Raw genomic sequence first — 144,179 nt, 5'->3', positions numbered from 1 at the left:
AAAGCATATGATAAAGTCGACTTAATCAGCGACTATCATAAATCGGAATGAATTAATCATCTCTTGGGCTTAACAATGCATTCAGATACAATTTGATTTTGGGCCAATTAATCTGATGAACAGTGAAAAGATCGTAGAACTGGGCTTGACAATTGAACAAAAATGAATAGTAATCGGGATCACGATATTACGAGCTTAAAACCAATGATGATCAGTAATGAATTTAATATGTTTTTGGGCTAAATCTGGATTCAAATGCTGAATTACAAATTGATAAACATATCGAACAACAAATATGATTGGATTGGGCTTGATCAAAAAAAATTTATTGGATCATCAATGGGGTTTTTCAAGAAAAATTTGATCCAACGAGTCAAACAATCATGAATCAAAAACTTTACGCACGATTTAAATGAAATTATGAGAGATCATAGAGAGAGACTCACCAAAATTGATCAAATTGTGACAAAAATTGCCAAACCGAGAATCGTTCTTCAAAAATCACCTTGATCTTGAAGACCCACTCTGATACCAATTGTAGTGACATAAGAACATGGTTTGGCATGCGGAATTAAAGCTTGCACAATTGAACATGGTGATTTGGGTGTTTAAGAGATATATTGAATGTATATGGTGTTACACAAAAAGGATCTAGATCTAGACTACATAATTAACACACACTTACACACTCACTTCTACATCTCTCAAGCACACCTCTACAAGTGGTATGAACCCACTATTTATAGAGGTGTTTACATGTCTCTCTCTCACTCTCTAACAAATGGGTCTAAAGGCTAAAGCACCACATGCAAGTGGGTTTTACAAAAGTCAAACATTTACAAAGTCATGAATGAATAACTTTGCACCCCAACAGAGTGACCTTGAACTTTTCAAGCCTTCGAACACGTGGGTCAAGGAGAATTATTGGAGGAGATGGGGGAAGTGAAGAGTGATTTCCATTTTCACAATCCAATCTTGAAACATCATCTTCAAGCGGAAAACTTTTTCCAACGGATTCAGGAAGACCATAGTTGTCAGACCTTGACATCTACAAAACAGGAGAAATTCAAGTTTTAGTTGACTGGAATCCTTGATATAACACCCAAATGAAATATCAAGGCTAGGATCCAACACAATATCCTACAATATGGAAGAGTGATGCCGTAATCCAAATTGCAGAACATTTGAAGGTAGGTAAATGACGATTTACCAATTTCCACCATGAAAAACGAAAATTAAAAATTAAGTTTTAAATGAATTGAAACTCCTAGATCTTTTGAGATTCATTGAACTTTTCAATGGCATGTTTAAACCTCGAGTGTGCCCTTCGTTTGTGACTGGGATGCCGAGGATCACAAACAAGTTGTGGATAACCATGCAAATATACATGGTGCCCCCAATGTTAAAGTCACCTAATCGACGTGCCAGTTAACCACACACGCTCCATCGATCTATGACAAACATCGAGTCACCCTTTTCCACCTTTACTTAGAGCCCAATTAGTGTGTCGGTTAACCACACACACTCCACTAACATCTTAGCAATGGTACAAAGTGTAATTTCAAGGAATAGCACCAACTCCACATTTTTCTTAAAGTAACTAAGATTTGGAAATTTATAAAACATTTAGTTACTTCGTATTTCATTATACTTATAATGGAAAGTTGTGTCCTATCCTACCCGTTCTGCTAACGACCCTCCACTAGTCAAGAGTGCAGTGGGTAAGAGTGGATACCCAATGGAGGTCATTTTACAGGCCGCTTCCTTAAACACTCCTTATAGACCAGCTTCGTGAATGAGGCCTACTAACGGTAAGACTGACATTTACTCATACATATATAATATTAAACTTTTAATTCTATATAGTATAAGGGTGTATTTTATACTTTTAAAATACTAGGTGGTTTAATTTAATAAATTAAACTTTTAATTTGATTAACCTTAAACCATATAATCATTGATTTATTAATTATCCCCTTTAATTAAACTCTTAATTAAATCAATAAAACCATAAGGGTGTAATTTCAACTTTTCAAAATACTAGGGGTTCTAGAATTTAATATTTCAAAATTAATACCTTTTAATTAAATTTTAAATTCCAAAACTTGAGGACAAATTTTGAAACCTTTCAAAATATTAGGGTTTACTTATTTAAATTTCAAAAACTAAAACCTTTAGGTTTAAATTAAAACTATAAAACCTAAAGGATGTAAATTGAAACTTTTCAATCTTATAATAATCCTATATTATCCATATTTAACCAAATCCATTAATTTTGATAAGGATAATCATTCCAAACATAGAAAATTGCTTTTAGGCAATAAAAACGAGTTTTGGTAATTATCCTTAACAAAATCTGCTCAAAAAATTGAAAATTCCGTCAACAGCATCCTGGAATCGCGGAGTCCACTAATGAACTCGTTGAGTTAGCCTACTCGTCGATTCCATTAATGGACTCGCCGAGTCGGGGCTACTCGCCGAGTCGGCGGCACAGACAACAAAAAATTTCGACTTTTTGATCCTTTGGCAGTTCACTTTTGCATCTATTCAACTAGAAAAAGGACCTAGGCTCTCATACCACTAATGGGTTATGAGCATAACATCATTCATATGGTGTTCATGCAACCTTAATTGCTTTGATCTAGATTTTTCTAATCTCTTCTTAGGCCTTAAGCAACTCATGGAGTCCCTTTAGAAAGCCATTGGACGAAATCCATATGGGCTTCCCATAGATTTCGTCCAATCCTCTTTCCAATAGGAATCCATAGCCCACAATGCAATTATCTTATAATTACAATATTAGTCCCCCAAGTTCAATTAATCTCTTTTAGCCACAAAATTAATTCTTAATTAATTATTGACTAATATTAATTAAACAATATGATTTGTCTTTTAATATATTATTCACATAATATATTAATAAATCATAATTAAACCTCTTTATCCTTAATTCATCCTATCAGTTGCTATGGTGAAGGCAACCCAAAAGGACCATGCTCATAATCGGGTCAAGTACATACCAAAATAGTTATGGGCTTAGACACCTAATCCAAAAAGGATCTCACAGTCGTAGTCCTTCACTACATCTAGCCACCTGCATTGCCTCATGTTCAGGTTCGGCTGATCCATGATGTGTCTCAGGCTCTTGTGGTCCGTGTATATGGTACAACGGACCCCATAGAGATATTGCCTCCAAATATTGAGATCGAATACCACTGCTTCGAACTCCAGATCATGAGTTGGGTATCTCGCATCATACGGCTTCAGCCGCCGCAATGCATAGGCTATCACCCGTCCTCTCTGCATTAGGACCGCCCCCAGTCCCGTGATGGATGCATCACAAAACATTACAAAGTCCTCCACTGTGGCAACCCGAAATTTCTAGCTTACATTCTTCATTTTTATCAAAGTTAGCTTAGCTTTGCTATTCTATAATGAAGTTTTGGGTCTAAAAGAGTGCTTAAAGCTTAGTATAATTGAGATACGTGTTGGAGGATGGGTTAGATTGGGTGTAGCATTGGAAAAACGGGCCAAACACACCAAACCGAGTGTGTGTGGCCGCACACTAGAGTGTGTGGCCAGCCAGCCGCACACAAGCCAACCACACACCCCTCCAGCCGCACTCACCCTCCTATATATACTATCCTTGGTCATTTTGATCATTTCTTACACTTCTACAAAGCAAGGACCCGAAAAACCTCTCAAGTATCATCCGAAAAGGTAACATCTTTCACCAAGAACACCATGTGTTCTGGCAACACATGCCTTCTGATCGCACACATGGCCGCACACACGTGCTGGCAGCACACCTGGCCACACTCACACATATAGTGTGTATTTTGGCCATACACTCTCTTGTATAGCCTTATAACCTTTCATACAATCATATATGGTTGTAACACTTCAATATAAGTGTTTACTAGTCCCTAAGGTGGTCCCAATTCAATAATTAGTTATTCATAACACTAATTATATTCATATATGTATCAATATATGCTAAATAGGATTCGCGTGTGTACTCAAGTCACCACTTGGCACTTAGCAACTGATCCAACATTTCATCAGAACCACTCACTACAGGTGAGTTCATACCCCTAATCAATGATTTATATGTTTTTAAATGCTTTTATGGGGGGGGGGGGGGGGAATACAAGTTGAATACTTATAGTTATTACATCAATCACATGTGATTAATAACTACAAAACCAGTGATTTTCTTACTGTTCAAACTGTTTTGTTTCAAACTGTTTTACAAACTCTTTTACTCATCAAATACTCTTACTTAAACTCTTTCATACTTATATATTGTCAAGTGCATGTCTATGTATGTATAGTTATACAAGCAATGTTTAAAAGACTCAGGAAGGCCAACTCGCTTTAATCCCTTTTCCTTGTTTGGATGTGGCTTTAGGGCATCGGTTATCCGTCCGAAGGTTGTTTAAATATTAGTTGTATATCATGTATACATATATAGTCATAAAAGTTCCTTCAATCAGTTCTATACCTTTGGGTAGCAAGGGTACACAAACATGATCATACATTGCTAGTAAACTACTATAGGAGTAGTTTAGGAAGATACTAATACTATTACTAGAACAATGAAACCTACTATGAGTCAGTTCATACATGAGTCAAGAGATACAATGCCCTTGAGTAGCAAGGGTATACAAACATGTTAACAATATGATGAGAAACAAACAATAGACACTATGATGAGAAACAAACATACAGGCTAAATAGAGAAAGAACACACAGTACAACTAGCACACATATACATTAACGTACACATTTATGTGAGCCATTAAGCAGGTCATGGCACTCCCTGCCATGACTGTTTTTGTATCAGAATCTCCTTCATTGGGGAGCGTATGAGTTTGTGCATAGATCTATACTGGATTGACTATCCTACACCTTGCTGCTCGCTACAGTGGGACTTGCAAGTCTATGGGTGCCAAACGTCATTTTTACGGCATCTTACATTGTCATTTTACTATTGAGTCGGTAGCAAGATACAGGCTGATCACATGTTGCCTTAAAAATTACAATTGCTTAAGGTAGTTAGTACAACAGTAGTTAATTAATACAACACTACAGTACTAGAATATTTTCCCATTACATTCACTTCGTGAACATGCACACGATGCACGGTAATGTAAAAACAATATTTTTGGTTAATGATAGTCGAATTGGGAAAATACACACTCTTACATGAGACACATACACAGATACTAGATGCCTTGGTAGAAGGCTACTTTTAGTAGAAAACATAGGGTTTTCTAGGAGAGTTCAAACAAATACAAACTTCACAAAACTAATACAAACATCTTACAAAATGATTTCATACAAACACCGACACTAATATACTTATGATCTCACCAGCTTTAAAGCTGATACTCGCTTTCAAAATAACTTGTATTCTCAGGTCGCCAGTAGACAGGTACAGGTGTCGGGTTTTGAGAAGAAGGAGCTCGTTCAAGACTCCTCTTTCATTTAGATGTATATTATTTTTGGTGTCTATATAACTTGACAGAACACACTTGTATGAAATTATATTATTAATACAATGGATGATGTTGTTGCTTGTTTATTACTTTGCATTGTTGTGATACTGTACATGACGTCCTCCACCCCAGAACGTTTCCGCCGTTCATCGGTTTTGGGGGTGTGACATCCACTCCCTTCGGAAGAGTCAAGGCTGGAGCCTCGCATAGTCGCTTTCGGAGGGTCTCAAATGCCCTGTGCTACTCGGGGCTCCATCGGAAATCCACCCCCTTCCTTATCAGACGAGTGAGGGGTACTTCAATCTTGGAGAAATCTTGTAAGAATATCTGGTAGTACCATACCAATCCCAAAAAGCTCCTGGAGACTGAGGGGGTTTCGGGACCTCCTACTGCATAACCGCCTCGATTTTGGCCGGATCGACCAAAATCCCATCCTGATTAACGAGGAGTCCGAGGAACTAAACCTCTCGTAATCAAAACTCACACTTCGAGAACTTGGCATAAAGCTGTTCCCACCCTTAGAACTCCCAATAACTCCCGAAGATGCTCCTCATGCTGCTCTCTGGTCTTGGAATACACCAAGATATCGTCTATGAACACGATGACCGAGCGATCGAGCATCGGTCTGCAGACCCGATTCATCAGGTCCATGAATACTTCTGGGGCATTGGTGAACCCAAACAGCATCACCACGAACTCGTAGTGTCTATAACGAGTCTGAAATGCGGTCTTATCCACGCCCTCCTCTCTAACCCTCACCTGATGGTACCCGGACCTCAGGTCTATCTTGGAGAACCAAGATGCTCCCTGCAACTGATCAAAGATATCATCTATCCTCGGGAGTAGATAACGGTTTTTCACTGTCAGCTTGTTCAACTCCTGGTAATCAATGCACATCTGGTGCGAACCATCATTCTTCTTGATGAATAGGATCGGTGCTCCCCATGGAGAACTGCTCAGACGAATGAACTGCTTGCCCAACAGTTCCTGCAGCTGTGATGACAGCTCCTGTATCTCTGGTGGTGCCAACCGGTACGACCCCTTGGCGATAGGGGCCATACCTGGCACTAGGTCGAGCCTAAACTCGACCTGCCTCTCTGGAGGCACTCCGGGCAACTCCTCCGGAAATACGTCAGTAAACTCCCTAACCAATTTAACCTCTGATATTGAACTCTGAACCTTGACCGGCGTATCCACCACATACGCTAGATAACGCGCACACCCGTGTTGAATATACTGTCGAGCCATGGCAGCTTAACAAAACCCTGATCCCATTCTGGTACCCTCGCCATAAACAATCAACTCTCCTCCACCTGGGGTTCGAACCATTACCAGTTGACCCTCGCAGTCGATACCCACAATCACACACACATCCCTCATGGGGATCGGGATCAAGTCGATCGGAAAAGACACCTTGAAGATCTCTAACTCGCATCCTCGATACACCGAAGAAGCAGAAACCCCGTGTTCGTTAGCGATAGAGACTCACAACGGACACTCCAGCTCTCCTACTGGCACACTTAACTCCCTAATAGACGTCTGAGATACAAATGAATGACTCGCCCCCAAGTCAATCAAAACCAATGCAGGCAAGGAGTTCACTAAAAACGTACCTAATCATAGGTATAAACAGATAAGCATAAAACATATGCAATCAATAAGATAAGAGACAAAAACATACCAGCAACCACATCTGGTACTGCCTTGACCTCCTCTGTTGTAAGCTAGAAGGCGCGTCTATGAGCCTTCGGGGGCTCTGCTCTACCTGGCCTTCCGTCCATAATCCTCATTATAGCTGAAACGGGACCTTGCGCCAGCTTGGTGGTAAGTAATGGATAGTTGGCCTTCAAGTGGCGACAATCCCTTGCATAATACCAATCCTTGCCATACATGTGGCACCCGCTACTAGCTAGAAAAACCCCGGAATGAACCTTTCCGTACTTTCCACAAGTGCGGCTCTACTGACCCCTGGTCCTAGAATCAACAGTCTTAGACCGCTTCGGCGTCGGCTATGACTGTACCGAGGTTTGCCGCTGCTCCCTCATCTGCAGCTGAATCTCCAACTCACGCCACCTAACGGCCTTTTGCAACTCCAGTAGGGTATCACATCGTTGGGTGGACACAAACTCACGGATGTCAGTCTTGATCATGCTCAGATAACGTGTCATCTGAGCCTGCTCGGAAGCAAACTTTGGGAAGAATATTGCCCTCTCCGTGAACATATGGGTGATCTCCGTCATCGACTCCCCATCCTATCTCAATCCCAAAAACTCATGAGCCAGTCGTTCCCGCTCAACCCATGGAATGTAACGAGTGCAAAATATATCCCTGAACTGCTCCCAAGTAACAGTAGCTCTCTGATCGTCAGTGTACGACCCTGTCGTCAATCTCCACCAGTCCTTGGCCCCAGACCTTAGTAGATTCGGGGCACATCTGACCTTCTGGTCAGTAGGACATGAGCATGTAAAGAAACACTCCTCCACATCAGAAACCCACCTCATGGCTTTTATGGGGTCCTGAGTCCCATCAAAAGTAGGGGGCTTCGTGTTATTGAAGTCCCTGTATTGAAAATTCCAATTGGCTCCTCCCCCTGTCATCGTGTAACATCTCATTTAAAATAGAATAACCAAATAATAAACCTAGAATCCTGAGAAGTAATTTATTATTTTTTATATTATTATTGTCCAAAAATCAAATAATAATTAGTGGGGTGTTGGTTTCGGGGTGCCAAATGATATAATTTTGATTTCCGAGGATTAACGAATATTATCAACATCCAATAGGGTCTAAACCCTATTCCCTTGAAGCCCAAAGCCTTTACTTGATCCATTTATTGTCCACAATCATGAATTAAGAAATTTCTCGAAATCAGATGTTACAAAAAAAATATATCCAAAAAACATTTTGTAAAAACAATTATGAATTGTGATACTACCTTTCCATAAAAAAACATAAGAGATTGAGAAAGAAAAAACTTGCCTAAACTCAAACTCCGTCGATTCTTCTTTTTCTCTATCTCCAACACATCGAATCCCCTCTGAGCCATGTACACCTTCACAACCTGGATTCTCTTATGCATAATTTTTTTTGGAGAAACCACCACCGAATTTTGGTTGACATTGAGTTTATCAGCTTGTCGAGGCGGCTGAATGTGAAGCTGAGAACCATGAAGCCTAATTGAGAGTGTGTGAGAATGAAGTCGGCGATGCTGAACAGCGAAATCAAATCTAGTGGATGGTGAAACAACGGTGACTCCATATTTTGGGTATGATCTTAAACCTATAACATCGTCAATGAATTCTATGGTGGCGACGGAGGTGGCCGACATAACTAGATCTTATGGCCTTCTTCAGATCTGGTGAAACGAGATCGACACAAGTCATGATGGAAGTCGATCATCTGGTATGGTGGTGCTTCATTCACTGTGAACAGATGATAGCAAACTTTTGTAGATCTGGAGAGGGAAAATGCGATTGTTTGGTGGCTCCGACGAGAGGTTGTTTATGATGATGGGAGGAGCAAAGGTGGAGGTAATAGATCTGGAGAATGAAAAAACAATTATCGAGTGGTTCCGGTGTTTCCAGCTTTCCAACGACGATCTGACGATGATGCAACGGCAATATGGCGGTTCCGACAACTTTCTAGTGGTTTCCTGTTCTAGAGAAGATTATACTGACATACTAGCATGTATATTGATGGGGTGGGAGGGTAGGTGGGGTAGGATATTTTTTAATTGTTTAGAAATAAATAAATCTCTAAATTTTCAACATTTGAAATTTGTGGCTAAAAATTATTCATAATTGTTCTTAAATTAATAAATGATCACATTTGAATATATATATATATATATATATATATATATATATATATATATATATATATATATATATATATATATATATATATATATATATATATATATATATATATATATATATATATATTCTTTTTAAATCTAAACATGATAAACAAAAAATAAAACTGAAAAAAGAAATTATTAAGTATAAAATAGTCATTTTATGTCCGTAAGATAATTCGAGTTAATTTTTGAAAATAAAAATTAAATTTACATTTTGATACGATATGCATAGTTTCTAATGATATTGACATCCTGTCATTCATGTATATAGAAGTGATGGCCTCACCAACAATCTTACATAGTGGTGATACAACCACGTGTGGGAGTGGGAGGTGGGGTGTCTTGCCCCCACTTAAAAGGGTGTACCACCATATATTATATGGAAAAATATTATTTTTAGATAAGTTTACATATATCCCCATTTTAACATTTTTGGCACCCAATTTGCTTAAAAATCACAAAAAAAAAGCGACGTTGAAAGTTAATATATAATTACTATTATTTATATATTAATTAATTTTTGTATAAAATGATCCGCCACTCGTGGTGACATAATATTTGAGCTTAACAAACTTTAACCTTACGATGGTTTAATAATACATGTATGGTAATTTATTATTTCTTATAGTGAATTTGGTTAGATATATGTCGGATCGGTCAAAATTCAAGAATAACATGTAAAAGCTCAACTGTTCTCTAGCGCTATATTGGTCACTGTTGTTCATGACAAAATTTAACTTTCGTTTGGAAATTCTATAACTCACCACCTATTAATAGCAATGAAATCTGAACGTCTGTAACTATGATGCATGCTTAATTCTGTAACTATTGTTTTGGGAAGATGAACCGTATTTGACAATGCTACATCTCCCTTTATTTTAACTGCTACTTACTATACATACAAGCATGTATAGTAGTATATATATAAGCTTATCCGAAACGCGTAAGTCGTACTTACGTACGTGTGCATGTATAATAGACATGAACAATTCAGATAGAAAAGAAGGATGGATCGATTGCTACAACAGTTCCCAGAAGATATTACTTGTGGGTGAAGGTGATTTCTCATTTTCCGCATGTTTAGCTCGAGCCTTTGGCACTGCTAAAAACATGGTAGCTACTTCATATCTTGATGAAGGTAGGCGTATGCATTAATACACGTAATGATAAATTGTATCAGTTTTGTATATGTACAATTTTATTTTATTTTAAACACAAAATTGTATTAGAAGCTGAGAATTGAAGCAGAGAAAACAAGAGAACAGGAAGATTACCTTAAAGATATATACGATCATCTTTCATGCCTAAAGAGGATTTAAAGTAATCTTGAAGATTCTATACAATTGAGGCTAGCTGTTTGAAGTTGTACAATTCAACATTTAGCAAGTAAAACGAATAAAATAGCTAAAAAAAATGGGTTAAACCGGTTTAAAATGTATTCTTTAATACATACAACTTTTTTTTTTTAAAAATTTAACATATGAATAAATTATTATGAAATTAAACAGAACTATCTGTTTTGACTAGCTCATTTTCCATTAATCTTGCCACCTCTATATTGATGTTCATAGAATGCTTAGTAATTAATCATGAAACGAGACCTTGAAGAACTGGGGAGATTAGGCTGCGTATTGATGTATCAAATCGATGTCCACAAGATGCACACTCACCCCATTCTCAAGGGAATGAAGTTCGACATAATCATCTTCAACTTCGCTCATGCTGGTCATATTTGTTATCTACGTGAACATGACACAGAATTAATCCAGTAAGATGTTAATTTACTCTATGCATGTATTAACTGATGTTTGTACTCATTGTGCATGATTGATTGTGTTGTAAATATGACGACAGAAAGCATAAGGAGTTGGTTGGAGCTTACTTCAGAAATGCACGCAAGATGTTGAGTGAAGGGGGTGAGGTGCATATAAGGCATAGAGATGACTCTCCATATGACAGATGGGATATCGTTTCTCTAGCTGCTGAAGCTGGTTTGAAGTTGAAGGAGAAAGTGTGGTTTAGTGAGAGTGAGTATCCATAGAAGAGGAGGGGGTATTAAAACAGATGACACTTTTCCAATCGGATCACCTTTCACTTTTAAGTTTGCTCTTGATTATACCAAACGTTAATGACGAAAAAATTCGTGTATTAGAGGTTCAAGATGATGAAGTTTGTATTTGGAGATCGTGATTAATTCAAACTTCAGTTGGTTACTTTTATTTTCGGTGGTATGCATAAAGGATTGCAACATATATATCATTCTAGTACTATTTATATTTAACTCTAAAAAATTCAATTAAACATATTTAAAAAAACCTTAACCTAATTTATGACATTTAAGGATTAAAAAAAATTGTTTGTAATAAAAATCATGATAAAAAAAAAGATGTAGTGAACCAACGTGAGAGGGCGATGAAAATATAAAACTAATTTTGATATGAGGTCAATTTGTCTTTAATTACATGGATGTCGAGGTATAACGATAGAGGGCTGAGATTGGTGGTCGAGATGTATGGGGAAGTGATGGGTTTGGCAGGATGTTGAAAACTTGAAAGCTTAATATAGGGAGAGATCAATGGTTGTTGGATTGTTGCATTGTTGACATATGAGATTAATTGATGGTTGGAGCATAGGTTTAACAGAAGCACACAGATAAGATAATCATGATCCATGTATATTTCTAACCCACTTTCTTACCAATTACATGGTTTAGAGCGATTCAAATAAAAATGGAAATACAAAAAAAAAAAAAATGGTCTTAATAATAACTTGGATAATTTCAGGAATCATATATAAAATATCATCCAAAATCTGTAATTTCAATCATATTTTTTGGGTTACACGAAATTAGATTTTGGTATAATTCAATACAACAATATCCAAATTTTAAACACATGACTTTGATGTTTATTTTAATGATTTCATACACAACAACTTCGCCAATAACAATTAGAAAAAAAAATTGTCGGTGAACCGAATTGATCATTTACATATTTCAAATGATAGTTAAGCTAAGTTAATTAGCGGGAAAAGTCATCTATAGGGAATAGACGTGATGGTTGGCTTTTAGTGGGACCGTAGCCAAGAGCTCTGTCTCTTGTACTCTACAAGGGACGTTTTTCCTTGCAAGGTTATTAAAAACATGATTTTGATTGTAGAATCATACGATTCTACAATCTCATATCTGTATTTTGATTCCGATCTTAGCAAACTCGTTTTTAGGTAGAATCGTATTAAAATCGTAAATCAGATCGTGGAATCATAAAGTCGTAAGCGTTTCGATTCTACCTACACTAGCGTTTTTTTACCAGCTTTCCTTCTCATTTGATTCTAATTAAATGAGTATAATTCTAAAACTCTAAAAAAAAACAACAAACGGGAAGCAACGATTAGTGTAGTTGGACCGTAGATGTTTCAAAAATGAATTACTCAAAAGAGATGAGTAGGAAATATAGTTTCGTGATTTGTAAATAACTAAATATACTCTACTTTTTATTTATTTGTTTTATTTCATTTTAGCATGATGGTTCAACTATTTAACACAGAAGTGAGATAAACAAAATAGTCCAATAATTTATAAAATAGAAAATCAATAGGCATATTGTATATATAAGTTTTTGGTATTTTATGTTATTTTTGATTAAGTGTGATGGTTTGGAAAGTGAATAGTACATACATAATTGATGTTAGATAATTAGCAACAAGATTCTTCATTTTTGGCATTATTTTCTAGATTTTTTTGGATATCCGAATGAAAACTAATTAAAACTAGCACTAGCAGTAGTTCATTCGTAGAATCTTACGATTCTAATTCAATTTTACGATCACGATTTTGCAAACCTAAAAAAAATTATATATAGAGTCTTGATTTTGCAAACCTTGTCTCCTTGGACCTGCTACATACGCTACTCGTTAGATCCCTTCACGGGTGATGACTTTTGGACATGACCGATCCAAACGTATATAGGGCCCGGAGCGAAAAGAAAAAAAATGGTCCCCAAAGACAAATATAATAAAGATTAAAAAAAAGATATCATTTATTTTTCACTGTAAACGCGTTCAATTATCAATAACAAACAAACATATTTGTTTATTTTTTGAGCTAGTTTGAGTTTAAACTAACTTTAAACCCTAAAAATCATTTAGGTAATAATTTTTTTTATATATATATGCACTACATAGCCCATAAATTTTGGGCCCCTGGAGACGTTGGCCCTGAGCGGTCACCCGGGTTGCCCACCGTCTGGACCGGCCCTGCTCTTGGAACCTCACCAGAGACGCTCCCCTCGGACCCTTGTTACCTTATGCGAGTGTGTACCATGCAGATATCAGACTTGCATTATAGCTAAAACTAACATATAGTTGTCTCTAGTAATATGATTATATTAAATGCTTAGTGGAATTAAAACGCCGACGATTGTTAAGGTTGAATTTATTTAAAATTAAGACATTGTCTAATCTTATGATAAATCATTGTTGTTGAGTACGTGTTTTTACTTTTATCAATGACCTTAAATGTATTTGGGCTGGTCACTAATAATTTAAAAGTCATTATCAAAATATGTTATTAGGCCGCTATACATTGCTTTCATCAAGAGAACTAATGCTTTTTTCATATACCTTTGAGCAAATACTTAATAATACTTCATGAATGACTTGCCTTTTAGCCTTTCGTATCTCATACCCACTTTGGTCAAAGCAAATAAAGAAGGGCAAAAAAGAAACAAGATACATCAAATATTCTTATAACAAACAACCATTATTCCACATAAATTATCATGGTGTTTTTGTTGTTTACTTTGTGTTAAAAGTACTATTTGACACATTTAACATGATTAATCAACGAAATTCACACAAAACTCTTAATCCCACACGATTGTAACATCTTTAGCATTTCGATTATCGACCAATGAGGCATATGTCTCATTGTATTTGTTGTAAATTCTTAACTATACCTTATATTACATGATGGTATATGCTAATGCGTGTAATGCAAAGATTAATGAGTTTATCTTTATCTCTAAATAAGTCAAAATTACAACATCTAAGATATACTTTGAACACAAAACTAATTTATTACACTAACAATTGATTTCACTTAATAAAATGACCTAAAATATTGTATAGATTTAACTATATTTCAATTGATCTTTGATATAATTGACATGTTAATGATAAAGATGACTCAAACAAGACCTAAATTATCCCGTTTATGACTGATCTGTAACTAAATAAAAGCTAAATTTTAAATATGGTCTCTATGGTTTTCAATTTTTGCACAATCGGTCCCTCACCGATGTAATTTTACATAGACGAATAGGCAGCGATTGTGAAATAATTGGAAACTATATAAACCAAAAACCATTTCAAATTTACTCATAAATAAATGTACTTTAACAAGTGGGTTCAAGGTATATTCTAATTGGGCCTTCAACTCTTTAACTTTGGGCTTTTGGCAAGATCTCTAAAAGTTGCTTCCCAAATACAGCGAAGCAAACACGATTTCAATATTTCGTTGTATTCGCATCACTGTTCTTATTTCTTTCAGACGAAGGATTTCGTTTTCCAATCTCTTCAGGATTTTTTTTCTTCTTATAGAGAATCACATTGATCTCTGACGCTCTAGAAACAGTTAATCTTCAATTTGAGTTCATTCGATTTGGTGTTGTTGGTTCGATTTGTTTCGTCGTGAATTCTGAAAGATCTAAAGAATTATGTCTTACGCCTACCTTTTCAAGTACATCATCATAGGAGATACAGGTATACGATCTAATTTCAGTTTAAATTTCTGATTGTTTGATTAATCGTCGTTTCCTTATGCGTACAATCAAGCTTTGGTTCTGAGTGTGGTGTTTTGTATAATGTTAAATGACTTAATGCGGATACGATATCAGTAGAGACAGTTCTTGATTGTGATATCTTTCGTTCACTTTTTAGGTATTTGTTTCATTATGCTCGTTTTTTCTATTCATTATGAATCATATGTTTATCTATTCCAATGGTTATTACTGTAACACTAGACACTCAGTTATACTTCTATTTAATGATTTTTACAGCCTGTAACCAGAGTCGTATATGTCAAACTTAAAACTGAAACAACTTCAGATGTGATTATACTTAAGGAATCTGAAACAATTGAGCAGAAACTTGATTTTATGTAGACTTAATCTTTCATCATGATGATAATTGATACATGTCTTAAACTCAAAGAGGATTATTACAAGACTCGTTGGAGGTTATAAGTATAAATTGCACAAAATTTGCAGTCATAATCTAATTTCAGATTCATGATTTGGTTTGAAACATGTGCACAGGGGTTGGAAAATCATGCCTTCTTTTGCAGTTCACAGACAAACGTTTTCAACCAGTTCATGATTTAACAATTGGTGTAGAATTTGGTGCAAGAATGATCACCATTGACAACAAACCAATAAAGCTACAAATCTGGGACACGGTTTGTCATTCACTTTCTCTACCTTTTCTATTCTTTCCACTCCAAAATCATTTTTTTTTCTTAATTTTTTTCTCACTCAATCAATTATTCCTTTTTTTTAAAATGACAGGCGGGCCAGGAGTCCTTTAGATCTATAACAAGATCTTACTACAGAGGCGCTGCTGGCGCACTTTTGGTTTATGACATCACCAGGTATGATTCCATTATAAGTAACACAGTCACAATCACAATCACAGTCAGAAACAGACACAGTCACAGTCATAGTTACAGAGTTACAAGTCAGAGTCACGGTGACAGTGACAGTGACAACTAATGTTGTGTGTATGATGGATGATGGATGATGTATGATGGATGATGGATGATGTAGGAGGGAGACATTCAATCATCTTGCAAGTTGGTTGGAGGATGCAAGGCAACATGCAAATGCAAATATGACGGTTATGCTAATTGGCAACAAATGTGATCTTGCACACAGACGAGCTGTTAGTGCGGAAGAAGGAGAACAGTTTGCAAAAGAAAATGGTCTAATTTTCATGGAAGCCTCAGCAAAAACAGCACAGAATGTTGAGGAGGTAAAGCATACACCATGATAATGGAATATAATGACTCATTCTCTTATTACTTTTTTTTTTTTTGTTAATTTCCATTTCTGATTTACAAGTTCTCTTTCAGGCATTTATAAAAACAGCTGGAACAATTTATAAAAAGATTCAAGATGGAGTTTTTGACGTATCAAATGAGGCACGTCTAACCTTTTCCTTCATACAAATTTGATACCATTGTACTAATAAAATTGCATATTTTTTGTCCCATACAAAAAGACGTAAATACCCTTTCATTCGTAGTAAAAAAAAATAGCCATCTCATATTTTTCTTTTTTTGGTGTATGGCAGTCTTATGGGATTAAAGTCGGATATGGTGGGGTTCCGGGGCCATCAGGAGGAAGAGAGGGCACCCCTCAGCAATCAGGAGCCTGTTGCAGTTAAAATGACGAAAAAGTCCTTGGCTTAATGCATCCTTGCATCACATGACCACAGTATTTCTGGCTTTTTTTTTTTTCGTTACTTATGATTAGCTCTTCTTTTATGGGTGTAAAATTGGTGTTAGTTTATAATCTGATAAATTAGTATATATTTACTTTATTTACCTATGCTATTGATATGGTGAATTTGGTTCAAATTCATCTTTGTGATTTGTAGGATAGGGCCCACCATTTTGTAACTGTCCAACTGCTTTGTAGCTTTGTAATTGCCCACAAATCACAGCCATCAGATGAAATATGATCCGAGGGTTGTGATCAAGTTCTTAGGTACTCATAAATATTTAAGTTTTAATTTGAACTTCATTCACTAGCATACACATGCTTTATATATGGGCTAGTCACTAATTTGATAAAAATGGGAAAAGGGTTTATCACATGATAACAATCATTTCTTCTTCCATCACAAACGACTACTTGTTTTGCGAATATGGATCTCCTGCTTCTCCACTACAAAGAAATAGTCTAAATGTCTTATTTTGTGAATATGTAACCAACCATTGTGTGCCAAATATGGTGTTCGAATTACCCAATTGAATGGGTAAAAAATCTTCGGTAATGATTGGCTTATTTGAATTCTCGCACAACCACAATGTTCTAACTCTTTTTTTTTTCTTGCATTTATTGCCCGACATATATTTCTGATCACATCGGTAACACAAACCACAAACTCTCTTTTGTTGCAATTTGGTATCCGAAAGCCTTCTAAATTCTCCACATTCCTTGCTTCATGATTGGCTTTTTTGAAATTGAGTTCAAAATTCTTGTTGTCTTCTAAACTTTGATCGGTAGTTATTTTAAAATTCGATTTATAGAACATATTCCGATATATTATTTTTTCCAAGAAGTTCGATACTTCCATGTAGTTCTTTTGGCCCATTATCCTTAATTTTTAGGTTCCAACTCATTTACAACCGACTTATGAATACATCAATTATCAGGAGTATAGCCACAAGTTCTAGCTTTTTCCTCTTAGGCTACACGGTATGGATAGAACCGCACTCTGAAACACCACGTCTTAAGTGCGGTTTAGGATGAAAGACTTTTGGGTGTGGTATCTTCTCTCGCTCTTTCCAATTGGTCAACTGCTGCTTCTTTAATTTAATTTTTTAAAAGTTATAAAAATATATTAAAATTTATGGTTTTTAATTTATAAAAAATAGTATAATATTTGTATAAAATATATTTAAAAAATTAAAAAAATAAAAGGTGACTAATTTTTAGGTTTTAAAAAAATGAGAAATATGAAAAGGAAAATCACTGAAAAGGTGAAAAATGAAAGGTATACACGTTATGAACTTAAAGCACTCATCTATGCCTATATTGGAAACTATATTGGAAGCCAACTCATCATCCTTCAAACTCTTGTAAAGAAAAAACGATGGGCCACCTAACATTTGAATCGATAAACTAAATAAAGTAATAAATTAGTAACAAGTGAGGATTATTTTCTTGTAAAAATAGAAGTAAGATGCGATGTGCTTTTGACGCATCTGTACTTTTGATGGATTTCACCGTCGGAAGACGTTTCCCCGACACCAATCTGGATCGTATCTCTCAAGCACCGTCGGACGCCGTTATGGGTACGATGCTCACTCTCCGACGCTGATCTGGATCGTATCTCTGCTTCAGGCGGTGGTGTTGACGGAACTCACCCCAGACGGCGTTCACTTACTTGATCCAGGTACGTTCTTGTCTAAACCTTCTGAATTGTGCTTCATCTTGGCTAATTGAAGCATCTTCATCTTCATACTGCCGGCCGATCTCTTTAAATCGCAACTCCATTTTTCCGAGTTTTCTTTCAAATTCTGTTCAATCGACTCCAGCTTGGAGTCAAATCGATTTTAATTCGACTGTATAATGACAATTGTGTTTTCAATTTATTCTACTCTATTGTTTAATGATCGTCGGATAGTTTATAGGTTATGTCGAGTTTGTTCGACTTAAGAGAATCTAGTCGATCATTTAACGAAAGGATTAGCTAGGAAATTGATAAATATGTCGGTTATCAAGATAAGTTTAAGTCCCGTTTGGTATCTCTGAAAGGGTAAGATACCCAATTCCCTCCTAATACAATGCTAGGAATTGAATTCAATGTAGAAGGCTTGCTTTTGGAGATCAAAGCACATTGGTTTACTTCTTCCTAAGGTATGTGCTTAAAACTGCAAATTAAAATTAGGATAAATAGTTCGTTAATAGCTCTATTAAAAACATGTATGTGTTGATGCATGAATTAAAAGGACCATCTATGTGAGTGAAGTTTTACCGCTTCAGGAAGCTTAGTGCTTGGCTTTTATGCACTCGTGGGGACAAAACAATGACTTGTAATAGTTTCAAGCATGAACATTAGAATTTATGTAAAAACTTGTGTGTATAATATCTTCAATTACTCAATCCTAATGACATCGTGATTCTTGAGTACTTGAAATTTGTCGAGACAAACTGAGTTGAATTATAGTTATAATATGAGATTGGAGGTGTTGTCTACTCGATCGAGAGAAGCCAAAGTGAATTCGGGAGCATAGGGGTCCCTGGGCAACACCCCTGGTGGGGTTCCAAATAGCCCCTAGCAGGGTCAAGGGGGTCATCCTTATGGTGTCTAAGGGGCGGTAGTTACTTCTAACAAATCTCATGCTAAAAAAATTGTCCGTTCGAATTTTCATATATATATATATATATATGTGTGTGTGTGTGTGTGTGTGTGTGTGCCTGCCGGGACCGGGACGATATTCTTGTGGATGGGTGGGTGGGTGTGTGTGCGTGGAACCGGCCGGAACTGGAACGGATAGAACCGATTGGGCCGGGACCGGGACGATATTCTTGTGCATTTTTTGAACCGGGAACCGGTAGAAACGGAACCCCGGTAGAACGGAAAAAACCGGAACCGTATGTTGCTGTTTCTCGAGGACCGGTTCCAACATCAAAGACACAGCAAGAACCGGTAGGAACCGGTAGATCCAGCGGTCTGGTTCGGTTATTAATTTCGGCCGACTTCGGTTCCCGGGCCGGGTCGGTTCCAGATGTAAATTTGCGGTCATACATTATGTTTATTAACAACAATATGATTATCTCATATATAATGGTCAAAATTAACAATACAAGATGTAAATAAAATACATAATCATTATTGCATTGACATTATCAATTTGTCAAGATTCTAGGTCCACCACAGTTCACATAAATAATATTCATATAAAACTTGGATGGTATTTGAGATTCCTTTTAGAATGGTTTTTGACTTTTAACTTTCTCAAAAAGTCAAAAAAGAAAAGCCTCAAAAAGTCAAAAAAGAAAAGCCCAACTGTATTTGGATAATAGAAAATTTCTTTTAAAAATGACTTTTTGAATATAAGAAAAATAAAGGTTTTCAAAAGTTACTAAAATGTGACTTATTGTGACTTTTAGTTATTTTAGATGTAAAAATTAAACCAAATAGTTTTTAAAAACAACTTTTGTATTTTGCCCCTCAAATAATAATCCACACATATTTTAAGAAAGCCTTTATGCAAAAAGTCTTTTTTTTTTTAAAAAGGACTTTTGAGGTTAAAAAGTAATCTTAAACACCTCTTAAAGTTCTTAATTTTAGCCAAATTGATAAACAAATCAAAAGTTTCTTTCATAACAATATTAGGAAGGAGGGAGTCGTTCCCTCCCAACCCACCGAACTCACTGCCACATCAATTTTTGTCTCTTCTTTTTCTTCATCTTTTCCAACCCACTCAATTAAAAAATACAAAACAGCTAAGGTACAAGTTTTAAAACACATGGTACAAGAGAAAATAAGAAAGAGAAAGTAGCGAGAGATGATGAAGTGAGTTAGTGCAACCAATCAACTCACTCGTTGAAGTGGGAATGGTACCGCCGATAACTCTAATGCTAATTAAGATTTTACATTTGATTGTTTTGTATATTTTTTTAATTGAGTGAGTTCAAAAAGATAGGGTTTCCGTGTGCTGTGGGTTCGGATAGATGAAGAAAAATAAAAGAGAAAAAAATGATGTGGCAGTGGGTTCAGTGGATTGGGAGGGAATGGTTGGGAGGGAATGACTCCCTCCAACCTTAGATCAATCGATAAAGCAAAAAAAACATCGGATTCGTAAGCCACAAAAATTCGGTTATTCGGTTATTTCAAAATATGTCGAATGGTATTAGCTAAATATATTAATAAAAAAACTGAGTAAAGTAATTATGATTCTTCTATAATTTATACCATATACAAAAGTTCGTCGGATGTTGAAATACATAAAATTATTTTCAGTAACTTAGTGTTTGAAAAAAAAAAGGATCAATGCAAAAGAGTACAATAATTTTATGTGCACGTTGTATACAATGATCTCACCCAATTATACCTATTGAGCATGCATAATCGGTTGTCTAGTACAACTAAGTTATGCACATGAAAAACGTAGACTTAATAAAAAAAGAATAGGAGATATAAACCATAATTGGATTTTTTTTAATTAATTTTATGTTTTGAACAAGCTAATATATTGCATAAGTATTTTTATGCATAATAAAAATGGTTGTTAACGGAATCGAATCTGATTAGCATTTAAAATTATTATATTTTTTTCTATACACGTCAATGAAGTATGCAATAAACAAAATTAAAAATGGTAATCTAGTGTTTGTTCCCTTTCTTTTAACCAAAAAGATGTAAAACCATCTCTCGTAAACTATGTTGAGGTGGACAAAAACAACTTCATTTACAATTGAAATTTCAAAACGATAAGCACAAAAGGTTATCATATGTTAAAATTTACCACGTTAACAAAGATTGTAGTATGCTTAACATGTTTTAGTGTTAATGATGTACATAGGTATTACCACATTAGTGGGGCCTACATACCAACCCCATCCCAGTAACTAGACGAAGCAGTGTATGAGACCATGTTTGACATCTTTACTGAAGTAATATGTATTTGATATTGATGCTTATTGTTTTAAAAACTAATACGAACATCATTTTTTTTATAAGGATGTTAAAATCAACATATCTCACACTTACAGGGTCGGAGTCAGAGTTTTAAGATAAGGGGCTCATATCTATATTTACTTTCGTAAAGCTCTAATGATTTTTAGCCAAATTGACAACTCCAAATCAGAGACAATAATATTAACAAGTTAATAAGTAAATCATACATTAGAATAAATACGTATAATCAACAACCTAAAAAACTAACAAAAAATAATCATCATAGAGTAATTGATAAAAGTTTTAAATGCCTAATTTCTAATGCCTCTTTAATTTACTAAACATAAATTAGTTACCTTTTAGTATTATACAAACTCAAAACCATGACTTTTTGGTTCTCTAAATTTACAAATATAAAATATGACTTATTTTTATATTGTTTGACAATATATATATATATATATATATATATATATATATATATATATATATATATATATATATATATATATATATATATATGTGTGTGTGTGTGTGGTAAATAAAAAGGAAAATTATATTTTAGTGCCTTAGAAATCCCTTGTGTTGGATCAAAAGTATTTTAAAATTTTGATAGAATGTGGTTATGATTTTAGAATTTGACTTTTTAGTGAGATTTTTTTGAATCAGAGTCACTTATAGAAACAGTATTATAGATCTTTATTTTTTACGTTATAATCTATTTCTAACAAAATGGATTTTTTCATTTTTGAAAAGAAAGAATCCACAAAATGGAACCATATAAGAATCTATAATTATTTAACATTTAAAGAAAATAAACTCATACTTCCTGTCAAAAGATAAGGGTGGCGGTGGGTTATATGGACCATCAATTAACCAATCAAATATATTCAGTTATTAGTCTTTCCAATATATGAATTGAAACAGTTGGGGGTGGCGAAGCACCCGCTAGCCCCCCATTGGCTCCGTCACTGAGGCTAGCAAGATATCAGCTATCATTCGAGATAACAGCGTAAACAATTGGACTTCAGGAATCACTGCTTCTTCTTCTTGGGTGGTAACCATAATGATGGATTGTGCAATGCAGTACATTAAATTCATAACAATGAACCCCCAAGATACGTTATGCACCGGTTCTCCATCCAAAATTTGTTTTGCTTTGTTAGAAAACCACCCAAGGATCTCTCCATGGTTGTTTTCCCTTGAAATGCACTTTTCTCCACCCACATATAGTTGTCGTCCAATTCATCCCACAGCTTCCTTGCCGCCAATTGAGCTTTCACAAGCTCAGATGATGCATTTCACAACTGTAAAACATCTAATGATAGGGGCAATGACCCCTATTATAGTTCCACTGAACTGTGTTAGAAGGCTAGGAAACGTAGACCAACTGTATGCTGAATCCTGTACCAAATCATCACGTGAAGCAAGTTGTGTCACCGCTATAAATATGTAAAATCCCAAACTGAATAAAGAAATTAAGAGAGAAAAAAAAAAGCAAATCGGGTCGCTAGAAAGCGCAAACTCAGGGTTACGCATTTCCGCCATAATTAAGTATCGTTCCATATGGCTACTTAGACTCTTACAAGAGTATATTGTGTCATGCGGTGCTTGACCTTCCAAACCATTTTGCTAAGCGTCTAATACTTGGCATCTAAAATTTTGTTAGACGATCAAATTGTTATAGAAAAAGCAAGTAAAAGTATTAGTTGGAATAAGAAAACCAACGTACAAGTATCCAAACTTAGAAATGACACGACTAATACACTGCACCCAAGTGTTCCCGATGACAGTGATTATGAGAATAGCAAAAGTTATCACGATTGATAGAAGTTCTTTGGTGTCCTTGGACACCAAAGAAGGCATGATGTTTGTGACCATTGTGCACATAAAAGCCAAGCATCCAAACTTAGTTGTTATGTCCACCTTTCCATTCATCGGGCTTGTCATATCCGTAGATAATTTCACTGCGACTGTTACGAATGTTAGAGAAACAGCACCCAGATAGAAATATCTACATGGGAACCAATATCGCTTGTTGTAGAAACCACTCCACAAATCAAGTAATATAGTCAGACAGCATTGCAATGATGTTATCAGGATGAATACCCCAGCCCACACCACTGGTCGGTTATAGTTGGCTTCCATTTTAGATTGAAACACTATGGAATAGTATTTCATTAGAGATGAATACATAAAGTCAGTGACATACATTGGTATCACTGCATTAGCTCCATCAGGCCTCGATACTGACTTTATCATTTCATTACAATAATCCGAAGAGGCGCTATAAGAGAGAATGTTTGACATCTTTATTGATTTGTATTGTTTTGAAAGTTCATACCAACATCATAATTGTATATAAGGATGTTATAATAAACATGTCCCACACTTAACAATGACCCTATCACCCTATGTGTGTATCTTGTCAGCAAGCATATATAAATTCTCATTAAAAACTACAAGTTTCGATCAAAACTTGTCCAAATCCTTCTAAGTTTCTCATTTCCCAAATAAGATCATTTGCATTTCTCTTCACTCACTCATCTATAATTTCCATCCCCAAAAGTTGGTTAAAAATGATTTTTAAATTATTCAAAACGTTTACACATAAAATAATCACGAACATTTAGAAAAAGAAAATAACATCTCATACATGCTACATAATACCAAGAAAATTTCCAATTGTTTATTTCTTTTAGCTAACACTTTCTTGCATGCATGGGAAGTTCAAAATGCCTTTAAAGCAACACAAGGGGTAATATAATTGAGTGGAATTACATAAGAAAAGAAAAAAAAAACAATCCCAGAAATTAGAGATGCATACCGAGTGATAAATAAAATAAATTATAATAAACTAAACAATCCTGAAAATTAGTGGGAATCATCAGAATCTTGTCAAGTGTATTTGGTGTGGACCTTGCATCGGGCTATATTAACATTGGGTGCCAAAGAGTTATTACCCACAAGAGTTTGACATCTTGACTCTTGATCAATTTTCTATCATTGATGCTACTAAATGTAGATCTCTGATCTGATTCCTTAAGATGATTAAGAGAGACAAGAATAAAATAAACAATGTTTTGATAGATACGGAACAACAACATATTAACTGTCATAAACATACACACACACACACACACACACACACACACATATATATATATATATATATATATATATATATATATATATATATATATATCAACCGTTACAACTATTACAACTATTCAGATACCAATGGTTACTAAACTGCTATAACTATCTATTAACAACCATAAATACTTCATTCCTAACAGTTCTAATGACTAGCTTAATTCTAACACTTCCCCTTAAGCTAGACATTAGCAACACCCAGATTCTTCTTTAAATGATTGAATGCTCCACCTTGAAAAGACTTTGTAAATATATCGGCAACTTGATCTTTTGAGCAACAATATTCAACCTCAATTTCTTGATCCTTTACTAACTCTCAAACAAAGTGAAACTTGAGCCTGATATGCTTACTTTTTCCATGAAAGACCGAATTTTTGGATAGAGCAATGGTAGATTTGTTGTCACAAAAAATGCTAGTAGCTTCCCATTGAGGTTGACTTAATTCATTCATAACTGACCTTAGCCATAAGGCTTGACATCCAACAATTGAGGTTAATAGATAGTTAATAGAGGTTAATATATATACAGGATTCGTACCACTCCAGATAACAACCCCAAAGCCCCTTAACTCAGGATCCAAGCACAAGTTCGGCCTCATGTTCATCCAACACACCCGTCAAAAAAATGAAGACCTTGACAAGCATCTATGAAAACACACAAAGGCTAGATTTTGATGAATTTTTTGACTTTGTATTTTTTGCAGATGCAGACCCCATTCGTTATGAAGATGCATGTCAAGAAAAACGTTAAAGAGATGCTATATATGGATGATGAAATTGAATCTACAATGAAAAACTGTGAGGATGGGTCACGTGTTAGTACCTTAGCAGATTTACTTGGTAGTTGATTTGGTTATATATTGACTAACTGGAAGGGAAGGAGAATAACGTGGCTTAGTTCCACTTTCATAGGAACACATGCAGCTGCAAGTTTTTAGCTTTTTCTGTTTCTTGTTTAGCTATAAATATATCCATCTACGCATGAATGAAAGAGTACAACTTTTGAGTCTAAATTACTTCCATTCTCCATAATTGCTTTGTGCATATATATATATATATATATATATATATATATATATATATATATGTGTGTGTGTGTGTGTGTGTGTGTGTGTGTGTGTGTGCTGTGTGAGTGAGAAGAGTGGGACCTGATCCAACAGAAACAATACTTGGGACCTTGTTGATCCACCAAAGAATCAGAAACCCATTGGAGTTAAATGGGTATATAAAACTAAAGTTAATGAAAGGGGTGAAGTGGATAAGTACAAAGCACACTTGGTGGTAAAGGGATATAGTTAAAGGTTTGGGATTGACTATACAAAAGTTTTTGCTCCAGTAATCAGGTTAGAAACTATATATCTTGTTCTAGAATTGGCTGCACAATGCATGGGAAGTCCATCAAACGGACGTAAAATCACCATTTCCGAATGGAACATTAGAGGAAGTTGTGTACATCGAACAACCAGCAGGATATATGTCAAAAAAGGAGAGGAACAGAAGGTGTGTCGTCTTAAGAAAGCATTGTACGGCTTAAAACAGGCACCATGTGCCTGATATAGCCGTATCAATGGTTATTTTATTGAATATGGCTTTGCAAAATGCACTTTTGAACACACTTTATACATTAAGAGATATGAGAAAGATCTACTGATCATTTGTCTATATGTTGATGACCTGGTTCTCCTAAGCAACTCTTCCAAAATGATTCATGATTTCAAGACATCCATGAAGAAAGATTTTTAGATGGGTCTCCCACATTATTTTCTTGGCATTGAGGTAAAGCAAGCAAAGAATAAGATATCTATTACACAAAAGAGGTACACAAAGGAATTACTTGTATGGTTTAGTATATGATTAACTCTACTCTTATCTCCACACCTATGGAGTTTGGAATACGTTTGTTGAAGAACCCTCCAGAAAAAAAAAATGTCAACCCTACTATGTTTTCAGTTTAGTTATCTGAGATCGAGAGACGTACCAAAATCTTCCGGGTTCCTTGATGCTTCTCCCTAATCAGTAGAGTTAGGCTCCTCATGTGTCCTTGTTGTTTCCTTCAGTTGGGCAATCTCTTTTGAAGTGTCCAATCTCACCACATAGTCGGCAAACTGGATTGGTCGTCACATTAGTGATTGATGCAATACGCTCCACCGGAGCTCTGCATACACGAGCAGTATGCCCCTTCATGTTGCACCTAGCACATATGAGTTCCCGGCAGACACCATGATGATGGTAGCTGCACTTGCTGCAGTGGGGGAGGTTTCCTAGGTATGGTCTTCTTGAAGTCAGGAGGGGAGGATTGACAGGGGTATTGACTGCCTTAGCTTGCTGCCCTTCGGAAGGTCCTTGAGCCGAGGTACCTCCCTCCTCGATCTTGAGTTTTCTCTTTAGTGGATCCGATTGAGGTTCTTGGGTGGCTAGGTATGCAGGGGTTGGTTGTTGCTGTCCATTTCTAGGATCGGAAATCCCGATAAGTCCCTTGCTAACATTAGCGTTGTTAGCATTCAGGTGAGCCATGACAGCTGCTACGGCTGCCGAGACCGCAACTTGGAACGTAGCTTCATCGAATAAGAGAGTAGGTTTCTTGCTTGCGGACTGGTTACGCTTCTTCGGTGGCATGGTTTTCTACACGGAGAGGAATGAGAGACGATGGCTAGCCCTGGACATATCTGTCCTGACTGTATTATGCATAAATTTTTTTTACGTGCCTCGGGTACTGGTTGTCGGAGTGTCGACCTACATCCCTATGATGTAGTCCTGGAAATCAAGGTAGGTGTATGAGTATCGGAAAAAGGCCATAAGATGCGAGTCGTTCCTACTACGTTACCTTTATACTGGGAAAGGTTTCACTCTTCGGCCTGGAGAGATTTGAGAACAGTTCGGAATGAAACCGCGGAAAGAGAGGCTCATGAAGGCTTATGGCTAGATACTCTCAATAGAGGTGCAGGGATCCGCTCTAATCGTATAACTGGCAACGGAAAATGACGATTTACCTAACACATAGAGTGAGTAGTGTAACCACTAACTCACTAAATTGTATTATTTTATGGGTGTATTAGCGTGACGAACACGAGGAAAAGACACTTCTCGGGTTCCATGTACTGGCTCCCTCTGTCTGCCTCGTATCTTCGACTGGAATCGGCGTTGGTTTCCTTCGGGTAGTTACCTAGGGTTCTTTTCTCATGAAGACACATTGAATTTCTACTCCACCTTACTTCCGAATCCGTCTCCGGGTGTCATCACTTCATGATGGACGACTGGAAATTTCGGAAGTTTAGGCGAAGTTATTACCGATGTCCTTAAAGAGATATAGGCACTTGGTGAATTCAATAGTCTCGACCCAGTTCATTTATTTCCGAACTGGAAATCTTCTCAATGAACCTCTTCTGGGTCTGAATCAACTCTTCTGTCGAGTGCTGAAGTGGATAGGGTTTTCTACAGGGTTCGTGCGAGAATGGAAATGTCTAAAGAATCCTAAAAGATTATTAACATTTCACTGGATGATCCATATCGAGTCCTGCTACGATTACACAGGGTATACAAATCATATATAGCTTAGATCCGATAGGCCTTCGAATATGTGATACTACTCTATATCCACACCCCAACGAGGAAAAGGAAGTAGGGCGAAACCACACATTCTTAGCCTATGGGATCCTTATTATATATAACCTTCGGAGTATACCCTCTATAGTTGTAGGTATATCAATAAGGATCTTTTTAGTTCTTCACACAAGGTTATCTATGTATCCTAAAATACCCCTATGGTATTTTAATTTCTTGTCAGTTTTCTTATCTTCTGAATGTGATTCTGGGATTTGTGTGAGTCTTTTAGTATTCCAAAATACTCCTATAGTATTTTAACTTTATGTTTGGCTCTAGCATTCCTAGTTGGTAAGTTTCAGACCTGTTGCACACCACTATCACTCCCAAGCACATGTTCATCGCATCTCGAATAAATGTAGTTGATCAGGTTACATTTATTCCAGCTTACGATTACATAACTGCCCAGGTTTGACGGCAATGCTCAACATCCTAAGACTTTTATTATCGTTCTTCTTGTGATACTTGTGTTCGAGTGTTTAGATTCTGGATGTTCTTATACTTTGGTAAAAGGTTATATTTTAAAGTATAATTCTTGGTCAGAGTGTTTTATCCCTATGTATTTATAGGCTGTATATCTTTTATGAATTGATATACTTAGCTCACTATAAACAATGCTCTGATACCAATCTGTCACACCCCAAAACCAGAACGGCGGAAACGTTCTGGGGTGGATGACGTCATGTCAAGTATCACAACACATGCATTATAGTAATCAAAGTACAACAACCATTGCATTAATAGTAGTAGTTTTACATGGTTTACATTACAATACATTAAAGTAATACAAGTAAATATACAGGTACAACTTGGTACTAAACTGTCTTCGTCAGAAGCTCCGGGAATGTACCTGTCTAATGCTGACCTGAGAATACAAGTTATTTGAAAAGCGAGTATCAGCATTTTTACAAATGTTGGTGAGTTCATAAGTATTTAGTGTCATTTTATTCAAATAACTTTAATAAAAGTGGTAGCTTTAGTGTATCCAATAAATTAGTGTCTTTTCCAGAAAATCCTATATTTTCTTTATAAAAGCAGTCTTCTACCAAGACTGGACGGAGTTATGTGGTAAAAGTAGTTTTCCCTTTAATCGCTACCATTATCAAAATACAGAATTTGATTATTAAAGAAAGCAAGAGAAATCAAGGAAATAACATATGCCTCAGCAGCGAAGACTGCTGACTAAGGCAAAGGAATCATAGACTCCAGGAGAGTATCGAACAAACGACACGTCTGGCTCAGTCTAACAAAGAGAGACACAGACCCCAGGCGGTACCAAATGAAAGGTACGGCTAGCAAGGTCTAAAAACAGAGGATACAGACCCCAAACAGTATCAAATGAAAGATACAGCTAGTAAGGTCTAAAACAGAGAATACAGACCGCAGACAGAATCAAATGAAAGATACAGCTAGCAAGGTCTAAAAACAGTGTGACTCTGAGAGTGGGTTTCCAGCATACTGTGTAAATTGCTGGTGAAATACCGTTACCTTAAGGCCATGATTTATAAGGTAACCTGGGATACTCGTAACCATACTAACCGACACTAGAGTACCTGACGCCCTGCAAGCGTCTATAAAATGTGACATTTGTCACCCCTTGGCTTGGTAGGCCGTGGACTGTAGCTAGCAGTCAGGGTGCGGGGGTGTCAATCCCGTATAGATCTATACACACAATGTCCGCTCTCCCTACAGGAGACTCTGGTTACCAACTAGACGACGGAGAAGGCCGTGTCCCGAAGATGCATCCCAAATAGTGGGTAGTGTGTTTCCAATATAAGTGTTGAACTAGAGGTAGAGACTCATAACTGAACTGACTAGAGTAAACCTATATGTCTATACTCGTATACATAATATATAACTAATGAATCAAACGACCTTCGGACGGCCATCCGATCCCACCAGACCACATCTCAACAAAGAAAAGGAAATAGGGCGGACGAGCCTTCCTAAGTCTTTCAATCATTATTTATATGCATCTATACAAGCACAGGCATACGTCTAACTACGTGTGAGTGTTTAACAAGCAGGAGTGGTTCTTCAAGTAGAGGCGTCAATAAGTGAAGTAGAAGCAACTAACGAGTGAAGTAGGAGCGTCTAACAAGTATAAGCGTATCACGAGGTAGAAACGACAACAAGTGAAGTAGGAGCGTATCGAGTATAAGTGAAGTAGAAGCGATATCAAGTATAAGTGAAGTAGAAGCGATATCAAGTATAAGTGAAGTAGAAGCGTATCACTAAGTAAGAGTGTAAACAAGTATAAGCGTTTAACTAAGTAGAAGTATCAACTAAGTAAAAGGATAACAAGGCAGTGGTATATAACGAGTGGGGTATCAAAACATGGAAGAAAAACTTTATACTTAAGAAAATCACGACAGGGTATTCTTTTGTAAAATAAGTTTGAAAACCTTTGGAAAGCTCTCATAAATCAGTTTTAAATGAAACATTGATAAAACAACATAAGTAAAAGATTTGAACAAGTGAAAGCATTTTAGAAAAACCATTTATAGTGTCATACCCGATAAAACAGTTTAGAGTGTAATAATCCTTGTGCATGCGGGTTATCAATCACATGTGATTGATATGATAACTGACATGTTTAACTTGTATTCCCCCCCCCCCTATAAAACATGTAAAACATTTAAAAGGTTCATTCAGGGGTATGAACTCACCTGGTGTAAGTGGATCCGACGAAGGTGTCGGTTGGGTGCTCGGTGTCAAGTAAAGACTTGGACACATTTAGTGACCTATTTAACATATGATAACATATGTTCACATACAATTAGTACATTTAATACTAATTAAACAAGTATACGCACTCTAAGGAGCGGAAAACACTTTGGTTAAGTGTTTGGGGTGTCCCGGGTAACATTTAAGGGTGTGAATGGCTTAGGAATGGAGTTTACTCTCCAAGAGTAAACTCTCCTTATAGTGTTTACGGCCCTGGGACAACTCCCCATGAGTTTACGGTCGTAAACTCATGGTGAGGGGGTTCTAGGATGTTTAAAGGCCTTATATTGATCGTGGAATTTTGCTAGGTCCAAATCTAAAATGTATGAGTGGATTTAAGGCTTTTAAAGGGACCAAATGGGAGTTTACGGCCCATGAACCACCCCTATGGGAGTTCACGGCCGTGAACTCCTACCCCTTGATTTTATGGAAGTTTAAGGCCCTTGTTTTAATTCTAGTAATTTGTAATAAAGGTCTAAGGCCATTTGGGGGACAAAAACTATCTTTTGACATGGTTTGGGGGTGTTTACTGCCTAAGCATGTGCTTGGGCCGTAAACTCCATTTTACCCTTCAAATCTATGTTTTTAATTGCTCCAAACCCGAAATAGCAAGTCCCTAATTTATGTCTTAAGCCTAAGGGTGGTTTGGGAGTGTTTGGAACTTGTTTTAACAAGTTTAGAGGGTGTTTACGGCCTAAGCTTGTGCCTGGGCCGTAAACCCTCTTTTATGCCCCAAAATTGATTGTTTTAAGGTGCAAACACTCCTAGGCTAAATCCCCAATTAGTTTCCAACCTCAAGGATGAGTTTAAAGGCAAGTTTGGCATCATTTTAGGGGTTTACGGCCCTATAGTGTTCTTGGGCTGTAAACTCCTTACTCCTTGCCTTCTAGGACGATTTTTGAGCTATAATGACATGCAATGGGTTGTAAAACAAGCTAGGGTACAAGAACTTACGATTTGGAGGCGTTTGGTTGCGGATTTTAGGCGAAATCGGACTTTTATGAGAGAGTGTATAGAGAGAGGGTGAAAAGGGGTGGAATGAAGTCCATTCCCCCTTATATAGTGGTTGGAGTTTAGGCTCAATGGGAAACTACCCAATACTGTCGTTAAACGAGGCTTTTGGTCGCACCCGATTTAGTGGTCGTAATAGAATTTAACTTTCTCCAAAATAAAATGGAAATGGAAATTACGCTTTTACTTTATTTTATTACGACGAATAACGACATAGAATATAAATAAATAAAACGTTTATTTATTTTACGACCTCAAATTAACGGAACTTATATAAAATGGAATATTTCGTTAACTGTAACGGGGTAATGTAACGGAATAAACTTTGGGTTGTCACAAATAACGTATGCAGTCATCATGTGAGCCCTATTTCATTGATGATTCCGGGACGAAGTCATCCTAAGGGGGAGATAATTGTAACGCTCGTAGATCCGGGCTAGTCAATTTAGAGATAATAGGGGTCAAAAACGACTTTTCAACAAAATATGATTTAGAATAAATAATCTTAGCCAAGTTGTAGAATATGTCTCTAAGGGTTCTGTACATATAAAGAGCGCCGAAATCCGAGTTATAACGAAAAAGTTATGGCTCGTCAAAGTTTTACGGCAAAACCGGCACGGCACCGGGAGACGTAAATAGTGAATTTACGATGGAGGACTTTTTAGCCTTAGTGATCTAAACCAAAGTTATAGTATACGTTAAACCGAGAACATCCATAAAAATAACACCCAAATCTGACTTCGTATGAGGAAGTTCTGATTTTTCTAAGATTCGGCTTAGCAGTGCACGGCCCAAAACTCAAATTTTAGCTCGAGCGGCTTTTGGCATACGCGACCTAAATGAGAGTTGAAGATCTCATTAATAGGAACTCAACGGTAAAAATACAGACGAAAACGGAGTCCGTATGAAGGAATTACGAATTCTTCGCGGTCATTTAACAGTCTAAACTCCTCCTACTGTTAAATTTGAGATCGTCCGAGACTTAGCCGACAGAGTCTAAATGAAAGTTGTAGATCTTGTTTTTACCTATGCGTGGATATAAAGAACGTCGAAAACGGAGCTCGTATGCGAAAGTTACAGGGTTTAGAAGTCGGCAGGGTGCTGTGCGAAATCGGGTGACGTAGCTGAATAAGGGCCAAGGCTTTCTCCCCAAGGCAAGCCACCAGAGGGTGACACCTGGCATGGACTTGAAGAATAGGAGAACCTACTCAACGACTAGATCTGTTTTCCAGCCTATAAATAGAGGTGTCGGGTTCCCTCATTCTTCACACCTTCCCAAACTATTCTTTCTCTCTCTAGACTCTCTCTCTAGCCCCCTAACCCCCCCCCCTAAAAGCCTAGGTAAACCCCATAGCACCCTAAGGAAGCCCCGAGGCTCCCAAATTCCCGATAAAAGAGCCTTTCGGCTCGGGAACGCTGCTCCGGCGAAGCCCGATTTTCGAAAAAACCCGCTGTAAGTGAGCTATGCCTACCCTATCTTTAGTATAGCTTATGTTTCAATATAGTAATGTTATTAGGACCTTATAAGGTGTATTTGGGCTATTATTATGGGTTATATAAGTATTTTTTAACGCTTATATAATAGTAATAATAGCTAGACTATTAAATTAGTCTCGTTAAACGTATGACTAAACTCTAGTGGTAATGATACTAGGTTTCGTCAAGGGATAATTGTTTTAAGAGTAACGAAGTGTTGTCTGAGTGCCGACTCACCACCTTACCAGGTGAGTGCATAATTAATTTCATCTTACACATAGATATGACGTATTTAATATAAATTACGTGCTATGTGTGCATATTGTCTGAATACTTGCTGTCTCTGTTGGGTGAGAGATTTTTATACATGTTTTAAATGTTTTAAACTATATATGTATTTTTATATCTACAAAATATGTTGGATAAAACATGGGTAGATGAAGGACGAGGGGTGAAAGCTGAAATAGAGGAATATTAGTGGTATGGACCTAGTGCCCTATAGGTGAACATTGGCAGCAATGGACCTAGTACCCTATAGATGAGCACTGGCAGTTGCGCCATAACCTGTAGATGTTGTTGATCTACGATAAACATCCTAGCAGTTGTGCTCTAAGGATAATATCAACAGTTGCGCCTAATAGAGAACATTATAACCTTGACATTAGCGTCTAAAGGACTCTACCGGCAGAAGCACCCAATAGAGAACCTCATACCCCCGGCAGATGCACCTAAAGGATTATACTGGCAGATGCGCCTTATAGAGAATGTCACAATTCTGGAAGTTGCGCCTAAGTGATAGAACTAGCAGTTGTGCTTGACAACTGTGTCATTGACAACGATGGACTTCGTACCTATTCCTTAGGAAAATCCTTAGGAATGAATGAACGAGAAATAGTTTATTCTTAGGGTAGATCCTTAAGATTAAAGAAGATAATGGGGATGGGTAATTGGGTTAACTATTTGATGATTAAACATAATAATTATATTATTGTGGGTTGAAAGCCCTATGTACTCACCAGGTTTCCCAACCCGACCCACTCAGTTTATTTATATCATAGGTGTCGATATGAAGTCACATTATACTGAGAGATTAAGGAGATATAGATCACTAGTGATAACGAATGTAAGTTCTGTTTATGCTTATGTTTTTGTATTGATGATGACATCCCAATGTTTTAAATGAATAAAAATATATTTATTCGGAAATGCTTTGATAACGAATTTATCATGTTTCACTAGGAAAAAAATTCCACACATTTTTATTAAAAAGAGGTACTCTGATTTTTATAAATCATAAACAGAATCAGTCTTTTCTGGCCATGAAAATGGGGATGTCACAAATAAACTTCGACTCGTATGGCTTGTTCTACTACTTGTTGAATCATACACAAAGGCACGTTTTATAACATCGAGTTACCAATGTGTTTTTTTTTTTGCAATCAATGTATAACCAACTCATAGTAACAACTCATATCTCTAGGTTTGAAGAATATAAGATATTATCGTTCCATGATCACTCGTGATAAAATCCATGAAGTGAGTCTAATGAGCATGGGTTGAATCGAATACTCAGAACTTATGAGCACTCATGAGTATTCTAGCACCACATTGTCCAACATATTAGACCTCTACAAGCCAACCCATGATAGTCTTGATTCATGTCTACTTCCAACATATGACCGATTGTGGATGGTTTGAATAGTCATTCAGGAGGAATGACCTAGTTATTCTGGAAGTCAAAACATGCAAAGTGAAACACAAGAATAATCGAATCCAATATGGTCTCAGAACTTATGAATATAAATAAACACACCTTTTATTTATCACCATATTGATTACCCATCATTCATTGCATACTGTTTCAAACTATCAACTTTATACTTGAATTAAAACACTAGTTGTCCCATGCTCCAAGCATGTACACTATGTTTTCTAAACACTAGTCATGCATAACACCAATTATGCACACTATGTTTTTCCAAACATTAGTTATGCCATACACCAAGTATGCACACTAAGTTTGTCTATGATCTTTACTTTGTGAAATAGATCGATTGAACATAATTCCAATGATTCTCATTTCACAATCCCAAATCCTTACCGCAAATGCAAGAATTCCAAATTCCTACCATTTGCCTAAATCTGTTAGATTTTAAACTTATATGCATTGATCCGCTTGTAATGATTGTGCACAGAGTCACCAAGACTTGTCAACAGACATTACATAGTATTCCAATGGAGATCAACTCCATGGAAGTGAAATCTCAAATTCAAAGCACATTGCTTTGAACATCCTTCTTGCATTAATTTCCTAATCTTAGACAAATTTAATGAACAACTTCCACCTATGGGAATATTTCCATACTCTCATTTTGACTATCACTTCTGAACAAGAGTTGCCTCTTTTCAGAATATGTCAATAAGGTCCTCTCCAAAATTAACACCATACTTCCAATTGTCCTTGAGCAACCAATCTTTGGTAAACCTTAGATTGTCCTTAGCAATTGCTTAATCAAATTAGTCATATCCAATTCTAGTACTTTTCCCTTTTAATGCTCTAGGCATTTGGAAAAATTTAGAAAGGATGAATATTATAGCACATGCAATCGATCCTATATCTGAAGCATATGGGACACGATTCATGATGTCTCACATAAACACATGATACTAGACCAGTCCTTTTGCTATAATATTTCTATTTGCCAAGTTGTTATAATTCAGATTATGAAAAGGGATGTCGTAATCATAATCGAATTTTAGAACGCAAATAATGGACCCATATATAGAATTTCCTTATGTTGAGCCATTACAACACAAAATTCATATATATCCTTGAGTAAAGATGATTAAAACCTCAATCTAAGCTTTTAGAATTGAAATGAAGTATAATTTTTTCTCCCTTAATTATAGCAAAACAACTTTTCAACCCCTGCAACTTCACGAATTGAAACTTTTGTTTTCTATAATTAATATTGCTATCTTGCAATACTAATAATAATTATCATGCTCCCACTAACATGATGATTATTAACATAACACTTATACTCCTACTAGCTTTGACATTTATCAGAAAACAGCTGGACTTCTAGAGGTCAATACTTTATTGACTTTCTTACCAAAGTTCAAATTTCTGATACGAGATGCTTTGATCAAACTTTATCAAGATCATACACCTTTCCTTAGATAGCACACATGTGTTTCTAATCAATTTCAAAACTATGAAAAGGGATGTCGTAATCATAGTCTCAATTGTTCAGACCTTTGCCATTCCTCACAAGTCCATGTTAGTGTGTCGGTTAACCACACACGCTCCACTAACGACTTTGAGAATGCAAATATCACACTTGCTATCTACCTAAAATCTACTTAGTGAAAGCGTTTCCTCACCATCATTTTCATGAATCGGAAAGAAACCTTATGACACTTAGATTTTATGGTGTATGTGTTCTTATCCAAGTGAATTTGTCAAAACCATAATCACAAGACAAGGTTAGTGACAAATCCAAACTCATATGGATTGAACTTGTGCAGTCTTAACTTCTTGTCACCTGGCAGCACAAGGGCCTGTCATTGCTTCCAAGTTGTTATGCAACCAATTGAGAACACTCAGAACTCATATGCAAAGCCAACTTCAACTGGAATGGGCATAGAAATAGAAATATGTCAACACGATAGGTTATAAACCTCAAGTCGTGAGCTAGTGAGAAACTACAGGTTTTATTCTTGATTAGATCTTGAAATACTTTCAGAATCTTTTAGACTCTCACTGTCATCTTGACATATAAAACTATCTTGCCAAATATTCAAGAGATAGTGCGGATTCTTTATCAAGATGAACACTTCACACAATTGGCCTTAGGTGGTCTTTGTTTTATCCAAAACATCACAATTTACCAATTTCAAATGTACAAGAGTAGGACACTTTTACTCTTACATTTGACAAGTGTTTTAAACCTTTCCTTAAGATATGTCACTCAACTTACAGTCTTAGAGTATGACTCTAAGACTTGTTTTGGAAGGAAGTATGACTCATCTTCTTGGTTTAACCATTCCAACAATTCAAGAGTCCTCTTCTTAGTCATAAGAGTACACTAAGATTTCCTTAGATGACTAATTGTGATATGATTTCCAAATCATTTAGATGATCACAAAATCTGATACTAAAGTACTCTCTCATCTTTTCAGATTTGAGATACTTTTATATTTCTGCCTAATTTGATTCTTCTCATTCGTTCTACTATACATCGAAACTTTTCCAATGTTTCAGAATTATACTTAAACTTGTAAGCATAACCATATTTACAAAACTTTAGTAAATCATGACGAATAGTCTTATCGATCTTTTGTGGTGGACTTGATCAGTGTACAAGAATGTGTACTCGATCCCTTAGTCCTTCACTTGACTCACATATACATGTGAACAAGGAATTAATCTTAATTTTCCAAAGATAAAAAATCTCATTCGTCATGCTATACAACTTGCATGATTTCCAAGTTTCTATCCAACTGAAACCTTGGGTGATGAGAATCTTTCCTTATTTGGTAAATTTAGACATTACCACAAATGAAAGAAACAAATCCATTTTCCAATATTTCTATCAACGAAATAATATAAGCAACAATTTTTCACAAATGTCATTGTAAGGATACTTAGAATAAATGAAACAAAAAATTTCCTTTTATTTTTTAAAAACTTTGCAGAAAATCTTATCCTTACAGTGCAAAAGCATATGAAAGACTTTGTTGTTATCTATTCCTAAGAAATATATCATAACTCCTAAGCAACAGCTCAAAATTCTGATCACCGAACCATGCGATCGAAATCCATCTTCGCGATCAGAATCAGCCTATACTTCCTTTAAGTTTCTTCACTTTTCTTTGATTCTTAAAACATCAACATGTGACCCAGTCACATCATGTAATGAGAATCTTAGAATAGAAACTTACCAGAGTTAGATAGTGGACTTTTACCTGAAGTAGAGTCAAACTTCTTGACTTGATGATCTTTCAGGTAAATAGGCAGCTTTGCAATCAATGCCCCTTCCATTGGCAATAGAACCATATGGACCCTTTGGGAATGAAACACAGGACTATCTCAGACTTAGCATTTTTCTTTACCATTTGGTCAACTGATTTGACTATGGCCAATCCCTTTCCATTGGGAAGAAAAAGCTTTTCTGGATATCTAATGTTACCATTTTCAAAGTCCATGAAAGTTTGGGAAGTTGATCTTCTAATCAAATTTGCTCTACCAGTGCTCCAAATCATTGTTGATTCAGCAGCACAAAGCAAATAGATAAGATCATTAAGGTTCATGTCATAGTATGTTTCATAGTAGTCCCAAAGGAACTCACTATGTGACTTAGAAAGTGATTGAACATCCAACTTTCTTAAAACTTTGACACCCAACTCTCCCGGCTTGTCAATATGTGACTTCATCTCCAAGATGTGATCACACATAGACCTTGCTTGCTAATAGGGCTTGAGTGACCTTGAACTTGTGGGTTACGGAGAATAACTGGAGGAGGTGGAGGAAGTGAAGTCCAAGAGATTTAGGAAGATCATAGATGTTTGAACCAGACATCTTTTGGGAGATATTCAAGATAGTTGATTTAAATCCTTAATATAACACCCAATATGAAATATTAAGGCTAGGACCCAATACAATATTTTATAACTTGGAAGAGGGCTGTCGTAATCCAGGCTATAAAATATTTGAAGGTAGGTGAATGACGATTCACCAATTTCCACCATGAAAAAACGAAATAATTTATTAGGTTTTAATTGGTTTTTGAAACTCTTAGATTCTTTTGAGATTCATTAAACTTTTCAATGACATGTTTCAATCTCGATTTTTCCCTTCAGGTTTTGTGACTGGGATGCCGAGCATCACAAAACAAGGTGTGAAGTAACCATGCAAATTACTTGGTACTCTTAAATGTTTATCACTCAACTGATATGCCGGTTAACCTCATGCGCTCCATCGATATTATGATAAACATTAAATTACCCTTTGCCTACCTTGTTAAATCAATATAGTGTGCCGGTTAACCACGCGCGCTCTACTAACCGACTTAAGCAAAGTGCAAAGTGTAATTTCATCATTTTCATGGGTTAGCACCAAATTCACATTTTCCTAAGTAACTAAGATTGGGAATTTATAAAAGTTTAGTTACTTAGTATTTATCATTAATACTTTTAATGAAGGGAGAATTCTAGTCCTTGTACTACCCGTTCGGCTAACGACCCTCCACCAGTCAAGGAAGCGGTGGGTGAGAGTGGACACCCATTAAACTGCCATTTTATAGGTAGTAACCTTATACCCCCCTTATAGATCGGTTTCGTGAATAAGGCCTACTAATGGTAAGACGACTTGCTCTTATATATATATATATATATATATATATATATATATATATATATTAACTTATAATATTATAAAATATAAGGTTTGAATTTTAACTTTTAAAATCCTAAGGGCTTAATTTGGAATTAAAGTATTCATGAAAGAAAACTTTTCAAATTCCAAAACTTGAGGGCAAGTTTTGGACTATTCAAAAACTTTTCAATTCCATAACTTATGTGTTTAAAGTAGTTTTAATTCAAAAAACTCTTCAAGTTCCATAACTTGAGGACAAGTTATGGAAGACTTTAAACTATTACAAGAATATGACTTTTCTTTATTCATAACCTATGGAAATATTTATGCGTTTTATGAATCTTCAATGTGACTTTTCATATAACTTGAGGACAAGTTTCAAAAACACATTTTAGAATCAACTCTTAGATTAATTTGGATTGAAAACTACAATTTCACATAACATTCCTATTAATTTAAGCACCTCATAAGAACAAGATACTTCAATCAAACTTTTTCATGTAATTACCCTATTCATTAAACTAATACAAAACATGAATCTAATGACAATTATCTTTGAAATTGGATTAGCATGAACATTACCACATCAAAAAACAGGTTTATAAGTTGAAAAACAGCTTAGGGTAATCTTCTTAATCCAATTCCAGCCAAAAAACTCGAAAATATGTTGTCTAGGGCTCCTACTCGTCGAGTGTATGAACCTACTCGGCGAGTAGGATGATTTTCTTCATGGACTCGGCGAGTTCATCAGTGGACTCGGCGAGTTCATCAGTGGACTCGGCGAGTCCAATGCCCAGACAGCCAGAAAATCGATTTTTTTCAGCTTTTTCAGCAATTTGCATCAAGTATCATCGAAAACGAGCCTAGCCTCTAATAACACTGTTGGGTTTTGAGCATTCTAACACTCTTATGGTGTACATGCAATCCTAAATACCTTGGATCTATGTTTTCTCTATTATATATGCAAATATGAATATTCCAAGGTATTACCCTATCTAGCATACAAACTTTGATACTTGGGTAATAAAACAAGTTAGAAGACATACCTTTTTATGTAGCTTGATTCCTTGATGCTTAAGAGTCGAGTGCCCCAAGTGTGACACCTCAAATTGTTCACACAACACCATGAACATTTGAAATAACTAAGGAATAAAGGATACTTGGTTTACATCTCATAAAATCAGTTATGCCCTCACTACTATGAACTAGTCATCTTCTTTGCACTAATTTTATGCACCATTGGACTCTTTATATAGTGTGGAGGATTAGGGTTAAACCCTAATACCCATGACCTTTCATTTCCATAGGATCCATGGGTTAAAGTTCCATGGACTATCCATGAAAGCTTAGCCCAACCTAAATGAACTTGGCCCACGACACACACACACACACACAAATATATATATATATATATATATATATATATATATATATATATATATATCTAAGAGTCCATATTTAATTAGTTCCTTTTAATCACTTAATTAATTATAAATTAATCATTGATCAAAACTAATTAAATATTATGATTATATATTAATATATTAGAACTTATAATATATTAATATATATCACTTGTATCCTTTTTTTCCTCATCTTGTCTATCCAATTGTCCCGATGTCATGCAACCCAAATAGACCATGCCAAGTCGGGTCAAGTACATACCAAATATAGTTATGGACTTAGACACTAATCCAATAATATTTACATGAAAAGAGTACTACTTAGAGTATATACAAACGTCCCTAAACCAAAAGAAGGAGCGAGTAAAGTGTCCTCTACTTGCGACGGGAACTGCTCGGATCAGCCTTTGGTTCTACCACCTGACACTCCATCTCGAGCATACGCCTTTCATACATTTCCTGGCGTGCTCGAAGTTCTCTGACTTCAGATTGAGTTGCAGTTAGCTTTCTCTAAAGAGTTTCATTGTGATTTATGGTTCTTCCATGAGCTGATTCTAACTATCGGATGCGAACTGTATTGACTCCGGTGTTCGCATCATTCTCCATGGTTCGTTGTATAGCTTCCCTTCCTTGCTCATCATTGCGAACAACCTGGAAAACAAGTATAGGAAGGACTCTTTCTGCTGAGCCTCCCTCGCTCAGATTGTAGAAGCTTCAGTCTCCATTGTACGGAGGGGGTTGACCCTGTTCGTGACTCCACCTATTCAGGTTCACTACCCACATAGGTGTTGGGCCTTGAAATCCTGGTCGAGGATTAGGATTTTGGATCGGAGCCATTAAGGGTAGGTCATTGACTTCGGTTTCTGAGTCGGAGTCTTCTTGCATTTCTTCCTCGAATTCTTCTTCCGGTTCGGCCTCAAGCCAACCTCCATTCCCTTGGTTAGGGAAGTACGGACCTCCAGGTGGATGAAATCGCACCATGATATTTACGCAAGAATATGGGTGTAAGAAACATATAATAGACGTATTACCTACTGATATTTATAAGGGAGTGATCTTCATCAGATACTTCCATAATTACGTAGTGCATACTAACCTCAACGTATCCGCTTAGTAATTACAGACCTACTTTAATTTTGACATAAGTTATTTATTGTTTTTAAAATACTCCTGTAGTATTTTAATTGTACGTTTGATTCTAGAACTTCTTTGTATATAGGGTTTGGTAAGTTTTAAGCCTGTTGCAACACTACCATCACTCCTAAACACATGTTGGTCGTATCTCAAATAAATATAGTTGATCAGGCTATATTTATCCCAGATATGATTACATAACCGTCCAGGTTTGACCATAGTGTCCAACATTTAAATACTTTTGTTTTGTTCTTCTTGTGATACTTGTTCTAGTATGTATGTATACTTTTATAAGAATACTTATAGGTATACTTTTATTCAGAGCACTTAGGCCTCATTATAATTATAGTTGTATATCTTTTATGGGTTAATATATTGAGTTCACTATAAACAATGCTCTGATACCAATCTGTCACACCCCCAAACCGGAACGGCGGAAACGTTCAGCGGCGGAGGACGTCATGTACAGTATCACAACAAATGTATAACAGTAATCAAAGTAACAACAACCATTGTATTAATAATATATATAATTTACATTGAGTTCAAAACATTACATGATTTATATTAAAATTATAGCAAAAGATAGGACGTGATACTACTATGCTCCGACTTCAAAACACCTGAGAAAGTACTTGTCTACTAGTTTCCTGATAATACAAGTAACTTGGAAAGTGTATCAACATTTAAGTTGGTGAGTTCATAAGCATTTTTGTGTTCAAAAAGTACGTTCTTTATCCTTTGAAAGTGTTATAATGTTTCTCCAGAAAATCCTATATTTTCTTATTAGTTGAACGGCATGTAGTCTTAGTACCTTAAGACAAAAATTGTATAAGTTCTTTTACTTAAAGAATGACGCTTTGAAATAAATAATTGTATTTGATTCCAGAAAGTTAAATTATAAATCGTTTACTTGTAAAATGAAGATGTTTATCCCGAAAAATCCTATATTTTCCATGAGTTGAGTTGTAGTCTAATATGAATCAAGACCGAAAAGTGTAATTAAATATGTTATACTTAGCTTGAATAACTTGTAGTTTTATTATCAAATAAAACTAGTTGAAAATGTGTTTACTCTAGATTCTAAATGTGATAATAATAACCTATTATGATTACTTAGTACAAATGAGTTATATAAAAAGTAACCATAAAGATTCTACTCCTTAAGTTTATTTAAGAAGCATATTACTACGTGCATGAGTCATTGTTTCCGCATGCGAGTTCTTATAACCTTACTAGACGTCAATATCGATGTTGACATTTGTCACCCCGGGGACTGTAGCTAACAGTCAGGGTGCAGGATCGTCAGTCCCATATAGATCTATACACAAATTCATGCTCTCCCTCCAGGAGACTCTGGTTATAAGTGGGGACTTTCGTTGGATACTATACAAAGTCATTGTCTCACAAATATACTGCTAACAACGAGTTCACGAGTAATACGGTGAAAAACCTTTTAGTAAATAAAAATACAAGTTTTTATTTATATCTTTTTACGATAGAAAGAGTGGATTTACTCATAAATTATACTTATTATAATTTATATGCTTGTTTTCATATCGCTTTTCTATCCGAAATTGTTAACCCTTTCATAATATTTATAAAACATAAAAATAATCGTATTTTTATATAAACGTTGTTATATCCCGAAAAGGGTTAAAAATGTATCAATATTATCCGGACTATAGCTATTATAGTTTAAAATGTATATTACGTTAAAATGATAATCGTGTTATTTTAACATGTGTTGTTTGTAAATATCCGCACATTTGATAATAATATTGTTTCGCGTATTAAATACATAAAATATAAGAAACATAATCAATTGTTTGTATTTTAACACAAGTTTTCTTGTGTTATACTTGTATTCCCCCTATAAAACATATAAAAAGTTTGGAAAAGTGTAGGGGTATGAACTCACTTGACGAGTGGTGATTCGGGCAACGTTTCGTTTCTAGGAGTAATTTTTCTGGACGAATCCGTGAGTTTCTGATGAAAAACCGGGCTTTACGCGGGCAGAGTTTCAACTGGAAAAGGTTATTTCCTCGAGAACTTCTGGGCTCCGGGCTTCCTTCGGGTGTTAGATAAGTTACAGGACTTCGGGGTATTGAAGTGTGGTTGGAGAGAGTTTAAGAGAGGAGAGAGGTTTGAGAAATAGCAACCAAATCCAGAAGGCTTCACCTTCTATTTATAGTCTGAAATCTCGACTCTCACGTCGCGAGCATTCATGGCTCACATCGTGAGTTTGATCATGATCATCCTGAAGACTTGCCTTCTACATTCTAGGCCTGAAAAGTGGTGATTTAACTCTTCACGTCGTGAGTTTTCAAGCTCACGTCGTGAGTCTTATACGTAGACTTGCCTTCTGCATTCTAGGCCTGAAAAGTGGTGATTTGACTCTTCACGTCGTGAGTTTTCAAGCTCACATCGTGAGTCTTACACGTAGACATGCCTTTTGCATTCTAGGCCTGAAAAGTGGTGATTTAACTTTTCACGTCGTGAGTTTTCAAGCTCACGTCGTGAGTCTTATACGTAGACTTGCCTTGTAACACCGTAATTTCTCAAAACAAAATTTTCATTTAAAATCACTTAATTCTTGTAACACTTTTCATAAAAATCTCATTTTGTGTAAATTACAACACATAACTCTATATTTAATTAAATAATAATCCAGGATCCTCAAAACGTAACTCTTTCTCTGGTGTGTACAATCAAGCCAGTGCCGTCCCGCGATCCTGATAAAACCTGAAACACATAACACATAACACAATAAGCACGAAGCTTAGTGAGTTCCCCCAAATACCACATACAACACATACGCCACTCGAGGTTATAGTACGACCCTCCGATCGAAGTGTCTGAACGGGACCCTCCAGTCCCGTAGCTCATTGGACCCTCCTGTCCGGTCATAGCTCGTTGGACCCTCTAGTCCGGTCTATATCGTTGGACTCTCCGGTCCGGTCTATACAACACATAACATACATATAACACAATGTTGTTATTATTCAAAAATATTCTAATAGAATAAAATTCTGAAAGAACATCATTCTAACAAAAAAAAAATCTGACAGAATAAAATCGGTTATGTATACAAACTACGTTAGAATTAAGATTGAATTAATTAAAAAAAATCAGATTTTTAAAATTATGAGAATTAATCATCCCTAAAAATCCGAAAATTTCTTTTTATAAATGTAGTTAATTGTCCAAAATACCATTTTGCTAAAATTTGTGTGATTATATGGTACATGTTATCTCTTTGTAATAACATACACCCTCAAATTATATCCATTGATTAATTTCATCCGTTGGTTCAGATCTGTGCATTATAACACACAATAGTTAGTAAAAACAAAATAACCTAAACTTTTATATATATATATATATATATATATATATATATATATATATATATATATATATATATATATATATATATATATATATGGCTAGGTTATTGTATTTTAACTATCTATTATGTGGATGTATGGTTGATTATTGACCAATCATTTTAGTTATTTTAAGAAAGTGATCAATGAATATTATTGAATTAAAAATAATTAAAAAATATCATCTAATTTCACTAAGGGCATTTTAGTCAACTGAGATAAATTTAAAAAAAGAAAATTTTATATTTTTAAAGACAATTAATTCTCTTGATTTAAAAATTCTGATTATTAATTAATTCAATTTTAATTCTAACGTAATTTTTAATTATATCTGATTTTATTCTGTCAGAATGACATTCTATAAGAATAATTATCCATAAGAATGTCAGGATATATATATATTTCTGACAGAATAATTATTGTATTCTAACTAACTATCTAACCTAATATGTTTATAAATATTTTTATGAAAGAATATTTTGACGTAATACATTTATAAATATGAAATCTTTTTCTTTGTGAAAGAATATTTGTTATAAGAATCAAGAATAGCAATTTATATGAAAAAAATAATACGACCAATAATGATTAAAAATACGATAAATAATTATTAAAAATTACATTTATTCTTAAAGAATACAGCTATAGACAAAAATTGCATTAATTCTGAAAGAATACAACTAATAATGTTTAAATAATAACATTTAGATAAAATTGCAAGAATGGTCCCTGTGGTATGTCCAAAATTGCCACTTTGGGCCAAACGGGTTTGGACTAGCACCAATGGTCCAAAAGTTTTCATTTTGTTGAGGTTTTGGTCGAAAACAGCTTTAAAAATCTTAAAATGACGGATTTGCCCTTTTCTATTTGTTTTTTGCTTTTCTTTTTGTTATTTAAATATTTTCTAACTAAAAAAACATAAATAAATGAATCTCTCTCTCTCTCTCTCTCTCTCTCTCTCTCTCTCTCCAGTTAAGAGAACGCCACCACCCTCACTCCTTCCCCCAACCCTCACCCTCACCGGAAAGCATGAACACCATCGCCGGAAAAGATGAACGCCACCGTCACCACCAGAAAAGATGAACGCCACCAACACCACCAAAAAAGACGAAACCTTCGTTGGTGATGAAAACCCACTGTCAGAGACCTTCGTTGGAGCAGAAAATCAATCGTCGGAGCTGCCTGTTATAGCAAACCCTAGCGCCACCACTTCATCTTGGTCCTTCTCCGGCAACGCTAACGATCTATCGTCCTCCCTCCCAAACGACTTTATAACAGCTTAGGGTTTGTGATGGCGGCGGCTAGGGTTTTCATATGGGGCGTTTTGCGACTGGAAATTGAGGGGGATGGCCGCCACCTTCGTTTCTTCCCATCTCCGACGTTTCATCTATTCGTCGAACTTCAGATCCGGTAAGCTCACTTTTGTCGAACAATGGTGTGGCCATGTTCCTCAGTATCGCCGTTCTTATGCTCTATTCATCTTGAAATCGTCGTCGCCTCGTGGCCTCCCTCTTTATAGATCTGCAACACCATCAGATCGTCGTGGGAATCGAGGGGTTTATTGACGAATATGGGTTTGTTGAAGAAGATGGTCGCCTAAGAAGGTGACGTGAAATGTGTTTGTTGAGGAAGATGACGACGCCTTTCTGATTCTTTAGCGGTGGTCGCGAGATGTAACCTAGATCGACGGTGTGACTAAAGGCGGTGGTGGTACTGATCGGTGGTCATGGTGACGTTTATAACTCTGGCCGGTGGTGGTTGTGGTGGTATTTTTTCTATGTGAAAATTACTCTGAGAGAGAGAGAGAGAGAGAGAGAGAGAGTCTTTTGTATTTTTCTTTTTTAATTAGAAAAACATTTAAATAAATAAAAAATAGAAAAAGAAAGTACCAAAGGGCAAATTTGTCATTTTAAATACTTTTTAAACAAATTAGACCAAACTTGCAACAAAATGAAAACCTTTGGACCAAGAACGCTAGTCAAAACCTGTTTGGCCCAAAGTAGCAATTTTGGACATACCACAGGGACCATTCTTGCAATTTTGTCTAACATTTATTCTTAAATAATAAAACTAAGAATTAGAAATAAAAAGTATCAAAATTTAACAAAAATACTAATATGTTTTGATAGAATATTGTTGCTAAGAATCACTTTAAATTATACGGTCTATTATTCAAGCATCAATTTCCAAAATGCACTTGATCATTGCAGAATGTATATAATTATGAATGAATGCAATTAATTTGTAGGTATGAGAAAAATAAAAGAATATCAAGCTGAGTGTATTGGATCAAACAAATAATCAAGTAAAAGAAAAACACGTAAAACACCATATGTAAAATTAAATAACAAACAAAACACAATTATTTTATATATATATATATATATATATATATATATATATATATATATATATATATATATATATATATATATATATATATTAAAGCTCTCAATAAAAGGAATAGTAAACTTACCATTTTTTTTGGTAAAATTGGTCCTTACACTTTGCTCCTTATTTTTTACTTATTTTAACAATTTTGATCCTTGCAATCAATATTTTTACAGTTTTTAGAAATCTTTTAATATTTAAAGTTTTGCCACAAAACTTTAATGGTTTGACAACTTTGATTCCTTTTCTAAAAATTTGTTAATTCCTACATCTTTAATTCTCTATCCGTTTTGACACTTCTGATCCTTGCAGTCAAAACTTTTACATTTTTTCGTAAAAACATGAAAAAAAACGGTCCGGGGCAAAGCCCGGGCTTTTCATTCTTTCACTTTCTACGTCTGTCATATTTATCGATTCGGAAACAACATTGAAAACTTTTGGCCCCCACGTAGCGGGGGTAACCTTTCTAGTTTAATATAGACAAAACTTCAAAAATGGTCCCTATGGTTTCCAGAAATATCAAGTTTAATCCCTAAGTTCAAAAAACCTCATAGATAGTCCCTGTGGTTTCAACACTTTTAACATTTGGTCCTTCCGGCTCACTCCGTTAGCATTTCACCGTTAAGTAAGGGGTATTTTTGTCATTTCACTACCCAGAGACTATTTTTAAAGATTTGCCTTATTTAAAATATATATATATATAATTATTTAATATTAATGGGTCCCACATCTCTCTCTCTCTCCACCGTTCCTACTTCCTACTACCATCACCATTCTTCCACCCCTTTCTTTAAATCGCCGCCGGATTCCATTCTTTTATTTGATCTGAAACAGATTTCCATGGGCCCTTTTTATTATGAATACAAATTCGATAGGTGATGAACTCTATGGTCGTTCTTTTCTCCTTTCCTAAGTATAATGGTTATAATTCCCAGATCAACATTATAGACTGGTTTAGTGTCAAGTATAATAGTGGTGTGGAATGAAGTTGGATATAACAAAGGAAAAGCTGGTGGAATAGGGCAATGTGCGTAGCTCGGTTGATAATTTATAATGAATGAATGCAAAATGATTCATCCATACCTTAGTATATGAAATCCAGCAGATAACAGGGGAATATGCAGGGATGAAGGTATGAAATTGAGGAGATTAACAAACAAGCTTTTGTTAATAAGAGAAATGCATAAATGCTTCTATTTTGTAAATAATTGGGTTAGGCTTAAGCTCTTCACAGTTGAAATCTCTGTCGCACTGTAACCCCTTTACTACCCGCTTTAACTCCTCCAACACTTCCACCTTCTTCTTCGCCGCTTCTTCCTCCTCCTCCTCATACAACTCCGACATCCTCAGCAACTCTAAAAGCTTGTCAGACTTGTAACTCTTACAGTTGTTATAGCTCTTAATCACATCAGATCTGCATTCGGATCTCATACTCTCCTCCTTCGGCTTCTCCATCACCGGAGACATAACAGTTTCACGGTGGCGATACCTGCCTCCACCGCTTCTCCTCCTTTTTCAGACTTGTAACACCTTTTTTATAAACACGACCTTTTTATGTGGATCAATACGTAAAACCTTCACACACACGCACGCAGATATATATATATATATATATATATATATATATATATATATATATATATATATATATATATATATATATAGAGAGAGAGAGAGAGAGAGAGAGAGAGAGATGAGAGATGAGAGAACTAGAGAAGTAGCAGAGGAGTAAATGTTGAGATGTGAAGTTTCTCAAAAGGAAGGACTATGGTCCTGTGTGTGTATGTGTGTGCGTTTGTGTAAGAGAGAGAGAGAGAGAGAGAGAGAGAGGTGGGACCCATTAATATTAAATAATTATATATTTTTCTTTTTTTTAAATAAGGCAAATCTTCAAAAATAGTCCCTGTGTAGTGAAATGACAAAAATACCCCTTACTTAACGGCTAAATGGTAACAGAGTGAGCCGGAAGGACCAAATGTTAAAAGTTTTGAAACCACGGGGACTATCTATGAGGTTTTTTGAACTTAGGGATTAAACTTGATATTTCTGGAAACCACATGGACCATTTTTGAAGTTTTGTCTTGAATATATGAAATGCTTTAATTAACAAAATACAAATCAACCAATTGCCTTAAAAGATAGTAATAAAACTCCAACTGTAGGTTGATATCATTTGTTAATTCTTTAATTATATTTCATGTATTAATTAGTAGCCTGCAACCAAATAACAACATAAATGATATCAAGTAGCATTCAATTATATGTTAAAAAAAATATGCAGAGTTATAAAATGGTTTGTTATTTGTTATCTAACCATATTGTATTTAAAAAAAACAATAAGTATGTGTCAGCTATGAAAATACATGTATCATAATATACAATGAAAAGAGGAAAATAAGAAAGAAAGAAAAGATGCACCCGATCAAATACATAATGCTTTCACTATCTATTTTTTGCTAAAAGACATCTTCCACAACCCCGAACAAAAGAAAACAATATATTTAAATATTTCACTTTAATCAACCACCGTTAAAATCTACAGTAAATTACACGAATGGTCCCTATGGTTTAAAGTAATTTGTTTATTTGGTCCCTAATTTATTTTTTTAACTTGTAAGGTCCTTATTATTTATTTTTGTTACGCATTTGGTCCCTACTTTTTATTTTTGTTACGTGTTTGATCCCTGCCTTAACTAAAAAGATTATTATTTAAAAAGAAAAAAATGGTGGGGTATGTAATGTAAGGTGATGGGGTGGAGTTGGAGGTGTGTTTATTTAAATAAGACAAAATTACAAAAATGGTCCCTGTGGTATGCATTTTTTGGGGGTTTTAGTCCAAACCACAACTTTTTTGGATTCGTGGTCCTTTTGGACTAGTTTGTATGTAAAAATGGTCCCTCCGAAAATTGAAATGACTAAATTGTCCTCTTAATATATATTTTTATTTTTTTCTATTTAATTTAATGTTTTATTGCTAATAAAATGGGGCCCACACCCCATTCTCTCTCTCTCTCTCTCTCTCTCTCTCTCTCTCTCTCTCTCTCTCTCTCTCTCTCTCTCTCTCTCTCTCTCTCTCTCTCTCTCTCTCTCTCTCTCTCTCTCTCTCTCTCTCTCTCCAGAACACACACAATCGTTTTTCTTGTTCTTGAAAATACACAAGTTCTTCAACACATAAAATTTGGAAAATGATTCACATGGGTTCATATTTTTGGGCGGGATCTATTTTTCGTTTCGTTTTTGGAAATCAATTCAGATGTTCACATGGAAATCAATTCACAGGTTTGCACTGACACACACACGAACAATCAAAAGGGTGTCAGTCTTCATCTGATCGGGGGAAGAGGAAACAAATCAGCAGCAACGATGGCACCGGAGTGGCTGATGAAATCGTGAGGAGGGGTGGACGTCGATCTCTGGCCACGATTCGCGAAGGAAAAGAAGCAGCGGCTTCCCTTGGCTGTTTTTCTAATCCGACGAAAATCACGAACGGAAATGGCTGAAGGAGCGGCGATTCTCAGGTGGTGCTTGGGCTGTTTCGTTCGACAAGAAGGAGGAGGAGTCGAGTCCTTGTTGCCGACAACAAATAGGAGTGGAGTGAAGGGTGTAATGGCAAACGATTCTAGTGGGGCATCGGAGGTGCTTACTCGACGAAAGAAAGAGACGGGGTAAAGGTGGCAGTTGGTGTCTCCGACAAGCCCTTTGTGGCTCGTTCTTCAACTTTGGCAGCTTTCGGAGCGAAGGAGAAAGTATCCATGTAGAAGAGGGTGTTGGGGTTATTATTTGACAAGAGAAAGAGGTGGAGGAGGGTTGTGGAGGGTTGCTGCACTTTTCCGGCGGCCGGTTTCCACCTCTGGTGGTGGTTCAATAAGAGAGAGAGAGAGAGAGAGAGAGAGAGAGAGAGAGGTCCTCTCTTTATTTATTAATTTTTAAAATAGATAAATATATATACTAAATTTAAAAAAATGAAAAAAAAAATCAAAAATAAATACATAAGGGGCATAAAAGTCATTTCAGTTTACCAAGGGACCATTTTTACATACAAACTAGTCCAAAAGGACCACGAATCCAAAAAAGTCATGGTTTGGACTAAAATCCCAAAAAAATGCATACCACAAGGACCATTTTTGCAATTTTGTCATTAAATAAATTAAAAACTTAAGGGCAAAATAATGTTTTTAGGTAAGACAGGGACCAAACGTGTAACAAAAAAAAACTTTAGGAACCTTGCGAGTTAAAAAATAAGTTAGGGACCAAACACACAAATTACCCTAAACCATAGGGACCATTCGTGTAATTTCTGCTAAAATCTAATTTACACATCATTGCAACGCATAATTATAAAGTATTAAACTAATTTGGGTTAGATGGGCATTTGTCTCAATTAAAGGGATTTGATTTTACCCTATTTAATTACCAAAATTAATTAAGTTAAGATTACAATTTTACCGCCCTCATATATATATATATATATATATATATATATATATATATATATATATATATATATATATATATATATATATATATATATATATATATATATATATATGTATATATATATATATATATACTTGCAACAAGACTACCAATTTCCACCTGTATGGAAAAACCTAAAGAGGCATTAAGATGGGCATTTGGTTCATAGATTGTTTTTGAAAAAAAAACAACAAAAACAAAAGTGTGAATTTGTTGATCTCTATTTAGAAATATTCCTCCACTTATCCTTCAAGTCAGAAGGTGTCCGTGATGTATGAAAAACATGACGACCAAATTCCAAAACTTTCTTCCAAGGGAAGTTTTTGTTGGCTGTAGCTGAGAACTTTTGAACTCCTTCCTGCAACGTTTACAATTAAAGCAGCATCAGCATATTTGACTTTTCTAGTTTGCTCATATTTGACCAAAATTTCAAAAACCAGTTATGGTTGGGAACCAAGAAAAGTTATTTTACTTGGAACATAGACCAAAACTTCACAATAACCTAAAATTAACACCACAAATGAAAAAGAAAACTTTTTAGGACCAAAATTGCAAAAAATTAACTATACTAAGGGACCAAAACTGTAATTTACTTTAAATTCTAATGGAATGGAATTGGTGAGCTTTCATGAGCAAGATATTGGAACCAAATGAAAAGGCAACAAGTTTTTTCTTATAGAAGTTTGAACTGAATTCCAATTCCACACAAATCGCACAAAGATTCCTATGCTAATCATTGCACCTTTTATCAAAAAGATTTCCTGTTTACAAAAGTTTTACAGCATACCTTAAGCATATCTTCTTCTTCTTCACTCCATCTTTTACGCTTTCCTTTCAACAATGGTGGTTTTCCATTGAATGCAGTAGTTTTCTTCTCAGAACTCCCTGCTTCATCCTCAACTGGAACCCTTTTAGCATTCATCCCCTGTTCTTTACATGCATCACCATCATAAACAACCATAATCCTACATGTACTACCATCACAAACACCAGAAAATTCTCCATTCCTGTTAGGAATCCGATCAGTTTCCTCAGATACAGAGGTTTCATGTTTACTTTCACATGGTGAAGAGAAAGATTTAGATTGGTTTTGAGCGACATTTTCACCTAAGAAAGATGACAAAGCTTTCTTTGCTAACATGGCTTTATCTCTCAATTGACATGTTTCTGTAGTCAGTCGTCTGTAAACACAGTAAGGACAACAGAAGTTGCCAGTTTCATTGAATCGAGGGCTGCAACCCATGCAATCTTCATGAACAGATATAGGGCAGCCATTGTCGTTGCAGACCAAAAGCTTCCCGCCTCTCTCACATAGCACACATAGTTCCTTTTCTGTGAAATCCATCATAAAAACGCCTTTGATCTCATCTACTACGATCTAACACAAGCTACACATAGAACATCAATCTGTAAGTAAGAGCAGTTTTGACTTTCAAACTCAAATTATTCGTCTCGCTAAGAAGAACGTGAATTCTGGAAAATTGGTGATGCCTTGTGTTTAATAACATAAAATCGATAGTTTTGACCTAAATCAAAGAATTCACCCGGTTTTCGCATTACGCCGTAACCTAATTTCATCACATTCATACATTCATATATATATATATATATATATATATATATATATATATATATATATATATATATATATATATATATATATATATATATATATATATATATATATATATATATATATATATATAAAGCCGGAAAAATAGGAAGAATGAAATGTGAACTATTCGAAACATATGAAATTATTGAGAGAAATTTACCAGAAGACGCCGTAACCTAATTTCATCACATTCATACATTCATATATATATATATAAAGCCGGAAAAATAGGAAGAATGAAATGTGAACTATTCGAAACATATGAAATTATTGAGAGAAATTTACCAGAAGACGCCGTAACCTAATTTCATCACATTCATACATTCATATATATATATATAAAGCCGGAAAAATAGGAAGAATGAAATGTGAACTATTCGAAACATATGAAATTATTGAGAGAAATTTACCAGAAGACGCCATGGCTGAGTGTTAGGTTGATTAGAATAGAGGGGAAACATACAGTGAAAGGGTTTTAACTAAATTGAAGCAAACTACTTCGCTAAATTCGGTGATAGCAAATTTGATGTGTAAAATCGATCGATTGTAACTTTGTAAGAAGTGGAATACCCCCAAGTGTTGATGACGCCTTTTTTCGGCCGATTTTGAACTTGTAGATGGCCGGAGTCTATAAATTGGTGAATTTTATTGACTTCTTAATAATCCAATTAATAAACAATGAGCTTACAAACATAATACGAATTTTGGTAATTTGCTTATCTTGATGAGCTTTAAGATTCCGATTTAAATTTCAATATCTTACAATTTTGATCTGACAAATGAAAATATAGAGTCCTAGGTGAGATCATGATCATCCTATCTTTATTTTTCTTTAGTAGATGAGTTGGTATGGGCAATGCCGGAGAACGTTATTCCGATGTGACCTCGTAATAATGCCGTTATAACACATTATAACGAGGAACACCACCTCCGGTCCCCTTTTTTGGCGTTATGTTATCGTGTGTTATCATGGCAACGGGAAGAAACACAATGTATGTCGTCGATTTTTTGGTAACGATCAAAAATGGACCTTTGAAGAACGGTCGAAATGTTTAAAAAAAAGCTATTTTTTCAATTTTTACTCACCATATATATACATTTTCACTTCATTTTTTACATACCATTTCTCACTTTATTTTTTACATATCATTTCTCAAATAATTTTTTACACACAACACAATATGGATCAAAACCCCAACACTCCTCCAAACACAAATACATCTCCTCCTCTTGGTTGTGTACAATATGAGTTGTACGCGAACATCCTCAATACTCAAGGCACACTGCAACTTCCAATTTTCGACAACTTTTTCAATCTCGCCTCATCCCTACCACAATTCCCTACAACCCTTCCACAAAATATTTTCAATACATTCGCTACAATGCAACAAAATTGTAGCACCTGGTTCCTGGTACGTAAATCTTATTTGAGTATTTCTCTTCTTTTAGCCTTGGACTCGGCGAGTCATAGGTCCGACTCGCCGAGTAGATACGGGACCCGGGACACTTTTAAGTTGGTGACTCGGCGAGTCCATATTCCGGACTCGACGAGTCACCGCTGTTGGATGAAACCCTAAGTTTCAGGGGTTTGCACCATATTTAAACTCTCTTTCCGCCCCAATCTCGCCCTCATTCACCCTCAGAGCCCTGTATCTCTCTCTGGCCTTGCTTCCTTGTGAGTTTGAAGTGTTTTTGTGGTGTTCTTGAAGTTTTTGAGGAGAAAGAAGAGTGAATCAAGAAGAGGAGAAGGAGGCCAAGCATCTCTGTGTCATTCCAACGTTTCCCCTGAGGTATAGCTCGTTTCCCCTTTGTTTTTAAGCTTATTGTCCCTTATAGCTTCATTAAAGTCCTCTTTAAGCCATTTTCAAGATTGTGTATGTTTGAGGGTTTGTAATAAGCTGATTGACCTTTAGATCTAGGCATGGTTGAGCTCCAGGAGCTCAGATCTACTGTCTTTTTGGAACCATATTGCATGAAAGCCCTAGATCTACCCCTTTTGGTGCATTTTGGACCTTAAAACCCTCATGGTGGTCTATTTACACGTAAAGTTGGAAACTTTACGTGATAACCAGGCCCTAGGAGCCCAGATCTATGTATGGCATGAGCTGGATTCAAGCAGAATCGACCATATAGTAATTGCATGGTAACGACTCGGCGAGTCGTTCATCTGTCTCGGTGAGTCGGTTCGCGAGTCTCCGAGTTTGTCCCCTTTTCATAGTGTCGAGTGAGCAGTGAGTCACGGGGTGTGACTCAGTGAGTCGGAAGCTGAACTCATCTATGGAGGAACTCGACGAGTCAATGCCCTGACTCGGCGAGTTCAAGGCAATCTCCTTAGATCAAGAACAGACTCGGCAAGTTGTTCATACAACTCGGCGAGTCGCAGCATAAGTGTTCTTCGGATGAAGATGAACTCGGCGAGCTGTTCATACAACTCGGCGAGTCTTAGCATAAGTGTTCATCGGATGAAGATGAACTCGACGGGTTGTTCATACAACTCGACGGGTTGTTCATACAACTCGACGAGTAGGATGAAGGACTTGAATATCAGTTTAGAAGGAGAACTCGTCGAGTCGTCGCCTAACTCGACGAGTAGAAACGGGATTCAGGACAATCATTTGGGTAGGGACTCGGCGAGTTGGAAAGCAAACTCGGCGATTCGGGTCAACTGAAAGTTGACTCTGACTTTGACTTAGGGCATGATCAGGGGTAAAATGGTCATTTTACCCAAAGGACAGTTAGCAGTGTTTGATTGAGTATGTTGTGGGAATTGTAGCCGGAGGATTTCCGGAGCAGCAGCAGCAGTAGACAGTCAGTTCCCGATCAGATCAGCAGCTGCTTCGAGGTGAGTTACCTTCCAGTAGCGGTGGGTCTACGGCCACAATGCCGGCCCACCAGTAGGAGTTGTATCTAGATGATTGTCTCCGTGATATTCCTCTAGGGATTACTACTACTCGTGTTATGTTTATGTGCTAGCATGATATGATGTTACGTGCTAGTGACAGTAGGGGGAGATAGTCCCCGAGGTATCCGGTCGTTAGGGCCGAAGGGGTAGTCATACCCAACCATGTTAGATAGATTCTGATATTGTGATACATGTTATGTGGTAGTAGTGGAGGGGAGGAATAATTCCCCAGCATCCGGTCGAGAGGACCGAAGGGGAGGCCAGCACCCAGATATGCTAGGAAATACCCGGTCGAGAGGGCCGAAGGGGTAGGTCGGGCACCCAGATATGCCTGACAGTATATGTATGTTATGAGATTATATGGTATGTGGTACAGTGGGGGAACTCACTAAGCTTCGTGCTTACGGTTTTCAGTTTTGGTTTCAGGTACCTCCTCAGCTAGGGGAAAGGAGTCGGCGCGGTAGCAACATGTCACACACACACACACACTCTCTTGTTTCCGTAGTTACGAGTTTATTCTGGGATTGATACTCTGATATTTGATTGATCGAATGTTGTGGTTTTCAATTTGGTTTTCAATGTGAAATGGTTTAATCAAACAATGTTTTAACTATTAATGCTTTCATGTATGTTTTATAACGAAATTTTTGGACGTGAAAATTGGGTCGTTACAAAAATACCACACAACGACCACCCACGTAAGAAACGGTACCCGAGACGCAAGGGGAGGAGCCAGAAAAAAAACAGCCAACAAAGGGAGAGAAAAAAGGAAAGAGAAAGTGTTCGTGGTGGAGCAATCGGAAGAAGAACCTCCAAAATGGTGGATTGCGGAGGAAACATACGTGTTGGCGGTGTCGTGGTGTGGAACATCAAAAAATCCAACTCAGGGAAACAATATGAGAAAAGTCATTTTTTGGGAAGCAGTGATCGGGAAATTTCGGACCATTTTGAAGAAGGATGAAAATTATCGAAATCACGATATGTTGAGTAGCAAGTGGACTCAAATAAGCAAGAAGTGCATCAAGTTCAATTCCAACTATAACAAACTTTCCTCGCACAAGCAAAGTGGTGCGAACGATTTTGATGTTTATAGAATGGCGAATGACGAATATCATGTCGAGACGGGTCACAGTTTCAAGCACGAAAATATTTGGGAGAATGTTAAGGACGACCCAAAATGGAATAAAACGGACACATTTTCGAAACAATAATCCAAGAGGTCTCGCGGCTCACGTTTGGTTGACATTTCAGACGCGTGCACAAACATCGACCTCAATGCGGACACGGATGAGCTACCGGACAACTTCAACGACATCGAAGAGATCTCCCCGCCTCGACGACCGATATGTCGCGACAAAGCAAGGTGGGCTCAACGACATGCAGAGGAAATCGAAAGCAGACTTCAAGAGCAAGCGGAAATTTGACCCCCACAACGAAATCGCGCTTAAAAGATATGAGTTGCAACGTGAGCATCTGGAGTTTCTTCTTCGAGAAGCAGAGGAAGATCGCATGACGAAGAATTTGACAATTCTTCAAACTAACAAAGAGAATATGCCACCGAGACGGGTGGAAGTGCTCCAAAAAATGAAGGCGAAGATCGAGCGGAATATTTAGGCAAAGAGTGTATCGTTTTATGTTTTTAAAATTATTAGGACTATCATATGTTTTCGGTTAATGTTTTTTTTTCCATTGTAATGTCATTTTTATTTTTTAAAAGGTATGTTTAATTAAGTATTTAATTTAGTTATGTTTTATTAACTTATATGCTTTTTTAATAATATTTTGACATACACTAAAAATAATAAAACAAATTAAAAACATCAAAAAAAATAAAAAATAAATAGAAAATGGTAGGTGTTATCACATGTTATTTGGTATTATTCATTTCTACGTTGGGTGTTATAACACCTAAAATATGATTATGATGATGGGGTGGACATTTTGGGTATGATAACATGTAATAACATGTTGCCCACACCCAATAAATTTATGCAGTTGGGTTTAAAAATTTCGTTCAATCAGGTATTACAGGTTACAAAAAATCTCATAGTACATCATCATCACATATGCTCATCTCGAGTTAGGTAAAACATCATAACATTCATGTTATTCTCGTTAGTCGTACATATTAACGATGATCCTGTTTTTAGATAAAACTTCAAATTTGGTCATGTGTTTGTCAAAGAAAAAATGGGGTTCAAGTCTATAAGCTTCAATTTTGTACAAATCTCCTTATGAGCATGTTTTGTTGTGAGCTTAGTATGATTGTAAAAACTGACATCTTTTTTTGAATTGAGATATATTTTTTTTTACTTTGTTATTTAATCAAATATATGTGTTTTGGGAAGTTAGTTTAAATTTCATCGCACTGACACTAGGCTTTATATGGAAATCAAGTTGAGGCCCCATAAAAAAATTCAAAACTTAAAATTGGTAACAAATATCGATAAATTCCCCATATGATCATATTATACTAATATTCACTCATTAGAAATAAACCGAAACTACTATAAGCAACTTTCCAAAAAAAATACATATAATGCATACACTACATCCACACATCTTCAAACTATGAGTAAGATGTTCATAATCGTTTTATTCCCTCATGTGCTAGATTACTTACTTGTGTTTTATTATTAAGGCAGCGGAAACAAAATACAAAATAGTTTATCAGGATCCTTAGAGTACACAAGTTAGTCTCTATAATGATTCTTCTACCTTTGCCTATTAACATATCTTTTATAGGACTATTTTCCACGGCTACATCTCTCCGTGTAGTATCAAGTAGGATCATAGATGTTTACTATAATATCTTCTTTGTCGTCACAATTATCATTCGAATTGTATGTTTTCATCTACATAAGAGATATTTTCTTGCAATCACAATCCAAGTTATTCTTCTTTAGATTCTTCCACAACTTCATTAACTTCATCCACATTCACTGTTACCGATTCTCTATGTTCTTCCTTATTCGATTGAATGTTATAAAAAGTGATAGTATTATCTCCGAATACATTTTGCTCCACTTGAACTAATTCATCATTACAATCAAATACTACTTGTTTGATAATAAATCTATTGACAACTTCTCTTATACCATGCAAATTATTTATTTAATTTTTTTACATTTAGAAAAATATGATTCAAATTTTCTAGTTAGAGACATCCTTTTTAAAAAATCAATGTTACTAAATTAACATTACATATTATTAATAAAGTTAACATAATTAATGCATGTAGACAAACTCTACATACCTTATATCAATCAAACTAAATATTATACTAACTTATTTATATTATTTGTTCAATTACATAGGTTCACCGTTCCAATTTTTTCAATTGTAATTGTCAATTGAACTCCCAGTTAAATGTGAATTATGAGTATGATAGCATGTGTGAGTGTTATTCTCTATTGATTTTGACTTTTGTTGTAGCCACAATATTCAAATCCTGATAGTGTTCCACTAAAACATGAATCTGTAATGTTAATGTGTGTTTCCTTGTGGTACACTTAATTTGGCCCTAAACCTCAAATATAGATTTAAAAATTGAGGTGAGATTCGAACCTTTAGTGTCGTACATATGTAATGTATTTTATATTGATATCTAAATAGATTAATAGCATGTAATTGTACCTTAACTAATGTATTATTATTTTTGTCATATAATCAATATTAAACGAAATTTTCGATTGGAGGCCCACATCGCTTGCACACCCCTAGACCCCATGTCATTTTTAGCTTTGAAATTGAAGAAACTGTTGAGATTGCACATAATATCCAGAATAATGAACATTTTTTGTTGTTATTGAAGGGCAAATATCATATTAGCCCATTAAACTTGTCGTTTTTGTTTTAAAAGGTTACCTGACTTTTTTTTTTTTTTTGTACATTATGAGAATGAACTATCGTTTCCTATTTTAAAATATCCTTATGTGACGTGACCTGATACCGGGTAAGCCTGTAAAATGTGTGCATTGAAACATCATCAAGTATCAACTTTCTAACCAAGCTATTGACTTGTTCTCAGGAATGCATAATTCATTCCTAAAATGAAGTTGCTTATCAATTCAATTCTTTGTTGTTTGATTACATCTTATTCCAATCTAATGAATCAAGTAGGAATTTGTAATTCCTTCCTACAATCAACTCCATCAAGTCTCAACTTTCTAACCAACCTAATGAATACACCCTTACTAACATTCTTGGATACATCCTTATCAATTCAATTCTTTTTTTTTGTTACATCTTTATGCCAAATGCAATGGAATTGATAAATCAAGAAACGTATTCAATGAAATCAATACAGTAAATGTAGAAATATAACAGAAGTTGATGATGAAATTTAGAATGTTTAACAAGGCAATTCAAGAAATTGAATATAAAATAACAGAAATCGAGGTTGGAACAAGATTTCTGGTACAAATCGACTAGAAATCGAGGAGACAAATCGACTTTTGTCAAAGCAGATCAAGTACACAAAATAAAACCGATGATGATGGCTCACATGGTTGTACCAAGAAATCACCCATCTTTTCTGAATCTTAAGAACAAAAAAACTAAAAAACCACCTATCAATCTTAGGATGTGTATTCATCAAACAAGCCCTAGAAATAGAAGAGCCACCATATTTACAGCAAACGGAATTCGGCGCCATCATCAATTCAGCGGCACCATCGACGACAATTACGACTACCACCAGTTCGACACCACTATCAACGGTACAACCACCATCTTCAAGGAGAAGGTGCAAAGAGGTGAAAAGGAAAGGCTCACATATCAACAACAATAACACATCATCTCCGCCTCAATCATCTTCGAATCTCAAATATGTTGTGGAACTTTTGGGATGTAGTGATTGTGAATGGCGAAGGAGAATGTTTAATATTGTTTACGTTGGTGACGTCGAAAGAGGATCTGGAGTTTATTGTTTGGAAAGAAGCTTAGTGGGTGTTTGGGAAAACATTTTTAAATAGCTTATTAGCTTTGTAGGTTTTCAAAAAGCTAATAAGCTAAAAAAATGTTTGTGTATTTAAAAAGCGCTTCTTTTTTATAGGAAAAAAATAAAGCTTTCAAAAAGATGAAAAATCCTAGCTTTTTAGCCATTTTTACTCCTAAAAATCAGCTTTTTCTTATCCAAACACTTTTTAAAATAACTTTTTCCTAAAAACTATAAGCTAATAAGCACTTTTCTTAAAAATCATTTTTGTGATAAAAAAAGCTAACACAAACATGCCCTTAGAACGTGGGAGGTGTTAGAAGCACACATATGGATGAAGATGGGTTAATGCCTAAGATCATGTTTAAGTTTTCTTTTTTTCTTTTAATGTTTTTTAATTAACATATATTATTATTATAATTCATTGACCTCTTATAATGGGTCAAAGGACGATTTCAATAAGTCAATTTCTAATTCATTCCCTTAAAGTATAAAAAAAAATTGAGTGACCTTCTAAAACAAACATAATAAGTCTGTTGGGCTAATATGACATTTACCCCTTAAAACCAAATAAACCAACATCTATTTATATCAACTTTATAAGGTTATATATATATATATATATATATATATATATATATATATATATATATATATATATATATATATATATATATATATAAACATTACATGTTTAATAATTTACAAAAATGAATTTGAAAAAAATATCAATATTAGTTGTGAATAAACCACTTTTTGCAAGGTTTCTATAAATTATCGTGAATTCAAAAGTGATTAGCCGAAAATTATGTTGTTCAATTAGGAATATTGATTTGAATTTAAATTGAATTTAATACATTAATTGACAAATAAGAATTTATGGAGACATTTTAGTTTTTCATTTTTTTTATTATATTTTTAGATTATATTTTTATAATTTAATAAAAAAACCAAAAAAACCACAATTGCCAAGTGGATTTAAACGAAATTAAAAAAATATTGACATATTAAATTATGTGATGAAACGTAGAAAAAAAAAACTTTCATTTTATTATTACGATTTAAAATTGTGAATCATATATTTTTTTTGAAAGAAAATAAAAAAAGAAATAGAACCGGTTTGCCCATCTATATCCAACTAACGACGATGAGAAAATTTTGAACTTCGAAGAATGTCATGGGCTCATGGCGATTACCCATAAAATATTGAGAAAAATAAAAACAAACGAATTTGCTCAAAATTAACCCCCTCTATTTGCTCACGAAATCAATTCAAGACACAGACCGCGATCAAGAGCAAAAAAAAAACAGGAACGATTTGTCTACACCAATGTTAGTGAAGGTGGTAGAGGAAAAGCGAATTACAGTGATTCAATCAAACTCAATGTTTCGACATGCAAACACGAAAAAGGGGGAAATTCTTTAAGAACAGATAGATACATTCGCATTTAATCTTAGAACCCCCAACCCCATCATGTCTACGAAGATAATATTAGAGGGTATTCACTATTCAGCTAAAATCATTGATTCGTTTTCACTGTATTTATTCGTATATTGTTTTTGATTGGATTTAGATGGAGCAATTAGGTTCATGGTTTGAGTGAAGACGAATACATTCCAACTTCTAGGTCTTGTAACTATGAGGAACAGTAATACTTTGCGGATTATAGGATTCAATTCCCGTTTAGAAGTAAGTTCTACACTTTTACTCACTCTCATCATCATTCTATCCATCCTTTTTGATTCTATCATTCACTTCATTGCAAGTTTCTCATTGATTCCTGCAAGCAAGAAAAATGAAAATTGGCTATATCTTTCATGATGCATACATATGTTCATCGATTATAAGATGATCAAACTTCTTTCTTTTATCTTATCATATGGATTATGTCGATTAATACTGTAATGAAGCCATCTTCATAGTGTTATGCATCAAGAACTTTTCACAGATGGGAACACCAGATGGAAAGTCAGCAATTGAGCTAACAGATGATAGCAGAGCAGTTCCAGTATCAACAACAAGAAACTTATCTTCACTTAAAAGTAACTCAGAAGATTTTGGCACTAATTATATATGGAGATTAGTGTTGTCCAGTATAAAAGCTGCTTTCTTCTCTGATAAAATAAGTTTTCTCTTACCTTGTGGCCCATTAGCAATGTTGGTTGACCAATTGTCCCAACGCCATGTAAGACTTTACTTTATTCATATTCATATTCAGATTTCAGATATTCTATTAATACTTCTTTTGTTGTTCATACTTTCACTTTATTTTTTTTTATATGGAATATGATTATCAGGGTTGGGTGTTCTTATTGAGCTTATTGGGCATCATACCTTTAGCAGAACGTCTTGGTTGGGCTACAGAGTAATTATCTACACATTAATATCTCCAAAACTTATGCATTACATCTTATATGTAATTAAATATTTTGAAATTACAAACAAACCATTATTTTCACCTGTAATTTTGTTATATGATGGTTAAATTGGAAAAAAGTCTGAAACTTTTATGGTTTGATTGTGAAATAAAGGTATAAGTGGTTAAACTGCAAAATTGCAAGCATTACAATCTTTTATTTCTGTGGTTTATAAAAAAGAATTTTTATTTGTAAAAAACACTCGTTGACTATTTGACTTTGTTGAGTTAATGTCCGAAACTCAATATCAACACAATTTCTATTTTTTATGCAGACAACTGGTTTTCTACACTGGACCTACAGGTTTGTTCTTCAAATTAGTACATTTTTTTTGTTATATCTACTTCGAACATATGGATTGATATTGATTATTTGATTTTTCATACATTTGGAATATGTATTTAAAAATTTGAAATTACAGTTGGGAGTCTTCTGAATGCGACTTTTGGCAATGCAACAGAGTTGATAATCTCATTGTTTGCAATGAAGCAAGGAATGTTACGACTTGTTCAACAGTCATTGTTAGGGTCAATTTTGTCCAATTTGTTGCTTGTTCTTGGATGTGCGCTTTTCAGTGGTGGAATTGTTCATCGGAATAAGGAACAAATATTTAACAAGGTTAGACCCTTTTTTTGTTTCCATAAGTGCCATATATCTTATTGTCTGAATGACTGAATGAGGATGATAAATGACCATTTTACCCTTCGTTAAATGTGTAAAACCTGACTTTCTCTATCAAGTCGCACTTTCTGTATTAAGTTAAAAAGAAATTCATATATATAGCAAATTGTCTGAATAAGACTAAATGACCTTTTAGCCTTCGTCTAAATGTTAGCAAAGTTGTAAAAGGTTTTCGATTTAATGGGAAAAGTCTCATTTTCCTGACTTTCTTTATTTAGTTGTTCTTTCGGTATCAAGTCAAAAAGAAACACTCATATACTACTAAATGACCATTTTACCCTTCGTCTCTAAATGAAGGCAAATTTTGTAAAAAGTTAAGGACTTAAACTTGGAAAGTCTCGTTTTCCTGACTTTCTCTATTAAGTCAAAAAGAAACACTCAGACATAGCTTACTGTTTGAGTGAAGCTAAATGACCATTTCACCCTTCGTCTAAATGAAGGCAAATTTTGTAAAAAGTTAAGGACTTAAACTTGGAAAGTCGCATTTTTCTGACTTTCTCTATTAAGTCAAAAAGAAACACTCAGACATAGTTTACTGTTTGAGTGAAGCTAAATGACCATTTTACCCTTCGTCTAAATGTTAGCCAATCTGTAAAAAAGTCAGAAGGGACTTTACAGGTAAAGCCTCATTTTCCTGACTTTCTCTATTCAGTCGTTCTTTCAGCATCAAGTTAAAAAGAAACACTCATAATAGTAAATGACCATTTTACCCTTACTGTCAGTCAAATGCTGGAATGAACATGGGATTGCTGTTAATGGCAGTGATGGGCTTACTTTTTCCAGCTCTTCTCCATGAAACACAAACCGAATTACAAATCGGGACATCAGAATTACTCCTTTCAAGGTTTTGTAGTTGCATAATGCTCATAGCATATGCAATCTACATATTTTTTCAGCTCACAAATCAAAAACAAGATTATTCAACCATCAAAGAGGTAATGACTAATGACTAATCACCCTGTTGAGTATTTAAAACAATTTACAATAAAAAAAATTGCTGATATTTTCCCGATAATGATTTCAAAAAAAAAAAAAAGGATGGGAGACAGGATGATGAAGAATCTGCAGAGATTTCAAAGTGGGAATCAGTTATATGGCTTGGACTTTTGACTCTTTTCATTTCGGTTCTTTCAGAGTACTTGGTCAATGCCATAGAGGTTTGACTTTGACTTTTGTTGGATTGATTTACATGTTTGGTGGTGTGTAGCTTTTGTTGGAAATTGGAATTGGAAATGGAAATGATTGTGTGTGGTAGGGTGCATCTGTTGCCATGGATGTTCCAGTTGCATTCATTGGTGTTGTGTTGCTTCCTGTTGTTGGAAATGCAGCTGAACATGCAAGTGCCATTATCTTTGCAATTAAAGATAAACTAGTAAGTACAAATTTCACAAGGGCAAATTTGTCAAAAAACTATATTTTTACTTCTTTACTATTTGTGCAGGATATATCTTTAGGAGTAGCAATTGGCTCTTCAACACAAATTTCAATGTTTGTGGTAGGTATTATTATTATTATTAGATATAACTTCCATTAACATACTACTATTTTATTTTATTTTTTTGCCAATTAGGTCATTAAAACTTATGAAAATAAGGTTATTTGTGTCATTTAGTAACCATGATTTTGAAATATTTGCATTAAAATGTTAGTTTTGTATCCTAAGATGAACAAAAACTTTTGTTTAGTGAACCTAATTGGCATAAATGTTTGTTTACTAACATATTTTTTTGGTAAATCTATTGAGATTTTAGTATATTTATTATTGAGTAAATTACACGAATGGTCCCTATGGTTTGGGGTAATTTGCATGTTTGGTCCCTAACTTAATTTTTTAACTCGGAAGATCCCTACTGTTTGTTTTTGTTGCGCGCTTGGTCCCCGTCTTACCTAAAAAGACTATTTTACCCTTGATTTTTTAATTTATTTAAATAAACACACCCCAACCCTACTTCCACCTCACCTTACCTACCCCACTTTATTTAAATAGATTAAAAAATCAACGGCAAAATAATTTTTTTAGGTAAGACAGGAACCAAACATGCAACAAAAACAAACAGTAGGGACCTTTTAAGTTAAAAAAGTAAGTTGGGGACCAAACGTGCAAATAACCTCAAACCATAGGGACCATTCGTGTAATTTACTCTTTATTATTTAATGTTAGAATTAGATATTTTGTTGTGTATTTGCAGATGCCATTTTGTGTGGTAATAGGGTGGATGATTGGAAGTCCAATGGACTTAAATTTTCAACTTTTTGAGACATCAATTCTTTTTATGACTGTTCTAGTAGTAGCCTTCATGTTACAGGTTTGACTTTTTAGTTGACTTTGACTTTTTTCATTTCCAACTCATTCTTAAAATAAAAATAAAAACATTGTTCGCTTTCACCCCATGAAAATTACAGCGTTTTTAGTTTTTACGGAAAATGTTTGACTATTTGAACTCTTTAAACTTTAAATTTTTGTACAAATCGACTCAAATTTTGCACATTTTTTTTTTTAAAATGTAGGAGGGAACATCGAATTACTTCAAGGGATTAATGTTGTTGTTTTGTTATATGATTGTGGCTGCGAGTTTTTTTGTACATATAGATCCTGTATCTATACGTGAGTTGTCACTCCTCTTTGTAACTTTATGCCACTTAGGATTGTTTTGGAGTTTTGAATCAATTGATTTGGTTTTGCAGAAGATAACCCTCAATATCCGTAGTTTTAGGATTACATAATCACATCCAATATTATATAATATCTGAAGAATAACGATTTGAAACTCCATTGATGAAATCGTGAAGATTGAAGATTTTTCCATGAACTTGGTTTGATTCAAGTTATATAGTATAGTTAATGTGATGATTTTAGCATTACAAGTCACAACACATGTTTTTAGTGGGCACATCTTCGCTTATACAACATTATGATGTAAATTATCTGGGTTTTACATAGTTATTAAAATCTTTGTTAAGTAACCTATGTAAATTTATTTTTTAAATATTACAATTAGGTCTCTCATCTTTGTCCATATATTTATATAAGACCCATAAGATATTCTCTATCATTCCAAGTAGAGCTTGAACGTTTAACTTATGGTTGAGTGACACACCTTTCAATTAACATATAGTTAGGCTAAAAAAATCTATTGAGTTTAATGAATTGAAAGTCGTCTAACGTGTATTTAATATATATATATATATATATATATATATATATATATATATATATATATATATATATATATATATATCCAAACTTGTTTTATTTAGAAGATTTAATTACTATCATAATGCTATAATTTTTGTAATAAAATTTAAACTATTTATAAAATCAAAAAATATCTATAGTTCAATCTCGTTTTGAACCATTATCAACTATGATTTACTAATTTCTTGTGACACCAATAGCACTTATTATGGAATTCTCTTAAATACAAATAATTATTACCTCAACAAATACTGCAACCTAAATTATAAAATGGTATATATTAATTTTCGGGAATATTACACTAAAACCTTTAAATTTATCAAAAATTACGGTTTTAGTCTATAATCAATTTTTGGTGCGTTATAACCCTTAAATTTTCTATATTTTTTTAACATATATTTCATTTAGTAGGTTTTGAACTTTATAATCGGTTACCATGCCACATGGCTACCACATTAGCAAATAGCAGTTGATTTGTCGCAACTCTTAGGCTATACGAAATGGTTTACAAAACCATTATCGTGAAGGTGTGCCACATTACCCAAAAAGTCAAATACTTGCAACTTACTAGCTATAGGAAATGATGTTCATATGAAGTTACTAGTGAGTTTAGAAGGGAGAAGAGCGAGAGAGAGAGACATGAAGAAAAAAGAGATTGTGGCCTCTAGTAACTACACTCACGGAGCATTAGAATCACAGATTTTAAGGGTGGTGTTTGGAGGTAAGTCACATGTGACTTGAGGGTGCCAAGTCACATATCGTGCCAAATGGCCAAGCATTTTGTATAACCTTAATGGTTGTCATGGTTGTTAGCTTCTTGATTTTTAACCCTCTCACCTTGATGTTTTATGTTCTCCACCTTGTCCCTTTATCTTTTACATGTCGATGTAGAAGCAAACATCTCTCGCATCTCGTCATTTTTCCTTCTCACCGCCAATTAGAACATTACCGCCACTTCCTTACCGTAGATTAAAACATATCCTCACCGCATACCTCCCATTCATCCCACCTCTCTTCATCGTAAGGATTCAAGAAGTAAGTTTTAGAAGGGCTGAAACGTTTTTTTTTTCAAAACGATTCAAGAATCAGGTTTTAGATGGTAAACTCTTCAAATCGTAGGTAAAACATAGACCTGTATATTTGTTTTGGTTGTTAGAACTCAATCGAAAATTCCAAAGAGTTTTTGATGATGATTCAAAGCATAAAAGATAAGATTTTTTTACAATGATTTGATGCATAAAATGCTAACCAAATTATATATTAAATACTTAAACCAAAATTACATATTTCAAAAAAAAAAATCAAACATTTTTCTAACCCTTCACCTTCCTTCAAATGGTCTAGCATGGCCTTCCTCCTTATAATATTATAATATCTAATCAATCACTTCCACCAAATTGATCAAACTAACAAGGATCTCTGTACCATTCTGCAAGGTACCTTGTGACACATGGTATAAAAGGATTCAAATATGTTATTTGAATCCTATCATTATCTACTTATTTAGTTATCTTGTTTTAAACTATTGTGTGATCTTATCTTTCCTTTAAACTAGGATCTAAATCTTTGTATTTAAACCTACTGAGGTCACGTGAATGAAATAACTTTTTCGATCAATTTGTTTCTTTATGGTATCAGAGACTATCAATCCAACCTAAGAAAAACCCATCATGGGCGTCACCACAGAAGAATCATCCCGCGGCAAGAAAGGCGATGAAAAAGACGGGTCAACCAACATCGATTCAAGCTCACCTTACTATTTGCATGCGTCGGATAATCCACGACAAATGCAAGTAAATGATGTTCTCACCGATAGCAATTACAACGATTGGTCTCAAGAGATGACTAATTCTCTGTTTGCAAAGAACAAGATGGTCTTCGTAAACGGAACCATTGAAAAACCAGACGAACAAGCAGACAACTACATGATATGGATGTGGTGTGATGCCATGATCAAGGGATGGCTCACCACAGCCATGGAGAAAACCATCAGATCCAGTGTGAAATACGCCAATACCTCAGCCGAGATGTGGAAAGACCTCAAAGAAAGATTTGAAAAGGAGAGTGCACCCCGTGCATATGAACTCAAGAGAACCTTTACCATCACACACCAAGAAGGTACGTCTGTTTCATCCTATTATACGAAAATGAAAGGTGTGTGGGATGAGATCCAATCGGTGTGTCCTTTGCCTCGATGTCCATGTGGTCGTTGTACATGTGATGTTGGTAAAAAGTTAACCGAGTCAAAGGAGAAAAAGAGATTATATGAATTTCTATTAGGGTTGGATGACACCTTCTCGACGGTAAGAACACAAATTCTTACCACAAAACCTACACCAACACTGGGAGAAGCGTACCATCTCGTTGCAGAGGATGAACAACAACGAGAGATCTCAGCCACAAGAAGGGTGACACAAGAAGCTGCGGCCTTTCAAAGCCTAAGCCTAAACAAAAGAGAAAGCTCGTTTGACCCAAATAATCAACGAAACAAACCACCGTCCAAATAAGTTAAACGTGGGAATCAAGACCTAGAGCATTGCACTGTGTGTGGGAAGAACAGTTACAATAAAAATGGGTGTTTCAAGGTGATAGGATATCCAGACTGGTGTCCGGGTAAGGGAAAGAAGGAGAAAGAAAACCCAAAGGCCTCTTGGGCTGCTGTGGAAACAAGTCCAGTAGCTGGGCTAACAAAGGAACAATACCAAATGGTGGTCAAACACCTCTCAATTGACAGAAATATGGATGGTCTTGAAAATACAAGTGCTCACATGTCTGGTAAGTCACTCACGGATAATTCTTGGATTGTTGATACAGGGGCATCGGAACATATGACCGGTGACAATCATTTACTTGAAAACACTGTCACTTTTGATTATGAGGCACTGGTTACCATCCCTAATGGTGCTCTAGTACCGGTTGAAGGGAAAGGGAATTGTAAGCTACCAAATGGATTAAACTTGAGAAAAGTTTTATATGTACCGAATTTTAATTGCAATCTATTGTCGGTAAGGAAGTTAACTGACGATCTAAACTGTGTTGTGACATTCTTTCGTGGTTTTTGTGTTGCCCAGGACCTGGACACAAAAGGCTTGATTGGTGTGGGTAAACGTGATGGTGGTCTCTATCGTATGGATTCTGAAGCAAAGAAAACAGAGGCAATGTCAACTGCACAGAACACTGCAATTTGGCACAAGAGGCTTGGACACGCATCAGAATCAAAATTGCATAGAGTTGATTTTTTTGCAAAATTCTAGTTTTAGTTTGAACAATAAGAACTTTGATTCATGTATTAAGGCAAAATTCACACGTTTGCCATTTCCAAGTTCATCTAGTAAAACCTTAAATTGTTTTGATTTAGTGCACTGTGATATTTGGGGTGGATATCGAAAGCCTTCTTTTACTGGGGCACGCTATTTTCTTACTATCGTAGATGATCACAGTAGGTCGGTCTGGGTTTTTCTACTCAAACACAAGCATGAAGCAAGTAAACGTCTTATAGAATTGTGTCATATGGTAGAAACACAATTCGAAAAGAAGGTGAAGAAAATCAGAAGTGACAATGGTGGGGAATTTGTTTCCAATTACATGCGTGACTTCTACGCTTCCCGAGGAATTATCCTTGAAACATCTTGCATCAAAACACCCCAGTAGAACGGTGTTGTTGAACGAAAACACCGACACCTCCTTGAGGTAGCTCGATGCTTACGGTTTGAAGCAAAGCTACCAATCACGTTTTGGGGGGAATGTGTGCTCATAGCAGCTTACATTATAAATCGACTACTATCCAAAGTTATCGATCACAAAACACCTTTTGAAATCTTACACCAACATAAGCCAGACTACGACCACATGAAAACATTTGGATGCTTAGTGTACACTCGAAACACTGAGACAAGAGGAGACAAGTTTGAAGTGAGGGGGAGACCTGGTATTTTCTTGGGCTATCCTCATGGGCAAAAAGGATACCGTGTCTATGACTTGGAGTCTAAAAAGATTGTTGTCTCTAGGGACACAAAATTCCTTGAAGATATATACCCATACGCTGAAGTTGAAGAAAATATAGGAGATGAAACAAATCCTTTTGAGCTCGCTATTGCCTCATATGATGACGTACAATCTAGTGCTCCAATAACACAACTGCGACCAGTACCACCTTCAACCGAAGTTGAAAATATCGACCACCCTGAATCAGATACTTATTCTACAGAAATCAAGAATATCGAGCCTAATGAAAGCCAACAAAGTGAAGTGCAGTCACCCAAACATTCTCGATCCAGGGCCCTACCGAAAAGGTATGATAGCTTTGAGGTTAATTTACCTCCCTCACTACGCCATGATCTTCCTCACCCTGACCAGCACCCATCCACCGAGCACTCATTAGCGAATTACATTTCCTATGAGGGATTTTCCGACAACCATAAAGCTTTCTTGTCTTCTATCAATTCACACATTGAACCGAAACACTTCAAGCAGGCAGCCAAAGATCCAAAATGGATAACAGCTATGGAAAAGGAAGTTAAAGCTCTAGAAGATAATGACACCTGGACATTGGAGGAGCTCCCTCCAGGTGAACGAGTCATTGGCTCGAAGTGGGTCTATAAAGTAAAATATAAACCAACTGGTGAGGTAGAACGCTATAAAGCTAGGTTGGTTGCTAAAGGATACACACAGATGGAAGGGGTTGATTTTCACGACACCTTCGCGCCTGTTGCTAAACTTGTCACGGTCCGAACTCTCCTTGTCATCGCAACAAAGAAAGACTGGATTGTCCATCAGTTAGATGTGAACAACGCATTCTTACATGGTGACTTACAAGAAGAAGTGTACATGTAGGTACCTGATGGCTTTGTGAAAGAAAGTGATCACAGAGTATGTCGTTTACGGAAGTCACTATATGGCTTGCGTCCGGCATCACGTAACTGGTACCAAAAATTCACATTTGCACTTGTTCAATTGGGCTTTCAATAATCCCATGCAGATGCCTCTCTTTTTGTTTACCAACATGGTGATGTATTTTGTAACGCCCCATCTCTGGTATGTTGTTCCCGTGGCATTTATTTAGAAGTTTTATTGAGGGACTCGGCGAGTCTATGGCCTGAATCGCCGAGTAGGGTCGAGTTTTCGTGCACGTGTTAGTCGGCGACTCGGCGAGTCCATATTCTGGACTCGGCGAGTCTGCCTGCCTGGAAGAAACCCTAAATCCCCGGGTTGCTCATTATTTAAGCAATGTTATGTGCCCCAAACTCGCCTCCTTAACCCTCAGAGAGCTGTGAGAAACCCTAATCCATCCCTTATTTGTTTTAAGTGCTTTTGTGTGGATTTTGAAGGCTTAAAGAAGAAGAAGAAGAAGAAGAAGAAAGGAGCAAAGAGAAGAGGTGTAGAGCAAAGATCCAAGGGCAAAATCAGAGTTCATTGAGGTATTTCTCGGATTCCTTCTGTTTTATGCTTTAGACCTCCATTATAACTCTTCTAGGGCTAGTTTGATGCATTTTCCAAGCCTTATAGTTGTATGGATGCCTTCATAGGTCGAGAGATCCCTAGATCTGTTCATTTAGGAGTTGTAGAGTGTCACACCCCAAAACCACGAACGGCGGAAACGTTCAGGGGTGGAGGACGTCATGTACAGTATCACAACAGTGTAATATAATAAACAAGCAACAACATCATCCATTGCATTATAAGTAAAGTTTAATACATGTGTGTTCTTTCGTTGTAATAAGACACAAAAAATATACAATCAAAATAAAAGACGAGACTTGTCTGCTCTGTCTTCTCAAAACCTGGCCTTCGTACCTGTCTACTGATGACCTGAGAATACAAGTTATTTTGAAAGCGAGTATCAGCTTTAAAGCTGGTGAGTTCATAAGTATATAAGTGTCATTGCCTTGTTTGTGAAAATCTGTTATGAAAGCCATGTAAACCTTTAAATGAAAATGTTGAGGTAAGTATGAAATCCCTAGAAAAACCCTTATTTTCTATAAGTATGAAATGTAGTCTTCTACCAAGACCCGAATGTTCTGTATGTATGAAGTGTAGTCTTCTACCAAGACCCAAATGTTTTGTATGTATGAAGTGTAGTCTTCTACCAAGACCCGAATGTTCTGTATGTAAAATTATAGTTTTTCCTTTGTGTTGACTAGTACTAAAAGTGCTTAGTCTAACTCATCGTTTATGTGAATGTATCACAAAATAAAGTAAACAGGAAAAATGTAATACTGTAAGTGTTGTCACTGGGTACTAGGACCAACACAACATCGCGTTAAGCGAAATATATAACCTAATGAACATCTGAAGATTGTCCAAAATAAGTATTAATGTAAGTGTCATCGCTGGGTACTAGGAGTAACACAATCATCACAATAAGCGAAAGGTATAACCTAATGAACATCCGAAGATTGTCCAATTGTCCTCTGTAGCAGCAGCAGGTGGGTGGAAGGGTTAGTCCCAATCGATCTACCTAATATAAATAGTAACCTTAGACCTCCATAGATGGTCATCGACCACTGGTGCTAATCAGTGGGGTTCGGAATGGTAAGTCCCACCTAGCTATCCCATTGAACCGAGATAGGAAAGACAATTTACACAGTAAATACTAATAAATCATCTTCGTAGTTCTAAGTACAAGTATCCAGGTAAGTGAATACAGGATAATGCACCTATGTAAAAGTGTTCCTGTATGGTATTCATGTATGTGTGTCCATGTAACAGGTAAGTATATGTAAACATATTCATGTATCAGGTAAACATCTGTAAGTACTCATGTATCAGGTAATGTACTAGTATAGACTCATGAATGAACTGACTCTTGTGTGATTCCTTGTAATGGAAGTAATGTTTGATATCTTCAAACTATCCCTATGATAATTTACTGTAATATAATTGGTTGATCATGTAGGTTTATACACTCTTACTACTCAAGGGTGTGGGAAACTAAATGAAAGATGTAAACTATAACATCAATACATATATAAGAATATAAGTGTATATGCATAGTTTAGTTCAAGGATGTAAAATGGTTTTGTAAGACATCTTATGGGTTTTGAACAATAATTAACAATGATTTGATGTCATTTTAATATACATTTCAAAAGTAAAACATTTGGTAACAATGTGCATTTAAGATGTAAAACCATTTCATGCATCACATTTTGTAGGATGTGAAATCTGTTAAATGACAAACACAGTTATAAAATACATATCAATGATTTAATAACATGTTTGTTTCTTCTTGTATTATCCCCCATTAAAGCATTTAAATCATTTAAAACATTGATTAGGGGTATGAACTCACCTGCAGTTGGTGATTGGAATGAACTGAACGGTATAGGATGGCTAGGTGTCAAGCGAGGACTTGTGCACACACTATGATCCTAATGAACATATAATCACACATATATGCACTCAATTAGACTCAAATGACTAATTGATAATGTTTAAGACATCCTAGACATAGTTAACACTTTATATAAGTGTTTTAAGCCGTAAGGATTTCATCTAAGCTATTGTGGGACAGGGTATTTGTGTTTAGGGTTTCCAAAGGACCCTATATGAGAGTTTACTGTCCATTAACCATCACACATGGAGTTTACGATTGTAAACTCTTGAGTTTACGGCCGTAAACTCTTGAGTTTACGACCGTAAACTCCCAAACATGTGTGTTTGGTGTGTTTTGAAGTCCCAAATGCTTTCTAGAATTATCCTAACTTAGTGGTTAAGTCCTTGGAAGGGTTTAAGGTCTAGAAGTACTCCAAATAGGAGTTTACGGCCTCAAGGCCATTTCCCCTTGGAGTTTACGGCCGTAAAATCCCTTGGGGTGTTGTTTTTGTTGCTTTCAAGCCTCTTGCACTTGTGGGATATGTTCTAGACTTTTATTCCTAGCATATGAAGGCATTAGGCACACCTTAGTGCCCTTTTTAGGAGTTTACGGCCCAAGAACCATGTCTTGGCCGTAAACTCACTTGGTTAAGTGATTTTGATGTGGCTTGGTCCTTCATTTTAAGTGGAACAATTTCTTGTAAAGGTCTAGGGCTTTAAGTGTCATGAAAACACCCCTTATGTCCATTTATATGGAGTTTACGGCCTAAGATTCACTTAGGCTGTAAACTCACCCTTGTTTGTGTCATTTGATGTGTTTAAGACCTTAAACTATTTGGGAAAATAGCCTAGATGCAAGCCTTAAAGTCCTAGAGCCCTTAAATCACCATTTAGTGTTAGAAAATGGAGTTTACGGCCTATGAGAGTTCTGGGCCGTAAACTCCCAATCTTGGGTGGATTTTGGCTTGTTTTCTTGTCCCTAACATGCATACATAAATATCTAAGGCCTTATCATAACACAAGTGTCGGTTTTGGCTTCGTTTCGGGAGTTTACCGCCCAAGAACACCTTGGGGTGTAAACTCCTATATCTAATGATTTAGCCATCTAAATCCTGTTATAAGCATCTAATAAGCATTATAATACTACTAGAAAAGGGTACTCACAATCTGGGATAAAAACCCGAAGATCCGTCAGAGAGAAAATGACTTTTCTCTAGTTGGAATTGTGAATAATGAATTAATTTAATTCAGAAAACTATTTATAGTCCTGAAATATTTTGACAGAAAATATTTCTATTCTCGAACTTGGACTGAAACATTATGAAACTTGAAATGTTCAAATTTCACAAACCCAGGAGCATCCACTCTCCTGATATCTCCTTAAACGTAAACCCTAATGTACACAATCTTGTTCGGAAAAGTCTGAAAATCACTGAAACTGGACTGGCTTCTATTGAATAGATATTGTTCTTACAAAAGGAAATTTCGGGTTGTCACATAGAGCCCGGATCTATTGCCTTTTTGAAGATGCTTTGCATAAGAACCCTAGATCTAGCCTTTATTATGCTTTTTGAGCCTTATTATCTTCTTGGTCGCTTATGGGCATGTAAAGATAGAATCTTTACGTGCTAATCAAGCTAAGAAAGCCCAGATCTATAAGTTTTAGGCGCTGGATTCAAGCAGAATTGAGTTTAGAGTAGCTGCATGGATGTGACTCATCGAGTCAAGTCGTGAGTCCCGTTTTTCCCCTTTTTGAGTGATGTCGAGTGGAAGCTTGTGAGTAGTAGTGTGGACTCAGTGAGTTGGAGGGCAGAATCAGTAATGGAGGGACTCGACGAGTTATTCATACAACTCGGCGAGACCAAGGCAATCTTCTTAGCTCAAGAACAACTCGTCGAGTTGTTCATATGACTCGGCGAGTCGGATGCAGATTGTCTGAGTTCTTAGATCGAGAGGATACTCATCGAGTCGATGCCATACTCGACGAGTAGCCACGAGTAGGGCTGAGAAGTGAGACTAGAGACTCGGCGAGTTGGCGGCCCAACTCGACGAGTCAGGTCAACTGTGGGTTGACTTTGACCGAGAGAGTTGACTTTGACCAAGGGTAAAAAAGTCATTTTATCCCAGTGCAGTGTGTAGCATTTGATTGAGTGTGTTTATGGATTTGTAGCCGGGAAGATACCGGAGCAGCAACAGTTAGCTTCCAGAGCCATTCATACAGCAGCCAGTTCACGAGGTGAGTTTCCTTTCAGTAGGAACGGGTCTACGGCCACAATGCCGGTCCGTTTAGTTAGCAGTAGTCCCGGACTTTAGTCCGATGCAGTAGTTAGAATGCTTGATGTCTTTGTGATTCAAGCATGTTTGTGTTATGTGTTCCGGACTCTGTTCCGATGCAGTATGCAGTATATGTGTTTATATCAGTTGATATGTGTTATGCTATGCCATGATCAGCCAGTTCCGGACTTCGGTCCGATGCAGTTAGTTCCGGACTCCGGTCCGATGCAGGGGACAAGGTCCCAGTCAGTTCCGGACTTTGGTCCGATGCAGCTAGTTCCAGACTTCGGTCTGATGCAGTGGTCAAGGCCTAGTATGTGCTTTATATGTGTTGTATGGTATGTGGTAGTTTGGGGGAGCTCACTAAGCTTCGTGCTTATAGTTTCAGTTTTGGTTTCAGGTACTTCTGCAAGCAAAGGGAAGAGCTCGGGATGATGACATCGCACACACCACAGCTTCAGTTTTTGTCCTGGGAGTTGATTCCGTTAGTTGATATGTTTGGATACAGTTGTGATACAGTTTTCTTTTTCTCAGTATTTTATCATGGTTTTTGAAACACGCGACGTATGATGTTGTTATGAGATACTTGGTTTCATGTTTTTGTTATGATAAAAATTGAAATTTTTGGGTCGTATTTTTGGGTTGTTTCATATTTGTTGCCGCCTTGATTTACGTCGATGACGTGATCATAGCTGGCAATAATTTAGAAAAAATACAAGCTACAAAACGTACTCTTGATGAACGCTTTAGCATTAAAGATCTGGGACCCTTGAAGTATTTCTTGGGTATTGAAGTCGCCAAAACATCAGAAGGTTTGGTACTGAGCCAGCGCAAGTATACGCTGGATATTCTTGAAGACTGTGGTCTTGAGGGTTGCAGGCCCAGATCATTCCCAATGGAGCAGAATCTTCAACTTGATCATGGTACTAACAGTGATCACATCGATGCAGGTCAATACCGTCGTTTAGTTGGCAGACTTTTGTATCTCCAGGCTACGCGACCAGATATAGCATATGCTGTCAACATGCTCAGCCAGTTTGTGGCTAATCTGAGACAAATACACTTGGATGCAGCCATACGTGATGTTCGATATTTAAAAACTACCCCTGGACAAGGTATACTTCTGCCCAAAGATGGGGGATTAGAACTCGAGTCCTACTGCGACTCTGACTCGCTTGGTTGCGCTTACACCAGACGCTCTCGCACCGACTATTTACTATTGTTGGGAGGCGCACCAATTTCTTGGAAGACAAAGAAACAAACTGTGGTTTCACGGTCATCTTCTGAGGCTGAGTATAGGGCGATGGCTGTCACAGTTAGTGAAATCCTATGGATTCACTGGTTATTGCAGGCGTTACAAGCTCCACAAGCTAGACCTACTCCTTTATTTTGCGACAATCAAGCAGCTAGACACATAGCTAACAACCCGGTATTCCATGAACGCACAAAGCACGTCGAGATGGACTGCTACTTTTTGCGTGAGCGGGTTGAAACCAATGAGGTTTTGCCGATCAAAATTGATACTAAAAAACAGATCGCGGATTTGTTCACTAAAGCCTTAGGTGCATAAAGACTTCGGATGCTGACAAGCAAGTTGGGCATTAGAAACTTACATGCTCCAACTTTAGGGGGAGTAAAAGGATTCGAATATGTTATTTGAATCCTATCATTATCTACTTATTTAGTTATCTTGTTTTAAACTATTGTGTGATCTTATCTTTCCTTTAAACTAGGATCTGAATCTTTGTATTTAAACTTATTGAGGTCACGTGAATGAAATAACTTTTTCGATCAATTTGTTTCTTTATGGTAGGAGGCTACTTAGTTGGTCTGACATTATTATTTTCTACTTAAACCCTATAAAGATTTCATACGTCCATAACTATAACAACTTTCTTATTCTCATTGTCTTTCCACATTTTGTGTTTGATTTTTAAACTTAGGTGGTCTTGTGTTGATTCGTTGGAGTTTACAAACATGGAGTGATAACCATGATGACATGAAGTATTTTCAATGGTGGAAGTGATCGAAGAGGGATGAATGGCCTGTATTTTACAAAGAAAGAGAGGAGCGTAAGGTGGGTGTGGGTTCCATTATTTTTTTATATAATAAAACTTTAAATTAAATAGGAAAAAGTATAAAAAGTATCATAAGGACATGTTGGCCATTTCAGTTTGGGGAGATACCAAAACCACAATGAAACTTGTTGAAGATGATAAAATTTGCAAATTTAAAATTATACTAATCAAAATCACAAAAAACAGAAAACCACAGGGATCAAAGTTGCAGTTTTCTCAATATTAGATGTTTGCAAAGCACGAAAATGAATAGTTTTTTTGGAGAATAATTTCTTATGGAAAAATAATTATTATAATTTATTATTAGTTATTATGTAATAAAAAACTACAACTTTTAAATAAAATATTTATGTTATACCTTGTATTTAAATTGTTTGTGTATGCTAAATTAGTTAATATTGATGTCTAGTTTAAGAAATATAAATAAATTTATATACATAAATTTAATATTTTAAAATTTCATTTCTCTAGAATTTCTTAATTATTTTCCTTAATCCATGTCTTCAAATTTTTAACAAGTATTAATAAACTATTTATGTATCATTGTCTTATATAAAAAATTTTGTAATTTATACATCTTAAAATTTAGTATATAACTAATATGATTTTATCATATAACATAAGATTTTATCATAAAAATAACACGGAAAATTTGGGGCAAAAGTTGTAAACTCTAATTAGTACAGGGGGTATGAGAATACAACTTAAGAAACGGCTACGATCGCTCCTGGCAAAATAAATATCGACTTTGGAGCTGTCAATTGTTCTGATAGTGCTCAGGAATACCAAACCCTAACACAAACACGTCACCATATCTTCTCTCCTGCCAGTTATCTATCGTGATTTTGGCTAAATCAGTCGTACCTTATCGCGATTTTGTTTGGCAAAGGGCTCTGAATGTAGTAGGACGATTATCGAATTCGAACAATAATGGTTTGTTCTCGCACTTTTACGATTCACTCTATTTACTGTTTTTCGTTTACAGATAACAGCAACGTTGATTTGTTTCTTGTTTATCCATATTCCATTGTGAATTTTAATTGTTTCATGTGTATTTTTCCATGAATTAATCTCTCGTGAATGCGATCTGATTTGGGTTAATTTAAAGTTTCTGCTATTTCTGATCCGAATTGCCGGTGTACAGCTTTTCCGTTTTTAAAGGAAGATCAAGGACGATGGTTTGATTAATCGATATAAGATCCGGAAAATATAGAGTAGCTGTCTCCTCTAAAATGGCGAAATGCAAAATAACTGATATGAGGTTTTGTTTTTCAGAGCTCTAGAGGGGGACGAGAGAGACAGTGGAAGGAATACCCTTTGAGACCAGAAGAGAAAATTCATCATGGAAGAAACACTGTTCCTCCTTCAAGACACCTGTGGGTTGGGAATCTATCTCATACCTTAACTGAACGTGCATTGAGCAATCACTTTAGACAATTTGGGGAGCTTGAGAGTGTAGCTTTTTCACCTGGTCGTAGCTACGCCTTCATCAATTTCATTGAAGCCAGTGCAGCTTTTGCAGCATTTGGAGCACTTCAAGGTTTCATTCTTGCGGGCAATGCACTTAGAATTGAGTTTGCAAAGGCGGTTAGTTTTGTCCACCTATGTCTGCTTTTTTCTTTCTGTATATGTACTCTCTTACACTTGAGCAATATCTGCTTAAGTCTTAAACTAGTTGCTTATTTTTGGAAATCGAAACTGATGCTAACTCATGCCCATTGAAGCAATTTTGTCATTACCACTTCTGTCATTCTATTCAAAATCATTTTTAGTTCTGGTTTCAGCTTTTAGTTTGATATATCCCATCTTATCCACCATTTTATCACATATGAATCGAATTGTCATGCATGCAAAATGGTTCTAGAGACTTAACAAATTAGTTAAACCTGCTTAAAGTTATCAACAACTACACCTAATGCCTCAATTCCCTTAAGGAACCCTTGCTTGAAGTTAGTTCACATATATATTAAATTCAAGATTGGTTACAACGATTATAGGGTTTATGTATATTCTACTTCCGATTGCTCTACATCTTAGATTTATTAAGAGAATCAAATTCCTCAAGCATAAACCATACATATCATGACATAATCACCTGCAGTTAATCTCCATTGCTAACATTCTCTCGTTGCTATTGCTCTAACATTGTTAAGGAGAAGATCAGTTAATCCTCATTCCACAAGATGCTCAACACTCAACCAAAACTCATTTTTATGTATATCTCCTCATGCACATAAGTATTGACAATTATGGTCTACTGTCTTTGGATGCCAGTTGCAGATTCTACACCACCATTAGGCCATTTGAGATGTAGTTTATACTTTATACCAGCTATCCAGTGATTACCAGATGAATTTAAAAAGTATACACACCATATATACACGGAAAATGGTATCTCATGATCAAAGTGCTAAGTAGATGTAGATTAAAACAAGGTTAACCATTGGCTTCTATTCTAAATTTCTTATATATCAGAACTACATAATTACATACTGTAAACAGTGTGGATGATTATAAGGTCATAACTCTTGAAAATACTACTTCCCTAATGAGCCCTATCCTATTACAAACTACAAATTACTAAGTGAACTAGTACAAGGTGAGTCTTAATTGAAAACAGAGCAAACTCTTCAAGTCTTTTGATTCTAAACGATATTCATTTTCTAAGTGAGATCAATCTTATATGTCAAGCTGAATGTATTATGCCTAAGAAAATTCATTTTCTAGGTTTTCTTGCATTGAATGATAATGTCAAAAACTCAAAACCCATAACACAGTTACTAGACAACTATTGCAAGAATGTGGTGCACTTCCATTAGGGTTCATTCAATTTAGCAATTCAAGCATTTCTTTTCTATATGCCAAAATTACATCATTATGGCTACTCAATATCATTTGCTCAAACTTGATGTTATGCTATGAAGATACAAGCCTTCCATGAGCACACAAGGTTACCCATATCATCAAATTAACATTACTTCCCAATTTCTCCTTCATGTGGTATATGCAACTCATCTACAAACTCAGATATAAGACATCATTAAGTTATGTAATATAAAAGTAAATAAAGCACATGAATATGATAAAACTATTATTGCCATGATTGAAATTGAAGCTATAAGTTTGTGGAAAGTTGATGATTCTTGCATCTAACATATATATCAGGAGAAATCATCAGCACAATTACATGAAGAAGATGACTACATACGCAGACGAGATTCACCTCGTTCTTCAGTAAGAGAATCTCCATTCCCTCATCGGGACTCTAGAATCCGCCATTCCAATTCCGACCCTAACAACGAGAATCAAAAGCCAATCAGTAGTGGTAGTAGAGCCGATGGAGAACCCAATGAAGTCTTATGGATCGGATTCCCACAATCTTTAAAACTAGATGAACACAGTTTCTGGGATGCATTTTCCCCTTTTGGTGAAATTGAAAAAATCTCTTCGTATCCCGGTAGAACTTACGCTTTTGTCAGATACAAACATGTTAATTCTGCTATTAGGGCAAAAGATAATTTACAAGGGAAATTATTCGGAAACCCTAGAGTTCATATCACTTTTGCAAGAAGCGAATCAAGAGCACCACCTTCAAACACCGGAAAAAACTCGATTCCCGACCCTCCATCCCCCCGTTATGGCCGCCAACATGATCGATACCATGATGAACGCAAAAGAAGATCACCATTACCGGGTCGGAATCATGGATTCCGAGATACGGGACATGATGGTTACGGACGCCGGAGTCCTTCAAGGGATAGAAATGTAAATTTCCATGATTTCCACACACCGCGTCGCGGCCCGGTGTATGATGACGAATGGGATTTGCCGGAAGACGCGTTGATTTTTCATGGTGCGAAGAAACTGAAGGGCGGTCCGATTCCGATTCCGATTCCGATTCCGTCGGAACCGGAGCTTCCGGAGTATCCGTTTTCCGATTCCGAACATGGGAAGAACGTTCTCTCGAGGCCACCGGGGTTCGATAATAATAACTTGGGGCATTTTGGTTATCATAAACAGATGATTCATGATCCACCTATGAATGTTGCTCAACCTTATGGTGAGAGGGGAAACATACAAAATACACAAAATATCCAAAATACCCGAAATAACCTCAATGCAGGTTATGATGGTTTCCATGGTGGGCCGGTTTCTCAAAATGCCGTTGAATGGAAAAGACCAACTCCAGAACCACACATTCCAGCAAGTGGGGAATGGAAATGGGAAGGAATAATAGCAAAAGGAGGAACATCAATTTGTCGCGCTCGTTGCTTTCCTGTTGGAAAAGTACTTGACATGATTATGTAAGTTTCAAATGACTGACTGCATTTGATCTATATTGGACTACGACTAAAACTAATGTCAGTGGGACCAAAAATTGCAACTTTTTGTCCCATCCAAAAAGCTGAAACATAAACATGACATGACATATGACAGACTGTAAGGAAAAGACGAAAATGCCCTTGAGAATGAATATCTTACACACACAAATACAATATACAATATAAATGAGTGACAGATAAAATTGGAAAAATAAATAAATTATTTACATGGAAATGCAGGCCTGAATTCTTGGATTGCACAGCCAGGACTAGTCTAGACATGCTGTCCAAACATTACTATCAAGCAGCAAGTTCATGGGTTGTATTCTTTGTGCCCGAAAGTGATGCTGACATGGCGTTTTACAACGAATTCATGAACTATTTAGGCGAGAAACAGCGTGCAGCAGTCGCCAAGCTGGACGACAAAACAACCTTATTTCTTGTCCCCCCTTCCGATTTCTCAGAAAAAATTCTAAAAGTCCCCGGAAAACTCAGCATCTCCGGCGTCATTCTCAGACTAGAACAACCACCCGCCACCGCCGACACCCTCCCACCACCACCACCGCCACATCACCGCCAACCCGAAAGACCCGACCCGTATCATATGCTGTCCCATGGAGAAGCTTCTAGAATGTCGTTCACTGCAGCATCACCTTCCGGAAGCTATCAACTCCAAAACCTTGGGAAACCTAGACCTGGTACTATGTCTGTACCACCGTTTCATGTTGACAACAATACACAGACACAGGATCATCTGCTTCATAGACAATCAAGAAGTGGTGATTTTATGATTCCAAATAATCAGGAGCCGACAAATTTGAGTAATAATTATAGACCTGGAAGTCCTACTTATCAGGAGCCTAAAACTGTAGTGGCAGCGACAGGTGGCATCGGCATTCAGCCAGATCAGCTTGCACAGCTGGCATCGTTTCTTGGGAACGCAAGGCAATCAATGACAGCGGGAGAAGAGTTTAGGCAGCCGAGTAGTAATGTGAATGTGATGATGGGTTTAGATAATAATAGTAGTAATAATAATAATAATGGTTATAATAATAACAATAATAGGATGACGCCACGTCAGCTTCCTTCGCCTAGTCCCAGTCAGCATCATCAGCATCAACATCAATATCATCCTCCTAATCCTAGTCAGCAGCAGCAGCAGATGATGAGTGGGTATCATCATCAACATCATCAACAACAACAACAACATCAAGTGCAAGTGGGAAACATGGGTCATGGTCAAGGTCAAAGTCAAAGTCAAAGTAGTGGTAGTCAAGGTCCAGGAAATGGACAGGAGGAAACGGAGGAGGCGGATCCACAGAAACGGTTACAGGCGACTTTAGAGTTGGCTGCTACTCTACTCAAGCAAATCCAACAAGGGAAAACTTGAAAATAAATCGAGTTTTTATAATAATTGTTTATGTTAAATTGGATTAACGAGCATGTTTAATGGTAAAAAATGGTAATGCTTATGGATCAGTGTTGTTTTTGTATGTGGGTTTAGATGCTAATTTCATGTTTAATAATGAGGATGATTCATGCTTGTTACGAAATAGATGTCAATGTGATGTTTAATAAAGTAACAACGATTTCGTAGTAAAATAAGTATCTAAAATTCTAAATCATAAGAAATTAAATCACTATGAAGTTGCTTCATACGCTACAAAATCCGGAAATTGATACATTTTGACATGCTGATTCTACTGTTTTCAACTAGGTTATAAATTATACAATAATTTGTAGCAAAAGAGGGGTATAAATCATAAAAATGAGGACCTATGAATACAATCATGAAAATACTTTGAAATGTTGATATTATTTTACATTCGTTTATTCTATTGTTTTCAGTTATCTAACACACGTATCGTCGTTTTAAAGTTGTCTACAATGATTGTGAATTACTGAATCAATATGAGAATTTAAATCATAAATAAACATTGTCAAATTGATCTCATCCACTACTATACTCGTCCAAAGTTCCAACGACAGTTCAGTAAGAAACAGGGCAACGTGGGCTTAATATGTGCTTAGCTAATTAGTTTGATAGTTTCGATCAAGTGTTTTTTTTTTGTGATTTTTTTTGTGTTATATCACAATAAAAAATAAAAAATTGTTATGGTTAAAAACATAAATCCCAGGCTAATCACATCAATAAATTATAAACTATTATGGTTAAAAATATAAATCCCAGGCTAATTAGACTAACTCTAATAATCTAATTGTGAATTAATTGGACATGTAATAATTCTTAAGAGATAAAATAAAATTTTTTTTTCTCTCATGTTTATACTGAATTTCACCCAAAAATGAAAACCACTCATTTAATTTGAATAAATTATTACTTTTATAACTATAAAAAATCTTTCCACTGTAATGATTAGAAATGTTATTGATTATAATAATCCGTATAGCTTAATACTTACACACATTATTAACCACACTGATGGTAGAGCAAATACTAATATTATGAATTTGATTATTTCGTATAAAAGGCTTGAAATATCAAAGCTTTAGGTAAAAATAGTAATTAAGACAAATTATTGTTGCTAGGACTTGCTCCTTCATTATCGTCATCCGCCCACAGTGGCGAAGGCCGCCAATATCTAGGGAGCCCAACTTCATCATGGAAGCATAATCACAAGAGAGAAACGAATCAATCGTATCAACCATCTCCCCCGAATGGCTCGAGGTGGAACCAGGGATCAACCGCTCTAACGAACACTGCCTTATGCAACACCTCTCTACCAGACTCCTCACCAGCAGCAAAACACATATTCTTGATACGACCCGCACCCTGCAAAAAATCTGGAAGTTCGATAACTTTGTCAACAATTCTAACAATTCCATCCTTGACAAGCCAGTCCAGGTCATTCCTAAGTCGGGACAACTCCGCCTCACGATCAAGCCACAATTTTACTTTATCCAACAACTCTTTCTCCAAACTCTCCACCTGGGTAATCAAGGCCTCATTCTGCTGGAGGGTGTCATCAAGCTTCACGTCCACATGAGCACCATGCTCCTTGAGCGTCATTTTCTTGCCGGCTAGCAACTCCAATTGCTGGCGAGAAGACTCAACCGAAGATTCCAGAGAAGCAATGTGTTGTTGAAGACCCCTCTCATTCACCCGAAGCTTGACAGCCACACTTTTAAGACGCCGAATGCGGCGAGCCCCGACGGTAAGGAAAAAGGTACTTTGAGCAGAAGAAAATTCTATGAAATCAATTTTTTAATCATCAGTAAAGGCTTCCATCTCAGAAACAGTTCCCTTAGAAAAAACATGGCGTGAGAACTCAATAACAACCTCTTGTTGGGAGAGACAGGATTCATCAGTGAGGTTCCATTTAAGGATGAAAAGATGTTTGAAAGAAAGATTATTGACTTGGAAACTAGCAATAAGATCATCATAGTCATATGTCTCCAAAGCAGCAAGAGATTGGCTTCGGTGGACCGACGGTGGCCCTGTCGGGCCATCTCTGATTGAATCCTTGTTCATAATGGGTTGTTTAGACTCCCCTTGTATCCCTTCGGACTGACTTGTGTTTTCATCAAGGATACTTATTACCTCTTCACTAGAGGGCATCAAAGTAGCGACGAAGTTGGTGGCAAGCTTGCATCGGCGATAGCAGTCAATTCCCTTTTGTTGCGTCAGAAAGAGTTGTGATACTCAAAAGCCCTCTCTTCCTCGTCACATGGGACGTGACGCCCGCCAGATGCCCCTCTTTGTTATCTTGTGTAATGACCCGAATTTGTTCTCGTTCCCGTCAGCGATGTTTGCTTCCGTTAGACGAATATTTACTTCATAGGATTATTTCAGTTTAATGTTATATAAGGAAATAAATTTAAAAAAATGATGATATTAAAAGAACTAATCAAAATTAAAAAGGTGTGTAATTTAATTAAATTGATTTACAAAATTATTAGGATAAATATAATTCATTTGAATGGCTTAAATGGAATTGAAGGGGTAAAAAGCCAAATCTTGAGGGATCAATTGTTGGAATTCGGCTATAACCTCCAAGGAATCAAATCGTTCCTTCTACACTTCTGTTTTTCTTCATGTACTCTTTAGTAGGTTGTCAAAAATTGATTCCCTTTGGCTCCTATTGTTTGTGTCGATTAGTGGTGGTTGTCGAGGCCAACAAAATTAATAACCCTAAATCTTTTACACTAAAATAGTGTATAATGGTAAAGGGGTCGAATATGCGGAGATTGGTTCAGTTTTATAAATCTATGAAATATCTCTTTGTAAAAATACTTGTAAAATGACAATAAAAGTAAAATTGGGGGCTTTGATCTTTTAAAACACTTATAATAAAACTAGAATTAAACTAAGATTTAGATGGACAATTCAATAAAAACAATAATTTGATGTAAGATCAATAAGGGAAGGATGGTTGACTTAAGGTTTCCTCACTTTGACCTTTGATGAACATATCATTACAATCCAATGGTACAATACTTGTTTTAAATCCTCAATTTGGCTATAGCAATCCAAGAAGCTTGAGATTACCTAGACTTTTCTTAGTTGTTAAAATGGTTAGAGAAGCTCATAACAATTTCCTTAGTCAATATCACAATTTCCATTAAGCATGTACTTAGTGAAAGTCAACTAGCATTAAGAACCAAAAAGTCACCAAATCCAAGAGGAGTAAAATTCTTTCACTACCATGTTGGAGAAAATGTTTTTATGATTGTGTGAAGTAAAACTAACATAAAAGTCACTTGTTTGTTTGCTAATTTGAGGATCCTTTACTTAATCAATAAATTAACCAGCTAATCACCACAAGCACATTTAAACTCATGAATAAAAACATACAAGTAGTAATAAGATGTTAAAACATAAAACATTTTCATGAGGATTAAAGAACAAGTTCATGGAGTCTTCAACATTCAACAAAGATTCAAAGGATTCCACCAAAGTCAACCAAGTTTAGATTAGCCTAGCATGGCTAAACTTAAGAAAAGAAAGTAAGAAAAGATTGTACTAAACATTCAACAAAACTTATAGATAGAGAGATGATGTTCTTCAAGTGTTCTTGGCCTTCAAAACCTTCAAAATCTCTAGAGAAAATGCTCCAAAATTGGATGTGCAAGAGTTGAGAAAAGTGGCACACCAACCTTCCCCATATAGACCTCCATTTGAAATTCTGAAATTGCCCCTGTAGGAATCTACGCGGGCCGCGTAAGAATTCCATGCTGGTCGTGTGAACTGACGGAGTATGGGACTTCTTTGAGTATTGGGCCTCCACAGGTTAGTCCATTAGCCCAATTTGAGCCCGATCAACTTCTAGGCCATTTTTCTTCAAGTTCTCTTCAATTTAGCCCAATTTGTCTTTTCCAAATCCTCCAAAGCTCTCGTAATTGCCCGATCAATAATCCCAACACGCTCGAAAATTCTCCCTCATCTTATAAATTTAAAGTTTAATTCTTTTAAGCATTCAATTAATAAGCAAGCCAACTCCATGCATCAACTCCATTATCTATCAATCCCATAATTCTTGACATCTATTAAGTCCAATCGCTTCCCAATGATCCCGCTCCGCTAGTATCCTTAAAAGCTGCAATTATGCTCACGAAACTAGAAAGTACCCGAAATGGTCATAAAGCAACAAAAGGGAAATATACATGGAAATTAACTAAATATGAATTCAATATACTAAAATAAACTATACAAAGAAGTAAATAAAATGAAACTATCAATTAGCAAGAAGAAAAAAACGCATGATTAGGAGGGTGGAGGAGGCTACACACCGAGAAGAGAAAGGGAGAAGGAAGGGGCGACCATTGACGATCATTCAAGGGGTTTTGAAGCTATGAAATATATCTAATAAGGATTGGGGAAAGGATGATACTTCAACTCTTACAAAACTTCAAGTGTGAGGAGGACACATCTTTGACAAATGTGAGTTAATCTGGTGGATTTTTAAAGTACTTTGTTAGGGAATTCCGTATGTTAGATGGATTGGAATGAAGCAAGGCTATTTAGGTTGCATGTGCCCTTATTACGTGTGATATGATATTGGTTCTTATGCTTCATCATGTGTATGAGAATTTAGGATGGTATATGTTAGATTCTTATTCTTTTTATGTGAGAGGTGTGTTAGGGTCATTGATAGAAAGAGTGCCTTGTGTTGATTTTAAGTGATGTATTCTTGCCATATTTACTTGGAAACCCTTGTCTATGATGATTAGGACAAATCATGCTAGTGATGTTGTCAAGCCATAATGATGATATGTGCATAAACTTGTATGCGATGTAAAATGTTTTAACTTGTGTTTACTTGTTTGCATATTTACGTAAGAAGGAATATGCTAGAAAAAGATGTTAATAAATATGCATGATTACTTAAGGAGGTCAAAGGTATAATTCCTAAAACAATAAATTTATAATAAATTAATTAAAAAGGGAATACACTAGCAGGGCGAAGGGTAGTGCTGGATCCACGAGGGGAAGGCTGTCGCACAGAGCGATTGGCCGAAACTGCAAGTCTCCTTTGAATTTCCGCCCAAGCACATCATAAAAAGACAACACCTTCTCCTCCCTTGAAAGATAAACATCACCTTTTATCTCTAAAAAGAAAAAAAGAGGGGAGGAGGAAGGGAAAAAGAATGAGAACAAACATAGGAAAGTCAAAGCAAGAAACGGAAAAACTTACCCCCATTAACGACAAATAACTCAGGCATCTTTTGACGGCGCCACCATTCGGTGCTCATCCCTGCTCCAACAAGAATGTACTCGGAAAATTCCTCGGGAGCAACGATAAAGCTTTCCAAAAGACGAATAGTTTCTTGATCCTGAACAAGTAGCTTGGGTGCGCTATCAGAAGTTCTTTCAGTCCGAAAGTAGGGTCCTCTAACTCGAGAAGTGTCCACCCAAAAGTAATGATTTTTCCAGTTCTTCGGGCTGCTCTTCTCGTCAGGCACAAGGACATGAGCATTCTTCCGGGTCTAGATGGTAAATTTATCACCAACAGTAGAAAAGCGAAAGAAATTCTTCAACACCAAAAGGCTTGGAAGAAAACCTTGAGATCGACACAACACCTCGAAAGCGACAACCTTGTTTACAGAATTAGAGGTAACTTCATAAACATTGACTCTATTTTTGCGAAGCACCTCGTCAAGAATTTTAGTAATCGAAAGTCGATAGCCGACATTGAAGGTTCTGACAAAGACGTCGACCTTTCCCGATGCAGGTTCCAGAAAGGAAGCTTCGTCCAAAGGTATAAGCACTTCATCCTCCGGCTGAAAACCATACTTTACCCGGAGAGTCTCAGCATACTCGGAGGTCAGAACAACACCATGAGAAGAAATCATGCTAATAGGGAGAGCTATTTTCTTTGAAGACGAAGAACAGAGGAAGAAGAAAACTGAGATATGGAAATAAGAAAGCATGTAAAGGGGGAAGTCACATATTTATGGATAAAGATAGTGGCAAATCAAACACCCAGAAAAAGTAGACCATTATGTAGAAGTAATAACTTCCCGAAAGATAAATAAGTGAAATGTGTACCTATGAGTCTTGCACATGATGACTTACTGCGCTATGTCATCACTACTAGACTAGGGGCTTGATGATGTACCCCATAGCGGTCCGTCGTGGCGTAACTAAACACGATGCTATCTCGTCTAGCAAGGTGGCCGCTGGCTCGAACGTATGAAAGAAGGAACAACTGAACAACACTGCCCAGCTAAGCCTACGGGTTAGCAGAAAGGAATGTCGAGGCAAGACCCTAGAAGGACAGACAGAAAGATCAACTATCTTCGACAGCCAGCTAACGTCATCTAGGGGAAAGTCTCTTGTTCCCCACGCGGGGCTATAAGCTGTCATACAAAGAGAGACGTCAATATGATTGTGCACGGGCCACTACAATTTATTCCATGTGCTCCAATCAGGACAAAGGAAGGGTCAGACGGAGACAGGTGGACCAATAGCAGTCTGGTATATTAAGTGTCGTTATTCTAGTCCCCTTCACTTAAAACCCTAACTATATAAGGGACTCAGGAAGCGCCTAAAGAGGTACGATATATTTTACTCTCTCCCTCATACTCCACTAAGTCTCTCTACAAGGTAGTTAACTAGATCGTTGGAGCGTCCTTCAGGGATCCTTTCCCAGAGAACGTCTGACACAATGTTTGATTATGGCTACAGGTTCTGACCAGAGATTCCTCAGCCAGCCGGAGTTTCTCCAGTCGCAACAACCATAAAGATTTTTTTTTCTAAATAATATAAACAAGTTTAATGGTATGTGTAAAAAGAAACATAAATGACTATATATATATATATATATATATATATATATATATATATATATATATATATATATTGTGTGTGTGTGTGCATGTGTGTGCATGAGTTAGGTTATTGTGTTTTGATAAGTATTGTGTACAAGTGTGGTTGATTGTGCACCAATCATTTTAGCTATGTTAAGTAAGTAATTAATAAATATTATTAAATTAAATATAACACAAAAATACCATCTAAATTCATTATAAGAGTATTTTAGACAATTGAGACAAATTTAAAAAAGGAAAATTCGAGATTTAGGGGATAATTAATGCTCTTGATTTAAAGAATCTAATTTTTTTATTAATTAATTCAATTTCAAACGTAATTTTTAAGCATAAACCGAATTTATTCTATCAGAATGTTATTTTGTTACAATGATGTTCTATGATTCTGTCGGAATGGTATTCTATTAAAAAATTATTAAGAGTCATTTTTTTGAACCCCCATTTGATTAATAACAATATTCTTATATTTATTCATAGACATTCAAACTTAAATACAAATTAATACATATTCTTACAGAATAACAACCTTATACATTTTAGTATAATTACACATATTCTAAATGAATAAAATTCGTACAAAATTGCATTCTTAAATATACAATTATTGAACAAATAAATTTGATATTTTTCAATGGTCCAAATAATTGACTTGTCCTTCAAGCCATTCTGAAAGAATAAAATACATCACTTATTAGTATTACCAGTTAAACAAATATATACTTGTTGTTAACAAACATTTTTACAGACATTTTGATGGAATGCATTTATATATTCTATGTTTTAGAATGTTTATACTAAAATATATTTGGCTAGAATACACTATTGTTTGCCATAGAAAGTTGTAAAACACCATGTTTATTCAAATTATGCTTTAACCCACAAGTTTTAACTTATATTCTTATTGAATCTATAACATCTTTTTTTTTCAAAATAAAAACACAAAAATAACATAACTACACATACTGACTTCAATTCTAAAACAATATTTCACTTATTGTAACACTATAAATTTTCAAAACAAAATTTTCATTTTTAAAAGTTCACACAAAAAATACTTAAACATTTCCCATGTCAAGTTGAATTTTTCTCAAACACAAAACATCATAAATTGTTTGTCACATATCCCAGAATCCACATATCATCAAGCTGGTGTGTACAATCATGTTGGCGCCTTCCGCGATCCTGAGATATACCTGAAACACATTTTACACAAACACTGTAAGCACGAAGCTTAGCGAGTTCCCCAAAATACCACATACACAATAATTAGCCTCTCATGACTATATCTCGATAAGGACCCTCCGACCATGTGTCTCAATGAAGACCCTCCGGTCTCACGTCTCGTTATGAACCCTCCGGTCAAAACTCAACATATATAGGGTTGTAAACGAACCGAACGAACAAGAACAGGGATTGTTCATGTCCTGTAACATCCCAAAATTCAAGACCAAAAATTTCTTTTTAATAAAACATTACTTTAAACAAAGACATCATTCCAAAACATCATCTGAGTATAAGTTTTCAAAACGCTTGTTTATTATCAGAGTAAACATTCCCAGGCTGACTAATCTATGGTGTGTGTCATGCGATCACTCCGAGCTCCTCCCTCCGCTACCGGAAGTACCTGAAAACAAAACTGAAACCATAAGCACGAAGCTTAGTGAGTTCCCCACCTTACCACATACCATGCATAACTACATACTGCACATACTGGGCCACGCCCGCTATCCGGGGCCTCGCCCCCTACTTCGGGCCTCGCCCGCTACAACGGCCCCGCCGCTCCAGGCCCCGCCTGGCTTCGAGCCTCGCTCGGATACAGATCTGTTTCACTTAGGCCTCGCCTGTCACAGGGCCTCGCCCACTAACATATAATAGCACATAAACGTATCACATAACATTACATAAGCTAAACATATACTAGCAACCCTTGCTCTAAGGCCTCGCCTATCTCTGGGCCCCGCCCGAGTTCTGCTACTGATGAGTCATGGAACCTCGTCCATACTCCTGCTGATAGTGAGGTTCGGGCCCAGCCCACCCTCACTCCTTTCCTAACTTGGGCCTCGCCCCTGCTCTGCTGCTACTGAGATGTGGAACACCATCCACACTCTGCTATTGGTGAGATACGGGACCTCGCCCTCTCTCACCTCCCTACCAGGCACATACAAGAATCACACAGACAACAAGTATAGACTATCACATAAACCGCTCCTTGGGCACCCGCCCTCTGTCATTGGACCTCGTCCAAATATCATACTAGCATACTGTGCCTAGGGCTAACCCCCGGGTCTTCTACTCATAACTACATGGGCCGGCATTGTGGCCGTAGACCCATTCATACAAAGGGAAACTCAACTGATATTGCCGAACTGCCGCTGCTAACCCCTTTGACCGCTACCTGACCGCTAACTCCGAACTGCTGCTCCGCTAGCTCCCCGAGCTACCAACAACAACCCAACACTTAGTCTAACTGACCTCCAAAGGTTAACCAAGTCAACTCTGGCCAAAGTCAACCTTCCAGGTCAACCCTACTCGCCGAGTCACCCCACTGACTCGCCGAGTTCATAAATCCAGAGTCCTTCCACTCGCGACTCTACTCGCCGAGTCAGCCCCTGACTCGCCGAGTTTACTGATTCCCGATTCCTGTCCTGACCAACTCACTGAGTCCTGGCTCGACTCGCTGACTCGAGTCTTAACTCGAAGGGTTTGGGACCACCCGACCTGACTCGCCGAGTCTAAGAACAGACTCGCCGAGCACACGACAAACTTCATCCAACTCGACGAGCTGTTCATCCAACTCGCCGAGTTCATGCCCATCTTCATCCGACTCGACGAGCTGTTCATCCCACTCGTCGAGTTCCTCCTCATCTTCAAGCTACTCGCCGAGTCCACTCGAAGGACTCGTCGAGCCCACTAAGATCCACTTACATGCAGAGGACTTCCGAGTCATGCATGAGCTCCAAACTATAGATCTACCCTCCCCAAGCCTATTTCCCACGTAAAGTTGCAAACTTTACATGTAGAGAGTGAGATCTAGGCAAAATACACCCATAGCTAGGGTTTAGGACCAAGAGACTCCAATTTCCACCCAATGGCTGATACTTTATGGGATTACATACCAAAATAAACATGGATCTGAGGTAGCAACCTCAGATCTGGACCTCAAGCTCAAGATTGGTCTTAAACATGGCTTAAAAGCCCCAAAACTCATAACCAAGGAAAAATATGGAGGAGAGAAACGAATTGATACCTTCCAATGCTCTGAAATGCTTCCCAAACTTCAGATCCAAAGCCACTCCCTGATGCTTCAAGGATTCCCACTCCTTCTTCTTCCTTAAACCCACTCAAAAATGGCTAGAAGCTTGAATGAACACAATGGGGGCTTAAGGTGCGGCGTTCTGGGTGCAAGAGGCTGTAAAGGAGCCCTAGGAAGAAGATTAAGATGCTTAAATAGGCTCCAAGCCCCGGATTTAGGGTTTTCCTCGCACAGACCAGACTCGCCGAGTCCACTCGGCCGACTCGTCGAGTTGGTCACTTTCTTATCGACCCGGATCCCGCTCCGACTCGCCGAGTCCTTCCTTTGACTCGTCGAGTCCCTCTTAAATTTAGGGTTTCCTTTACTTTCTTGGCTTTCAAAATCCTGGGTGTTACATGTCCGTTCGTTTAAGTTAACCGAACAAATGAACGAACACGAACGATCAAACGAACTAGTTTTCTTGTTCATGTTCGTTCGTTTAACAAATTACATTGTTCATGTTCGTTCGTTTATGTTCGTGAACATGCTAAACGAACATAAACAAATGAACATAAACGAACAAAGATAAAAAAAAAACATATGTGAGCATAAATGAACATATAATATAGTAATGTAATCAAACACAATTAAACATATATGAAGATAAAAGGAACTTATACGAACGAACATAAACAAACGTAAATGAACAACACAAACAAACGTTCACGAACATAATTGAACGAACTAGACCATTGTTCATGTTCGTTCGTTTAACTAAACGAACTAGAATTTGTGTTAATGTTCATTCATTTATTAAATAAACGAATATAAACGAACTTTCCGCCGAATGGTTCACGAACAGTTTGTTGAACGTTCAGTTCATCTACAGCCCTAAACATATACGCATAATAAGATAACATCATAAGTCACAAAGACAAGATGGATAACAACACACAACTCAGTATAAGCAAATAAGACCCTCCGGTCAGTATCACGATCAAGACCCTCTGGTCACACATAAATTACCACTCAGGTAAGTAAAGTGAGAAGACTTACCTCGTGAAGTAAAGTAAGTAAATCCCACACCCGAATTGCCGGTTTAGACTCCGTCTAACATATGTCACACCTATATCTAATTAAAATTTGATATCAACAATCCTCAAAATGTTGGTTAAGTCTCTCTAATAAACTTCAAGGTTCAGTGTGTGAGCTTGTGGTGAGCTTGGAGAGTTGGCTTTTGGTGTTCTTTGGAAGGAGTTTGAAGAATGAAGGTGCTTAGTTTGGATGGAAGGATTTGGATCCAAAAACTCTCCATTTGTTGGGGGTAAAATGGTTCTTTTACCCCAGGTATGGAGTTGTGATTATGGATTGGATCCCAATTGTTAATTAGGTGTATTATTGATATTGCTAGTTCAGGAAGCCGTTAGGGAAGCAGCTAGGGATTCTTTCAGTGAGCTTCTGTAGTGTGAGGTGAGTCTCCTCACTATATTCATTGGTCGAAGGCACCAATGCAGGCCCATTATGTGTTATGTGGTATGATAGTTGTTTTGTGATATGTGGTATGCTAGTTGTCCATGACAATTCTAGGCAAAGACCATAGGGAGTGCCGGAGGCAGTTGGATATCAGACCATGGGGGAGCCCATGGCATTCCATGCAAAGACCATGGGGGAGCCCATGACATTCTTGATAAAGATCATGCGGGGGAGCCCATGCCAATTATATGTATGGTGCATAATATTCTTAAGTTGTTGTATGTTTATGGTATTTTGGGGAACTCACTAAGCTTGGTACTTCAGTTTTCAAATGAAAGAGCTTGAGACGATTGCAGGGCACACACCACATGTTTTCCGCGGTCTGTGAATTACTCTGATTTGATGATGTTTTTGCTAACTCTTGGTTACCTTGGTTTCATGAGAAAGAAATGCATTAACGATTTATTAGTCGAAAAGGAATAAAAAAATTATTTATGTCATGATTTTTGGGGCGTTATCTTTATAAAGCGACCCTAAACTTTGTTTAAAAATTAGTTAAGAGTCAACTAGAAAACGAATATTTGAAGTTATTTTGTTTAAGACCACATGAACAATTGTTTGGCGTTTATCTTAGAACAAAGTAAATTATACTTTTTGTCTTTTAAGTACAACTGAATTTTTTAATTTTGATTTTAATTTTTTATCTTAGTTTTGATCCTTATTTAATATTTTTGTCTCTGTTCCAAATACAATAGATGTGTTTTCAGGACAAATTTGCAAAAGATAATATACTCAGGATAAAAGGTTTTCATTTATTTGGAAAGTGGACTAAAAATATTATAAAACTACAATTATTAAAGAAATAAAGAATGTTAAGAAAACATAAAACTGACCCTTATAGAAAATGATATGTTAGGCCCAGGCCTTATAAACCTAGCCCGGTTATACACGCAAGGCCCGCCGATTGCCCCAAATTCAAGTACACATTAACACATTCATCTCCGGCCACCGCCACCGGCAACTCTTACACTCTCTTAAACCTCACACTGCTTCTTTCTCATCTCCCGACGCCGGACGACAAAGGTATGTTCTTCTTTTCATTCACTCTCTCTCCTCTGTATCCATATCAATGCTTACTCAATTCCCCTCCTTGACCTCTGTTACTTGTTCCTCGATAATCTTCTATATGCCCTTGTAAAATCTGTATGCATCATGATTATAAAGCTTCTGATTATATGCTAGTTTAGGAAAACAGCTTTAACAGCTATGCGATCTGAAATCATAGAAGCCCTTAATGGTACCAGCTGAGCTACAAAATCTATGGAAGTAAAGTTTGCAATTTTCTAGGATGAAATACGACATCTATGCTATTTCATATGATTGAATTCTGTAACTCATCATATGCAGTTTTCCGAAATGATGTTTTCCAGAGGCGCAAAACAGTCGATTGAGATTCTTTGCAGGCGATTGAACTCCCCTATACATTCCCGCTATGGTTACTCTACACAAACATGTAGAGAAAACTTGGTTTCTAAACCAAATTATGTCATCAGTCATTGTGCACTTGTGAGAAAATATTCAAGTGAAGCTTCTTCGCCTTCAGATCATATGAGCCTTATAAAGAAACTAAGAGAAAGAACCAGTGCTCCTATCAAAGAAGTCAAGTCTGCTCTTATTGATTGCAACTGGGATTTGGGTAAACATACTTTTCTTGTTTCTTTTTTTTTTCTTTATTTCCCATATTTCCTTTTGTTTTGTGTTTAATCATAGCATGGTGATTGATCGATTATGTTACAGATGCTGCTCAAAAGGAACTGAGAAAAAGGGGAATTGTTCTTGCATCAAAGAAATCATCTCGCACTGCAGCTGAAGGGTTGCTTGCTCTTGCACAGAATGATACAAAGGCTGCTGTTATTGAACTTAATTGTGAAACTGATTTTGTTGCAAGAAATGAAATATTTCAGTGCTTGGTTAGTGTCACTATAATTAGGTTTATGCTTTCATTTCAAGAATTAATCAAACATCAAGTGTGTTTTACTTTTTGCTATGAATTTAATGTGTCTGCTTTTTTTTAGGCCTTATCTTTGGCCAAGTTGGCATTATCTGCTGAAAGTTCAGGACAAGTATCTGGTGCCTTCCCTGTTGGACTCGAGAGTTTAGAGGTAAGAGATTCAAAATCCTGGTTAATTATATTTTCTTTAAAGCTTTTTCTAGATTTAAATTGTTGTTGTAGCTTATTTTTATTGGAAAATGACACATTGGCCCTATTATGTATTATGGCATTGCCCAATAGTCCCTAAAGTTTTTTCCATGCCTTTTGATGTTACAAATTGTTTATTGACCTGTCCATTTAGTCCACTTAACCTTTTTTTAACCGGTTAATAGCACCACATAAGCAAGTTAAGCTAGCTCAATTATGACTTGGACAATACGACGTCGTTTTGAACATAACCCTTAGGGAGCAAGTTAAGGACTGTTCATTGCCCTAAGTGTTTATAAAACGAATTTTGGTGCTCTAAAACGATTACAGTCACTAAGTTTCTTGCCCTAAACTCGCAAAAACATAACCTACCCTAAGTAAGACAAAATGCCTTCTGTTACGTCGCCGCGCCACAGCTGGTCCTCCGAAGATCGCCGTCACATACCAACAAATGACTGGCGAGACACATGACATCCAGATCACTCTTCTCAAACATCAGCTTAAGGTTTCCCTTATCAGGGAGGAAGTCAATGCGGACTAGTGTCAGCTAAGGGAAAGTCTTCGTTGGGAGATGGATTCCATGAATCGTGAGGTAAATGATATAAGGGTTTCTATCATCCACCTTATGATTCATGGAATCCATCTCCAGATAAAGACTTTACCTTAACTGACGTTGGTCCACATTGACTTCCTCCCTGATAAGGGAAACCTCAAGCTGATGTTTGAGAAGAGTGATCTGGATGTCATGTGGCTCGCCTGCAATAGAGTCATTCACTGGTATGTGAAGGCGATCTTTGAAAGACCAGCTGCGGCGCGGTGATGTAACAGAAGGTTTAGTAGACTAAATGGACCAAGTTGCTCCCTAAGAGCATTAGGTGTGGGCAACAAGGTGCAACACCAAGTTGTGCCACCTTACATGCCACATAAGCAAGTGGTGTTATAACACCAAGTGGGGAAATGGGCAACAAGATGCAACACCAACTTTTTGAAAATAAATATGTTTTCTTTTTTATTTTTTTTTCCCGAAATTGGTTTTTTTTTCTTTTTGCATTTTTTAATTCACTAACATGAATCTATTTTTTATAAAAAATAAAATTTCAAAAACAAAAAAAAGACATAATATTTAAAATCTAAAATTACAATTACAATTTAAAAAAAAACATAATTTTAAACCTAATGTTATAACTAAATTATCATTCAGATTGCTACTAAAACCACATAACAATCCTAATTAACCCAAATATTTCTTCCTAATTTGTTCCTTCATCACTTGTAGTACCGCTAGATCAGCAGGCGCCAAACCCTCTTCGCTCGTCCGAAGAATTGACAGCTGATGTGTTATTAGTTCCCTCTCTTTTTGCTTCTGCTTCTTCCGTGCCTGCCTTTCCAGGAACTCCAAATGACAACGTTTCAACTCATTTTTTTTCTTTTAATAATAAATTGTGCTCATCGAATTTCGCTCTCATTTCCGCTGCTTCTTTTGCTCTCGTCTCCACCTCCTCCGCATGTCTTGCAGCGCGCCTCGCTTTGTCGCGTCCGGGCGGTCGTCGTGGTGGGGATATCTCTTGGATATCATCCGGGATCTCATCGTCATCGGCGTTTAGGTCGATGTTAGGCCATGCGTCCGACACGTCGACCGAGCTAGAATTGCGAGACCTTTTGGATTGAACCTCCGACGATGTAGGCGTTTTATTCCACTTTGGATCCGCTCGCAACAATTCCCATGATTTTTCAAATTCAAAAACATGACCCATTTCAACCCGATATTGTTCCTTAGCAGATTTGAACAAATTGAAGTCGTTGGTTCCGCTTTGTTGTTGCGCCTCAAGCCGGTTGTAAATACCGTTGAATTTGCTGCACCGCTTAATTATCATACCCCATTTGCTGCTCAACATGTCATTGTTGCGATACAGATTTTTCTTTAAAATAGCGTGAAACTTTTCGAGCACCGCCCCCCAATAATCCCCTTTTTTCATTCCATTTCCGCGAAGTTCGTTTTTTGAAGTAGCACACCAAGCCGCCGTCAAAGCGTATTCCTCCTCCGGTGTCCACCATTGTGGAACGTCTGCATTTTCTGTTTCTACCGCTATTGATTTCCCTTTCCCTTTCTTACTACTTCCCGCTTCCACTTGAACTGATGATTGTGTTGTAGGCGATTGTTGGTTGGTTTTTTGTTGCATCGAACCAAAAGTAGAGAAAAAATTTTGTTGTAAATTTGGGTTTTAACCAAATTGACTTTGTTGAACGTAAGGTGAGTTGGGAAATTGCAGTGGCGGTGAAGCGGGATTGAAAGCGGCCCCTTGGTATGGGATTTGTGGTGAACCTTGAAACGATAAAAGGTTGAAATAATTTTCATACCCTGCAAATCCGAGAGGCGAGGTTGTGTTTGGGTTTTGCTCCATTTTTTGAAATTCTAAAAGAAAATATGTGTATAAGATATAGAGAGAACGGCCACGTCACCCTTGTCGTTACTCGTTTTGGCCCATACCGTTCGCTCTAAGGGTTATGTTCAAAACGGCGTATTGTCAAACTCAAATGTGAACCGAATTAAGTTGCGTCATGTTCAAAACGACGTCGTATGATCCAAGATATAACTAAGTTGGCTTAACTTGCTTATGTGGCGCTATTAACAAGTTAAAAAAGGTTAATGAGACTAAATGGATAGGTTACTAAACAATTTGTTCCCTTAAAAGGCACAAAAAAAAATTTAGAGACTGAATTAGGGGTGTTCGTTTGGATGGATCGATTTGATCCGATCCAATTAAGTAAATCCAAATCAATTTCGGTTTTCAAAATAAGGATCCGAATAGTCCAAACTAAATTCAAATCCGATCCGATCTATTTACAATTCGGTTGGATCGGTTTTTATAATTCGGTTTCAAAAACCAGAACATTTAAAAACAACATATAATTATAATATTAACTAATTTTATAGAAGAAGCAAAAACAAAATATTTGGTTGTGATTTAAAATTTATAAACAACTATTAACAAGTAAGAAGGTATATTATAGTTTAGTATTTAATAGATAAAAAACTTTTGAAGTAAAATGCATATTAATGTTTTTTATTTAGTGAATCTTTTTGAACTTACTGGAAAAGATAAATTATAAAATTAATAAATAATTATAGATATATTAAAATTAAATAATAACTTGTTATTCGGTTTTTGGATTATTCGGTTCTTAATTTATAAACCAAAACCAATCTGAAATCCAAAATAATAATTCGGTTTTGTTGAAAACCAATCCAAATATCCAAACCAAATAGTCCAATCCAAATTGTCCAATTGGACATTTCGTTTTTATCAAAAAGTAAGGCCAATGTCATAATACATAGTAGGGCCATTGTGTCATTTTCTCTTATTTTTCTTTGAGAAAATGACAACTCACTTGAGGAAATGTAAGTAAAAAGTAAGTGAGGGCAAATTTGTAGAAAGTCAGGACCCAATGAGTATTTTAATACAAGTTTGTCTTAGTAACTGTGTAGATATATCAAATTATCAATCTATTTTTTCACTCTCTATGTCTCATAAAATTGAAACATTTTGATTGACACATAGTTTTCTAGAACTATAGATGTATAAGAATATTTGTAAAATGTGTACAATACCCTCAAGTAATAATGATAATAAAGGAATCTTGTTGACTCCTATAGCATAGAACAATTAATCGATGATAATGGGCAAATAGGTAATTGTATCTTTAGAGGTAAATAGTAAATAATAAATACCACCCTTAATCTAGATATAACTATAAATGAGTGTTTCTTTTACTATTTATTTGCATAAAGAACAACTTAATACAGAAAAGTTACATACTTTTTCACAATTAGGGCTATTAAGCTATACAATTAGGATCTCAATTTTTCTGTAGGATTTGAAGATCAATATTAATCATCCAAAATTAAACGGAGAAACAACAGTTCAAAATGCAATTAAAGAAGTAGCTGCAATGATGGGCGAAAACGTAAAACTGAGAAGGGGTTTCACAATGTCCATGTCAGCACATGGTGTAATGTCTACATATCTCCACACATGCCCACAACCTGGTAACATAACATTATATTATTATTTACAAATCTTGGAAACTTAAATGTTTTTTCAAGAAAATGATTAAATGTTCTTTTTTAGGGTTGGGAAGAATTGCGGGAATTTTGTCACTTGAAGTTGAAGATGAAAAAGTTTGTTTAGATGGTGTGCAACGTGTAGGTGCTGAGCTGGCTATGCATGTGGTGGCATCAAAGCCTTTAGTTTTAACAAAAGAACTTGTTTCTAATGATGTTGTTGAAAATGAACGTGAGATTCTCAAGTCACAGGTGATTTTATTTTTTTATTTATTGAAAAAATGTAACAGTTAATAAAAAAGATCAAACCAAAAATCAAGACGTTGTAATTTGGTTTTTTGTTTTTTTTTTAAAAAAAAAAAGTGATTTGATTGGGTATTTTTATAATAGGCGGAAAGTTCTGGAAGGCCTCAGGCAGCGATAGAGAAGATGGTTGAAGGGCGATTAAGGAAATATTTTGAGGAAGTTGTTTTAATGGAGCAAAAATTTATCGTGAATGACACCATTAACGTGAAGGTATATTCTCATTTTTTTTTTAATATGAAATAATAATAGTAATAATAAATATGATGGAATTTTTTTAATTAAAGAAAAAGAAAATCTTGCAGACGCTATTAAGTGATCTATCAAAGGAAGTCGGCTCCCCTGTGAAAATTGGAAACTTTCTAAGAATGGAAGTTGGAGAAGGACTTCAAAGGTAAACATGAAAATTTTTGTCCTGTTTATGCAAAATATGTCAATTTTATATTTTTTCAATTTATGCGAAATATTTGTATTTTTCTGTTTTCACTTTGTAGAGCTGATGCACCCGAAGCTTTAGCTCAAGCTGCATGATGGTGACGTGGCGATCTCGTTTAATCTTTATTCTCTTATCTGTTATGCTAACGTGCACCTACAATTCGCACAGATTTTTGCTTCTAGAAACTGAGAATTTATATAATTTTCAAAGTCTTTAATGTATGAATACCAACAAGGTTCCAATAACCTTAAACTTGAAATTTTGTTACGAATTAAATTATAATATTCCGAATAAAACTCTGCCATGTATTAAAAAAAAAGATTTACAATCTAATGAAACTTAAGGCTGGTCAACACATTGTTGTTGACCGGGTCAGCCAAATGGTCTAGAAAGTTCTGGACGGGTCCAACACCTGTAACCAAACCCTGAATAAAATAACCCAAAATCGCCAACATCGCCAATCTACCATTCTTGATTTCCTTCAACTTCAACTCTTTCATTGACTTCTCATCTTTCCTAAACCCTAACGGGTTAAAAAACGGGCCGCCCGGGTATGTTGGGTCGCCCGACCCGGAAAACCCTTTTTCCAACCCTAGAAAGTTTTGTTTCCCCATTGACCCGGGGTTATACCAATCTTTGAATCTTCGGTGCTCTGCGAAACCCATAAGTGTCATTTCCATGAAGAATAAGGTCCACGGGTCGGCCCAATAGCTGTAGGTGCCAGCCGGCGGGATGACACCAGTTTGGAACCACGGGAGGGCGGTTTCCGGTGGGATGAGACCGAGTTTCCCGAAAATCTTGGGTGCGATGGCTCCAGCTGCACCCAACATGGCGAACCGCCCGTTGATGACTTCACCGTAGGCTAGCCATTTGGGCTCGATGAACCCACCGGTTCCTTCTGGGTCTGAGAGCCCAAGTGGGGCGAAACCCAAAATCACCGGGTAAACTGTATATTTTGAAAGTTTTAGGTAAAATAAAGATTGAAAATTTGAAATAGATTCTTAAATCTTGAGTAAATTACAAATTTTGTTTGTGTTTTACTCATTTAGAAAATGACTTCAAATTTTGTACTAAAATTGAAATTTTGAGTAAAGCACAGGGACTATATCTGTAACGAAATACAAACTTTGGGACAAAACAGTGAGAGACATTTTCAAAATCCGAGAATCCGAAACAATATGCAAACTTAAGGATGTTTTCAGGAAGATTTCAGAAAATTGATCAAACTTGCTATTTGAAAAAAGCACAAGGACCAAATTTGTAATTTTCTCTAGATTCTTTTTAAAGTAGCAAGATTGAACTAAAATAGTACCCTGCCGTCTAAGTAAGAAAGTGATTGTTTTGATGCAAACCAGAGTTGTCTGCCTGTTCCTTGCTGATATACAAACAAGTTGTCAAGTAATTATAAAATAGCAACGCACTTTTAATTTGTTAAAAAAACTAATGTGATTTTATTTATTTTTCTATTATAAAATCCTATTTTTTTTTTCTTTTTTTGTGGCGTTGTATTGTCAATGTTTTTTTAAGGCGTTGTACTTTTTAAAATCTACTAAATTGTAGGATTGTATTTTCAATTATTTTTCTTATTACGATAGTATACTTTAGAGAGACTATCCAATTATCAAAGTGAAAATTGTTGTGTGCTTAAATGGCATTGCTATGATTTGGTATATTTTTCAAGGTACAATGTTGTAATAAGAAGTGATGCTATAACAAACAAATCAACGAAAACACATTTTACATTTTACCAAATCACCTTAAGTGGGACAATTCTTGAATATACATTATGACATTGATAGGTGTGTGTGTGTGTGTGTGTGTGTGAGAGAGAGAGAGAGAGAGAGAGAGAGAGAGAGAGAGGGAGAAGAGGCAGCTTTGACAAGAAAAGAGACTTTTCTTGATGGTGTTTGAAGTGGTTTTCCGGCCAATATTTGCCTGGTGGAGTCACCGGAGGAAGTAAGAGATGATGATGAAACAAGTGCTTGTGCTGCCATTTTCTTAATTTACTTCAAGTGTAATTGGGTTCAATCCATTGGCAAACCGATTAAATATAAGGAGGGGGAGCTTGAAAATTCATGGGTACCAATGAGGATTGGACATGTGACAAGAGAGATTTCTTTTGTCCTTGTTGAACTCATTAAGGCGTGGTCCAAACAATGAAAGGTAGGGGCAAACGTAAAGAGTCCATTGTTTCAAGAAATCCAAACAAACATTTTGGGCTATGTAATATTAATATATAATCATTATTTTTTTTTTTATAAGATAAATTATAGGAAGCAAGAATGAGCCAAGTTTAGAAGCCCGAATTTAATACCTTAATGGAAGCACAAAGAAGCAATAACATACATATAATTATCGTTATTCACAAACAAAACAAAATGGATATGTGCAACCAAAATGTGGGAAATTGAATAGACAAATTGTAAACTGGTGGCCTATGAATCAATTAAGCAATGACAAAATGAATTATTTGATTGTCTTCTCAATTCCTAAGGGGGTGTGTGGGATTATTTTTTTTGGCTTTAAAGTTCTTTTTATAAAAAGAACTTTTTGTAAAATTTGAGACTAGAACTCATAGGAAATCCAATCGATTTATGGATGGAATAAGGTATGCAGTATTTACAGACAAAAATATTTAGTTATTGGGGAAAAATCAATGTACTTCTAATGTCGAATCAGGATCAACTAGGACAGAAATAAAGCATTAGATCGAACTCTTATTTGGTGTCAAGGTAATCGCGATGAATAGTCATCAACTTCACGTTTTTTTTTTTTTTTTCCCAAAAGTAGCGGTTTAAAATGTATTTGTATAGACAAAAGACAAAACCTGCCTTTAAAATGTTAAGAGGTCACAAAAGTTATGATTTCGTGACTTTTACAATCCAACTTTTTTCCCTTTGCCAAAAGTTGTTTTAAAAAAAACTTTTCAATTTCCTAAATTTCTTTTGAATTTTTTTGACTTTTTGAAAAAATAAAAAATCCAAAAGTCGTTTTTAAAGTGATCTCAAACAACCTCTAAGTGTTAATAGCTAGAATCTTATTCACTGTTCTTGTTATTATAGCATCCCTAAAGGGAAGTTTTTCAAAGTTGATGTCATAAATAATTTTTTAAGGTCATACATGTCACAAGAACTGGAGAATGGTTTGACTAATTTATACATGGATAAAGATATGTGTGAGCATGGTATGCAGTTTTGGTTAAAACTGCACTGAAACCACATAAATCGGTTTTTTAGTCTGTTAAACCGCACAATTTGATTTATGTTTTTTGTGCAGTTTACAATTTTAAATGCAATTCACTTGATTCTTATTATCATTATGATGAGATACCCATGGTATATACTTGCATTTCAGAACAATTTCACAATGAAAACAGGATGATATTACATTCATGATAGAGGATACCATTAGATCCAAAATTCACACTCAATTTTTGTTACAAACATAAACATACTTGAAAATATCCACGAGAGAGCTCTTCCATCGTAAACCCTTCTTCAACGAGCTTCATACTGAACAACTGCAGCAGATAAGAATGCAATTACACAATCAGCTCACATCAATGATCAATGCGTAATCAACCAAAAATCTAAACCTAATATCAAAAAAGAATCAATTTTTGAAGCTAGTTGTTTTCAAAATCATCGTGACATAAGAATCAAGTGAGAGAGTTAATTACTTCGACGAGTGCGCTTCTTGTAAAGAATACGATAACCACATTCTCGGCACTGAATCACATCACCGACCTTCAACGTATTCTCCTGTCCACAATCTGCATCGTGATTGTGTTTTTGTGAATGAAATTAGGAATTTTTATGCAGAAATTACGATATACGCAAACAGAATGTTGAAAGCATAACAAGAAAACTGACCTCCACATATGTAAGTGACCGGTTCTGGCTGTGGATCCATTGATTACTGCAAATCCATAATGAAAAAAGCGTTATTACGTCTTCATCGAGAGCATAAGTACAGATTTTAAGCAGCATTTCACATACCTGCTATAGCTGGTGTTAGAAAACGATATTGGCGTCAGACGAACGCTAGGGTTTTCGCCAGGAGGGTTTTGTGAATTATGTGAGGATTTTATTCGGGCCTATATAGAGTAAATTACAAGAAGCGTCCCTTTGGTATTGTCGAATTTACACGTTTAGTTACTCATTTTTATTTATTCGGTTTGAATTTTATTTATTCGGTTTGTTTTTGTTTTATTTTTTTGTTATCGTCTTTTGTTTGAATGGATCAGTTCGAACCGATTTAATTAAGTAAATTCAAATTGATTTCGGTTTTCAAAATATAGATCCAAATTGTCAAACTAAATTCAAATCCGATCCGATCCAATCCAATTACAATATTCGGTTGGATCCATTTTTACAATTCGGTTTTCAAAAATCATAACATTTTAAAATGATATATAATTATAATATTATCTAATTTTTATAGAAGAAGCAAAAACAAATTATTTAATTGTAATTTCTAATTTATAAACAACTACTAAGATGATATATTATAATTTAATATTTAAAAAATAAAACACTTTTGAAAGAAAATGCATATTATTTTTTTATTAGATGAAACCTTTTGAACTTTTTTGAAAAAAATTAATTTAATAAATTAATAAATAATTATAAATATATTAAAAATAAATAAATAATAAATTGTTATTCGGTTATTTTGGACTATTCGGTTCTTATTTTATAAACCAAAACCAATCCAAAATACTAATTCGGCATTGGTGAAATCCAATCCAAAAATCCGACTATCCGAACCAAATAGTTCAATCCAAATTATCCAATTTGATAATTCGGTTTTATCCAATGAGTGAACAACTCTAGTTCTCATCATGTAAAGAGACCATAATACCGTTTTTTATATAAAAACTATGGTTAAGTGGTTGAATGTGGAGTTTAGTGGGATGGGAGAAACTCATGTAATTGTAAGTTTATTGGGATGGAAGAGGTAAAACTCATGTAATTGTAAGTTTATTGGGATGGGAGAGGTGAAACTCATGTAATTGTAAGTTTGGTGTTTATAATAGATATCAGTTATTTTGGTTTAAGTAAATGATTTATTTCTCATGTTTACATTTTTTGTAAGGTTCACTTTTTTTTTTGGTTTCCATGTTAAATTAAAAACAAAAAAAAATATCAATGTCATATTATATAAAAACAAAATATAAGAGCTTTTTCTGAATGATGTAGATAAATAGTTTTGTTTTTATGACCTTTAAATTATTACATTTTATATCATTATTTGCTTGAAATAAAAAACAATTGTATGAAAAATACATTACCTATAACGAGAATCTATTATTATTGTATGTGTTTAACCTTAAGTATTTGTTTTTTTAATTAATTATATTAATAGGCCAAAAATGATTTATTAAGCTAAAAATTTTGTAAATAATTATAATAATATCACACGAATACATGTCTCATGTTACAATTTACATGTCTTAAACTTTGATTCTACCCACTTCCATAACCGAAACACCAAAGAAAAACACATCAATCCCCCTCTTTCCAACAACTCGTTTTATTTTGTATAGTTCCTTTTATCAGCAAAGTTGCCTTATGTTACTCTAGTAAAAATAGTATTATAATAATTTATATGAAATTATGAATAATCTCAAAATAGAATCTGGTACCAATTTCCATACAATTTCTTGTAAAAGAAAGAAAAATTCAATTTTAGTTTTCATCCATTTGACGCACAAACAGCTATCCAATCAACGGTTTAAAAAAGCATTGCATAATGAAATACTATCGAAATAATTTCCATATAAAGCTTGGATTGAAAGGATAAGCTGTGAAGCAAACAAATATGTTTCTAGTGTCTTACATTAAATCCTTAAACCTACCTATAAAAGAGTCCACGTTTGCATTATTATTGTAAAGTAGTGCTATATTATAAGAAACAAAATAAAGTTGAAAAACAGATAAAAAAAAAAAGGCGATATATTGACCATATTCATATTCATATAACTAATAACCCCATCCATCCATCCATCTTATCAATCAAACAACCACAGCTTTCATGAAAAGGGCAGTCCTTAACCTTCTTGTACCTGGAGGTTACATGAAACAAACATGGCAGAGTCAAATTACAAAAAAGCCCTTTCAAGATATTTACATTATAATTCTATTTGAAACTTTTAAAGTACATAGCTTCATTTTTATTTTTAAAATAATTTATTTATTTTAACTATTTGAAATAGGGAAAACGTTGAATTTCACCAATTTTCCGGATTTCTTAGAATGTTCATTATAGCATACATTTCAAACGACATGATTTATGTGGTAATTTATCTTTATTTGATTTAAGTAACTTCTTTTTCTATATAGGTCAATTAAAAGTTGTTTGGTTTTCTAATTATGCATAACCAACAGATTTTAAGTTTAAAAAAAATAATTACCAAATTGGCAATGATTTCAATTTTGTCCATGGTTTCTACTATGAGAGTGTCTCCCCACAAGCTTTCTACCAGATATTTGACGATCATCCTACAAAAACTCAATTAGCACTTCAAAAAAAATAATCATTTTTTTTATAAATTAAACAAAAAAAACCTTGTAAAGAGAAGCAGCAGATTCTGATTCAACAGTTTGATTGGTGTCAAGGGTTTGGAATCCATCAAGAGCATCTAGGGTTAGCTGCCACCCACAAAGAGCCAAACCACCACCACCACCGGTTGAAGTGTTGACAACACCAGCTGCAGCCACATTTCCATTCACCCATGGACAGAAAAAGTTATGATGCTTAATCGGATCAAACTCCACCCCTTCTTCAAAGTTGCTTTCTCCATTTGGTGGCCCTAAAATTAAACACAAACACAAGGGTAAAATCGTCATTTTACTCGGACTTAACAAACACAAATAGAGAACGGAATTGGAATTGGAATTGGAAATACCGATTCCGTTTGTGAATCCACATTCATCAGTAGGAGACGACTTTCCCGCTTGTGTCACCTCATCTTTAGAGGCTTCAAATCCAGAACACAAAACCGCATTACAAGAAAGCGAAATATTATTATTAATATTATTATCATTATTATTATTATTATTATTAATAATATTATTAGCCTTCTGATTCTCTCCACTTTCAACAGATTCCTCTTTCGTGGACCCCACAACCTTCGACCCACTATCCGCCCTCGACATCTGTTCCATTTCATTCTCTTCGGGAACAAAATCCGCAGCAAATTCCCCATTTTGCCCTTGGTTCTCAGTGATTTCAGCCACGGGCTCCATATCCCCAACCACACTCTCCGCCCTATTATGAACAGAAGCATCCACCCCGCCATGAATCTCCGCCTCATGACTCGCCCCCATTCCCACACTCCCCCCACTTATTCCAAAACTAACCCCACCATGAACCTCCCTCCCCCTATTCTCATTCTCTGTATTTAAAACCTCATCATCATCATTAGTACTACTCACCCCCTGCCCCCTCACCATACCTACACACGTGCTCTGTTGCACCTGATTATTACTCAAATTCAAATCTGAATAATTATTATTCTCATTCAAATCCGGACTTTTGAAATTAAAACTCACATCCTCATTATCATTATCAATATCAATATCAATATCAATATTTCCAGGATGATTCTCTACACTTTCCATTGAATCATTATCCTCATTTTGGTAAAGCGTGTCCATTGCTATAACAGATGAAGCCCGAGTTGAATTTCCAACATTTTGTTGTTGCTGGTGGGGCCCATCAACCTGAGTGGGTCCCACATTGGATTCGCGTACACGTTTGTGTTTACTGTCATTGACTTCATCTCCATCTCGGTCAATCACAACACCTTCCACACTGTCCGCTTGCATCGCGACATGTGGCGGTCGATCCACGGTGGATCCCCCTTCGTCAAGGTTTCTTTTTCGGGTGCTGGGCCCACGGGATTCGTATGAAGCTGCCCGATCACCGACCTCGCTGCCCGAAGGCTGCCCGATGGCTAAGTCTTTACCGATGTTATTCGGATCTTGGTATTGTTCGGATAGTATAGTTTTGGTTGAGATTGAGAATCCACCTCCCATTGTGAGATCTAAGTCAACACCTCCAATGTTTGACATTGACTTACCTTCACCTGTGGCTGCCACGTCATCAAGGTCAGCTACCCATCCGTTGATTCCACTTGCTGCGCTTACACCACGTGTCAGTGTCATTTTCTTGCTTGTTTCGGGAACATCGGTTGTGTTGGGGGTGAATCGGGAAGGGCGGGTGATGGTCAAAAAGTCAAAGATTCTGACTGTGGCGCCACATAAGCTGCAGTCTAAGAGAGGGGATCTTGATGTGGGAGTGGGGCCCACAAGGGGGGTTTTGAAAGAATATCCGTTTCTAGCTGATTGAGCAGAATGTTCTTCACAGTCTTGAATATTTGGAACCCAAATTGGCTCCCATCCACAAAGGCTTATCAACTTCTGAGCCTAAAAAAAGATTTCTCATTTCAGATAAGGAAAAGTAAAAACATATTTAGGTAAAAAAAAATGGAGTTGTTTGTGTATGAAACTTACACGTGAATATATGCATAAGGTGTCTTCTTTATTATTCTCAGAACCAGATGCAATGTCTGCTTTACATCCAGATTCACCAGGGGTGAAAGTGTATGATTGAACCAAAAATCGGTCAATTTCAGGGCCTCTAGAAACCCTCATTTCATCAAGTGTGGAAGAAGCAACAATTGGGAGGTAAAGAAATTGGAATAATCCATCACAACGATCTTTGTAGCCACCTATGAGAGCCGATGGAGGTGTAGGAGGAAACTGCACTAAGCTTTCAGCACAACTATTTCCTCTCCAAGGGCAAATTACTTTATGACCTTCATCAAGTTGATTGGCAAACTCTTCTCCAAGATTCTCACCTATTAGGAACATACAGTTAATTATAGCAAATTTCAAGAATACAATACATATAAGCCAAATTATAGTAGATTTCATTTCACCTTCTGTAGGAGTCCATGAATCTGGAGCAACGTATTTCAAGGTGGCACCACAAGACTCGCATTCAATCTTATCAATATCCACATTCACCCAACCTCTTCTTGCACAGGCAAGAGAACTAGCAGCCTGTATGAGAGTCATTTGATCAATAAAATGATTGTGGAACATGTTAATAAAGGAGAGAAAGGGAATTTTACACAAACCTTAGGCTTTCCAAACCAATTTGCAGGCTTAAATGTAGACAATCGCCTTAAAAGATCACCCCTTTCCCATGGTCTACATGAAGGCTGAGATGAGCCAAGAACTGAACCACATGCACTTGCACTCAATGAAATCCACATGGGTTGTGAGCCAATTCGAGATAGGGAACCTGCTTTTGACCCCTGCCCTTGACCATGACCATGACCTAACCAATCTGTACTACCAGCATTAGTGGCAACAGCAGGTGATGATGCCCCAGCAGAACTGATAAGAATTATGGATGAATTCAATGTTCAATCAATCACTTTTGGTATGGAATTTGTAACTTGTAAGTAGTCTACAACAGCCATTAAAGTATTACGGATTATTAATCATATATTTCCTTGTTCATAGCATTCAAAGATTGACTAACGAATATCAAAATGCCTCTCCGATTTTGGAATCCCGGCTTTAAATTCCAAATAGACTTCGAACTTGAGTTCCAAATACGATAATTGAGATGCACCAGAACAATATTGATGCTTGGATTCATATCCCCAAATTCAGTACGATATATTGTACGGAGTGACGCTATTGGCTATCGAAGCTAAGTAAATTGATGTAAAGGAGGTTTTGAATCAGAAAACAAAACAATTTGTAGGTGGCAGAAGAACATGGAAATCTACCCCACCTTAAAATGAAGTGCAAAAGCTACAGACTAGGGTTTTTTTCGTAATTCAACATATATTACATTTACAGCTATGTACGCGTATAGAAATGACGCGGCATTGAAGAACCCTAGCTAGGATAGAAAAGAAAAAGTCATATAAAAAGGTCTGGAAGAGCATTAAACGTTGGATGATTGATTGAAGATTTAGGGTTCGGTTTACCTGGCAGCGGGGGTGGGAGGACGAGGAGACGAATTGCGGAAGAGTAATGGATCTCCCGACGAGCTTATTCCTTCTTCCCTCATTTACTTTCTTCAGATTTTTGCTGCTTGCTACTCTCTCTGTATCTCTCTCTATCCCTCTCCTCAAACACACACACACACACACTCTCTGTGGGTGAGTGGGTCGTGGTCTCTTGCTCTGTTTTTTTTTTCACTAAAATTGATGCTTTCTGTAATTTAAGATTGTTATAGGTCGTACGGCACGTGATTCGTGCGTGATTCTTTATTAAAAGGGATTTGACTTTTTAGAATGATTGTTATCTATCAACATTGGAAAAAACACAATCCATTAAAATTATATTTTTGGATTTAAGTATCGAGTTAAAGTTATTAAATCTTGATTGGGTTATTTTCATAAGCATAATATTTAAGCTTTTTTCCGATAGGTTAAACTCAAAAGCTAGATCGTAAGATTGTATGATTTTCGATTATGATAGTAAGATGCTATCTCAAACTCGTCTTGTATCTTTAGTTTTTATTGCATAACTAAGTCCTTAATCTTCTACATTTTATTTGTTCAACTCAAAATCAATCATTGTATATATCAAGATACTTCATACAACATCTCAACTTTCATCCATTCATCTCAAATTAGATATATCATCGCATATGTTGGTCCCTTTGTGATCTTGTGACTTTAGAAATATATATAGTCACAATAATCTTGTTTCATTTTTCGGTTTAACATAGCTTCTTTTTTCGACACCTTTAATACTCAAATTTCACCTCATCCGAATTCTATCCCATAGAACACACCGACATAATATTAAAAATCACATTTTTGTTCAAGCTTAAAAATTACACATCCTCAAACATTTTAACATCTCAAACATTATTTAATTAAAATACATATGTTAAATGATGAGAGCAATGTTTTAAAAATCGGTTCGAACTGGTCGATCGAACCAAGGAAGGAAGTGGCTCAACTAGTACGGTTTTATACTTATTTAAGAACCGGAACGAACCGGTTGAGTTTTACAAAAGACTGATTGAACAGATTAAATTGAATAAAACATATGAAAATGAAGTATTTTGCATAACAAACTTTTGTGCTCTTTTTCATATCTATTTAGATTTCTCTGAACAAAAACACATGATAAATGTTATGAATTTTTTTTAATGTGTTTGTCGTCATCTAAAACTATATTTTGTTTAGGTATTATATTTTATTTTATTTTTGATGTATGTGAATTGATGCTAAACTCATGATTATGTGTTTTTTTAATGTATTTGATTGATTACAACTTGTTTTTATATGTATTTTTAATATTTGAACTTGTAGACGTCAAATTCTAGAAATCAAGTTGATTTAGCGGTGGAATCGGGAACCAATCATCATATCAGTTCAACTAAATAACCGATTTTTAAAACATTAGATGAGAGTAATAAAAATAAATTGAGGCCGAAGAAAGAGACAGATGACACATTCAACCCAACATATTAAGTGTGACATAATGACTTTTTGAAAATATAGTTCAAACCTGAAGATACATAAAAATGAAGTGCCTGTGATTCTTGTGAGCAAATCCAAAATAGCAATCAAGGTGTACCTAACGCAAAATAAGGTTGGAAGATATAAAACTGCTTATCGAATAACTTTTGCTAATTTGACATTGACATATCTTCCTAAATCCTAATTGCTTTCTTCACTTACTAAGTCAATGCATCAACCAGTTAAGAAGTATATCGACAAAATAAATAAACAATATGGTATAAAAATGACATTTTTTTTTTCTTAATTTGAAAATAGATATTTATGATTCTAGATTTTTAGTTACAACATGTTTTGTTTATTAAACACAAGTTTGAAAAGTAGTAAAATGTTCTACATGACTAATGTATTAATCAAAATAGTTTATCATATTGAGTTTTTTTTTTTTTTTTTTTTTCAAATGAACCTTATTTTTTAAAAAATTGATCTTAAATTTTTTTCAATTTTTAATATGGTCATTTTAATAGATTTACGGACAATTTTTTCAGAAAACCCCTTAAGTTTTTCCAAGAAAATTCCGAAACTGCTTCTTTTTTTTTTTTTTTTTTTTAAAAAAAAAACCCTTCACATTTCCCAAATTATTTGGAATCTAGTTTCAGCTTTCAATTTCATGTTTTCTCCGATTAACAATATTCAAACTTGGTTTGATCCATAATAATATCATTATATTCTTTTTAGACTCGCTATTTATTTCTATTTAAACCAATTTCTTTTAGTTTTGACTCATAATCTCGTGTTCTTCCTTTTTTTTCATACTGTTCTTAATGGTTTTCAACATTAGAATTTGAATCAAACATTTAATTTTTTTTCGAAACAAAGAGAAATGTTACTTTAACCGGTTATTATTAGCAAAATGCATACCAGAATCTATTTTGCAACGAAATGCATATCAAAATCTATTTTGCATGATGCTTAGAGATTGTAGTAGATGAAGAACAACGGTCTAAATTGGATTGATATTTTATATTGTTTTATGAATCAAGCAGAAAGATGATTTTCAAACACCAATCCATGTTTAGTGTAACGACCCGTTTCCGGTATGTTAATTCCTTGGTAATTGTTGTAAGTTTTGCAAGAGGAACTCGGCGAGTTCATAGCCTGACTCGCCGAGTAGGGTCGCGGCTGCGAGCACGCGTGAGCTGGGGACTCGGCGAGTCCATCCGTCTGGGTGAAACCCTAAATCCCCGGGTTGCCCACTATTTAAACCACCTTATAGCCCCATTCTCGCCTCCCTCACCCTGAGAACACAGTGAGAAAACCCTAATCCTCCCTTGAGAGCTTATAAGTGATTTGGTGCCATTTTGTGAAGGTGTGAAGAAGGAGAAGAAGAAAGAAGCAAGGAAACGAGTTGTAGTGCAAAGATCCAAGGGCAAATCTGAGTTTATTGAGGTATTTTCGGAGTTCCCTTCTTGTTATATGCTTTAAACTTCCATTAGAGCTCTTCTAAGAGCTATTTGATGTTTGTTCCAAGCCTTATGTTTGCATGAATGTCTTAATAAGTCGAAATACCTTTGGATCTGGATGTTGGGGTGTTGTAGAGCCCAGATCTACTGTCTTTTTGAGTTACTTTGCATATTAATCATAGATCTACCCATTTTATGCATCTTTTAGCCTTATTTCCCTTATTCATGAGGTTGTGCACGTAAAGTTGGAAACTTTACGTGGTAAATCAACTTATTGGACTCAGATCTATCAATTGTATGTGTTGGATTCAAACAAAATCAAGTAAAAATCAGTTGCATGGCGGCAACTCGGCGAGTCGGGAAGAACGACTCGGCGAGTTGGGTCGCGAGTTCCCCAGTCCTTCATTTTGATCAGTGTCGAGTGAATCCAGTGAGTTAGAGAGTGGACTCAGCGAGTTGAGGGTAGACTCAGTGATGGAGGGACTCGGCGAGTTGTTCATACAACTCGGCGAGTCCAAGGCAATCTTCTTAGGATCATGAACAACTCGTCGAGTTTGTTCATACGGCTCGGCGAGTCGGATGAAGATTGTCTGAGTTCTTGGATCAAGAGGGTACTCGTCGAGTCGATGCCACACTCGACGAGTAGCAGCGTGTAGAACTGAGAAGTGAGAGTAGGACTCGGCGAGTTGGGTGGCCCAACTCGGCGAGTCAGCCCAAAGTAAGTTGACTTTGACCAAGGGTAAAAGAGTCATTTTACCCCCAAGTGCAGTGTTTAGTATTTGATTGAGTGTGTTCATGGGCTTGTAGCTGAGGGGATTCAGGAGCAGCAGCCGGTAGCTTTCAGAGACACACACTCAGCAGCCAGCTTACGAGGTGAGTTTCCTTCCAGTAGGGACGGGTCTAAGGCCACAATGCCGGCCCGTCCAGTTAGCAGTAGTTTCCGGACTTGATCCGATGCAGAAGTTAGTATGTTTGATGCCTTCGTGGCTCAGACAGGATTTGTGAGCTATATTTTGTGTGTTATGTATTATGTGTTCCGGGCTACGGCCCGATGTAGTATGTAGTATACGTGTTCATGCTAGTTGTTATGATATGCTATGCTATGTTCAGTCCCGGACTTCGGTTCGATGCAGTCAGTTCCGGACTTCGGTCCGATGCAGTTAGTTCCGGACTTTGGTCCGATGCAGGGGACAAGGTCCCAGTCAGTTCCGGACTTCGGTCCGATGCAGTTAGTTCCGGACCTTGGTCCGATGCAGGGGACAAGGTCCCAGTTAGTTCCGGACTTCGGTCCGATGCAGTTTCCGGGCTTCGTCCCGATGCAGTGGGCAAGGCCCGATATGTGTTTATATGATATTGCTATTGTATGGTATGTGGTATTTTGGGGGAGCTCACTAAGCTTCGTGCTTACAGTTTCAGTTTTGGTTTCAGGTACTTCCACAAGCAAAGGGAAGAGCTCGGGATGACGGCATCGCACACACCCCCGCCTCAGCTTTAGCCTGGGATTGATTTAGTTGTTTGATTTGATGTAGTATGATACAGTTTTCCGCACAGTATTTTATTATGTTTTGGAGGACATCACGCATGGTTTTATTATATGATGCTCTGATTACATTTTTGATTATATTAAAAACAAAAATTTTTTGGGTCGTTTCAAGTTGGTATCAGAGCCCTAGTTTGAGGGATTCGGATACACTTCCGGGTGTATCTGAACTCAAACTAAGGGAAATGAAAGATTTTATAAAAACGTTTTATAAAAAGAATTTTGAAAGTATTTAGAAAGGAAGAATTTTTTTTAAACAAGATAGAGGTGTGTGCATGCGGTCAGCCGAGCTCAAGTAAGTACTCCCAAATTACCCATACAAGTTATTTGTTCAATTTCAGTTTTAGTAGAACAGCATGCTGGTATAGGACTAAGGATTTAGGAGAATGCCTTATGTGCCTGCTTATGTGTTACAGCTTTATGAGTATTGCATGCTAGTACTGAGTAGACAGCAGTAGGATAGCCTGATTAGGTTATGCCTGATAGCAGGAGCTTAGCATCTTATGCTAGATCAGTTTCTCGTTTTGAGAATAGTTTTGCCTAAGTATGTTCCCTTATTCCGAATGTTGCTTGCTTCGTGCTTTGTGGGAGTTCTGAGTGATGGAAGTTAACCATTAAGTGAATACGTTACACCATATGTGATCAGGGTTAAATAATCCCAGAGTGTTGGAACTGGCCCTATTGTGCAGCTCTTGTTTGAGTCCAACCGTTATAGGGACGGGTCTTTTACTTGAAGGATTATCTGATCTTCGTCACATGAGATGGTGTTCAGGTGATGGTTAATTAGCATTATAAGGAGACCTGCAGCAGCTGAGGACTAGTTGAGTTGAGTCTAAGGTTTCCCTGGGGCAAGCCTAGGATGAGAGTAGCAGAGATCAGTAGTAGTAGAAGTGACTTGGTGGAGTCAGGGCAGTTCTTGAAGAAAGTACGGATAGATGTGGAAGGTAGTATGGGCCCGTACTACTGAAAGCAGAGGATCCGTACTCGAATTAAGAAAGGCTGAGACAAGACCAGGAAGCTAGTTGTAGTATCAATGATCCCTCAAGATATTTTTGTTTTCTAATGTAGTTGTGATGTGTTTCAGAATGGTGGTTCTGCGTTCGAGACCAGCAGCCGGCAGCGGAGGTGCCGGGGAGGGATCAGGTTCAGGATCGGGGGATGAGCGCATGGATGAGCAGACCCGAGAGTTCCTTTCTTCGGAGATTACGCGCATCATTATAGAGCAGACTCCTGTGATCTTCGGTTCGATCAAGGAGGGGATTCTAGAGCTGATGGATGAGAGATTGGGCACCTTCCGTGCCGAGGTGGCGGCCATGATGGGGTCGCGCACCCTTACTTTCAGGGAGTTCAGGGCATGTGGAGCTCCGGACTATCATGGGGCGCGAGACCCCATAGCGAGCAGCAGATGGTTGGCGGATGTGGCCAACGCCTTCCGCACTAGCAGATGTCCCGAGGGGGACAAGGTCAGATTGGCGTCCTGTCTTCTGAAGGACAGGGCACGAGATTGGTGGGAGGAGGTCGGGCATGCCATTGGGGATGATGCAGCATTGGACGCCATGACCTGGGCTGACTTCTCTACCAGGTTCAGGGCGGAGTTTGCACCGGTCATTGAGGTGCAACAGCTAGCTAGGGAGTTTCAGGACCTCACCCAGACTACAGAGACAGTGGCGGAGATCACCGCCAAGTTCAGGGAGAGGGCTCTTCTCGTTCCTCAGTATGTAGCTGATGAGGAAATGAAGAAGGCCCGTTATCATGAGATGTTGCAGAGCGATATCCGCCAGTTTGTGAGCCGGTCCAGCTGTAAAACGCTGGAAGATATGATTGCTAGAGCTCGGGAGAGGGAGATTGATCTTGAGATGGAGAAGAAGAGGAAACCGGAGGCGGTTTCGGGTTCAGGCGGTTCGGGCAAAAAGCCCAAGGTTTCGGATCACAGATCTAGGAGTCAGCAGAGCCACGGTCGATGTGGCAAGTGTGGGAGATTGCACGAGGGAGCGTGCAAGGCAGGGAGTTCCGGCTGCTACAAGTGCGGTCGGATTGGGCATTTGAGCAGGGATTGTACGGCCCCTGCTACTGCCGTCGCAGCATCAGATCTGATTTGCTTTCAGTGCAATCAGAGGGGACATAAAAAGTCCCAGTGTCCGAGTTTAGCTTCAGCAGGGAAGGTGGCTGCACCTGCCCCTGCTACCTTGAGGATTACAGATGGCCGGCAGGGCCGAGCTGATACGCCAGTGGCGAAGAGTAGGGCGTTTCAGATGACAGCAGAGGAGGCGCGAGCGACTCCTGATGTGGTGACGGGTATGTATCTTCCCTTTTATCTCTTTATTATTATTGATTAAATGTTGCTTATGATTGTATGTTTTATTCAGGGTCGTTCTCTGTGAACGGCATTTCTGCTTTGGTATTATTCGATTCGGGGGCTACCCGATCATTCGTATCTCTTGCGCTTAGCAAGAGGTTTAGTAGAGCTCCAGGGGAGCTGGATTGTCCATTAGAGGTTGAGATAGCGGATGATAGGACCGTGAGGGTCGGCAGAGTGCACAGAGGGTGTTCTCTTCAGTTATTTGATGAGCAGTTTTTAGTAGATCTGGTACCTATTCCCCTGCGAGGGAATAAGGTTATTGTGGGTATGGATTGGCTAAGCTCCAATGGGGCGGTGATTGATTGCGAGCTTCAGCTAGTGAGGGTTCGCACTCCCAGTGGGGGAGAGTTGGTGATTCAGGGCGAGAGGCCACAGCGAGGACCGACCTTTTGTTCCGCCGCAAGGGCGAGGCGCTATGTTCAGCAGGGTTGCGCCGGTTTTGTAGCCTACGTTTTGGATGCCCGGGAGAAGGGCAAGTCGACAGTGGATGATGTTCCTATTGTTCGAGACTACCCGGACGTGTTTCCTGAGGATTTGCCGGGGATACCTCCTGAGAGACAGGTTGAGTTCAGGATCGACCTCGTCCCTGGTGCGGCTCCGATAGCCAAGGCACCGTATCGACTAGCTCCCCCTGAGATGCAGGAGTTGTCTACACAGTTGCAGGAGCTGTTAGACAAGGGTTTCATTCGGCCGAGCAGCTCGCCTTGGGGAGCGCCGATCCTGTTTGTGAGAAAGAAGGATGGGTCGCATCGTATGTGTATTGATTATCGGGAGTTGAATAAGGTAACGGTGAAGAACCGTTACCCACTCCCGAGGATAGATGATTTGTTTGATCAGCTTCAGGGAGCGTCTTGGTTCTCCAAGATTGATCTACGCTCCGGATATCATCAGATGCGGGTTAGAGATGAGGATGTTCAGAAGACTGCTTTCAGGACCAGGTATGGTCATTACGAGTTTGTGGTGATGCCATTTGGGCTCACCAATGCTCCAGCCACATTCATGGATCTCATGAACCGCATGTGTAGACCGATGCTGGATCGGTCGGTGATAGTGTTCATAGATGACATCTTGGTATATTCCAAGACGCAGGAGCAGCACGAGGAGCACCTGCGGGAGGTGCTGGAGGTTTTGAGGAGGGAGAGACTTTTCGCAAAGTTCTCCAAATGTGAGTTTTGGTTGCGCGAGGTGCAGTTCCTTGGTCACCTCGTCAACCAGAAGAGTATTCTGGTAGATCCGGCCAAGATAGAGGCCGTCATGCAGTGGGAGGTCCCGAAGTCTCCATCTGAGATTCGGAGCTTCCTAGGGTTGGCAGGGTATTATCGGAGATTTATTCAGGATTTCTCCAAGATAGCAGTGCCGCTCACCCGACTGACCAAGAAGTCGGTGATATTTCGTTGGGGTCCGGAGCAGCAGACAGCATTCGAGACCCTCAGGCAGAGATTGTGCGAGGCTCCGATCCTTACCTTGCCAGAGGGAGTAGAGGACCTTGTAGTCTATTGTGATGCCTCGATCACAGGTTTGGGAGCAGTTCTGATGCAACGAGGCCATGTGATAGCTTATGCCTCGAGACAATTGAAGCCTCACGAGGCTAATTATCCTACCCATGATTTGGAGCTGGGGGCAGTTGTGTTTGCCCTCAAGATTTGGAGACACTACCTTTATGGGGTCCGTTGTACTATATACACGGATCACAAGAGTTTGAGATATCTTATGGATCAGCCGAGTTTGAACATGAGGCAGAGGAGGTGGTTGGACGTGCTGAAGGACTATGACTGTGAGATCCTTTATCATCCAGGGAAGGCCAACGTGGTGGCCGACGCCCTAAGCCGCAAGGTGTCGGCGGCCCCTATCAGGGATCTGTGTATGAGGATGACAGTGATCACTCCACTGTTGGAGCGGATCAAGGAGGCTCAGATGGAGGGCCTCAAGGAGGAGAGGCAGAAGTGTGAGAGGATAGTAGGTCGAGTAGCTTCATTTGATTACGACAGTCGGGGTTTGTTGACACTTCATGGTAGGGTAGGGGTACCGTACTGGGGTGGGGTACGGCAGGTATTGATGGACGAGGCTCATAAGTCTCGATTTTCTATCCACCCAGGAGCGACAAAGATGTACCGAGATCTTCGACCCGATTATTGGTGGCCCTGCATGAAGCGGGACGTCGCCTGGTACGTCGAGAGATGCCTGACCTGCCGGAAGGTCAAGGCGGAGCACCAGAGGCCTCACGGCAGGATGCAGCCGTTAGACATTCCCGTGTGGAAATGGGAGGACATTACCATGGATTTTGTCACCAAGCTTCCCCGGACCGCACGTGGAGTGGACTCGATATGGGTAGTAGTGGATCGATTGACGAAGAGTGCCCATTTTATCCCGATCCAGGAGAGTATATCGGCGGAGAAGTTAGCCGATATCTATGTGCGTGAGATCGTGGCACGTCATGGAGTGCCGGTATTAGTGGTGTCTGACCGAGATGTCCGTTTCACATCCAGATTTTGGAAGCGGTTCCACGACGAGATGGGTACTCGTCTCCATTTCAGCACCGCTTTCCACCCTCAGACAGATGGGCAGAGCAAGAGGACGATTCAGACTCTCGAGGACATGCTTAGGGCATGTGTCCTAGATTTCGGTGGCAGTTGGGATACGTATCTTCCGTTAGCGGAATTCTCGTATAACAACAGTTATCATGCGAGCATTGATCGACCTCCCTTTGAGATGTTGTATGGGAGGAAGTGTAGGACCCCGATTTGTTGGGGCGAGGTCGGTCAGCGAGTCATTGGGAGCACAGAGGTGGTGCTCAAGAAGACTGAGTTGATCCAACAGGTCCGTAGTAGACTGCAAACTGCTCAGAGTCGGCAGAAGAGCTACGCCGATAGGAGGCGTTCGGATTTGGAGTTCCAGGTGGGAGATATGGTCCTTCTGAAAGTCTCACCTTGGAAGGGTGTCATCAGGTTCCGGAAGAGGGGCAAGTTGGGCCCCAGATTTATTGGTCCTTTCAGGGTTTTGGCCCGGGTGGGTCGGGTTGCTTATCGGTTAGATCTTCCTGGGGAGCTTAGTCAGATCCACAACACTTTCCATGTGTCTCAGTTGAGAAAGTGTCTGGTGGATGAGTCAGCAGTCGTTCCCCTAGAGGATATTCAGGTTGATAGCAGCCTGAATTATATTGAGAGACCGGTCGCAATTCTGGACCGGAAGACCAAGGCCTTGAGGAACAAGGAAATTCAGTTAGTAAAGATGCAGTGGCAGCACCGGAAGGGGTCCGAGTGGACGTGGGAGGCTGAGGAGGAAATGAGAGAGCACTACCCAGAGTTATTTGCAGATCCAGCCGTAGCAGACTTCGAGGACGAAGTCTGAGACAAGTGGGGGAGAATTGTAACGACCCGTTTCCGGTATGTTAATTCCTTGGTAATTGTTGTAAGTTTTGCAAGAGGAACTCGGCGAGTTCATAGCCTGACTCGCCGAGTAGGGTCGCGGCTGCGAGCACGCGTGAGCTGGGGACTCGGCGAGTCCATATCCTGGACTCGGCGAGTCCATCCGTCTGGGTGAAACCCTAAATCCCCGGGTTGCCCACTATTTAAACCACCTTATAGCCCCATTCTCGCCTCCCTCACCCTGAGAACACAGTGAGAAAACCCTAATCCTCCCTTGAGAGCTTATAAGTGATTTGGTGCCATTTTGTGAAGGTGTGAAGAAGGAGAAGAAGAAAGAAGCAAGGAAACGAGTTGTAGTGCAAAGATCCAAGGGCAAATCTGAGTTTATTGAGGTATTTTCGGAGTTCCCTTCTTGTTATATGCTTTAAACTTCCATCAGAGCTCTTCTAAGAGCTATTTGATGTTTGTTCCAAGCCTTATGTTTGCATGAATGTCTTAATAAGTCGAAATACCTTTGGATCTGGATGTTGGGGTGTTGTAGAGCCCAGATCTACTGTCTTTTTGAGTTACTTTGCATATTAATCATAGATCTACCCATTTTATGCATCTTTTAGCCTTATTTCCCTTATTCATGAGGTTGTGCACGTAAAGTTGGAAACTTTACGTGGTAAATCAACTTATTGGACTCAGATCTATCAATTGTATGTGTTGGATTCAAACAAAATCGAGTAAAAATCAGTTGCATGGCGGCAACTCGGCGAGTCGGGAAGAACGACTCGGCGAGTTGGGTCGCGAGTTCCCCAGTCCTTCATTTTGATCAGTGTCGAGTGAATCCAGTGAGTTAGAGAGTGGACTCAGCGAGTTGAGGGTAGACTCAGTGATGGAGGGACTCGGCGAGTTGTTCATACAACTCGGCGAGTCCAAGGCAATCTTCTTAGGATCATGAACAACTCGTCGAGTTTGTTCATACGGCTCGGCGAGTCGGATGAAGATTGTCTGAGTTCTTGGATCAAGAGGGTACTCGTCGAGTCGATGCCACACTCGACGAGTAGCAGCGTGTAGAACTGAGAAGTGAGAGTAGGACTCGGCGAGTTGGGTGGCCCAACTCGGCGAGTCAGCCCAAAGTAAGTTGACTTTGACCAAGGGTAAAAGAGTCATTTTACCCCCAAGTGCAGTGTTTAGTATTTGATTGAGTGTGTTCATGGGCTTGTAGCTGAGGGGATTCAGGAGCAGCAGCCGGTAGCTTTCAGAGACACACACTCAGCAGCCAGCTTACGAGGTGAGTTTCCTTCCAGTAGGGACGGGTCTAAGGCCACAATGCCGGCCCGTCCAGTTAGCAGTAGTTTCCGGACTTGATCTGATGCAGAAGTTAGTATGTTTGATGCCTTCGTGGCTCAGACAGGATTTGTGAGCTATATTTTGTGTGTTATGTATTATGTGTTCCGGGCTACGGCCCGATGTAGTATGTAGTATACGTGTTCATGCTAGTTGTTATGATATGCTATGCTATGTTCAGTCCCGGACTTCGGTTCGATGCAGTCAGTTCCGAACTTCGGTCCGATGCAGTTAGTTCCGGACTTTGGTCCGATGCAGGGGACAAGGTCCCAGTCAGTTCCGGACTTCGGTCCGATGCAGTTAGTTCCGGACCTTGGTCCGATGCAGGGGACAAGGTCCCAGTCAGTTCCGGACTTCGGTCCGATGCAGTTTCCGGGCTTCGTCCCGATGCAGTGGGCAAGGCCCGATATGTGTTTATATGATATTGCTATTGTATGGTATGTGGTATTTTGGGGGAGCTCACTAAGCTTCGTGCTTACAGTTTCAGTTTTGGTTTCAGGTACTTCCACAAGCAAAGGGAAGAGCTCGGGATGACGGCATCGCACACACCCCCGCCTCAGCTTTAGCCTGGGATTGATTTAGTTGTTTGATTTGATGTAGTATGATACAGTTTTCCGCACAGTATTTTATTATGTTTTGGAGGACATCACGCATGGTTTTATTATATGATGCTCTGATTACAGTTTTGATTATATTAAAAACAAAAAATTTTTGAGTCGTATTTTTGGGTCGTTTCATTTAGAATCTAATCTAAGCTTTCATGTTTTCCTTGTTAGAAACATTATCAAAACATACTAGACAAATGTTCTTCATCTTTTGCTACAATCTTTGAGCATCATGCAAATAGATTTTGATATACATTTTGCCAACAATAATTTGACACAATATATTTCTCTTTGTTTTAAACAAAAAATCAAATATTTCCTTCAGATTTTAATGTTAAACTACAAAAATCATAAACAACAACAAAACATGAGAATTATGTGTTGAAATTAAAATGTTGGTTCAATATAAAAAGTTTGTCAAATGCGAATGTTTTTTCGAGAAAAAAATAGAGGGTTTTTCCAAAAAATGTCTAAAACAGAAAATTCTACTATTAAACATGCTACAAGGGCCACATCGAAAAAATGAAAATGCAATGTTTTATTTGGATATAAAAAGTTAAAGTTTAATCTGGAAAAAAAATCGATATCTAAGGTATTTTATAATATTAACCGTAATCTAAATCCTTAAAATTTACATTGAAAACCCCTTAAGAAAATCCAAATACAATGTTTTATGTTATTGTTGCCTTCATTTTATTTTTAATTAGCATATATATACTTGTTTCCGGTCTACCGATGTAATTTAATCTAAGGGATTCTAACATAGATATGTATACTCAAATTTGTTCTTAAACCCTAAACTCTAAAGTGTTAGATTGTGTAAAGTTGATATTTATATCGTTTTAACACTTTATAAGAAATTATAAACATTTTTGTTGTTCATCATATTTAATTCGTTCTCGGCAATCTTGTACCTTTTTGATAGGTTGCAGACACCCTTTTATATATACCAAGAACACGTTTGTTAATTGTGTTGTCCTCAAACGAAAAAGAAAAAACTATACACAAGTCAAAATGAGTTGACCGTGTCACAAATCATCAAAAAAATGTATTTTTCGTGTGTACGTTTATAAACAAATTGAATTATTATTGAGAATAAAGTTTTCTTAATCATAATGTACATTTAAATTGTTAAAAGGGATACAGACAACAACGATCAATATAAATGTCACTATAGTTCTATCTAACGATTTTTTTTTTAATTACCAATTTACCAAAATGATCATTGATACGAAAATAAACATTTCGAAATAGCATTCTAGATTTCAAACTCCACAACATTCAAGACTTTTGAACAATAATTTTTTTTTCTTTATTTTTCGTTGTAAATGTTTAAGAATGTTATTTAATGGTGTATGTACATTAATGGATCCACCTTTAAATATATTTAAATACGTTATTTGTTTTTTGCTGTTGTAAATGTTGAAGAGCATTTCAAACATCATACAAGTCTAAAATCTCGTATATGTCTAACAATCTTGTATGTTGTTATTGCTAAAATAATCGAAAGAAAGATATCAACATTTAAAAATCTACCAATACTCAACTCGCACTACTATTCAAGAATCAAATACATAATGATAAATGGTTCAATGTTCAAAAGGAATAATACATAGATGTAGTCTATGATAACAACAAAGTCTAGCACTTAGTTGATTTTTTTCTTAGCAACATGGTTGTTAGATTACAATGGATATGTTTAAGTTTAAGAATTATATGGGAAATACAATTAATGCTTGTGACGATCAACCCAACTCGATCCTTTTACCTAAAGTAATGACTTTGAAGATTTTTCTTCCTCTAATGCAACAAGCAAAGTACACATCTAAATGTCTAATTCCATATTTGCATAATAAATATTATCCAACATGATAAGACTATTTTTCATAATACATTATTTAACGGTCACCTTAGTGAGGACGTATTTGTAGATGCACCAAAATGTTTTTAAAGTCTAGGCATCGTAATGAAATGTACGAGCTTCATCCGAAGTAACCATTCAAGAACATAAATCTTTACTTATGAGAAGATCAAACCAATTGGCCTTGCACAAAATGAAGATGAATTCATGCATCATTAGGGCTAGTTGAAGCATTGTCATCTTATATGATCTTGCGTGTAGTTGACTAGACACATTGATAATGTGTAATAGCTAACTTATGATATAAACGAGTTGGTTGGGGATCCTTTTCAATTTGAAAGGGCGAGCGTTCAAGTCTCGTTAGTGACATATTTTTCGTTCCAAAAAAATTATATGCAATAACATTTCAACTTTGTAGAGCGTCGATATAGTTTTATAAAATCATATTGTTATAAGATTTAAGATTACAATGTGGGAATCCAAGACTATATAAGATTAACATTAACATAAGAGTCTACTCTAGCCTAACTACAAACATTGGTAAATCTTAAAATCAGTTCAAGATATAACGCATCTTATGATCTATGTGGATCATTTAGAATTTTCTCCCACTAAGCCTACCGCTAATTAGGGGTGTTCGTTTGGATAAGTCGGTTTGATCCAATCCAATCAGGTGAATCCAAATTGATTTCGGTTTTCAAAATGTGAATTCGAACTGTCCAAACTAAATTCAAATCCGATCCGAACCAATCAAATTACAATTCGGTTGGATCAGTTTTTACAACTCAATTTTCAAGAGACGGTGCATTTAAATAATTATATAACATGAATATTAGTGAACTTTAAACAAATATAAATTGTTTGGTTGAGAATTAAAAAATATAAACAACTATTAAAAAATGTATTATAATATAATATTTTATAGATAAAAAACTTTTGAAAAATATACATTGACGTATTTTATTGGATAATACTTTGGAATCTATTTAAAAATATGATTTAGCAAATTAATAAATAACTAAAAGATGTATATTTGAAACAAATATAGGTACATAAATAAATAATAAACTCTTATTCGGTTTTTTGGACTATTCGGTTTTAATTTTATAAACCGTAACCAATCTAATATCTAAAATAATAATTCGGTTTTGCTGAATATCGATCCGAAAATCCGAATATCCCAACCAAATAGTCCAATCCAAATTGTCCGATTGGAATTCGGTTTTATCCGAATAATGAACAACCCTACCGCTAATGACATGTTATATACTTTGCCCAATATTTAATAGATTCAAGGCATCGTTGGTTGAATATAGATAAGTCATATGCCACTCTTTTTCATGAAGAATATTTCAGTACTCAAGAAGGAATGAATACATATTCTCAGTTTACGTACATCTGGATGGTATTCATTTCAAATTCAAGTTATAGGCATGCTCATCATATTCTGAAAGAGTGTTCATTTCGACCAAACACTTCAACTACACGACTACTTGCTAACCCATATAATCATGGGTACTGAAGTCGAACTACTAAGTAACCCTTCACATGGGTGTGTTATTTTCTCTAATCCTAAATTAATAAGTGACAATTTTTGTGAATTTCCCCTCTTAAAAAAGTATTTTACAAGGATAAACAAAAGATGTTAATAGGTTTTAAAAAAAAGTTACGAAGTTTGGTTTTGGTCGACTTCACTAGCAGCAAAACTTGCGGAAAAACACCACCACTTTTAAACAATCTAACACGATATAAAAGTTATTTAACAAAGTCTAAAACATTTTACGTCCAAAACATTACTATTATATTTGGTGGTTGTTTTTTTTTTTTTCCGCTCTATTCACATTGTATCTGTCTGTATATAATCTTATCTTCACTTTAACTTATCTCATCTCTGATAGTGACTTGATTTGGGTCCCTTCAATTCAAGATTTGTAGCGACATTGGCATGTTTTTCCACCTAAAATAATTACAAATTAATTACTTAACACACTTGGAATACTTTCAGACAAGAGATTTAATAAACGAAAGTTTATTTGATTAAATTAAAAGTAAGGTACATTATTGTTGGTCCCTGTGAAATGACCATTTTGCCATCATCTGGGACCAAACCGGTGACAGCACTAAATAAACCATCTTTTGGGAAACTATCACTATCACAAATGACCACCCATTTTGCAAACTTACTAAAAATTTGATTAATTATTCATATTTTTCCAACTACTAATAAATATGAACAACTTGTCAAAAAAAAACTTATTCGCAAAAACCACATTCAAATATAGCAAATTTGTGGCGTCATAAATTCTTCATGAAGCAATTTCACAAAACGGATGATTATTTTGTGATGGTTTTTACAAGGGTTAATGTCATAAAAGGGTAACAAACTTTTTTTTTTTTTTTTTTTTTTTACAGAACACCAAAAGCCATTGCTTTAAAAAAGTAGCATAAAAGGCACGCACAAACTATTTGTTTTTGTTATTAAAATGATGATATTTTGTGAATATTCTTACAACAATGGCATTTATAAATTATAGCACCTCTAATTTTGGTCCATTTTAGTGATTAATTAACTAGCCTTCAAATAACTGTTAAAAAAACCCCAAAAGGTTTTGAAAAAGGATAGAAAATGATTTTGCATAAAAACAAAAAGATACACTACTTTTTTCTCCTTAGTTTGATAATAAAAGCCAAAGGAAAGCCTAAAAAAAGTGAGTAGAAGATGAATTAATTAATTACCAATGAGCCCTTTGAATTCTTTGAATAAAACCGCTTGTTTTTGGTTTTACATTGGGATTTTGCAACAATAACCCATCCATGGCAGCTGAAGAGCCCATATCAGTTACCGACTTAAGTGATTCAGACAATCGATTAAGTAAATTCATCAATGCAATCACTTCATTTCTTTGTAACTGAAGCTGCAATAAGCCAATAATAATAATACAGTTTCAAATAAAAAGAAACAATCAGTCTTTTTTATTTTTATTTAAAAAAAAAATTGAAAATAGGTTTATGAAATTAAAACTCACATGTTGATTTGGGTGTTTTTCACTGTCGACAGAAAATAGGATCTTTAATGCTGTTCCAAGACCAAGAACTTGAAGCTTTCCCCATAGACGACATTTTTCACACCCTACACAATCCATAAGAGCACTGCAAAATATGTACAAGTTTTTGGTTATAAACTGTTATTTTAGGTAAAGCACAGGGGCCAGAATTGTAATTTACTCTAAAAATATGGATATTTTTTGGCTGAAAGGAATAAGGTAGAGTTGAGAGTGAAACCTGATGTTTCTAAACTGTTTTTGTATCTGTTGTTTTAATTCTGGACCACTTTGCCCTTGCCATAATTTAGCCTCATCAAAAGGAAGAGGGCATGCAGCTTGTAATTTGGGATTGTGAATTAGCTGTCTAATCAATGAATGGGCTTTCAGATCCTCCAAATGGTTACCAGAGTCATACTCAGCTTCCTCTAAGTAAGGAGCAGCCTGTAATTTAACATATAAAAGACACAAAATATCATATAGATGAAACTTTGTCACATAAATAAGTAAAATTAACCCTAGAAAATTTTGATACTCTTACCTTTGTCACAGCTCTTAGAACAAAGAGGAAAGTGAAGTATAGATTCTGCACACGTTCTGGATGTTTCAAGACTCGATCATGCATCAATTCAAGATTTGCACCCCACTGAATCATGAACAAAAAAATACTATGAAATATATAATTCCCAATATCACATGATGGAAATGAATATATTTTCAGGAGAAAAAACCTGATTGGTGGTTTCATCAAGAAGATAATCAGCAGCTATGTGGATAGAAATTGAGGAATGAAGACCAGATATCAACTTGTACAACACTTTCTTCTCTTGACAACTTTCTCCAGATGAATCTACACAATGAAGAGATTCAAAAAGTCAATAGAAGGTAATTTTTGCAGTAATATTAACAATGGACTTACATTTTGGACAATTTTCTGAATATATAGCATCCCATATTCTTCTTGCTGAAGGACCTGTGTATCCTGTGTAACGTTCAGGGTTTAATTGCAGATTTACATATGTCATTTCATTATTATCAGTTTCATCATCATTAGTCCATGGATTATCTACTTCAGGCCAGCCTCTAAATACTTTAGTATCTAGTGTTCGATCAACAGCAGCTTCTGGCTTTCCTTCTTGACATATAAGATCATCTTTTGCAAGGCCATAGAGTAATGGTGGTCTTTTGAAAGGTTCAGGGAATTCATTTTCAGGACATTCACATACACTGCAATCACGGAGTCTGCACATGCCATCATCAGGCCAGAAAGGGCAATCACACCATAGCTTAACCTGTGAAAGATGTGTGAATACACATTAGGATCATCATTAGTCTTATAGAAAGAAGATAGATATGATTAGAAACAATACCTTAAAATATCTGAAGAAGGGAGTTGTAACAAGCTCTTGCAACAAGGGATGTAAAACAGCTTCGTTAACACTATCAACAGTCTCATAATCACAACAACAGTCCTCAACAATGCCTGTGTATTTATGAGAATCCTGCTCAATGAACAAGGGGGAAATATCAAATTAGTAATGCTTATCTAGATTCATATCCATGCAATTCCAATTATCTCTGAATTACCTAAATTTTCACCAGTAATTAGTTCAGAAGATTGATCGCTTACCATCGCATCTAATTGGACTCGAATACAGGTTCTAACCTAGCGTACATTGTCTAATCCTTGTTTAATAACTTTCAATTGCAGATATAAAGTGTTAACATCGAACCCAATCAAGAGCTATGAGTTCAACTACAAGCGACGATATAGAAGGAATTTAGGCATATATATAAATAAGACTAAGCAGTGTCTCGAGAAGCACAATCTTCTTCTAAGCGTTTGAATCTCAAGGATTTCCATCATTTCACATCGAGAAGCTTCAAATAAAATTACGTGAGAGAGAGAGAGAGAGGGAGGGAGAGAGAACCTCAGAACAACGGCAGGGAGAACGAAGAAAAGAGAATCTCCGAGAATGCAGCCATGGAGTTAGAGATGTAGCAAGTAAAACTGCTATCAAAGCTCCGACAACTTTCCACCTCCATATCATGTTCTTACCACCGCCATTAGTAAGTTTATTGCGTTTGATCTCTACCTCCACCATTAATTTCGCATACAACTCACCGATTTCACAAATTGTTAAGCCTCTGTCAATAAGAACCCTAATTTCTCCTTGAAAATTGATTTTGAGACCGGATCAAAATAAGTGTTTGGGTATTTATTATACAAGATGTGAAAGAGAAAGAAATCAAAGCTGTTTAGTTCAATTGATTTGAAACGCCGACTCCATTACTTCTACACACAGATTTGAAAGAAGGAAATCAGTTGGGAAGTTGCCAAGATGGCGGTCTAAACTAGAGAACAAACTCTATAAATTATATCTACTCGCCTTGGATACAATTGGATTACACGTGCAATTAAATATCTAGATATAATATTAATTGCTAAATTAAATAAGTAATAATCACAAAAATATTAAATTTGTTGATCATATTTAACAAATTCTTTTTATCAATAATGAAAATGATAATTGTGATTGTGAAATGCCAAAAAATAAGATGTTATTTTGAAAATTTAGGAGAGAAATACACCAAATAACAATAGGTAAATTGAGTTTATTTACTTGAGGTTAACTAAGTTCATTTACTTTATCTTTTGTGTATATGTAAAACACTGTTTAGCTTAAGTATTTCGCGTTTAATTAATATTCGTTTCAAATTTGATTTTATAATTTAAACTGTTGATTTATATAACGACGAAGCTAACTGCTGGACCATATCTATAATTTTTTTTTTTTAAAGTTTTGTGTGTATTGAATTATGAAAAAAAAATTATATATGAACTCGGTAAAACATGTTACAATCTATATAAACCCTCAATTTCCATGCACAAATCCTCAAGTAAAGTAATTTCTAAAAATACTTTGCAGAAGAATTACAAAATAAAGTAATCATGAAAATGCAATTTGGCAAAACTAAAAGCTATTATATAAAACATGCAGGTATTTTATGATACTTTTATAAATATAATTATATAAGTATGTAACAAAATCTCCTTTGTATTTGAGTGGAAAGCAAAAATTAAATACTTTTTTTTTTCTTTTATATAAATATGAGCTAATTTTATTTACTGAGTATCTTGAGCGCGTGAAAGACTAGGTTGGTTTGACTTCCCCGTTTATCCATCCATTGACGCGCGACAATGTAATACATGTGACGTAGCTCAACCAATAAGAGCAAACCGATTTTACAAAACCGAATGCACACGTCCCACAAGATTCCAACTCTTTTATTTTATTTTATTTTATTTATGGAAATTTTCTTTATTTTATTTATGGAAAATTTCTTACTTTGCCATTAAAGCTGAATCAAAACATATTGGTTTGAACAAATGTTAGATAATTTGTTGGAATAAATTGCGTTTCTTTTTTAATATTGATTTATCTTGTTTTTGTAGATTTTTGCTTAGTTGTTGAAAACTCTAGATTTCAACGTCACATAGCATGTCTAATGTGACGATATTTGGGAATACAACTTCTAGTAAGTGGTCGTTTTTCGATGTGTCATTACAGGGATAGACATATAAATACATAGTAGGTGTTGCACGGATGAATAAGTGTTGTCGATACATGAAAAATAGATAAATTAATCGAAAAATTTTCCACTACGGTCAGAAAAGTTAGAAGTTACCGGTGCCACACCGTGAACTCCTTAAAACCGTCCCTGCATGTCAATCAAAAGACTATTTTTTTGGGATGTGGTTATCAGTTTTTGTGTGTGCCGTTTTGAGTTTTTTGTATGTCTTACAATTTATTGTGTGTTGAAACTATATTGTTTAGAAGAGCTGATGTCGATACTTGTTGTATTTATAAATGACACATTGGGTATGCTAATTGTAAATATATTTGTTCTAACTGTTGTAGTGTTTGAGATAAGTTCATAATATCAATTGATTAGTGATTTAAATATTGATATCGATGTTTTAAATTTCAAGGGACGTTTTGTTTGTTTATGGAAGCAACATGTTTACTAGAAACCATCTTAATGTAGTAATATTGATATGGTATTAACGGACGAAAAGGTATGGATTTTCCATGGATAAGTTGTCTCTATTTTATTTGTTTTTCTATAGCTTTTTAAGCTTATTTTGTTTTTAATGATAATTTCAAGGGAACTATATCTCAGCTATCATAAAGAAAGCCTTAATTTGTAAGTTTGATGGAGTGTTGAAAGAGAAAACATGTATTTTTTTTTCTAATTTCTTTATTGTTGATAATTTTGCCCATTTGAAAAAAACACAGGCCGGTGTGTTTTTACTAAAAAAAAATATGACAGCACAGGAAAAACACAGGCCAGTGTCAAATCTTTTTGTTTTTTCAAGTTTGGGAGACATTATTTCAGGTGGGGAGGAATGTATAATGGGTAAGTAGGCTTTCCAAGAAAATTTACATACATTTGATGAAACAAGATATCACTACTTTTTAACACCATTATTCAATATATAATGCCATAAAGTTAACATTTTTTTTTACATCAAACGATCATTCTTTATTCATGTATTCTGAACAATTGTTACTAAAAACATACACAAAAACCACCAAACATTTACTTTGTGAGATAATTATTGAGATACAAAATGAAGTCGTAAATCTTGATTGGATCAACAAGAGACTTTGCTACACTTTCCTTTTCCGAACACCTTTTGGCCCATGAAACTAAAATCGGACACTCTTCTTCAATGCTAAATTTACCAAAAGTTTCCCATGTATAAAATCTACTATAAAATGGTATAAGTGATATATCAACGAACCCTAAATTGTCACCACCAAAAAAGGGTTTGTTTCCAAGTTCCCCTTCGACTAATTTCAAGATTCTTAGCACATCTTTCTTGCCACTCTCTTGTTCTTCCCCTTTGCATCTATATATCTTCTTGCTTGCTTCATATAGCTACAAAGCAAAAGTAAATCATATTAGTTCAAAGAGTAATTTTAATCATTATATGTAAGAAAATTTGAATTTAATCGAATAATAATTTAATAATAATGTAATAACTTAAAGGAGATACTATAACAGATGTAAATACTCAAGTAGAATCGAAGGAAGGAAGATGATTAGATAAATACCTCTTTGTCGATGAAATCAGCCCAAAATCGAGCTTGTGATCTCTCATATGGATCGGAAGGAAGGAACGAAGTTGATCGATCGCTCCAAACCTCGTCGATGTACTCCACTATGTTTAGTGATTCACATACGGATTTTCCATTATGAACGAGTACTGGAACTTTGTTATAAACAGGATTGATTGTAGAGAGAAGAGGGGATTTGTTGAACAGATCCTCTTCTTTGTATTCGTAAGGAATCCCCTTCTCTTCCAAAGCAATTTTGACTCTGCACCCAAAGGGGCTTGACCAGAAATTCACCAAAATGAGTTCCTCCTGCACCATGTCTGAAAGAACTTTGGGACGAATGGGGGTCAGTTGGGCTTTGGGTTATAAGGATGATCATATTTCACTTAGACCCCCTCGTATTATCATATTTTCACTTAGACCCCCTTGTATTATGACTTATATAGATCGATGTTCGTCCAAGTTTTCAACTTTTCACGGTGAATAAAACAATTTATAATCTTCTATCCTAATCTAATACTAATAAATAAAACCTATTTTTTGTCTCATTTCATTGATTTGAACACATGATATTTTAATAAATTTTTAGAATTTATTTATTTCCACATGTAATTTTCTGATTTGTTCAAGTATCACAACTTATTTGGATTACAATATTGAAATAAATAAATGTTTTCTTGAAATTTTTTTTATATATTTATAATATAATAAATGTCATAATTAATGAGAGCTCTAAAATTGATATTGATATTAAATTTAATGTTCAAATATTGATATTAAATTTTTATTTTTAATAAACTCGTGTAATACGCGGGTCATACACCTAGTCTATCCTAATAAATAAAAATGATTTTGACACATAATAAAATGATTTTGCCATATGTTTTTTTCTTCTTAATTTTGACACTTGTCATTTTTAGATTCTTTTGAATTATTTAATATCCACTTGTTATTTTTATATTTTTTTTCTTTTTTATTCAAATCCTACCTATTAATTGTCACCTCATATTAATTAACTTTATAAATATATTAATTAATGTAAATAATAACTTTTTATTTTTGAATTCCTCTTTCTATTAATATATTAATTAATGTATATGTATATTAATTAATATAGATAGTAATTTCCATTTGTGAATTCATATTAATAATTTTATTAGTATAGATTAATTAAAACCAAATTACATAAATAGTCAATGCGGTTTATCAAAATGTCACAAACTCAATCGTTACTTTTTTTTTTTTATGAACATGGTCTTTGTAGTTACCAAAACATCCTTTTAATAAATGGAGTTGATTTGTACACAACAAAATTTTTCCATACACAACAATTTATGCTTTAAAATGTTGTATGGTACAACCCTATTAAATATAAAATGTTGTGTACGGATAAAAACTGTTGTGTACGAATCACTTCCGTTTAATAAATTCGTGTAATACACGGGTTTTACACCTAGTGTATCCTAATAAATATAAATGATTTTGTCACATGTCCCATTCTTCTTAATTTTGACGCTTGTCATTTTTAGATTCTTTTGAATTATTTAATATTCATAGTTATTTTTATAGTTTTTTTTTTATTCAAATCTCACCTATTAATTGTCACCTCATATTAATTAACTTTATAAATATATTAATTAATGTATAATAACTTTTTATTTTTGAATTCATCTTTCTATTAATATATTAATTAATGTATATGTATATTAATTAATATAGATAGTAATTTCCATTTGTGAATTCATATTAATTAATTTTCTTAGTATTGATTAATTAAGACCAAATTACATAAATAGTCTATGCGGTTTACCAAAATGTCACAAACTCAATCATTACTTACTTTTTTTTTTATGAACATGGTCTTTGTGGTTACCAAAACATCCTTTTAATAAAGAGAGCTAATTTGTACACAATAAAATTTTTCCATACACAACAATTTATGCTTTAAAATGTTGTATTGTACAACCTTATTAAACATAAAATGTTGTGTACAAATCACTTCCCTTTAATAAATCTATGTAATACACGTGTTTTACACCTAATACTCTAATAAATGAAGGTTTTTTTTGTCACATGTCACCCTCTCATTCAATTTGCCAAATGTCATTTTGTGGTTATTTTGAAGTATTTTCTTTCCACATGTCATTTTATTAGTTTTTTATTTTATTAAATTTCACATAATATTTTAATGTAATAATTACAATAAATATTATAATAAATGGATATCAATTTCATTAATAAACTTACATTTTAATTTCAAGATTTCTAAGTTAAAGCTAATTAGTTTATTTTGTTTATTTATTTAAATTATTTGTTTACCTTTAAAATATAAAAAAAAACATTCTTTTTTTTAACAACAAGAATTTGATAGAAAACAAGCTAGCAAGAATTTTATAAAAAAACATTATAATTATAATAATTTATTATTTTTCTTATTCTCTTATAAATTCAAAGTTACCAATATTTTGACATTTATATTTAACTTTTTTTTTTTAAAATTAACTCATGTAATATATGGGTCTCACAACTAGTATGATTATATTTTAAGCTAAAACCTATTTATAACACAGTTGAAATAATATCAAAAAATATATCTTTAATTTCAAATTTAGTTAGTTTAAACATTCTTATTAACTATTATGTTTAATTTTAAATTTAATTAATCATAAGAAATATTGCATAAGGAAATTGATGGGTTCTTTTGTTTTTGGTCTAAAATAACTATTTTATATTATTAGTTTGTTAAATCTAAAAGAAAAAGATGTAACTAAAAAATAAACAAAGTGAAACCCAATAATTGATAAATAAGTAATTCTATTTCAAAACCATTACATAATGAAACTTAGCAATACTTTGGTGCTTCATAGGTTAACAAATTTTGTTATTGACATCTAGTGTTGCAAAACTCGGTCTACTCAGCCCTCCACCGAGGCGAGTTATGTGAACTCGGCAAAAAAATTCGGATTAAGTCAAAATCGGTCAACCTCAGTCAAAATCTCTTTAACTCGGCCCTACTCGGTCAACAAAGTCAAACTCGGCCTACTCGGTCAAACTCGGTCAAAAGGTCAAAATTGTCATAAAAAGAAAAAAAAAAATTCAAGATTAATATGTATAATACACTTAATGATTTATTATTTAACACACATGTATCAAATTTTGTTATATATTTCAATCAAATTATGATTTTAACTTATGATTTTGACATAAATATTTCTATATGAATTACCGAATCCAAGTACTCCTGAGTACTCGCTACTCGGTAGTCGACCGAGCAGGCACCGAGTAGCGAGTTCTTCAACCTTGTTGACATCTCATGTTGACAAACATATGTCAATCCCATAAAGATGTATCTAAAAAAAAATTAAAATACGATGTTAATATGAGGTCATAGAACTTTTCCGTGAAATGATGCTATATTTGTCTTAATATTTACACTTGAAAAAAAGTAGTTTGTTAATTTTCCAACAAAATCGTTTCCTTGGTCAGAGGTCTATCAAACTAGGCAATAATGTTCGTCTTCATCACTTGAAAATTTTGTTTTGTTCAAACCATCAAAATGTAAATATAATTAGATCTAACATTTTGTAACATCCTGTTTCAGATCATCCGAGATCAGGGTTCGTGGGCTGCAACCCGGACATGAGGAAGTCTTGGAGTTACGATGAGTTGCTGGAAAAGTAGAGCATCTTGACACCTTTCTGAGGATATGAGATTCACTGGAAACGGAGTTATAGCGAGGATGTAATGGAAGTTTGAAGTTAAGGCAGAATAAGTCCTTTATTTGGAAAGGGTGGCAGCGGAGTACATTGGGCATATGTATGTGTACGCTTAGCGTACTCATGTGCGTGACTTTCAAGCGGAGCCACCTAGTACGCTGGGCGTACCAGAGGGTACGTTGGGCGTACTAGGCACATAAGGAAAACCCTAATTTGGAGGAGTGTCCCTCTATAAAGAATGAGATGGCCTCATTCCTAGCCACCATCCTCAGTCAATAAACCCTCTCAAACCCTAATCCTCGTTCTTGAGCTTGTGTGTGACCATTGTGAGCTTATAAGTGTTATTGTGGAATTTTTTGAGTGAAGAAGGAGCATGGAAGAGAATAGAGTTGGAGTCCAAGCTTTGGATCTGAGTTTTTATGTGGTTAGAGTATCATTTGGAGGTATAAAGCTCAAAGCTTTCCCATCCTTTTTGTTTGTGCATGATATGGTCCATTTTAGGGCTTTTGGTACCAAAGATTGAGGCTTTATGAGTTGTTGCACTCCATAGCTTAATATCTGTCCTTTTAAGTGTTTCTAGTGGTCAGGATCCATTAAAATGAGGTCTTGAACGTGAGAATCAACCCATGCATGAGATTTGAGCATTTTGAGTTAAAAGAATAAGATTTTTATGTGTTTGTGACTTTATCAGCCATGCAAAGGCTTAAAGTCACTAACTTTATGGAGTAAGAGATTATAGGGATTCCAGATCTGAGAAACGAGCTAAGGTCTTAACGGGTTAAGACCAAAGGAATGGACTAAAGCAAAACTGAGCGTACGCCCAGTGTAAGATCCAGTACACCCCACGTACTAGGTTGGTGTTCCTGATCAGTTTCATGCATGCGTGAGTACGCCGAGCGTACCAAGGGAGGTACACCCCTGTAACCTCACTTTGTACTTTTGGGCCTTGAGTGTTGGGCCTGGAGTTTGGGCTTGTTGTAATAGAGTCTTGGAGCAGAGAGATATTATATTGTGCTTTGGCCCTCGAGTTGGGCTTGCCTTTTTGACTGAGAATTGGGCCTTGGGAGAGCCCATCTATTATTAAGTCTTGGTGGGCCCAATGGGTTTTAGGTCATTGATGGGCTAATTAGTGGACTACCTTTAGACCTAATGAGTGAGAGTTTGGTCTTAGTTCCTGACTGGGATAATCGTGGGTTTGGCATAGAGTTAGTGGCCGGTGCGTAGCAGCAGCGTATATAGGAGTTGTTCATCATCCGAGGTGAGTCTTCTCATTATACTTTACCATGAGTGGTATTTTGTGTGACTGAGATGTCTTACATGCATATATGTGTATTGTGATATCCTACATTATTTCTTTATGACTTATGTTGTGTATTAATCAGAGTTTACAGAGTTATAACCGGAGGGTCCACAAAGTTAGGAATTGAGGGTCTATCAGAGTTGTGGGACTGGAGGGTCCCACTGAGACACATTGGCTAGAGGGTCTTATTGAGTTATAGCCTCGAGTGGCTGACGAGCTGTGTGTGATGTTTTGGGGAACTCACTAAGCTTCGTATGTGTTTCAGGTTCTTATCAAGATCACGGGAAGGCACCGACTTGATTGTACACACCTAAGAAAGAGTTATGTATGAGGATCTTGGATTATTAATTAAATAATTATGGAGATGTGTTTTGTAAATTAAAAAAATGGAGATTTTAAGAAATGTGTTATGAGAATTATGTGATTTATAAATGAAAATTTTGTTTGAAAATTTACGGTGTTACACATTTTAACTATTTTCCCATTTTAACATACCTTATGACAATATCTAACCTTCATATTATTTAAATATAAGAAGAGATGAAAGAAGAAAAATATACCATCATTTATCTAGTTGAGGGCTTTTAGGGATTTCCATCTGTGAAAAAAAAAAAACAGTCCCTTGAAAAAATGCAGCAACATAACAACTAGCACCACCAATTGGTTCTTATTAGATGAGAGAAATGAATTTATTAGTTGAGAGAAAGGAATTTTAGACATGGAAACAATTCGAAAGTAAGTGTTTTATTTTAGTTACTCTTATGAACTTCAAAAAACTAGAAAATACAACGTACTTTCATAATTCTAGATTTAGAAATTGGACTACTATGTTTTCTTATAAATTAAGCTACAGTTTCCGAAGATATTATTTTAAAGAAATGGTTAAATGGAAGAATTGCCTCTATTGCTCAAATGAGTGAAATAAGATGGCATTTCTTGTAAATTTCCCAACATAAAAATGGTTAAATCTACTAATTTTGACTATCATTTGGATATTAAAATAGCATAATACTTTCATGATATAAAAGAACAATAATACCTATAAAATAGTTTTCACAATAAAAAATCATCATTCATCAAAATGTAAGACGCGATGTACTTCAAAAAATCTACCTAATATTTATAGCACTAAACATTCCCTTGTATCGGGTACTGTTAAATTTATTAGAGTATAATGATGTGAAAATGATCAAAGATATCATTCACTTCATTTTAATAAAAAAGGAAAAATACAAAAAATCACAACTTACTTCATTTATATATATATATATATATATATATATATAATTGAAAGTACAATCTTATAATAGTATAAATTAGAGTAAACAAACAAGGATAAATAAATTTATATTTCTTACATTTAACTCGAAACAATTTAACTACAAACATAAGAACATACTTTTATTTAACAGCTGTCTTATTAATCATTCTTTACCCTAAGGGAATTTAAGTAATTCAACACATGAAAAAATAATTCCAGGATATAGAAAGAATCCTCCATTATGCTCATGTCCTTTTTGGTCAAGTGCTAATGAGTCCAAACAGCAAAAATATCCAATCAGATATAGCAATGTTCATTTTACTCAAATCACTAAAAAGCTAAAAAGAAAAGAGTCATGTTTAGTACAATGGTGTAACAAAAAATTATGAAAGTATGATGCTTTACCTTGTTTGCTACTATATTATTGATGTAGTCTTGCATTTTGTTGTGGTGTTCCTTGAATTTATGTAACATCCTCTTTCAGATCGTTTATGATTTAGGGTTTGTGGGCTGCAACCCGAGCATGAGGAAGCCTTGAGGCTGCGACGAGTTACTAGAAGCGTAGGGATTCTCGCCATCTTTCCGTGGATATTAGGTTCTTTGGAAACGGACCTATAACGAAGAATCTATGTTACTTTGAAGTTTTGGCAAGTTTAGTCCATATTGAGAAATGGGTGGCAAATGAGTACGCAGGGCGTAAGTACATGTGCACTCAATGTACTTATGTGCGTAGCATGGACGCGGAGACCAGCTAGTACGTTGGGCGTATCAGAGGGTATACTGGGCGTACCAGGCAGAGAATGTAAACCCTAATATTTTGAGGCGACTCTATTTAAGGAACATTATGACCTCATTTTCAACCACCATTTTCAGCCTCCAACTCCTCTCAAAAACCTGATCTCGTTTCCATGGATTGTGTGAGTGTGGTGGCTCATTTGAGTGCTTTTGGTGAAGCTCTTGGTGAAGAAGGAGTCTTAAAAGAGGATAGCTTGTGCTTCTAGCTTCTAAATCTAAGTTCTACCCTTGTTGATGCATCTTCCAGAGGTATAAAGTT

At 36.1% G+C, this 144,179-nt stretch overlaps 12 protein-coding genes and 1 long non-coding RNA gene across 14 annotated transcripts; 7 read left to right on the top strand and 6 right to left on the bottom strand.

The window, feature by feature from the left end:
• Positions 1-10,994: 10,994 nt before the first annotated feature.
• Positions 10,995-11,401, top strand: LOC111889777 (uncharacterized protein At4g26485). Its single transcript, XM_023885930.2, has 2 exons — positions 10,995-11,128; positions 11,215-11,401. The coding sequence occupies exons 1-2, from the start codon at positions 10,995-10,997 to the stop codon at positions 11,399-11,401; spliced, it is 321 nt and encodes a 106-aa protein (XP_023741698.2).
• A 3,460-nt stretch (positions 11,402-14,861) lies between these two features.
• LOC111889794 (ras-related protein RABB1c) lies at positions 14,862-17,169 on the top strand. The gene is made up of 6 exons (XM_023885946.3): positions 14,862-15,120; positions 15,675-15,814; positions 15,924-16,006; positions 16,182-16,386; positions 16,487-16,555; positions 16,708-17,169. The coding sequence occupies exons 1-6, from the start codon at positions 15,075-15,077 to the stop codon at positions 16,798-16,800; spliced, it is 636 nt and encodes a 211-aa protein (XP_023741714.1). The 5' UTR covers positions 14,862-15,074; the 3' UTR covers positions 16,801-17,169.
• A 756-nt stretch (positions 17,170-17,925) lies between these two features.
• Positions 17,926-19,274, top strand: LOC111889791 (uncharacterized). The gene is made up of 2 exons (XR_002849632.3): positions 17,926-19,001; positions 19,094-19,274. It is a non-coding gene; the product is annotated as an uncharacterized LOC111889791 (long non-coding RNA).
• Positions 19,275-53,032: 33,758 nt separating this feature from the next.
• On the bottom strand, positions 53,033-55,143 carry LOC111889798 (uncharacterized). Its single transcript, XM_023885949.3, has 3 exons — positions 54,935-55,143; positions 53,697-54,297; positions 53,033-53,267 (listed from the first exon to the last, which is right to left on the bottom strand). Exons 2-3 carry the CDS (start codon positions 54,255-54,257, stop codon positions 53,130-53,132), a joined length of 699 nt encoding a protein of 232 aa, XP_023741717.1. The 5' UTR covers positions 54,258-54,297; positions 54,935-55,143; the 3' UTR covers positions 53,033-53,129.
• An 8,320-nt stretch (positions 55,144-63,463) lies between these two features.
• Positions 63,464-68,188, top strand: LOC111889776 (vacuolar cation/proton exchanger 3). The gene is made up of 12 exons (XM_042898481.2): positions 63,464-63,864; positions 63,940-64,055; positions 64,303-64,551; positions 64,664-64,731; positions 65,058-65,086; positions 65,205-65,401; positions 66,187-66,399; positions 66,502-66,621; positions 66,720-66,836; positions 66,906-66,959; positions 67,654-67,770; positions 67,973-68,188. The coding sequence occupies exons 2-12, from the start codon at positions 64,005-64,007 to the stop codon at positions 68,186-68,188; spliced, it is 1,431 nt and encodes a 476-aa protein (XP_042754415.1). The 5' UTR covers positions 63,464-63,864; positions 63,940-64,004.
• Positions 68,189-70,330: 2,142 nt separating this feature from the next.
• On the top strand, positions 70,331-71,167 carry LOC111889775 (uncharacterized). The gene has a single exon (XM_023885927.1). The coding sequence runs from the start codon at positions 70,331-70,333 to the stop codon at positions 71,165-71,167; it is 837 nt and encodes a 278-aa protein (XP_023741695.1).
• A 9,910-nt stretch (positions 71,168-81,077) lies between these two features.
• On the top strand, positions 81,078-86,201 carry LOC111889761 (flowering time control protein FPA). The gene is made up of 4 exons (XM_023885916.3): positions 81,078-81,259; positions 81,602-81,913; positions 83,492-84,630; positions 84,889-86,201. The coding sequence occupies exons 1-4, from the start codon at positions 81,257-81,259 to the stop codon at positions 86,036-86,038; spliced, it is 2,604 nt and encodes an 867-aa protein (XP_023741684.1). The 5' UTR covers positions 81,078-81,256; the 3' UTR covers positions 86,039-86,201.
• A 12,369-nt stretch (positions 86,202-98,570) lies between these two features.
• Positions 98,571-104,943, top strand: LOC111889741 (elongation factor Ts, mitochondrial). 2 transcript variants are annotated; one of them, XM_023885897.3, is made up of 10 exons: positions 98,615-98,728; positions 98,893-98,971; positions 99,053-99,341; positions 99,443-99,615; positions 99,721-99,807; positions 103,719-103,893; positions 103,976-104,160; positions 104,299-104,424; positions 104,517-104,605; positions 104,706-104,943. In XM_023885897.3, the coding sequence occupies exons 2-10, from the start codon at positions 98,966-98,968 to the stop codon at positions 104,740-104,742; spliced, it is 1,167 nt and encodes a 388-aa protein (XP_023741665.1). In that variant the 5' UTR covers positions 98,615-98,728; positions 98,893-98,965; the 3' UTR covers positions 104,743-104,943. The 2 variants fall into 2 exon arrangements, with proteins under 2 accessions (XP_023741667.1, XP_023741665.1); XM_023885899.3 differs by lacking the exon at positions 98,893-98,971 and having other exon boundaries at positions 98,571-98,728.
• Positions 104,944-104,951: 8 nt separating this feature from the next.
• On the bottom strand, positions 104,952-107,819 carry LOC111889808 (chlorophyll a-b binding protein 8, chloroplastic). The gene is given in 4 exon segments (XM_052767201.1): positions 104,952-105,576; positions 105,578-105,593; positions 105,949-106,026; positions 106,502-107,819. Coding segments are annotated over 4 exon segments (834 nt in total). The 5' UTR covers positions 106,642-107,819; the 3' UTR covers positions 104,952-104,976.
• Positions 107,820-107,963: 144 nt separating this feature from the next.
• On the bottom strand, positions 107,964-108,762 carry LOC122194389 (DNA-directed RNA polymerases II, IV and V subunit 12). Its single transcript, XM_023885959.3, has 4 exons — positions 108,646-108,762; positions 108,520-108,565; positions 108,327-108,419; positions 107,964-108,167 (listed from the first exon to the last, which is right to left on the bottom strand). Exons 2-4 carry the CDS (start codon positions 108,557-108,559, stop codon positions 108,145-108,147), a joined length of 156 nt encoding a protein of 51 aa, XP_023741727.1. The 5' UTR covers positions 108,560-108,565; positions 108,646-108,762; the 3' UTR covers positions 107,964-108,144.
• Positions 108,763-110,407: 1,645 nt separating this feature from the next.
• Positions 110,408-114,877, bottom strand: LOC111889758 (uncharacterized). Its single transcript, XM_023885911.2, has 8 exons — positions 114,663-114,877; positions 113,796-114,057; positions 113,595-113,718; positions 113,167-113,513; positions 111,558-113,079; positions 111,217-111,461; positions 111,063-111,150; positions 110,408-110,714 (listed from the first exon to the last, which is right to left on the bottom strand). The coding sequence occupies exons 1-7, from the start codon at positions 114,743-114,745 to the stop codon at positions 111,079-111,081; spliced, it is 2,655 nt and encodes an 884-aa protein (XP_023741679.1). The 5' UTR covers positions 114,746-114,877; the 3' UTR covers positions 110,408-110,714; positions 111,063-111,078.
• Positions 114,878-130,408: 15,531 nt separating this feature from the next.
• On the bottom strand, positions 130,409-134,075 carry LOC111889744 (endoplasmic reticulum oxidoreductin-1). The gene is made up of 9 exons (XM_023885902.3): positions 133,654-134,075; positions 133,093-133,224; positions 132,642-133,014; positions 132,454-132,572; positions 132,264-132,368; positions 131,964-132,166; positions 131,708-131,831; positions 131,418-131,596; positions 130,409-130,638 (listed from the first exon to the last, which is right to left on the bottom strand). Exons 1-9 carry the CDS (start codon positions 133,825-133,827, stop codon positions 130,599-130,601), a joined length of 1,449 nt encoding a protein of 482 aa, XP_023741670.1. The 5' UTR covers positions 133,828-134,075; the 3' UTR covers positions 130,409-130,598.
• Positions 134,076-136,197: 2,122 nt separating this feature from the next.
• Positions 136,198-137,191, bottom strand: LOC111889760 (probable glutathione S-transferase parC). Its single transcript, XM_023885915.3, has 2 exons — positions 136,846-137,191; positions 136,198-136,669 (listed from the first exon to the last, which is right to left on the bottom strand). The coding sequence occupies exons 1-2, from the start codon at positions 137,164-137,166 to the stop codon at positions 136,328-136,330; spliced, it is 663 nt and encodes a 220-aa protein (XP_023741683.1). The 5' UTR covers positions 137,167-137,191; the 3' UTR covers positions 136,198-136,327.
• Between the last annotated feature and the right edge of the window lie 6,988 nt (positions 137,192-144,179).

Source organism: Lactuca sativa, chromosome 9, assembly GCF_002870075.4.
Source record: "Lactuca sativa cultivar Salinas chromosome 9, Lsat_Salinas_v11, whole genome shotgun sequence".
Taxonomy (NCBI): domain Eukaryota; kingdom Viridiplantae; phylum Streptophyta; class Magnoliopsida; order Asterales; family Asteraceae; genus Lactuca; species Lactuca sativa.
This window is presented reverse-complemented; position numbering and strand designations above follow the sequence as displayed.

Excerpts from the sequence above, each read along its gene's own strand:
- LOC111889760 (XM_023885915.3), bottom strand. The coding sequence starts at position 137,166 with ATGGTGCAGGAGGAACTCATTTTGGTGAATTTCTGGTCAAGCCCCTTT. Across the intron at positions 136,670-136,845 it reads CTGATTTCATCGACAAAGAG|CTATATGAAGCAAGCAAGAA; the intron begins GTATTTATCTAA and ends TTTGCTTTGTAG.
- LOC111889776 (XM_042898481.2), top strand. The coding sequence starts at position 64,005 with ATGAGGAACAGTAATACTTTGCGGATTATAGGATTCAATTCCCGTTTA. Across the intron at positions 64,732-65,057 it reads CGTCTTGGTTGGGCTACAGA|ACAACTGGTTTTCTACACTG; the intron begins GTAATTATCTAC and ends TTTTTTATGCAG. Across the intron at positions 65,087-65,204 it reads TTTCTACACTGGACCTACAG|TTGGGAGTCTTCTGAATGCG; the intron begins GTTTGTTCTTCA and ends TTGAAATTACAG.
- LOC111889741 (XM_023885897.3), top strand. Across the intron at positions 99,808-103,718 it reads TTGGACTCGAGAGTTTAGAG|GATTTGAAGATCAATATTAA; the intron begins GTAAGAGATTCA and ends ATTTTTCTGTAG. Across the intron at positions 104,161-104,298 it reads GTGAGATTCTCAAGTCACAG|GCGGAAAGTTCTGGAAGGCC; the intron begins GTGATTTTATTT and ends TTTTTATAATAG.
- LOC111889758 (XM_023885911.2), bottom strand. The coding sequence starts at position 114,745 with ATGAGGGAAGAAGGAATAAGCTCGTCGGGAGATCCATTACTCTTCCGC. Across the intron at positions 113,719-113,795 it reads ATTGGTTTGGAAAGCCTAAG|GCTGCTAGTTCTCTTGCCTG; the intron begins GTTTGTGTAAAA and ends ACTCTCATACAG. Across the intron at positions 113,080-113,166 it reads CCTTATGCATATATTCACGT|GCTCAGAAGTTGATAAGCCT; the intron begins GTAAGTTTCATA and ends ATCTTTTTTTAG.
- LOC111889798 (XM_023885949.3), bottom strand. The coding sequence starts at position 54,257 with ATGATGGATTTCACAGAAAAGGAACTATGTGTGCTATGTGAGAGAGGC. Across the intron at positions 53,268-53,696 it reads AAGAAGAAGATATGCTTAAG|GAAGGAGTTCAAAAGTTCTC; the intron begins GTATGCTGTAAA and ends TAAACGTTGCAG.
- LOC122194389 (XM_023885959.3), bottom strand. The coding sequence starts at position 108,559 with ATGGATCCACAGCCAGAACCGGTCACTTACATATGTGGAG. Across the intron at positions 108,420-108,519 it reads GGTCACTTACATATGTGGAG|ATTGTGGACAGGAGAATACG; the intron begins GTCAGTTTTCTT and ends ATCACGATGCAG. Across the intron at positions 108,168-108,326 it reads CAAGAAGCGCACTCGTCGAA|TTGTTCAGTATGAAGCTCGT; the intron begins GTAATTAACTCT and ends TATCTGCTGCAG.
- LOC111889777 (XM_023885930.2), top strand. The coding sequence starts at position 10,995 with ATGTATCAAATCGATGTCCACAAGATGCACACTCACCCCATTCTCAAG. Across the intron at positions 11,129-11,214 it reads CATGACACAGAATTAATCCA|AAAGCATAAGGAGTTGGTTG; the intron begins GTAAGATGTTAA and ends ATATGACGACAG.
- LOC111889761 (XM_023885916.3), top strand. Across the intron at positions 81,914-83,491 it reads GAATTGAGTTTGCAAAGGCG|GAGAAATCATCAGCACAATT; the intron begins GTTAGTTTTGTC and ends CATATATATCAG. Across the intron at positions 84,631-84,888 it reads AAAGTACTTGACATGATTAT|GCCTGAATTCTTGGATTGCA; the intron begins GTAAGTTTCAAA and ends ATGGAAATGCAG.
- LOC111889775 (XM_023885927.1), top strand. The coding sequence starts at position 70,331 with ATGGGCGTCACCACAGAAGAATCATCCCGCGGCAAGAAAGGCGATGAA.
- LOC111889744 (XM_023885902.3), bottom strand. The coding sequence starts at position 133,827 with ATGGTGGAGGTAGAGATCAAACGCAATAAACTTACTAATGGCGGTGGT. Across the intron at positions 132,167-132,263 it reads TTCTAAGAGCTGTGACAAAG|GCTGCTCCTTACTTAGAGGA; the intron begins GTAAGAGTATCA and ends GTTAAATTACAG. Across the intron at positions 131,832-131,963 it reads AAACAGTTTAGAAACATCAG|TGCTCTTATGGATTGTGTAG; the intron begins GTTTCACTCTCA and ends CATATTTTGCAG.
- LOC111889794 (XM_023885946.3), top strand. The coding sequence starts at position 15,075 with ATGTCTTACGCCTACCTTTTCAAGTACATCATCATAGGAGATACAG. Across the intron at positions 15,121-15,674 it reads CATCATCATAGGAGATACAG|GGGTTGGAAAATCATGCCTT; the intron begins GTATACGATCTA and ends ACATGTGCACAG. Across the intron at positions 16,007-16,181 it reads TTGGTTTATGACATCACCAG|GAGGGAGACATTCAATCATC; the intron begins GTATGATTCCAT and ends TGGATGATGTAG.